Here is a 117041-nt window from a genome sequence, read left to right on the forward strand (position 1 = left end):
TATGTAGTTTCTGCATCAGAGTTTGCTCTTTTAGGACATCTGAAAGCATCCCCCACACCTTATCCCTCTCAGATTTTGGAAGGCACTTCAGATTCTTAAACCTTGAGTTGAGTACTATATCTATCCTTAGAAATCTCACATTGGTACCTTCTTTGCGTTTTGTCAAATCTGCTGTGAAAGTGTTCTTAAAACAAGCATGTGCTGAATCATCATCCGAGACTGCTATAACATGAAATATATGGCAGGATGCGGGTAAAACAGAACAGGAGACATACAATTCTCCCCCAAGAGATCAGTCACAAATTTAATTAACGCATTATTTTTTCAATGAGCATCATCAGCAAGGAAGCATGTCCTCTGGAGTGGTGGGCAAAGCATGAAGGGGCATATGAATTTTTAGCATATCTGGCACGTAAATACCTTGCAACGCCAGCTACAAAAGTGCCATGTGAATGCTTCTTCTCACTTTCAAGTGACATTGTAAATAGGAAGCGGTCAGCAGCATCTCCCGTAAATGTAAACAAACTTGTTTGTCTTAGCAATTGACTGAACAAGAGGTGGGACTGAATGGACTTGTAGGCTCTAAAGTTTTACATTGTTTTGTTTTTGAGTGCAGTTATGTAACAAAAAAACCCTACATTTGTAAGCTAAACTCTCACAATAAAGAGATTGCACTACACACTTATATAAGGTGAATTGAAAAATACTATTTCTTTTGTTTATCATTTTTACAGTGCAAATATTTGTAATAAAATTAATAACATAAAGTGAGCACTGTACACTTTGTATTCTGTGTTGTAATAGAAATGAATATATTTGAAAATGTAGAAAAATATCCAAAATATTTAATAAATTTCAATTGGTATTCTATTGTTTAACAGTGCGATTTATCGCAATGAATTTTTTAAATTGCAGTAAATGTTTCTGAGTTAATCATGGGAGTTAACTGTGATTAATCAACAGCCCTACTAGAAACTCATAGGAGCAAGACTATAATCAACAAAGCCAGAGCTAGATACTTAGGCTTCTATACGCTGAATAGAGAGAGAGGTGCTTTAGAAGGCTAGCCACAAAGCCAGCACCTAAGCTATCCAATGGGAGACGCCAATGAGAGGAGTGTGTGCTAAGCCCCACCACCTCACAGAATTAGGTGCCTAAATCCATGCTGCAAGGAGGCATCTAGTGATTCATAAACCTGGGGAAGATGGATGCTCAGCTGCCTAAGTCATGTGTGGAGCCTGACCGGATAGGCATACTCAGAGACTGTTTACCAAATTGGGCCCCTCAAGTGAGTTCACACAAAACCAGTAAGATGCCCAATTTTCTTTATAACCCAGTGGTTAGAGCACTCATCCAGGATATGGGAGATCACTGGTTCAGGTCTCCCCTTTGCCTGATAAGAAGGGATTTGAACAGGGATCTGCTACCTCTTGGGGAAGTGCCCTCACAGCTAGGCTATAAAGTCGTTCTAACTATTTCTCTGGGCCAATCAATATTTAATTAAAGTGGAACAATTTAAACAGGCAGGATTGAGGGAAAGTCACATCAGACTATTCTTGGACAATAGGAGTGAAAGAAACTGCCAGACAAAGCCATAGCTGTAAGTAATTTTAGTTCATTCACCATTTTATTTTCTAAACTAGCTAATAATTTTCTGAATTACCAAAAAAACAAAAACAAAAAAACAAAAACACCACACCTTGCAACTCCACATTAAAATTTATTTTATTCTTTAAAAAAATGTTATGAGGGGGTTCTGTGAGCTGAATAGTTTCACATCTGACCAATATTTTCCATCTGTACAGATTCAGGAAACCTGGCAATGGGATCTCCATACCTGAAAGATGAACAAATAATTAAAACTGACATTTACAGTGTCTCTTATGCAGAGATCTCAAAGCAGTCAACAGACTTTAAAACCATAACCCCAGTCCTGCAAGCAACATGTGCAAGACACTACCACTAAGCAGAGTGGGAGTTCTGTGCAATACAATGTGAGAACTGATAATATGTAATAACAGAGCAAATGCTGAGATAGTCTTTATTTCCTGTTATTCTACTCAGTCATTTACTTAAAAAAATTATTTTATTACTGTGCAGTTCTTGACAAAAGATGAAGATATTTGTTCAGAGGTACAGTAGCATGTTCCTATCAGCCTTTTCTGCCTCCTTAAAATATTTGCAAACAATTGTCATGTTGCCCTCCTACTAGCCATTTAGCCAATCTAGATACAATGCTCTTTCTTTTTTTGTGTTATTCCATTAGGTTGTGTGTGTGGTTCTTCTCTGCATTTTCTGCCAGTTTACTAACATTTCAGGTATGCACTCGACCAGAACAGAGTTCAATATTGTAGGTGAATTTTACTAGTTCTGTACAGGGCAGGACAATTACCTTTGGATTTATTTGGTCCATGGTATCACTTTTGGTAGCAATAGAAATGAAAGTGTCACTTTGTCAACTCCCTTTACCTTTTCATAAGAAGAATACTTTTCCCCAGGGTCTTGAGAGATGTTATTTCCTGTCTTGTGCTTATTCTTCTCTTATGTCAGAGGGCAAGAGATCAGCCACTTCATCACCACCTTGCTTAATTTTCATCTAATTTTTGTTGGGTGAAATTCACCTCTATGCAGAAGGTCCACACAAGGACTATCTACCACTTATGTCCCACTTAAACCATGTTTTGAGGTCTTAACTAGAACTTAAGTGATGCATAGGTCTTGTGTAGCTCCACTGCACAGGGGCAAATTTCTCCCACTATGAGCCTATATTTTGATCAGTGAGGAGAGGTAAGACACAGGAGTTTCATTGGCTCAGAAATCCAAATCATGATTTGATTGTGTGCTCAATAGTCTCTCACTTTCTTCCCAAGGCTAGCAAGAACAAAAACACTGCAGGGAGGATGACTAAGGAAGGAGAGAGTGCATCATTTTCCAACAACTTTTTACTGCTATTCAAATGGAGTTTCACTGATGAACTTAAAGAGGGAAGTCCTGTGAGTCAAGGAAACTCTTGAGATGCAAGGCCTTAAGAGGAAGAGTAACTTCGCAGAAGTTTACTGGAAAGAAAATCTTCCATTTTCTCCTGAATCAAACCCAGGTCTCTCTCATAACAGCTAAGAGTGCTAACCATCTAACTGGTCCAGAAATCCACATTAAAATCAAACAAAACTGAATATAATGGTTAGAAGGGTAGATATCATATGCTCACTGAGTGATAGATCTGTGTGTAAGCAGAGTCAGGATGAGCTCTACCCTGACATCTGGTGGTGAATTATGGGAAGTGTGGAAAGAATTTCAGAAAGTGTGAATTCTCAGATATTTGCATGGGCACGCCCACCATAGCCCAATGTAGCCTGGGATGGTTATTTTGACAGCTCTGGGATCCCCAATTTCTTTGTTATTGGGGCAGGATAAATAAAATGTTGCCACCTGATTATGTGAATGAGGAACTATGAGACTGCTTTATGACAGAGATGTCTCAATATAACTTAAGTAACACTTGCTAAACAAGGAACATGGGTTCCAATACCCAGTGAATTGAGAGAGGTTGGGGGTTGGTGTGTGTATATCTAGTGGCATAGGCACCTTTTGAGGGTCTAGAACACCAATTGTACAGTTTTCTCTCTATTATAAAAGAGTAGAGCTAATTTTGATTCCATCAGGAGTCTATCTAGAGACTGCTGAGCTGAGTTTATGCTGGGCTAATGGTGTACTAGGAGCTCCCCTACTAAGAGCTGAGCTGAGATCACTGAGTGCTGTGTTAACTAGGGGGGGAACATGAAGATCTTTCATTAAGCTGCTGGCAGAGTGGAGCAGTTTGCAGCATGTTAGAGCAGTCCATGGAACAGTGAGCAGAGTAAAGCGGTTTGCAGGGATAGCTGGAGGAGTGGCACAGCTGGTGTGGTGGAGCTGGTCGTGGTGAAGGCTGCAGTAGAACGCCCTGGCTCACGTAAGGTGCCCCTTAACACCTTGTATGGACTTCCCCCCCAATTTCCACCTAGGCTGGGGGGGTAAAACTCTGCAGATAAACTTTTTAATTCTGGGATGCCACTGACCAGAGACTTTTGGGTTGTTGGACTTTGGAGTGATTGGGCTTAAGACCCTAAGGGGGAAAGGACATTGCCAAATGTACTTGGAGGTGGGTTTTTGCTTATGGTTTGTGTTATAATCCTGTTTGTGGTGTTTCTCCAATGGGATGCCGCATTGTTTCCTTCTTTTATTAAATGGATTTTGCTACACTCAGACTCCGTGCTTGCGAGAGGGGAAGTATTGCCTCCTAGAGGCGCCCGGGGGGGTGTGCTATGTAAGTGTCCCAGGTCACTGGGTGGAGACTCGAGCCGCTTATGCATTGTGTTATTGAAATGGAACCCCTGGATACTGAACCCGGCCCTTGTTGCTGCCAACTCAGAGGGGAAGAAGGGTTACATGTGCTATTACTGAACCAGGAAAGCTCCTCTCAGAATTCCTTGGTTAATCATCTGGGGACAGACTGGAACCAGGTGAGTTTGGCACCTAACCTACTGAGGCACTTCTGAGAATCCACCTAGGATCTTTAGGAGCCTAAATACCTTTGAAAATCTGGCCCCTGGTCTCCAAGGCCCAGATCCTCTACTGTATTTAGGAGCCTAACTCCCTTTGAAATCAGTGTGAGTGAGGTGCTTACATACATTTGAGGGTCTGGACCCAAGTGGCTTGGTTGGCAGTGTAGTGTTTTAAAGACTGCTGTCAAGATCAGGCCTACATTGCATGTGATTAGTGATTTTTGGCACCCCTAAATAGATGCTTAAAAGGGACCCAATTTTCAGAAGGTGGGTGCTTGGCACTTTATAAAAACCAAGCCCCATACAGTGTCTAAAAGTGGGCTCCCCAAAACTGAGGCACCCTTAACCACTAGCAATATTTGAAAATGTAGGCACTGTTCCCTGTTATCCAATGCCTTGTGAAGTCCCTCCTCCCTCACACTCTTTAAAAACATCTGCTTGTCAACAGAACATGCTTTCTATGAACAGTTTATAGATTGAGACCAAAATTTTCAAATGTAGCTGCCTAATGTTACGCATCTAAATAAAAGTGATCTGGTTTGTTTTCAGAGTAGCTAAGCAAGCACAATTCTCCCTGAAGTCAAGTGCTCAGCACATTGAAAATCAAGTGACTTTTATTTTGGTACCTAAATGTTAAGTTGGGTGCCTAACATTTGAAAATTTTGGCCTAAGTGTCCCTAGGTATGCATGATCCCCTAACCCCTGAGTCCATAGTTCTCTGTGAAGTAGAATAGAGAGAAAAAGGCATCTGATCTGCATAGAAGGAATATAGTTGGCAATCCAAGGGAAATGTGAGGACAACTGTATAGGAGAAATATACGAACACTTAACTGGATCGAGATCAACAACTCATCACACCTGGGTCACAACACAGCCATCATCACAGAGCTAGACTGGATTTGACCCAATGACCTACATTTGAAAGGCAGCTCCATAACCCATAATTGACCATCTCCTGAGGCATCCAGACTCTCACTCATACTTCATTCAGTCTAATAGTCTCTCATCGATAAAGGCTTGCAGAAGAGAGAAAGATAGAGATGTTTCTTTTTTTTCTTTTCTGGAAGAATGCTAATTCCGCTGAACTCTCCTGCGGATGTACATCCTCCTCCTCTGGAAAGGGAGTCTTCTCAGCTGCATACTGCTGAGCCTCCGTCCCCTCAGGGCATTGAATCGGATAGGAGAGAAGGCCCTGCTCATTGCACTGAGTCGTTCGTTCAGCTCTTCCAGTCTCTTCTTCATTGAACGTACTTCCTTCAGAAGGTCATCAAGTGCCTCGGAGATGGGATGGAGGCTGTAGATAGAGGGGGCAGCACAGGTAGAATGACCACAGACCTGGATCCACTACTTAAGACAGAAAGTAAAACAACTAATCTCTCTCACTTTTATAGTGTCTTTCATCCTGGCAGATTCCTAAATGATCTATAAAATGGGCTCTACATTTTCAGAAGGGACTGGTGAGCTAAAGTCCTTCAGTTTTTGGGTGCCCAACTTGAGACACCTTTCTGAAAATCAGGCTCCTTTAAGGTGTCACAAGTTAGGCTTCCAAAATCACTAGTTACTGTTGAAAATTTAGACCACACACACACACACACACACACACATATATATATATATATATATATAAAACTTCACAGCCTTTTAGGGCAGGAAGTGAAGAATAGCATTTTCTGCTGAAACTGCCAGAGTAATTTGAGTGGGCAGAATGGAATTATCCAAGCTGAAACTTGCCAAGATAATCAGGCTAGCACCTAGTCTTGTGAATGTGTCAAGGGATCTTTAATGGGCACAAATGTCCTGGACCAAAGTTTTACATCCTGTCTGAAAGACAGCAAACCCCTTAGAACCATTCTGGACCATCTGGCTCAGTACAGAGTTAGAGGGAAGACAGCTCCCCTGAATCACTAACACTGATAGCTATACCAGCTTCTAGTTTCGTTTGGAGACCTTCCATCCAAGTCTCAACCCTGCCTAACTGGGTAGATCTGATAACTTTAGAGTCTCAACTGTTGTTATTTGTTATTATTGTTGTTATTAACCCACTAGCAGCCACCATGTGTTAGATTTTTTTCCCTAGATATTTAAGTCACAGTCCCTGCCCTGAAGAATTCACCGTCTAAGAACTGTAATACTATGCTATGACATTAGAGGGGGGAACAAACTATACTGATACCATTATTTAGAGGGAAAATCATGCTCCTTTTGGAGAGCCCACACATGACCTAACTACCACCTGACTCCCACTTGGACCTTAATTTGCATAGACATTGTACAGGCCTTCTGCACAAGTGAACTTCACCCTGATACCTAGAGCTGGGTTGAAAGTCAGAAAATAAACTGGAAATATATTGATGATATTTTTGCAACAATATTTGCTTCCTTCTTTTTTTTTGACCAACTATAGAGCTTGTCAAATTTTTTTGTAACTTGAAATTTTTTAAACAAAACAAAGCAGGGAGAAACCTTTTTGCAAATCCCTGTGCCCCGCCCCCGCCCTTTTCAACCAGCTCTGATTCTAGCATTTCCTAGACAGCTGTTTCTCGTTAGAGAAAAGTCTGCATTATGAATGAGAACCACTTGTTCTTCAATGGCAGCATACCGTAGCATTGCTCTGAGTGAGATTTGACTTTTTATACATTGTTCTACTTCCTTTCCTCTTTCTCTCTTCCCTATGGTTAGACTTATGCTTCACTGTCTTTCAATAGCCTGGGGCTACAGCAACATACGAAGACTGTGTTAAACTCATAGTGGTTAGTAATGTCTGAAATACGAGCTGGGAAAATGTGAGTTGATGGACTAGAGAGCAATTTTGTGTAACTAGAGACGTTACATAGACAAATATAATAGAGATTCCAGGTCTCCCCTTCACTGCCCCTGGCCAATTCTAGATTTTCCTTGCAACGTATTCCCAACTCGACTACATTGTCCAGCCCAGTTTTCTAAGTCTTACATGATGGGGCTTCCTGTTCTTCCTTTGAGATAATTTTTCCACAGGCTAATAATGGTTATTAGGAAATATGTAGCAATATTTAACCTACAGGATATTTAGCTATTCAAAAATTGTTCAGGAAGAGTTTCTTAGTACGTGCCATTTCCTCCTGCTTTGGAAAGAGTAGGAGGATGAGGACAGTGGAATGATGGAACATACACAGAGAGAGGACACTGATCTGAACACTGAATCATGCCATTAGCTGATGGGAGTTACCTGGAGAACTCAGGCAGCAGAGTGTTAGGGTGACTCAGCAAGGAATGTTTCATTTGCCAGAAGATGCCATTCCCCCATTTCTCCAGCAAACGAGTGACACTGTTAATGCCATGGATGTTGACTTTGTCTGCTGCATTAGCAGAATGCCATGGGAGAGAAGAGAGGAGATTTGAAGGAACAAAGAAACTCATTAGCCATTTATCTCATTTGATAGGAAGGTCTTTCACATTTTCCCCCTTAACTCTGAGGGCACCCTGGATGAGAACCACATGCTCATTCTCAGTAAATTGCATTGATATACTTAATACTCCTCTTGAGAGACTAAGTATGACAGCCCCAACAAATACCTTCCACCACCTCCCACTGCTTTACCCTCCTACTGTCACCAGACACCTCTCTTCCCCAGCCCCACTGCCCTGACTAATCACCCCACAATCCCTCCTCTCCAAAACATCCCAACCCAACTTCCCCTTCTCAGATAAGCACCTCTCAGTCTGACTCCCAGCTGCCAGGATCCTCCTCCTACTTCTGAACTAAAATCCTTCACCAATCTCACTGGATTCCTATCTCCTAAAAATGTACTCCACCCAGCCCTACTCCTGGATACAGGAACTTTCGTTTTCCTCATACATGGAGAACAATAGACCTTATTCTCAGCTGTACGTTTCTCTGTATTATCTGTCTGAAAATAGGGTAGTATACTCAGGGTTACTTCCTCTTTCAAAACCCCTGCATTAAACTGATCCATCCTCTCAGACAAAGAGGCCCCAATTCATCCTTGCCTCACAGACCTTTTATGCTCACTCTGACAATGTAAGGGATTTGTAAAGCATCAGTCCCCTGGAGATTTCCCTTTATATAAGGGGAGTACAAGACAGGTTTGGAGTCAGTGGAGCCTAGAGTATTTTCTGTGGATGTTCCCAGGATGATATAGATGTAGCTGAGAGGCATTCCTATGACCTAGCTATTCCCAGCTGCCAGAACAGCCAGAACCAGGAAATGCAGAGAAAACCACACAATGGTTGTGCTGGGCATGGAGTGAGGGGGTGTTGGTTGTGTTTTGAGTGAAAATTATATTAGTTCATATTTTTATCCTGACTACTTCTCTTCTGTTCCTAGACAATGGATGGTAACCCCACTCCCACCCCATACCTTCTTCTGTCAGTAGGACCCTAAAAAAAGCAGTCCAGATTGATGATTGCAGGTTTTACTAGGGATAAAATAAGAACTAACCTAAACCTTCATCAGCACTTGAAGATAATCTTCTCCATACTCTCTCTCTGATTCCCCATCTGTGTCTCTTACCTCCTTCTCTGTAGTTCCACCTCTGAAGCTGATTCAGAAAGTCCTTCTGACAACTACAGTTGAGTAGGAGGAGGAAGAAGAGGAGAACTGGGAGAACACCCATGATGGAGGCTAGCTGGGCCTTCAGCTCCTTACTTCTGCAGTGAGACAGATAATATCATTCATCCATTTAATCCTTCTTTCTCTCTCCTCTTTCTATCTCTCTGATGGTAAATCCATTTAAGAGAATGCTGAGATCAATTCAGCATCTATATAAGCAATGGGGCCTATCCTGCAATTCCCTGCAATGTCTTTCTCAAATAATTGAGGGGTACAGGGATCCCAAAAATACGCAGTAACTAATACAATATTTTTTCTTAATAATTCTTTGAAGTTTGATAACACCTTCCACTCAAGGACCTCAAGGCACTTTACCAATACTAGCAAAGTACGTCTAGTAAGACCACCATGAGGTAAGGAAACATATGCCCATTTTACAGTTAGGAAGATTAAGATATAAATTGGTAAAGTGATTTGTCAAGCTTTAGAAGAAGATTATGGTACAGGCAAGAATGCAATTCACATATTTTAGGGACTAATTCAGTGTCCAGTGAAGTCTATGGGAGCTTTTCCATTCATGTCATTGGATGCTGGATCATGCCCTGCATTCCCACACTTGTGTCTTACCTTCTATATTGTCCTTCCTCCTTCTAGACAATCTGAACTATAAAGAGTTAATTATTTAAGCTAATTCCTGCTGAGTGAAAGGTATTAAGATGACTATCCCTGGAAACCAAAGTCCTCAATTTATCACCAGGATATATGTAACACAGAGAGCAGAGGGAAAAGCTCCTCAGATTCCTTCTACTCCAGGATCTTTCCCAGTCTAACTTAATTCATCTTTAGCCTATAGGCCTTCATGTGTAGAGATTATGTATAAATATAAGAGGACAAATCAGTTTCTGTGACCTTTTCATTCTGCCTCTTTGTTAAGACTGCCAACACAGGGGTCAGGTACTCCCAGCTGTGGTGATGCAGGTAGTTTTTGTCACATGGACAGCTGTCCATGTAGGAACTCTCTAGAAACACCAATTCTGCACATATTGTGTATAAATAGAAATCGGCTCCATTGATGCAATAGTACTTTGTCAAGTTCATGTTACCATTCAGGATTATTAGCAATGATTTACGTGATCTATATTCCAGTTATTAATCATAGTTATGGAGGTGCCCATTTGAGAAATGGGCACATTTAGAAAGCCCAAATTATTGTGACATTCAGGTCATACATCAAATTGAAGACCTTACTGCAGACCTTGAAGAAACTAAATTACCTTTCCAGTGACATATGACCTTCATCTCCTAATAGCCTGGGAGAAGTTTCAGTCCAACCACTTAGCATTCTCAATGTATGTCAGAAATTGAGCCAAATAAGGAGGAACCTGAGTGCTCCATTTTATTTAATTATATTTAAATAACTATTTTTTTTATTTTACATTGTGCTTATTTTTATGCATATAGTCACATAAGCAATATAAATACAGTGATGTTAATATTAAAATTACACACTATTTAAAAAGCAATACATTGCACATGTCGGGGATATATTTTGTGATCAAAATTCATCCTCTTAATCATTTTTTAAATGGAAAAAAGGGAATTGTCATTCCTGTAACACACACACACGCATGCACAGAGCTATTCTCACCGAAGGCTGCCAAAATGCAGAACTCTTTTTTAAAAGTGTGATTTTTACCAGAAATACATCGCTGTGGCCTGTGGTAAAAATACCTTCACAGACCTTCGCTGTAGTATTCAGTGTTGAAACCATGGCTCCCCCTTCTCTTCTCCTTTCTGAATAAATGAGCCCTAGCCTATTGGGCTCATTTTGTTTATTCTCTATATAAGAAAATCTCTTTTTAAGCTTTCCCAATAGGAGAGGGTTTACTGTACTCTGGGGCTTCTAATCTCAAACTGTCCTACAATTCAGCCCAGATCAGGGAGGCGGGGCTGCTTTTCAACTCATTTAAAAATACCGCAAACAAAATCATCCTCCACAGTCCTTATCCCCAGTTTCCACCTGTTTCAGTACTGGGTTACTTTGATCATTCTACATGTATGAAATAAAAGGTGATGATAAACTCTCCCCACATCTGGTATTGAAAACCTGACCTATTTGATCTCAGACTCTTTGACACATCAAATGTTCAAACAAAACAAAAGACCCAGATGTTGTATTTCCAGGGCCCCTTAGACCAGTTGTCCTTCTACCCGATTCCTTGAATTCTTGAGAGTCAACTATTATTTATTAATATTTAAGTATTATTTCATAATAATAATTAATTTAAGGTCTCATGTCTCGGACCTTTACCCATGTAAGTAATTTTTACTCCCTTAGGTAGTCCCATGGAAATCAAGTCACTAGTAAGGACTACTCACATGAGTGAGAGCTTGCAGGATCATATTCTTTATAAGCCTGAACCAAAGACCTTTGAAGACATATTCTGAAGGTGGCGTTAATAACACTATTAATGCCGTTTAAAACAATGTTAGTAGACTGTTATATTTACAATAATAAAAAAAATCCTAAATGCTAGAAATTCAGAAAACTTGCTGTAAGATTCCAACTCCATCCTTAGTGTTCATCCTCCCCACTTTCCATTTATAGGCAGGAGACCCTGACCAGTTGCCAACCCTGCCCTGTGTGACATGGTGTGTGAGGTCCCCAATACTTTTTCTCGGCGTGTGAAAAGGCATACAAATGTTTAGCATATCTGGCACGTAAATATCTTGCTACACCAGCTACAACAGTACTATGAGAATGTCTGTTCTCACTTTCAGGTGACACTGTAAACAAGAAGTGGCCAGCATTATCTCTTGCAACTGTAAACAAACTTGTTTGTCTGAGTGACTGGCTGAACAAGTAGTAGGACTGAGTGGTCTTGTAGGCTCTAAAGTTTTACATTGTTTTATTTTTGAATGCAGTTATTTGTTGTATGATTCCCCATTTTTAAATTCAACTTTCATGATAAAGAGATTGCGCTACAGTACTTGTATGAGGTGAACTGAAAAATACTATTTTTTTTGTTTTTTACAGCACAAATATTTGTAATAAAAAAATAAAATGAGCAGTGTACATTTTGTGTTCTGTGTTATAATTGAAAGCAATATATTTGAAAATGTAGAAAACATCCAAAATATTTAAATCAATGGTATTCTGTTATTGTTTACTGGTGTGATTAATCACACAATTAATTGTGATTAATTTTTTTAATTGCATGATTAATCATGATTAATTTTTAAAATCACTTTACAGCCCTACTAAATATTAAATTGTAACTGTCTCCCCACTTTGGCCTGCTAATTCTGCACTCCCGCATGATAAGAAAGCTGTGTGAGCTCACTACCTCAAGAGCAGCGCTTCCAGGAACAACACTTGTGCTTTCCAAGTCTCCTTGAATCTATGCTCTACAATAAATTAATGCTGCCAGGATTCAGTTTCCAGCCTCATGTTCCCTGCCAATTCACCCTGTCTTGTTTGTGTTAAACATTTGTCCCTAAGATACTGTGGTTTGGGTTTTTATTTTGTTTAAAATTTCCCAGGAATTTGTTGGTGTTTATTATAAAAAAATTAAAATCAGATGAAAATTGGTGCAAAAAATGAACATTAGTTTTCTGGATAAATATTGAGGCTAATACTAGGGCATGGGAGGACAGAAAAAAAGCAACAAATAGAGAAAAGGGAGAGTGTTTCTCACCCCATTCCCAACTCTAGAAGGAGAAATGGCAACTCAGTAAACTGGGTAGGTTTCTGAGCCACCATCTCTCCTTTCGGAGCAGGTCCAGAAGTGGAGGAGGTTGAGGAGGTGAGGGTGCCAGGCCCTCATGCTGCCTCCTCCACCTCTTCCACTTCCGGGCCGATTCTGGAAGGAGAGATGGAAGCTCGGTTACCTGTGCTGCCCAAGTTACAAAGCCACCCTCTGCCAGGTCCAGGGAGTTCTGCCATTTCATTTTTTAGGTGTTGAGCACTGATGTATGTGTGTGTGTGTGTGTGTGTCTTCCACTGCATTGCCTCGCTTTGACAGACAGCCTTACATTTACACTTAGACTAATTCATTACTAACATGAACACATGCACCTAATGGAATATAGATTCGATTTTCTTGACATAATCGGTATATTCATCTACCTGGGTGGTCTAAAATTTGTGTGAAAATGGGTAAAAAACAAAAAAGAACTTTTGCAAAACCCAGGAAATTTTTGTTAAAAACTGAAAACAAAGGACCTGGCCGATGTGTTCTAATCTCTATAAATATCAGGTAAGCAGAGACAAAGATATAGCTAGGGAGAGTTCCCTTGTGTCTGCCCTGAATCCCACAGAGAGAAAACATTCAACCACTCAGTTCAGTACTGCACACAACTAATGTTTTCTGCTAGTGCAGCTGGGAATTTTCTAGGTTATCCAGTCCCAGCGCCAAATACAGCCTCCATTTCAAAGAGTCCAACACATTCAGAAGTCTGATGAGTACATACTGTACTCATTACATTGGATCAGGACTCTGAGATTGCCTTATAACAAGATAGGCTGAAATTGTTAACTCTACTTTCCATCTGCTCCTATATGCATATTGTCTTCTGATTCTACTTCTGAGTATACTGGGGTGATTGTTGCTGGCTCGACCCTCATTCAGTCTGAGATCAGGATTTCAGTGACTAGGGATAGCAGTGATTATAGTTATGTCTAAAATGTGGGACCTATGCCCCCATTGTCATTTACACCAATAAAGTGAATGCAAAGTGTGCATAAAATGTTCCTATTCTGATTTCACTGCAGAAAATGAGGGGCAACAGTGAATTAGGCTTGTGCCTTCTATGTGAAACTCCTTTCCCTTTGTTTTCAATTGCTCATGACTTTCTCAAATTCCTTTTTAGTCTGAAATTTTCCCTGTTTATTTTTAGCCCAAAGTTCAATTTTCTTGAAAAATGTCAACAGTAGTGAATGAATATTTTGAGTTATTTGCACGGGAATAAAATACACATAGTCTTATCAGAAATGTTGTGCTTGAGTAAATCAAAAACACCTGAAGTTAGAAAAAAATCAAACTAGGCTCATTTTGTAGATTTAATGGACTCTTATGGAGCAAGACAAATTTGCTTTAAAAATAATTTAAAATGTTCAATATATAATTTCTGCACATTCTGCTAGCACTTTTCTATTTTTTGTTTTTCAATGTGCAATATTTTGAGGATGCATTTCTTATTGGACACCCAGCTAATGATGTCTTCTTCCACAGGTAAAGGCAAAAGAGCTTTTAAAGTCCTCCAGCCAAATAGCTCCATATCTGGGAACATACAAGGTCAGTAAAGAACACCTCAGTTAAGGACAGTTCCGTTAGAACTGTGAGAGCCAGGATGTTGAAAATACTGACAGTTCCAAAGGAGAGAAATCTGCCAGGCTGGGAGGTCTTTAACATAAGTCCACAATCAAAGAGTTTACAAGCTTCGCTTAAGAAATGATTCTGTTTGAAAACTCCCCAAATAAAAAGCAGGGAAATATAAATATAAACATAATTGTTTCTAACTGAAATACCACAGAAATGTCAGAAAAAATCCCACAATATCAACTCAGCATATTGTATCTCTACTGTGTTTTCTATTTCTATTCCTTGTTAAATGTGAATAATAATTGGTATCATTTGTTATATATATATAATAACAAATATATATAGACATATATACATAGAGAGAGAGAATGGAATACCTTATTGAGTTTAAGTGGGAGTAACATTAACTTTTGGAATTTCCTGATTTTTAAGGGCTTGCCATTTCTGCATTAATGCCCCATTAACACTAGTGGGTTTTTGCATGTACTTATAAACAAATTTGTTCATTTTGCACGTGGTCATTTGAAAGCAGACCTGTCTGATCTTGCAAATAGACTGACCATCCTGATAACCAGACAGATCCCCTGACTTTATGGAAGACCTGCAGACTAGCAGCTAGAGAAACTGATGCTTCAGACAGATAGGCATGCTGACTGAAAGGAGTGAGCTGTCCTGGTACCAGGCTGGTACCAATAAAGGTATTGCTGCAAAGCAGTGCAGCAGTGAAAATATTGTTGGTCCTTCTTGTCCTGAGGATGTGTAAACAGTTTCGGCCCCTTCTTCAAAATGTGCACACTTTTTCAGAGTGCATATTCTCTCTCTCCTTCAGAACACATTCCCCCTCTTTTTTAGGTCTCAGAACATACACACACACATTCCTTCAGAATTTGCACTCTATTTCTCCCTGTCTTTGGGACTTACACATTCTTTCTTTTCTTCCTCCTTTCATTCTGCACACTAACACGCTCTCTCCTCCAATGTAATCCAGCAGCACTCATACAGCCTTAAGGTCTAAGCCAGTCCAACAAAGAACACAGGTGTTGAGACAGATTTTCTCTCCTCTTCCTGCATCTTCTTGCAGGTTCATTCACTCCCTTCTACTGATCAGGCTTTTTAGAAGCTCGGCTGTGTCTTCTCGTGAAGAAGGTACAACTTCTTTCTGGTAAGGAGGGCAGAGAATTGTAAATAAACTTTACCTGGACTCCAGAGGACAATCCTGTGATGAGGTTTCCAATTATCTCTCTCTCTTTTTCTTCTCTCCTCACCGCCCACTTTGGATTTCAGCTTGTAGTGTGTGACGTGTCCCTTTTCATATCTCTGCTTTACACATTTCCCCAATCTTCTTTTGGAACATCTTCTAGCAGCTCTTTCTTGCCCTCCTCTCCCGCCCATTCAAGCTGAACATCTCCTCAGACACAGGGGAGCCTTACAGAAGTGAAAACATCCGTCAGTGGCAATGGAGTTCCTTTTTAAAGTGGACTCTTTCTTGAGGGGCCTCCTCTCCTCTGTGTCCCTGGTTCCCCATTGCACAGCACACAACTCTTTGGCATCCAGCACGGCTGTGCAACCTCTCTTACCATCCAGTTTCCACTATGCCGTGTTCCTTTCTGGCAGCTTGAGCCCCCTGGAGCCATCCAGCCTGGGATTTGTTCCTCAAGTTGTTTCTGCCTTTGAACAAACATGCCAATTAATTCTCTGCCGATTAGTTCATTCCTGAGCTATTGTGCCAGATCTATTTTGGTCAGAGTAAACAAGGAGCATATATTGTCTGCAGTGTTTTTCTCTGCTCCCAAATTACTTGGCTGCCAACCCAAACAGAGTCAGACTTGGACAGTACTTGACTTAGAGACCTCCAAAGAAACATCAGGTGTCACAATAAGTGACACTGGTGACTTAGTAGAGGGTGATCTTCTCCCTTCCTGTGAGTAAGTATTGAACAAGTACCGTCTTAGGATGTGCTGCACTACTGCAGGTGCTATCCTTTGGATAAAACTTTAATGCCATGTTCTGGCTTCCTGAGGTTATTACCATATCCATGGCATGATTTGCTAGTCCCCTGGCCAAATCTGAATTCTGCCTAATATTACTCCTATAGTGTCAATTGGCTGCAGTGCTTTATTCATTTCCTGTTCTAAACCGTTTGATGATTTTGCTGTGTGCTCTTAGATAACTGCATGTTCCATCCCTGCTGCAGCTGCATATCAGTGGTAGGTACAATGACCCCCTTGCATAGAGTGAAGCACTTTACAATTGCTCAAGATCAGAAGCACTGTCTGAAAGTAAGTGTGTGTGTGTGTGTGTGTGTGCGCGCGCGCACGTGCACACGCAGTATATGGGGTCAGATCCTCAGCTGGTATAAATCAACAGAGCTCCTAGACTGACTTGAATGTAGTTCTGTTGATTTACACCAGCTGAGGATCTAACCCATGGTTTGTAAATCAGTAAAGTGCTTTGGCTCCTTCTGGGTGAAGATACTATAAATGTCAGTCATTATTATTACCATTGTGTAGTCAGCAGCTCGAATGTGCTAATCTCCAATGGAGAGGTGCCCCGACAGAGAAAGGATTGTGATTACAGAGGACTGGCTTTTCAGAGCTAGACAATACCAGAGACACATGGTTCCAACATTTTTCCCTCACTCCATCTCTAAAAAAAAGTGCCTGCATGGGGAGTGAGGTTTCTATGTAAATGTTATTGTCCATAGCACTGAACAGCGGGACACTTACTTACAAACTTATACAACACCAATTACATAAAGCAACCCACAATAGGAAATATTAAAACTACTCATAGGGCCTCCAGAAGTGTTAGCAACCCATGTTGTCAGGGATAAAAACAAACAAAAATTACAGCTATAACCCCAACAGTAATCTATATCACATGGATTTCTCACAGCTGTTCCCATTTGAGAAGGGACTAGCACAGTCCAGATGTGCTGACATGACAGTTCAACGGAAAGAAGAAGAAACAAACTCCTGGAAGGACTCACCACTTGAAAGCTCAGGGCACAGGCACTGGATGGTGCAGTGGACTGGGAGAGGGTCCCTGCAAAGCTCTGATGATCTTCCCAAATCCCGATCACTATTTTTCATAGTAAATAGTGTCTTTGGGGCCCAGCAGGGCTCCCAGCAGACTCAATGGCAAAACTTCCATTGACTTCAGTGTGTAGGACTTCAGCCTCTAAATTACCAGTTCAAATGCAGCCTGTTTTATTAGTGAATCAAAGTTATCTGTTGGCCCTTCTGGCCTTGTGCAATTAGTTGGTAGTCTCTTGGCTAGTCTACACCAGTGGCTCTCAATCTTTCCACAATGCTGTTCCCTTTCAGGAGTCTGATTTGTATTGTGTATCCCCAAGTTTCACCTCACTTAAAAACGACTTGCTTACGAAATCAGACATAAAAATACAAAAGTGTCACAGCCACAATATTACTGAAAAGTTGCTGACTTTCTCATTTTTACCATATAACTATAAAATAAATCAATTGGAATATGAATACTGTACTTACATTTCAGTGTAATGTGTATAGAACAGTATAAACAAGTCATTGTCTGTATGAAATTTTAGTTTGTACTGACTTCGCTAGTGTTTTTTATGGAGCCTGTTGTAAAACTAGACAAATATCTAGATGAGTTGAATTAGCCCCTGGAAGACTTCTGTGTACCCTCAGGGGTATGCAGACCCTTGGTTGAGAACCATTTGGTCTACACTTCAAAGACCCTGCAGATACAGCTGTATAGGTATAGTTATACCAGTAGAGCTCTCTAGTGGAGATGCAGCTTATACAGGCAAAAGGTTGTAGTTAAACCATCTCCCAGAATGACATAAGCTATACCAGCAAAAGGACTCTTTAGTTGTGTCTACACAGGGGGGTGGTTGCTGACATAGTTATGTCAGTCTGCTTGGTGTGTGGTTTTTTCCTGACCAACACAGCTGTGCGACTAAGCCTTTGTAGTGTAGACCTGGCGTCGGTCCAGTTCTTAGCAGATGGGGGTCCTTATTACAAAAATCCCCTGCTCTGTTGTCCTATGTTTGTCCTGTGTTACACATCTCTAAAATGACACTGCAATAAGCATCAATCATAAATGGTCTGAGCAGAGAGGTCAAGGATCTTTTTAAAAAATCTCCATATGTTTTTTGCCGCATCACAAAAATGGTGCTGCATAGCAACTCCAGATGTTTTGTTCCACTCTCCTCAGTTAGGAGTGGGAGCTGTCTGTTTTCATAACCCTTTCTGCCTTAAGTTTAAAGTTAATTTATGGGTTTTTTTTTCCAATCTATGGGAACTTTTCAGGGCAGGACCAATGTCTTTGTATGTGTTTGTGAATCGTTTAGCACAACGGGGCCCCAAATTCTGAATGGAGCCTGTAATATAAATATTAAACAATAATAACTGCAGAATTCATAAATGGTGCAGCCCGTATGAGACAGAATTGTCTACAGTTACAGGCTGTGTACCTCTTAAAATCCCATATGAACCAAGAGGGGAGTCAGGGTTAAAGATGTCTACAGCCACAGGCTTGGACACTCCTTAAAAGTCCACTCATGAGTCACCTAAGAAGTTTACAGAATGGGTAAGTTCCACAAAGATTCCTTTGTTGTTTATATGAACCTCAAGGTCTACTGAAGTTTTTAGAAATGTCCCAGGGACTCCCAATGAGTTTATAATCTCCTCAGGAGTCTCACCTTCTCTGCTCCAAATTGTAGCCACTCCACCTACATCACCGTTATATAAAATCTGTCAAAAATATCCAATTTCTGTATAATGTCTTTAAGCTCTGAGCTCCATACATGTCTCCTCCATAACCACTCCTCCCATCCTCTTCCCCTAGATCAGGGGTCAGCAACCTTTCAGAAGTGGTGTGCCGAGTCTTCATTTATTCACTCTAATTTAAGGTTTTGCATGCCAGTCATATATTTTAACGTTTTTAGAAGGTCTCTCTCTCTAAGTCTATAATATATAACTAAACTATTGTTGTATGTAAAGCAAATACATTTTTAAAAATGTTTAAGAAGCATCATTTAAAATTAAATTAAAATGCAGAGCCCCCCAGACCCGTGGCCAGGACCCAGTCAGTGTGAGTGCCACTGAAAATCAGCTCATGTGCCGCCTTCGGCACCTGTGCCATAGGTTGCCTATCCTTGCCCTAGATAAAACTGCATGACACTGATTCACCTCAGGGACAGCTCCAGGCCCCAGCACGCCAAGCGCGTGCTTGGGGTGCCAAGCCATGGGGGGCGGTCTGCCGGCGCTGCAAGGGCAGCAGGCAGGCTGCCTTCAGCAGCTTGCCTGCGGAGGGTCCGCTGGTCCCGCAGCTTTGGCGGACCTCCCGCAGGCATGCCTGAGGGAGGTCCGCCAAAGCCGCGGGACCAGCAGACCCTCCACAGGCAAGCCACCAAAGGCAGCCTGCCTGCCGTTCTTGGGGCAGCAAAATGCCTAGAGTCGCCCCTGATTCACCTCTCATGTACTCAGGAGCAAAGTTGACTCTTGATGTCAAAGGGCTCAATTCCCTGTTGCCCTGTACCTTGTGTAGTAATTCACCCCAGTTTAAAGTGGGCGTCAAATATTACCATTCCAGAATGACAGCATTTTATGTGCATGTAGCACTCACCTTATACTGGAATAAACAACTATACATGAGGAAGGGCAACAGTGAACTGACCCCACGGGGTTATAGTGGTGTACAGTTGGGTATGGGAGAGGAGAATAAGGCCATATATACCTACTTGGAAACTGTGAATCATAACCACTAACTATGGGCTGAAGGCATGACCTTGCCCTACCGTCATGGTATGGGTCAGAGAATACAAACTTCTCACTAGAGCTACTAAAAGAAAAAAAAAAGGACACTTTTTTTATGTGTTATACTTAGAAAATGAAAACCAGCAGGATTTTATTCAGGGGATAAGGCAATATGCCGCATTTATCATGAATACAGAAAGAATCAGAGTAAGCAATCAGTTATATTTATAACATTCCATTCACTCCCACATTCATTCACACACACAAGTTTTGCAAGGTTGTTATTATAATTACCAGCCAAGGGGTTGCTCATGCCAAGTCATTGGCCAAGTGGCCTAGACACGAGGAGGGAGCCGGGCCCTGTCAGATGCGCATCCGATGCTCCTGGAAGTTAGCTGCAGAACTAGACCCAAAGTCCTCAGTCTTTAGGGTCTGTCTTTATAGGGATCCATCCTCATACAAGTCTATGGGGTTTGCCTCGTCATGCTGTTCTCATGTTTGAAGTGATACTCAATCACGCAGATGGCACAGCAATGATGATTTGTTGTTATTTTGTTCTTCAGTTCTTTGGTCCCCCGGTCCTTAGGAGGGTTAGGGGTGGATTTCGGTGTGCCCTCAGGGTTATCGGGTTATCTCACCCAGTGCATTCTTTGGCCAAACGGTTCTGGGTAGTTGTTTTTCTTCCTTAAGATGTGGTGTCATTTATTATGATTCTAAGCCTGGCACCTCAACCTTTTATTACCCATCCAAACATACAACCGCAATCACACTATTTCACTTAACATCTTTTCTATCACATCTACATTTTATTACCTATTCATTCTTTACCATGACCATTCTAAAATCATTGCGGCATGACAGGCTTCAATAGACCTAGTCGTACCACTTGTTACATATGCAAAGGAAACAAGCCAGATAAGAATACAAGAGTGAGGGTTAACAGATCTTATTCCTGAGTTCAGGAAAACAGCTGTAACAACAGCTGTCCTTAATGGTAATCTTACTACTTTAGAACAGACTTTTTGTCTTGGGATGTGCTTCTCCAATTAACACAGACCTTGTAAATGATAGGCGTATTTCAATTAGCAGATACTCAGCAGGCTGAGAAGCATATTTCTTTCTAATGGTCAGACAAATCCACGGTCCATTCTGGGTCACTCTTTCTCATACTTTCCTATAACATAAATGTATTAATTATTACTTTTATTCAACAAACGGAAAATGCCTTTTTGACCAAAATAAAAAATTAATTACAAAAATTTTGATTGATTTTTTTTTCATTTTTCAATGAAAATATTTTGAATGAAAAATTCCACCCACTGTCCCCCTACTCCCATCCCCGTCCAAAAATTGTGTTTTGTTTCTGGAGTGAAATAAATACTTTCTCACATTTTCACTTCCTCCTCCCCCTTTTTCCAAGGGGAAGTAAAAAAATGTGTGAGAAAATGGTTTATTATGCACTGAAACAAAACACACTTTTTTTTGGGGGGGGGGTTGAATGGAATTTTTAATTTTAATTTTTTTATTGAAAAATATTTTTGTGACCAACTGAATTTTTTGAATGAAGTGAAACATTTTCATGTTTCAATTTTTTCATGAAATATGCTAACTTTGTTTTGACTAGCTCAGCTTCTCCTACATAACACTTCACATCTGGTACAGAGCTTATTCATCATTCTGTTGTAGGGAGAAAACCTCACTCAACCCTAGTTACCTTCCCAGTATTGTCTAGGGACTTCAAACTTTAGCTACAGGCCAGAGATCAACCTTTTGGTCCTGATCCTGAACATATGGGTGTCAGACCGTCTGTTATGAAAGAGATATGTAATATAGCTCACTTGTTATGGGTTGTTGAAGTAGTCCTCCAAGGAGAAACCATAGGCAGTATGGATTCAATTCAGGTGACTACCCCATGAGTTCTCAGCAGGGACACATGGGAGGGACATATGGGTTAATGACCCATTCTTATCTCTGGAGGCTGGCCCCAGAGGAAGGAGTGTGGAGCTAGCTGGATTTTCCAGGTTCCAAACACAGGGGAAATGGGCTGCAACAAGGCTGTGGGTTAAACAGTTGAAGTGAGCAAGCAGGCGTCTCTGTGTCCCTGGAGAGAAACAAAAATAAATATGGCAGCTCCTTGTTGGGAGTTGGTTTCGAGTGATTTCAAAGGGCATAGAATCTGTCGCCCAAAACCAAACTCAGTTGTCAGGACAAACTCAATTTCTTTCATGTGCAGTAAATAGGGTCTTCCCTCTGGGCAAAAGAGAATAATAGAGGGTAAGGCTGCAGAGTGAGCATTGGTGATGGAATCTGAGCAAATATTCTCAGACTTTCTGGCACTTTAGTTTTATGAATTGCCTTCTAAACTCCTGACATTGAAACTTTCAACTCTGCAAGCTTAACTGCACATTTCTTGACTTTCAAACTTTTTTTTGAATGACATTTTAATATCATTGTAAATTAATGGTATGTTTGCAACCTTAGTGTTATTTTATCAAAGCTTGTTGCTTGGGCTTAGTAAATTAGATGTGTTCAATTTATATGTAAATCAGTGCATATCACTAGCTCACATTCACAGTGTAAAGTAGGTAAATTTCATTTTTCATGCTTGGTACATTACTAAAATCCCAAACACTATGCTCTGCCATCCATGCATCAAATTGCATGAATTTGCAGCACAAACTATTTGCTCTTGCTGGAATTTGACCCCACATAGCACCCCTGCCTAACTGAAGTTGGAGAAAGAGACTTTTTTGCATTTATTTAAGCTTTGGGACTCTGCCCTTCAAATTGACAAGTATTGTAAACCAGGGATTGCTGAGGGTATGGGAGCCAGATGTCCAGAACACAGAAATGAAGAGTCTAGATTCTCCGACTCCTCCATCTGCCTGCCTTCTGCTGCACTCTTGCTTTCAGCTCTAATCTGTTCCAGAAGCTGGTTCTTAAAAAGTACTTCTCTGCAGGACAGCTTTTAACCTCCTATATCACAAGTTTCCTTAACAGGTATGAGACTGATGCTGTTGGATTCTCTTCAGCAAAACCCTACATTTCTATGGTTCTATGGTTCTAAATGGCTTCTGTCACTGTCCTTAAATCAAGAGGGCAATGGGGGAGGAACATGGGGACTGTGAAACTTCATGTGAAACTTTCAGAGTGGGGCATAAGCTTTGCCCAAATAAATTTGTTAGTTTCTAAGGTGTCACAAGGATGCCTTGTTCTTTTTTCATGTGTTCAGGATCCCTCTTATCCAGAGAGAACTGAAAAGGAGAAGGAAAATAACTACTTTTGGTACAGAGGTCTTTGCCTCTGTAGTTTCTGCTGTCTGGAACAGCCTCACTGTGTGCCTCCACCTCATGAAGGTCCTGATCCTAAATCCACTAACATCACTGAAAAGTGCCTTAATGACATCGAAATCAATAGGCTTTGGATCAACCCCTAACTCTCCATCTCTTTCCAAAATGTATCTGAAAACATCTCTTCTTCATTGCATAGACAGCTTGGCTTCTCTCTCCCTCTGCTGTTCTTTTATTATTATTACTCATAGCATTTCAGGATACAGTTTGAATGAAAGGTGCTAAATAATATTTTTTTTGTTGGGGCAGAGCTTGAAGTGGAGGAAAGCAGAGTCTGATGCTAAGTGGCGGAGTCTGATACATGCTTCTGCAGCTCTGACTGCTACTCTTTTATTTGCTGTAAAACTGGCCTTTTCTTTAGTAAACAAAAACAACTTGACAGCTACCAAGCTGGTCACATTTGCAAGAAATGATGTTGTCTAGTGGATTCAGTCCAGGCTTGGGAATTAGGAACACTGACTCCTATGACTTTGGGCAAGCCATATATTCTTTCTGCCTTGATCTCCCCACTGTGAAGCAAGGACAGTGAAAGTGGCTTGCATACTTCACAAGGCTGTTGTGAAGATTACTTATATAATGTTTGTAAAACATACCATGAAAGCACTCTAGTGTTATATATTATTATGAAGAAAAGAAAAATGCTCTAAAATAAAACAAAATAGAGAAATAAGATTCCTTTCAACCATTAACTTCCCAAGCTCAGGACTAAGACATATATATTACACAAGCAGAATAATGTATGGGCCTCTGACTGTAAACCTTTATGGGCAAGGATTGTCTTCCTGTTTGTGTGTGTGGACATTGTCTAGCACATTATGAGTGCTGCTGGAATGCAAATGATAAAAAATAAATCAAGGATGGTTGATTTGAATTAAGTTGCAGGGTCAATGGGGAACTCTGCAGGTTAGGGAATTTCAATAGCCAGTTAATGTCTGTTGGGCTCTGCACAGGCAGAGGTTCATCAATGTGTAACAAGTTGCAAGATTCAGGCCTTAAGCCCAAATCCTGCTAACACTTACACATGTTTTTAACATTATCTACATGAGTCCTCCTGATTTCAACACTACTCCTGTGCTGGGACTAAGTTAAATATATGTGTAAATGTTTACAAGATTGGGCCTTACAGACTCAGTAGCATCTCCAGCCCCACAAAAAACTCATCTGCAGCAGTAAAATGCTGCCACCACTCAACAACATTACCAAGTCTTGTACCATGTAGTCATTATTTAAAGATCTAGCTGCCGGAATAATTTGATTATGTGAAAGCAGCAAAGAGTCCTGTGGCACCTTATAGACTAACAGATGTTTTGGACCATGAGCTTTCGTGGGTGAATACCCACTTCGTCAGATGCATCTGAGGAAGTGGGTATTCACCCACGAAAGCTCATGCTCCAAAACGTCCGTTAGTCTATAAGGTGCCACAGGACTCTTTGCTGCTTTTACAGATCCAGACTAACACGGCTACCCCTCTGATACTTGATTATGTGAGAATCTCAGGTTTTGGGTTTTTTTTTTAAAGTAAATTTCTAGCCTCATGGTTGTGAAAAAACCTGGAAAATGTGAACCATAAGGCTCAAAAACCAGAAGGCAAATACAAAGAACCCCACATTTCCCATTATTTAAAGCACAGTCTCGTGATTTGTTAACACTTGGGTCTGGCGCTGCTGACTGGTGGAAAAAAAATGCTGCTGTCAGTTAGCATGATCCTGGTTGTGTCTCAGTGTGCCTGACATTTGATCCTTGTCTCTCTGTATAGGGCAGAGATCAGCAGTTCTGTCTTTGCACCTTGTACAGTGACGAGCCTGATCTCGCACAGAGAGGCCCAGGGGAGTCCCACGTTAAATGTAACTGGTGGTTCTCCCCCCCCCGCCCCCTCACTCGTTTTATCTTAAAATAGAGCTTCAATTTTAAAATAACAATGAAAAAGAACTATAACAATAGCAACTACCAGGAGCAATGGGAACATGATCCAAGCGCTCCGTGTGCCTGGCAGGGGTCTCTGCCCTGCCCTGCCCCGCCCCGCTCCGCCTAGTCCCACGCCTCCCGTGTGCAGCGTGAGCCTGTGTGACCACCCTACTAGAGAACTACACTTCCCAGCAAGCCGCGGGCTGCCGCGCATGCGCACCGCCCGCTTTCAGCATGGCCACGGTGCTGTCCCGGGCGCTCAAGCTGCCAGGTAGGGAGCCCGCTCCGCAGGGACAGGTCTGGGAGGGGAGGGCGGCGCAGGAACAATGTGGCGGGACCCTGCGCGCAGGGGGGCCGGGACTGGGACCGACCCGCGCCTCCCTCGGGGGCCAAAAACATCCGGGTCTTTTTGCGGGGAGAGAGAGAGAGACCCCCTCAGGGACATCCGGGCGGCTTGGGGGGTGTCAGTGCCCCTGGGGGGGGGTCACTGCACCTGAGGGGGGGAAGGAGAGGAGAGGATCACTGCACCTGAGGTGGGGGTCACTGCTCCTGAGGTGGGGGGAAGGAGAGGAGGGTGTCACTGCACCTGAGGTGGGGGTCACTGCTCCTGAGGTGGGGGGAAGGAGAGGAGGGGGTCACTGCACCTGAGGTGGGGGTCACTGCTCCTGAGGTGGGGGGAAGGAGAGGAGGGGGTCGCTGCACCTGAGGGTGGGAGAAAGAGGGGATCACTGATCATAAGGGGGGGAGCTGAGTTGGAAGCCGATGGCTGGGGTGGTCCATTTGCTCATCAATGCCCCTGGCACTGCTTCTGTTGAATATCTTGGTCTCTCTGCACTCTGTCATGTACTGTTGTAGCGCTATATCCTGCGATTAAGTAACAAGACATTTTTGCATACTCTTTGCAATACAGCTCATATTATTGTGGAACATATTTGATTTTGAACAGATTTAGAACAATGTTTAAATTGCTGCCTTTTAAATACCTTTTGCGGTAAACTGATGCAGTGTGTAAAAAATAAATGATGGAGAATGAATACCTAAAAAAGATAAATAAATGTTTGTCTTATCCACTAGTATGTATCATTCCTATAAATAACCTACTCTTGGAAATCAGGCTCCAAATTCAAGTTCTGTCTCTACATTTATCTGGGTAAATATGAAAACCCTGCCAAATTTGTCTGTATAATTTCCAGTAATCTCTATTTTATCATTTGTATTAAAAATCGGAGAGAAGAAATGTATCTACACCCTGGTAGTAGGATATTCAGGAAAAGAGACTATTAGTTAAGAGAAGCACATATTTTCGGATGCATAGATACAGCCAACTATACATTTCTGTAAGGACATTAAAAGGGAACTATACTGAAAACACATCTTGAGTGTCTGTATTTTACTGTGGAACAGGCTGCTAAGGTTTTGTTAGAAAACGGTTGGAGCCAATACAGGTGGCAATATTAAACCAATGGGAAAGTGCCCCATCAACTTTCATGTCTATTGCTTGCACTCAGGAAAACTGGAACAGAACTAGTACACCTGCTGCTGGGGCTCCTCCTTCCTGCTGGGTCTCACCAGCTTCTTAGTGCTCCCATGGCTTTGAGGTGGAACCCAGTAGGCAGTTGACATGGCCTTCCTCCACTGGCCCATGAGGACCAACCGTGATGGCACCTGTAAGGCCCCAGCTTAAACATTAATCAATCCAGAGCAAGGTCTTCTACCAAACTGAAGCTCTGCCCTAGTGCTTTTTTTCGTTTACAGAACAATTTATTTGTTTGATTAAATAGGACGGAACAGTTGTTCAAAGCTGTTTACTTGGGAAAAATAAAAGTACAAAATGGGAGAGTTATAAATATATGACCAAAGGGGCATTTTGCAACTGCAAAGACAAACTTCTCCCTAAATTTCTTGACATAACTAATAGTGTGTATCCAACTGCAACTGGAAGACATTAATTTGGTTACACAAAGTAAGCTATTTTTAGTTGAACCAAGGCCTGTCAAGTGGATTTACAAAAAATAATCCTTATATCTGTGCTCAAATTAATGTGTACACTTAAGACCCTACTTGTGTGACTAACACATAGTCAGAATGTAGCTTTCAACAGCCATAAAAAGTCTGAACTGTTTTTCCTATAGCTGCTTTTTCTTTCACTTTTCATTAATTTTGCAAATATGTGCTATCTTATCTCCCTAAGGGTTTAGATATGTATATGTGGCATCAGCTGGCTCTTAAGAGCAAAAAATAGAAAACGAAGTATGACACCAAAGAGGGTTCAAAGAATATTGGAAGCAGATTCCTGTTTTTTAATCATCAAGAAAATCAAGCACTGAAAATTACACTGGTGTAAAGTTCAGGGTTTGCTCTCTTCACTCTAAAACCAGTGCTGAAAAAAACACTGCTTTTGGCCAAGAGATCAGGGATAGCTTGATATCTCTCAAACGCCAAACCTTTAAACTTTGCATAATGTTGATGTAGTTTTAATACAGTCCTTAATGGATGCCTCACCTCCAGTTTATAATTGCATGAATGGAGCACCTTTTCTCCCATGTGAGATCTCACAATACCCCTATGACAACCACAGCAGTAGCTTCCATAGAAAAGTAATATTAGGAAAATAAGAGATTTTTAAAGGCAGGGCTGTTAGGTGCCCAGCTCCCATTGAAAGTCAGCAGGAGTTGAGCTCCTAACTCCACCTTCTGCCTTTGAAAATCTCCCCCTTAGTATTTCATATTTTTAATGTCTGGAAACAAAAAGCCCAGTAGCATGTGATCAGTAGCTTGGCCACAGACTACCTGCAATTGGTCTATGGACTATAGTTTGGGAACCTCTTTTATATCATGGGAAAGCTGAAAACCTTTTTTATATCTGATATTGCACAAGGTATCATATTTTCTGATCACTGATAAATCAGAACCAGGCAGTGCTATTTATTCTTTGGAAGATCAGTCAACTTCTCCAAGCGCAGGTCCAGGACCAGTGATCAGAAAACAAATGGTTTTGATCTGTGGAGAGCTTCTCAATAAATCATAATTCCTTAAATGGGTGGATGCTTTGACTTATACAGATCTTAGTGCTATTTATGTCTCTCTGCTTAAAGTTCAATTGGGTGCTTAAATAGATGGCCTGAAAGCATAGCTCACCCACTTATTTTCATGCTTGTTTGGTCATCTAGTGGGCTTTGCATCTTTAAGTATGGTGAGTTGAAAATGTAGCTGCACAAATGATCTTGCCTGAATGTAAAACTCAGGCACATCTCTATGAAAATTTGGTCCAGCCCTTGGAGTGGCACTGACATGTCTGCTGCAAGAAGTACAAAACACTGACAGATTGTAACAATAAAATTAGAATTAGTGCTTTGACTTTGTTGAGAATCACATTCCATTTTCCATTACTGATGAAGCCTTTCACCTTTAGGTTGTCAGTTTCAGACTGGACCCTATTCAGGGGAGATAGTAGATGGCTCAAAGGATTAAGAATATAATATGGAACTTCTAACGTATAGGTCACTGGTTCATTTTTACCTAGGTCATTAAGAGCTAAAATCCATTACTGCATCTATTAGCCTGTGTCAAATGTGTTGGGGACGTCAGACCAGTTCTTAGCAGGAAAGGTGTCCTTGTCACAGAACCTGTACCACAGGTGGGATCTCTGTGGGTGCTCCCAAAAGGGAGCTCATAGACTGATTTAGTTTTGGAGTCTGAGCTCTTCTCTCATCCCTGGAGGTGACCCTTCCAGGACAGGGGTGATTGAATGGAGGAAGCTTATACTGCCAATGTTGTGACTGCTCGATAGACTTCAATCTCCAGAGTGGACGACATGAAATCTTTTATCAGCCCTGAATTCTCTTTAAATTAAAGTGCCACTGGGTGAAGCATGGCGTGAGGCACAACAGGAGAGAGATATTTATATATGTGGAAATATATGTTCCTATTCTGCATTGTGGTCTCTCTGGGCAGACGGCTTTCCATGCACCGAGCTCCATGGCAGTCAGTGAAGCTCCATGCTGATGCCAATGCAGAACTGGGAAGTAAGAGGTAGTCTGTACACAGGCTTGCACCCAAATGTCCACAGGTGTGAATGAAAACTGATTTAGTTTGGTGCAAGTCTGTGTGTGGACAGGCATAGATCACAATAGAAGTGGCTTTAGAAGTGAGTTTAGATAACTGACCTTAGCTAAATATGACACGTATCTCCTTTGATAAGGATACGTCACCTAATGCAATGGCAAAAAACTAAGGCAAAGGCTGTGTTGCTTGGTGGCATGTTGTCCTCTTGCAGAACACTGAGTTGAGCAAAACTCAAAACATCTTAAAATCAGGAAATGCACTGTTAAGGTTGCCCATGCAACCTTAACTCAGCCCTCTTTCAGCAATGCCCCACTGTGCCCCATTAATATACATACCTTTACTCTGCCAACCCCACAGTTGCTGAAATATAAAAGTAGGTGAAAAGCTTGTACAACCCATTCACCCTCACCCACAGGATTCCAGCTAACACTTGCTGGAAGTGGGAGAGGGTTATCCATGCCACCTTTTCTCTTTCAGCAACATCTAAATATGCACATACTCACTCTGACCCTGGGCATTATAAGATTCAGGAGGTTGCAGATCCTGACACACTTAGCTAACTTCACAAAAAGAGTACTGCATGTGTGCACTGTAAGAACCGTGTCACAGCCTTGTACAATTCCACTTACTCACAGGATACTGTCTCAACCTACACTTTCATTTAACCATCATTAAAGTATTAGAATCCCCTCATATTCCATTTCACTGCTGATATCCTTTGTAATAAAAGCTCTGTGCCCTGCTAGTGGCAAAACCTACACAGTTCTGCATAGAAATGGTGCATACTTCATCCTAAAGGTACACATGCCCTTCTTCCCTTTCCTCACACACAGGAGAGGGTGCAAAACATGGAACTTCTCATGTCACAGTCACTGCTGTGTCACACACCTCAAAGTAATCCACAGATCTCACAAACACACCTTTACTAAGCAGAGCTAACTACTCCCTCCACCATTCAGTACAGCTACACCTGACACACTGTCATAGTATCTTTCCCCAATCTGAACCTTAGAGTCCAAAAGTTGGGGTACCAGCATGAATTCCTCTAAGCTTAATTACCTGCTTAGAACTGATAAGCTGCCACCAATCAGGAATTCCAGTGCCTGATGCACTCTGGTCCCCCCAGAACCTTCCCTGGGGACCCCCAAGACCCAGACCCCCTGGATCTTAACACAAGGAAAGTAAACTTTCCCTCACCCATGCCTCTCCTAAGATTTCCCTCCCTGGGTTACCCTGGAAGATTACCGTGATTCAAACTCCTTGAATCTTAAAACAGGGAGGAATGTCCCTTCCCCCCCATCCCCTTTCTCCCTCACCCAGAGGCAATACAGATTCAAGCTCCGTGAATCTAAAACAAAGGGATTCCACCCTTCTCCCCTCCCTTCCCTGTTAAGTACAGACTCAATTCCCTGGAGCCTCAACAAGGGGAAAAAAATCAGGCAGGTCTTAAAAGCAAAACTTTTATTAAAAAAAAAAAGAAAAAGGTAAAAGTTATCTCTGCAATTTAGATGGTAAAAGTTACAGGGTCTGTCAGCTTATAGAAACTGGAGAAAAAACCTCCTCCAGCAGAAATACAATTTAAAATACTTCCAGCCAAATACACATTTGCAAATACAGAAAAACAATCAAAAGACTATAACTGCCTTTCTTACTAAAATACTCACTATTCTGAATGTATAAGAGACTGTAGCAGGGAGACTGGCAAGAAACCTGGTTGCACGTCTAGTCCCTTCCAGGACCCAGAGAGAACAAAGCCAAAGCCAAACCCAGAAAACACAAACAAAGGCTTCCCTCCACCAAGATTTGAAAGTATCTTGTTTCCTGATTGGTCCTCTGGTCAGGTGTTTGGTTTCCTGTTTGTTAACCCTTTACAGGTAAAAGAGACATTAACCCTTAACTATCTGTTTATGACACACACACGTTACCTGGAATGCATGCAGATAATAAATGCTTGGATTGCTGTCATATCCCAGCTTGCTATGGACAATACCCTTTGTAATGAGAGCCCTGTGCCCTGCTGCTGATAGAATGTACACAATTCTGCATTGAAGTGGTGCATACTGGATCCTGAAGTTACACATGTAGCTCTTCCCTTTGCTCTCACGCACATTGGAAGATGCAAAACATAGATTTTGTCATATTATGACTACAGGTCTGCCACATACCTCAAAGTAATCCACGCCCTCCTATCACAAATGCACTTTTACCAAGCAACCCCAACTGCTGCCTCCACCATTTAGGGTAGGCACATGTAACACACTGACTGCACTTTGAGTGTGTACAAATAATTCCAATTGGCTATTGTCAGCTCCTAGGGAACAGAGGGAATATTACATGGGCAACCTTTTTTGTCCTTTAATAGTGTAAGATGGAATCATGTGGGTGAACATGAATGGGTTGTCAAAGGAGTTGAAGAGCTTGTACATTTCAGCAACTGTGGGGGTTGGCAGAATAAAGGTATGTGTGTTAACAGCATATTGCGACATTGTTGAGAGAGGGCATTTCCTGGGTTTCAGAAGTTTTGAGTTTTGCTCAACTCACCATTCTGCAAGGGGACAACATCCTACCAAGCAAGCTTAACTCTCCCTTAAGATACATTTTTGCCTTTGAATTTTCTAGTTTTTTTGAACAGGAAAAGATATGCTGGTGATAGGAATTAATAGTCATTTAGGCAGTTGTACATATCATGTCCTGCAATTTGCATACTGAGTCAGCTTGCCTCCACATGCACATGCGTTGGACCCCTCCAATCCAGATCTCGCCAACCATGCCCCTGACCTGTTCACTGCATTCCCCTTTCCAGCCTGGCTCTCAATCCACTACTGTACCCAGCACCCTCCACCACAAGCAAGGAACACAGCTCCCTGAATTCTTCACTCCGTGGTATAGGAACACTTCTGTTGCTTTTCTTCCTCCCATCCTATAACTCAACTCGCCTGCAGTGCCTGGAGTGAAGGACAACTATGTTAGGCTGTGTCTACACTACAGGATAATTTCAAATTAACATAAACCGGTTTTATAAAACAGATATTATAAAATCGATTGCATGTGGCCACACTAGGCATATTAATTCGGCGGTGTGCGTCCATGGTCCGAGGCTAGCATCAATTTCCGGAGCGTTGCACTGTGGGTAGCTATTCTGTAGTTATCCCATAGTTCCCGCAGTCTCCTCTGCCCCTTGGAATTCTGGGTTGAGATCCCAGTGCCTGATGGGGCAAAAATCATTGTCGCAGGTGGTTCTGGGTATAGTCTCACCCCTCCCTTCCTGAAAGCAGCAGACAACCATTTCGCGCCTTTTTTCCTGGGTGAACTGAGCAAACGCCATAGCACAGCAAGCATGGACCCTACTCAGATCAATAGCGCAATCGTGGACATTGTAAACACCTCGCGCGTTCTCGTGCTGTCTATGGTGAACTATGAACTGCAAAGGCAGGCGAGGAGGAGGCAGCTATGGCAGCGCGGCGACGAGAGCGATGAGGACATGAACACTGAATTCTCCCTAACCGCGGGCCCCTGCGCTTTGGAGTTCCTGCTGGTAATGGGGGAGGTTCTACCCATTGAACGCCGATTTTGGGCCTGGGAAACAAGCACAGACTGGTGGGACCACATAGTTTTGCAGGTGTGGGACGATTCGCAGTGGCTGCGAAACTTTTGCATGCGTAAGAGCACTTTCTTTGAACTTTGTGACTTGCTTTCCCCTGCCCTGAAACACCATAATACCAGGATGAGAGCAGCCCTCACAGTTGAGAAGCGAGTGGCAATAGCCCTCTGGAAGCTTGCAACGCCAGACAGCTACCGGTCAGTCGGGAATCAATTTGGAGTGGCAAAATCTACTGTGGGGGCTGCTGTGTTGCAAGTAGCCAAAGCAATCATTAAGCTGCTGCTACAAAAGGTTGTAACTCTGGGAAACGTGCAGGTCATAGTGGATGGCTTTGCTGCAATGGGATTCCCTAACTGTGGGGGAGCCATAGATGGAACCCATATCCCCATCTTGGCACCAGAGCACCAGGGCACCCAGTACTAAACTGCAAGGGGTACTTTTCAATGGTGCTGCAAGCACTGGTGGATCACAAGGGACATTTCACCAACATCCACGTGGGATGGCCAGGAAGGGCTCATGACGCTCGTGTCTTCAGAAGCACTGCTCTGTTTAAACGGCTGCAACAAGGGACTTACTTTCCGGACCAGAAAATAACAGTTGGGGATGTTGAAATGCCTGTCGTTACCCTGGGTGACCCAGCCTACCCCTTGATGCCATGGCTCATGAAGCCATACACAGGCAGCCTGGACAGTGGTCAGGAGCTGTTCAGCTACAGGCTGAGCAAGTGCAGGATGGTGATAGAAAGTGCATTTGGCCGTTTAAAGGCTCGCTGGCGCACATTACTCACTCTCTCAGACCTCAGCAAAACCAGTGTCCCCTTTGTTATTGCTGCTTGCTGTGTGCTCCACAATCTCTGTGAGAGTAAGGGGGACACCTTTATGGCGGGGTGGGAGGCTGAGGCAAATCACCTGGCCGCTGATTACGCGCAGCCAGACACCAGGGCGATTAGAAGAGCACACCAGGAAGCGGTGCACATCAGAGAAGCCTTGAAAACGAGTTTCATCATCGGCCAGGGTACGGTGTGACTGCTGTGTTTGTTTCCCCTTCATGAACCTCCCCCCCTTTATTGACTCCTTCCCTGTAAGCAACCCACCCTCCCCCTTCGATTACAGCTTGCTTAAGGAAATAAAGTCACTATCGTTTAAAAAGCATGTAATTATAAAAAGAGGAAGAGAATTAACAAGGTATCCCAGGTGTGGTTTGGGAGGAGGATAGGAGGGAAGGAAAAGGCCATTAAGCACATTTCAATGTAATGACAGCCTTTTGCTTGGACTGTCCACGGGGGTGGAGTGGGCGGGTGCACAAAACCTTCCCTCACGCGTTCTTACACGTCTGGGTGAGGAAGATATGGAACGTGGTGAGTACTGAGGGTGGTTAAACATGGGCTGCAGCGGCACTCTGTGACCCCGCTGCTCTTCCTGAAGATCCACCAGACGTCAGAGGATATCAGTTTGATCACGCAGCAGCTCCAGCGTTGCATCCCGCCACCGCTGATCTTCCTGCCTACACCTCTGATCTTCCTGCCGCCACCTCTCATCTCGAGCGTCTCTCCTATCCTCACGTTGGTCCCTCCTATCCTCACGTTCACTGGCTTCTTTCCTGTACTTTGCTACCACGTCCTTCCACTCCTTCAGATGAGCTCTTTCATTGCGGGTTACTTCCATGATTTCAGAGAACATTTCATCTCGCATCCTCTTCTTCCTCCGCCTTATCTGAGCTAGCCTTCGGGATGGAGTAGGGAGGCTTGAAAAATGTGCAGCTGCATGAGGGAGGGAAAGTAGGGAGAGAAGGATTTAAAAAGATACATTTTACAGAACAATGGTTATACTCTTTCACAGTGAACAACACTATTCACCTTACAAAGCACATGTCCGGACCATACACAGCTATGCTTTGTCATGCAGTGATACCCTATTACTTGCTACATGCATGGCCTGGTAAAGTGTCCTACCATGGTGGACGGAACAAGGCTGCCTTGCCCAGAAACCTTCTGCAAAGGCTTTTGGAGTACCTCCAGGAGCGCTTCATGGAGATGTCCCTGGAGGATTTCCGCTCCATCCCCAGACATGTTAACAAACTTTTGCAGTAACTTTACTGACTGTGAATGTATCCCAAGCCCTCATGGCAAATCAATCATTAAAAAACGCTTGCTTTTAAACCATGTTTTATATTTACAAAGGTACACTCACCAGAGGTCGCTTCCATGGCTTCAGTGTCTGGGCTAGTGGCTTGGGAGGGCAATTCCATCTGGGTCACAAAAAGCTCCTGGCTGTTGGGGCTAACGGAGTGCTGTGTGCTCGCTGCAAGGTTGTCCTCCTCTTCCTCATCCTCCTCCTCATCTTCTCCCTCCGCTGAATCCTCAGCCATGGTTGAGATTATAACCCCCACCTCGGAATCCACGGACAAGGGGGGGGGGTAGTGGTGGCACAGCCCCCTAAAATTGCATGCAGCTCAGCGTAGAAGCGGCATGTTTTTGGCCCTGACTCGGATCTTACGTTTGCTGCTTTGGTTTTCTGGTATGGTTGTCTGAGCTCCTTAACTTTCACTCTGCACTGCACTGAGTCCCTGGTGTGGCCTTTTCCCATCATAGCCCTGGAAATTTTTTCAAATATTTTTTCATTTCGTCTTTTGGAACGGAGTTCTGTTAGCACTGAATCCTCTCCCCATATAGCGATAAGATCCAGTACCTCTCGTGCAGTCCATGCTGGTGCTCTTTTTCTACTCTCAGGAGACTGCATTGTTACCTGTGCTGATGAGCTCTGCGTGGTCACCTGTGCTGATGAGAGCTCCACACTGGCCAAACAGGAAATGCAATTCAAAAGTTCGCGAGGCTTTTCCTGTCTACCTGGCCAGTGCATCCAAGTTCAGATACCTGTCCAGAGCGGCCAGTGGTGCACTGTGGGATACCGCCCGGAGGCCAATAACTTCGATTTGTGGCCACACTAACCCTAAACCGATATATTAATATTGATTTTAGCGTTACTCCTCTCCTTGGGAAGGAGTACAGAAATCGATTTAAAGAGCCCTTTAAATCGATATAAAGTGCATTGTAGTGTGGACGGGTACAGCGTTAAATCAATTTAACGCTGTTAAAATCGGTTTAACTGCATAATGTGGACCAGGCCTTACAGTGGAATGGTATTCCTGGTCATGTTTCAGAGTGGTTGGAGGGTGGAGTTTGTGGCAGGACTGGGGAGAGAAATCACAGACAGTGTTTTTGTTCCAGGGTACTGACAGTTTTATGTTTGAGAGAAAGATCCCCTGTCCAATAAATGTACTCCATTGCCAAGAAACCATGAGGTGTCAGAATTTGTAATGTTTCTGTGCCCTTTTTCCAGGCAACTATGGCCCTTTCAGTTTCCCAATTAATGTTATTCCAGCACTTATTCATAGCTTTCATATTATATATAGCAATTATTCAGGCATTCAACCAAATCAGAGAAAACTATCACAGATCCTGGATATAGATCTCTGTTGCAGTTTAAATCTGCTCTCATACCAGATTCTGCCTGAGTGAATCACCACAAAGTCCGGTAGATCATCTCTTAAATCACTTGTTAGACTCTACAGCGATTCTTAAATAACTGGTTGTTAGACACTGCATAGAGGACAAAATATGGTGTCCCAGTGCAGGCCACCTCTCTCTACCCAATTCAGTGTATAGGCAGCAGTCCCCATGTCATGGTGTACTCCTTGCTCTCCCACAAACTCATGCAGTGTCATGATCCAGGAATAGCCCAGAATCCACACTTTGGGAGCCCTGGCAGCGCACATATTTCTTTTCCCTCAGCAGTCAAGGCATAGGCGCCGACTCCGTGGGTGCTCCAGGGCTGGAGCACCCACAGAAAAATATTAGTGGATACTTAGCACCCACCAGCAGCCAGCTCCCTCCTCCTGCCCAGTGCCTCCCACCCACCGCAATCAGCTGTTTTGCAGTGTGCAGGCGGTTCTCGGGGTGGGAGGAGTGGGGACAGGAACCGCTCAGAGGAGGGGGGTGGAACTGGGTGGGAAGAGGCAGAGCAGAGCTGGGAAGAGGCAGGGCAGGGGTGGAGTGGGGGCAGGGCCTGAGTACCCCCGTGGAAAGGAGGAAGCCGGTGCTTGTGAGTTAAGGTACTTGTGCTGTCAGTTCCAAATCTCTGTGCCTTTGGAAACACCACATTAATCTGCCCTGAGATCAGCAAGTAGCTACTTGCTCCTCACCCCCATGTCTAGTAAAATACAGATTTTCTCAAACCACCAGTCCGAGGTTTGCCTACACCTGTCCTCATTTCTCACCTTCTCCAAAGCCGTAACCTTAACTGTGCATTTCCTGGGTTTCGGAAGTTTTCGGTTTTGGTCAACTCAGTGTTCTGTGAGGGACCAACATCCCACCAAGCAACCTTAGCTCTACCTCAAGATAGATTTTTGCCATTGAATTTCCTAGTTTTCTGAACAGGAAAAGATATGCTGGAGATAGGAGTCATTTAGGCAGTTGTCCATATCATGTCCTGCAATTTGCGTACTGACCCCAGGGGGCAAGACCTCCCGTATCCCAGCTCACATGGGTGGCTCAGACTGCCTTAGTGGTTCCAGCTCTTCCTCGCCCCCTCCCTCCCCCCAAATCTGGTTACACACATGGGAGGGGAGAATGTGGGGCTGACAGGTGCCCTTGCCTCTATTCCACCCCCCTTCTCTGCCACTCCCCCTGCACATCCCCCTTTCCACTATCCCACCCCTCCACTCCCCCAACCTCCATTTCTCCCTCAATTGAGCCCCCAACCTCTTTCCACTCCTCTATCACCTGCCCTCATTTAACTCCCTCTCAATAACCCCCCTCTCTTCGCTGCAGCCCCAAATCCCTTTCCCCCACTTCCTCTCCCCTCCCTGGAAGCATTCATTTGTCTATTTTTCTCCTGAAAAACTTGGATTACATTTCCTCCAAAATAAAATTGCCGTCCATGACTGTCAGATTGCAGCAATCTCTGGCCACTCAGTCCAAAACTCATTTTGTTTTAGGTCGAGGCTTGTGATTAATTTATCATTCGGTATGTTAATTGAAGGGTGAGTTTCAGGAGTGGGTGGGTGAGATTCTGTGGCCTGCATTGTGCAGGAGTTCAGACTAGATGATGATAACGGTCCCTTCTGATCTTAAAGTCTATGAGTTTACAGCCATCAGTCTCAGTGAAGTCTGTGATTCAACCAGTCGTTAATCTCTCTCAGTTTAACAGTACAAGACAGCAGAAGAAAACTGAGTTTCCAGACGATCCTGTAAGTCAGGAATCCCTTCGTCAAATCACCCCAAATTTGGGTCACTAACCTTACTGTGCACAGTCCTGAGGCACACAAAATTTCAAAGGAATCTAATGAAACATGTAGATTTTAGAGGACTTAGGTCAACTTTTATACAGCAGTTGTGACACACCCTGATCTATAACAGCACTCCCATGCCACTATAATGTTGCCTTAGCTAAGGCTGCTTCTGTTTAGAGTGAGACAGTTAAGGATTTACTGTGACTTAACAGTGTTATTTGATTGGCTTTTACATTAAAAAAATCCTATTGTTTACATTAAAGTTACAATTTCAAACATAAGAGAAGAAAGGAAAAAGTGAGGGTTCTTTTATGGTGCACTTCCAACATTTCTACTGGTTGGAGAGAGAGTACTGGTTTGGCTGCTCATACTGCAAGAATCTTTCCAAACTGAAGAATTTAAGGATGGCTGCTGCAATGTTAACTCTGCTGTGTAGCACAGATTGCATATTTTATACATTGAACAACATGACAGTTACATACTAAGCTGTGCATTTAAAGAGAAAAACAAATAGGAAAAATTACTTCTGAGCAGTAGGGTTGAATTAACATTATCATGAGAACCTAAAACTTTCCGATTTCTCTTCTTTGGATTATTCCCATTCATCATAGTATCGGAGGGTGGATACAATTCACATTTTTGCAATTACTAGATATATCTTGCGAAGTGTTCCTTTAAACACCTTGAGGCACAGTTTAGCATCTGGCATCATAGCTTGTTCCCCTGGAAGCAGCTATGATGTCACAGAAATTTAGATTGTGACATCACTGAGTGGATCAGGGAGGAGGAGCAGATGAAAAATGAGATAGAGAGAGAGGACCCTGCCATGGATACACTATAAAAGTTACCATGTGAGGAACGGCTCTTTCATCATTAGAGCTTTGAATTAGGAGATTGTTGAGGAGAGTGTGGGACTTAGGTATGCAGAGGGTTAAGCATGAAGATATATAGGGTTGGCAGAATTCAATTTTTATTTTATAAAATTTTGACAGATAATATCGATGTTTATTTTTAAGCATTTTTTTATTCTTATCAATTTACATTTTCATAGGTGTGGAAAATTATGGGTGGGGGGGATCTGACATTTGTGGGAGTCTGCCAATAATTGTTTAATGACACTAGATGTCAAGACTGAAAAAGTTAAAGCTTTATAACCATTCAAACCCAATTTGTCAACATCACATGTCAAAATACACAAGGTAATATCCTTAAATCCAAACTCTAATAAGTTCACAAGTAGCATTTTTCTTACTTTGCCTCTCTGTAAATTTCAGTTATTATTGATGGAAATATTTTTTCATGGGTTTGTGTGTGTACAATGAAATCAGCGCTTTTCGATGTATAGCAATAAGATTCTAATCCTTCCAAGCCTAAAGGTATAGTACAATAGCTCCATGGAACTGTTTCTCGTTACAGACCTGGAAAGCATTAGAGGAAATTAAGCAAATCCTGGAATTGATTTTTGCCTTGGGAAATTAAACTGTGGGAATCTGTTTTCTTGTAGCCCCCACTCTGAGACCAGGTGGATGTGCATGGACCCCGCCTTCTCCCTTATACTTCATCCCCTCCAGCCATGCCCGTCATCTGAGTAGACACAAATACAGACATCCTGTCTTCTCTCTCACACTCTCCTCCCCTTGGGACCTGAAAGCGCAGAGAGCTTGTTCTTTCTTTCCTTCCCACCAACCATGCTTGATTCTCTCTCCCTGCTTCTCTCCTCAGGAAAAAAGAGCCCCGACCTAGGGGAGTATGACCCCCTCACTCAGGCTGACAGCGATGAGAGTGAAGATGACCTTGTGCTCAACTTGCAGAAGAATGGGGGACTCAAGAACGGGAAGAGCACCCTGGAGGAGGTGCAGGACCCAGACTCAGAAGTGGAGGTTGAGGTGACAAAGCAGCGGCTGTCAGAGAGTGCCCCAGATGGGTACCCTGCAGAGGCCACTGGCAGCCTGGAGCAGAAGGCAGCCTCCTCCCTGATGCCTTACCTGCGCACAGCAGTCTTTTTGCTTACCATGGTTATCTCCATGATTCTGGTGCTGGTGTGCGCCTTTCTCATTCCCTGTCCTCCTAGAGACTTGCATAATACCTGGAACCGCAACCTAGGCCAGGAAGCAGGTGAGAGACCATTAGGAACAGCAGCTGTGTGAGATTGGGAAGGGGGTAGCTCACAGGCTGGGTGTGGGGGAAAGACCCACCTCGGAGAGTTTGTTTAGAGCAGAGGAGCAGCAACTTAATCCTCTTCACTGCAGATGCTCTGAGGACATAAACAGGCATATGGCTGATGCATTCAGCCTTCCTCTGCTGCCTGTTAAAAATGGCACGTCATGAGCCAGTTGAAGATAAATCTGTTGTCCAATAAGGTCTTACTTTCTCCAGTGCCAACAAAATAGCAGGGTTCTTCTGACTCTCCTCCTATGTCACCCCTCTGCCTGGATGGCATTACCCATTTTGGAATTTGCCCCAAATATAGATGGGCTAGTCCACTTTGGTCCCCATCACTTCCCTATCCAGAGTTTGCACTCCACAAGCTCCTCCATTCATGCGGGGCTGGAGGAGGCAGACACACCCATGCCTGCCAATAGTGGGGGGGCAGAGTGAGGTTAGCCTGCTTCAGCAGTGTTAATGATCATGCTCAGTACAAGCCAAGCAGTAAATCTAGGGAGCTGGGAGGCATGACGTGTTGCCTTGGGTGGGGAGGAATGGATTTTCCTTTGTGTCCACAAATTGGCTTAACTAACATTATTTCCTCTGCACATTTCTCTCCCTGTTAAATCTATAAATCAGTAATTTAAATGTTCTAAGGTCTTTGTCTCTCCTCAAACAGTCATAGAATAGCTAGTTAATCTGTAGTATTTTCTAGAGTGCTTCCCCTCTTAATATCTCCACTGAGACAGCAATGATCGGTGATGTGATTCTTCTCCTTTTCCTTCTGTCCTCCCATTTCTGGGCTCTGAGAAGCCAGTCAGATGTGATGCCAGATCACTGCAGTGGGTGCAGATAATCATCTCTGCTGGCTCCTGTTGGCCCTTGCTGGATCTCTGTCTGAGCCCGCTGCTGGAGCTGTGCCGTGTGGGGAGGAACATGATATAGGTGGGGGAATAGTGCTGCTTCGGTGGTCTCCTGTGGATTCCATGATGGCGGGTTATTCAGATCCCTTTTTGTTCATGCTTGTCCTTATCCCCATTGTGCAGAGTGCGTTTGGCAGCCATTCTGCTGGCAGCTCCTGATTTGCTCTGACTGTTACAGGTGGAGTGCTGTTCCCACTGGAGATCTCCGATGTGAATGGTGATGGACTCCCGGACATCCTGCTCTCCTTCACAGCACTGATGAATGCTAGCGTATTGGGTAAGATTTTAACTGCCAACTTGCTTCGTCAGGGATGCCAGCTTTGATGGCTCTTTTGTCAGGTTGTCCAATGTTTTTTTTTCTTATTTTCTCCCTGCCAGTCTTTATGAATGGGAGGAGTTCCCTTGACCATCTGCAGAGCTGCCACGCTGTCCTCCTTCAGGCCTCTCCTTAAAACAGCTCACTTCTGCTGTGAAAGTCCCAGCTGATATATTGATTGATAGTAGTAATTTTACCATACCTGGCTGTTTAATATAAAACAGCCCACTCCGCCTCAGCAGGATGCTTTTCATTTCTCTGCTAACATTTGCATGGGAACACATGGGATAACCCATTAAAAGTCTAGAAATAACTTAGCTTGTCACTGAGTTCTGCTGGTTTCCCAGTGCTCCAAGCCTCCTGTTTCTGGAGCTTCCCAGCTGCTATTGTACTGCATCTCCACAGCAGCCTTCACCTTGTAGTGACATGAAATCTGTTCCAGTCCCACAGACACAGTCAAGAAGCAAGGACCCATTATGTTGGAGTGTATTGGCAATATCTGGTGCATAACTGCAATGCTTGGTGTAATAGAAATACAGATAAGAAGGAAAATTTCCCTCCCCCATGGCATAGTGCTACGTCAGTAAGGCCATGTACTCCATTACAAGTGAGATGTAAATTCCACTGCAGGGTCCCTGGAGTCTAAGGAATTCTGGTGCAGTAGATAGAAAATCCGATGGCAGGTTCATTTCAATTAAAAATTGTGTTTGTACTGAATTAAATATGAAAATGAATCACTCAACCTGTGCAGTATTCCCCGTGTTCTTTATTTTACACTGTTCCCACATTTTCAGTTTTCAGCATGAAGCAGATTTTTGTACTGGCCCCACATTAACTGCACTGTAGATGCTGGTAGGGAGAAGCTGGAAATTTTGCCATCTGGATAAGACTCATGTGGGGCTCTTAGCACCTTGGAAGATGTGAGGACTTTGTTTGGGGTTGTGACGTGAGCACATTAGCTGGACGTTTCTGCTAAAATGATGAACAGTATGTCTGATGTTAGGCTGACCTTAAACTTATCATCATTAGGCATTAAAGTCAACATTTGATTAAAACATATTGGGGTACTTCATACTCCATTTAGCTATTATTTTGTGCTGTCTGCAGACTCAGGCAGACAACACTGCTCGACACTGGTTGCATGCTTTCAAGGTATTTTTCACAACAGTGAAGGCTAGAAACATAGGGGGGCTTTTTACCACAAAAGAAAAAACTTAGACTGTGGAGCAAAATTAGGCTGCCATAGAATCACAGAACATACAGGACCCTGAACATAACTGGCCAGGTTCCTAATAGAAAGGTAGTTGCAATTTCTAAGCATTAACCATTGGCCAGCAGAAGAATAAACATTAAAAAGAACAGTAGTCTAGTCTGGTGTGACAGCAGTTCGGATGATGAATTGAATGGACCAATAGGTGCTCGGGAACAAATATTATGTTCTTTTGCCAACCCAGGAGAGAAACGTAACTTCAGGTGTTTCTATGGACAGTTACTGCCAGTTCCATTCCTGTGAGCTAGCAAGGGACTGACATAACCAAACTCATGGGATTCTTCTGAATGCAACTACTTTAACCTTTTCCACTTGGGGACAGCACAGAGTAGCAGCATAACTGAATGGCGTGTTCCCCTGAGATCACTTTGCCTTGTTGCTCTCCTTTGATTGCAAGGGACTTCACTGCCCCTCTTGTGTGTCTGCAGGTGTTTCTAGGCCATCGGTAACTGTGATGGCCCTTTCGGGTATGAATGGCAGCACCCTGTGGTCCAGCCACATTCCAGAAGAGACTCGGAGTGTGCAGTGTAAAGGACTGACTCTCACAGCCCCAGCTGAGCCTGGCTGCCTCGTAACTGGAACATCCAAATTCCTCAGCCTTCTCCAGGCCTCCTCAGGTAGTTCCAGGCATGACTGAGTGGATGAACCGATCACCTTGGATAATTCAGCACCATGGTAGCAACATAGGAACAAGTCCATAGCTAAAAGAAAACTGCAGAGTAATACAGAAGATGATCTAATCCCAGGGTTCTCAAACTGTGGGTCAGGACCCCAAAGTGGTTCGTGAACCCATTTTAATGGGGTTGCCGGGGATGGCTTAGACTTGCTGGGGCCTGGGGCTAAAGCCCAAGCCTGAGCCCCATCGCCTAGGATCGAAGCCCAAGCCTTGGGTGACGGGGCTTAGGTTACAAGCCCCTTGCCTGGGGCTCAACCCTTTGGGCTTTGGCTTTGCCTCTCTGCACCCCCAGCCTGTGGCAGAGGGGCTTGGCTGGGCTAGAGCTTCAGTCCCCTCTTTTGCGGTTGTGTAGTAATTTTTGTTGTCAGAAGGGGGGCACAACGCAATGAGAATCCCTGATCTAATCATTAATAAATACCGAATTACAAGGAATAATATGTAATGTAATCCTTTCACTTCATTAATGTAGCTCTGTAACATCACTGTGATATAGATAAAGGCTATAGGAGTCGTTTCACCTACCACTGAAATGTAGCCTCCTCTTGAGTGGAATGCAGCAGCTCTTTCACAACAGCACAGGTGCACTAAACATCATATCAAGAGAAAGAGGTGGGGAAGTATGCTGTAGCCAGTTCCATCTTCAGGAGAATTTAGGTTGATAAAAGTGTTTACTAGATCTGAATGAATATTGCATTTTTAGTCATTTTGATTATGTTCCTTTTATATTTACTCTTAATGGACATCCTAGCAAGTGAATTTCCTAGCAGAAATGTTCATGGGAACAGTGAATTTTAGGCAAATGTTGGAGAATATTCTTGGATCTTGAATGAGTATTTGTAGTGGAACCCTGATTCTGAGAGTTATACTCATTCAGTTAGGGAACATAGAAATGTTGCATGACTTCTGTGCCCAACAAAAACTAACCAACACAGCTTGACTTTTAAACGGTTGTAATGAATGAATCCAGTGAGACTGTTCACGTGTATAAGTGTTTGCAGGGTCAGGGTAGTTTCTCTGAACTCAGTACTGCTCCCTGTGTGAGTACAGTTACTCGTGTGCATAAGCATTTGCAGTATCTGGCCCTAACTTTATTCTGTACTTTGGAGAGGTGGGGAGGCTTTCCCACAGCAGAAGTGGGAGAAAACCGTGTTAAAATGTGATTCTAAAAGTATAGTAATTGGCAGAGGGACTCAGGGCAGGGAGAGCATATGGAATTACTTTGAACTTGTGTTTTATTTTAGTGAGAAAATGTGTGAATCCTCTTTTCCTGGGTCCCTACGCGGTCCCCACTGACAAACCGTGTTTAAAATCACTTCTGCTCATATACCTTAATCCCCCCATGTGGAGAGGATAAAGATGCAACGGGGCTGTTTCCTGTTGGAAATTTAACTGACACAGATATCCATTTCCAAAATCTTTCCCTCCAACTACGAGTTCCCATCTGTTCCGTTCCCTGGAAATGTCTGCATAGCTGTGACATCAACAATCAGGCTTTACCACTGGCCAGTTAGGACAGCTGGTGTCCTGCAAAGCCTCTCTTTTATTTAGGATCTGATCCTGACAGTTGCAGGTTCAGAACCAGACCCTGATAGAGATGTCAGAACATTAATAAAGCGAAGCATTGGCAGGCTGTGACTCAAAAGCAGTTCACAGCAATGGGAAGGAAAGAATTCCACTTTCCACTGTGTGTGAATTCCACAGCCACCTGCTCTAGGTTGGATTTTGTTACTCATGGAGTTGGGCAGTAGTGTCTTCTCTCCTTCCTCCTTCAGGAAGGTTTAGTTGGACACTCCCTGGGGATTCTCATAAATTCTGCTTTCTTAACGTGCTGCGGTGCTCAGATGTTCTCTTCTCCTATAGGGAAAACTGTCTGGACACTGAACCCAGCCCACCTGCCAAGTGGGACCCTGGCTGCACCAGCCGTCATGCTGCCAGATTTGGATGGGGATAAAGTTGGAGATCTGGTGGTTCTGGCCATTGGAGAGACCCAGGTATGATACATCCCTACCAGAGCTCTGAATGGTCTTGAATCTTTGGAGGGGGAGCAGGGACATTGTCTAAAGAGAGTGTAGTGGGGGAAGGGCACAAATTCCTTCATCCAAGTAGTTTTCTTACCTCAGATTCCCCTTATGTACAAACCTGCCTTCTCTTGCTCTGGAGAACAGGATCAAGTAGTAATTACATTGTCTGTATCTTTTATCAGCCGACAAATGAATGTCGTTGTTAAATTAATCATTGCCCACTGGCTGAGCCGTGATAATTGCTCTCTTTCTCCTGTGCTTCCCCCTTTAACAGTTATTGCTTTTGTTTTTAAAGTGGTTATGTAGCACTAGTGAAAGCTGGCAATTTGACAGCCCAGTGATGTGCTGTTTAGCTATCGAAGAGACGTCCCTGTCTGGCAATCATGGTGCAAACTTCCCCTGTGCTGCTCCCTGCACAATGACTTAGAAGATACTGCCTTTAAGGTTGATGAGAGAGTTCAGGCTCCAAAGTCCATTCATTCACTGGCACCTCTGCTACTGACAAGGGTGCCTAGCATGTTGGGGAGGTTGTGACAAGGATATCTTAACATAAGGAACTAGACCAAGACTGCTGGCTCACACAGGAAACCAAATAGAAGAGGTGGGAGGGAAGAAGAAAGGTGCCAAATGATTTGTCATGTGATACATGCTGCTGTGTGGGGAGGGAATGGCAGAGCTTTTCATTCTGGGGCAGATAGGCTTTCTACTGTGTGTGAGTCAACTCCCAGAATTCCCTGCATCTCTCTCACCTTTGCAGCCAGACCTGTGCTTTATCCTGGTATCGGGTAAGACGGGAAACCCTCTGGGTGGACCTGTGAAGTACAGCATCAATGGAGAAGGAAAACTGATTGGCCCCCAAGCCCACATTACCAGCCAAGGAGCCATCTATATCCTGTTTGGCTTTGGTAAGATGGGCCACTGGCCTCTGCCCCTTCCATTTGATCTCCTTTCTAAGGCACTTCAAAGCTGGGATCACAGTGAGCTCTGCCAGGAGGTTCCTGCCGTGCTTTCCGCTGGTGGAAGCTCAGGTTGGAGAGGATGGGAGCTCCCCACACTAGTGTAGGAAATGGTGCAGGAACAGTGATACCTGCTTGGAGCTCCTAGGACTGGAGTGGCTTGAAGCTCTCCAAAGCCATGGATTCTCCTACGGATCTTCCTACGTTTTGTCCTCGGAGAGGCTGAGACTCTCCTCCTGCTTTTGTTTGATCACTATCCACCTGCAAGTGGTCCCAGCCTCTTGTGCTCTCAGGATTGTTATCCAGCAAGTGAGAATCTCAATCTCTGCTCTCTCTGTCATGTATCTGTTAGGTAATGTCCAAGCAGTCGCCCTGAGGGATCTCTTTGCCCAAGCCAGAAACCGTGACAGCTTCCCTCCTGTGCTGCAGCGGGAGGAGCCAGAGTGGGAGAAGCGCAGATCTGTCAACTTATCAGAGCTCATTGACATTTACAGGTAGGTTGTGGTCTCACCAGTTGGGCTAAACTGTGGTTCTCCCTGGGCACTGTTGGAGGTTCCCTTTCCACTTGAATATCTCTGTCCATCAGAGTCACCTAGGCAATGCCTGTGACATCAAGAACTCCAATTCCCTCCCTGTTCCAGTGATTGCAGTGGGCATGCCATGTGTTATAAAGGGAACCTCTTGTTCCTCTGAGCCCTTGTTCCCCCCTTACAGCCACACATGCATAGGAATATGCCTGCACAGGGGGGAGAAAGTGTTTCTAAATAATTAAGAATCCAAGTTAGCAGCTCTGTCTGTGCACAGCAGAGTGGGACAGGGTCGTGTAGGCCCTGGGTGTCCCTTATTCTCCACACAGTGATTCAATGCCCAGCAGAGCCTGGGAAATCCTTTAGTATGGCTGGGAACAAGGAGAAAGCAGCAGGCCCCAATTTAGATGAGGTGGTGAAATGGGGATTCAGTCACAGGAAAAAACCTAGAACCCCTCTGTAGATTAGACTCTCACATATTCAAAGACTTAGAGCGTGGCATTGGCTCTTTTTAGTTAAATAAGTAAATAAAACCTGGGAAGCCCAATTGCCTCATGTTGGCTTTCTTCCTCTCCCAGCGGAGGCGTTGAGTTCCTGCAGATGGTGACGGCTTCAGATACTAACTGCAGTGACCTCCTCATCACCACAAAACACAACCTGACTTTGCTGCGAGGAGAGGACCTGGAGCCCCGCTGGAACCTGGAGCTGCAGGACATTCACAGGTTAGCTACACTTTTGTTTTTTCTGTGTCTCCCTTTTCTGTTTCTCTCCTCCAGGCGTGCACACGCCTGTGGGAATCATTGGGAATTATTCCCCAAGGTTGCAGGGATACCAGGGAGCTGGAGTCATGTGCATATCGGTATGTTAGTGCTGTGGGGAGGGGAGAATGGGAGAGGGAAGGAATGAAAGAAAGGGACAGACTGAATAGCCAACATATTAGATTCAAAAAGTGACGTCCATCTTATTATGTTGAAAAGAAGAAATTCGTCCCTGTGCAGGCAACCAGCACGTGATCTATTCAGCACTTAAGCCCCTTGAGATGATGGTGCATATGCTCTGTGCTGGACCTCTGCACAGGGGTATATTTCACTCAAAAAGTTTAAGGAAGTTGCCAAATGTCCTGGGACAATAACAACAGATGATTTCCCCAGCAACCCCAGTATTAACTGATTGAATGTACACCTGGGCATAGGTGGCAGAAGTAATTTGTTGACAGCAAAAATGAGAAGCTTGTTTTGGTACCTACAAAGGTAGAAACAGCTGTGAACTTAGTTGTCCCTAGCCTCTGTTTGCCAGAAGCTGGGAATGAGCGACGGGATGGATCACTTGATGAGTGCCTGTTCTGTTCATTCCCTCTTGGGCACCTGGCATTGGCCACTGTCGGAAGACAGGATACTGGGCTAGATGGACCTTTGGTCTGACCCAGTAGGGCCGTTCTTATGTTCAGTAACAGGTAGGAATTTATCCAGGACACAAGTGTAGAATCTTCATTAACCAATAGTGATCACTGTACAGTTGGGTGCAGTTTCCTAATAGATGGCAATACACCTATGAGGATACAGTGATTACTTTGAAAAGGGCAGATTGTAAAAGTTATGCTGGTACATGGTGAAGATGAAGTGAAAGATAAAGTTGGAAACATAGCTCATGGAATCATCCTGCAGCCTGTACAGGACCACTGTGCTAAAGGCCCAGATTAGCTGTTTTTTCCCTCAGTGAGTCGATAAAAAGGGGAATAAAACATGCATAGTAAAGTAGAGAAGGGGATTAGTTTATTAGGGCTAAAAGAATCTCATTTAACAAATGAAAGCCCTGCTTAAACAACATAGCACAAAGTACAAACTCTGCCAGGAAGTGTCATACATGAAACAGCAGGAGGGATGGTGTGTTAGACATACAATATCTAAACCCAGCAGCTATTCCTGAAGGCTAAAGAATTTTGGAAAGGGGAGCAAAGGAAGATTCTGGGGGTAACAGATTGGGAAGCCTTACTTCACTACTGGGGATAGTGATGGCAATTCTCAAGTCTTGTCTTCATTGGAGATTGGCTCCAGTTACAGCCGCCAGGATAGCCATACCAGCACAGACACATAGGGGAGACAGGCTAAGCTGAAGTTTCCAATTGTGCAGCTTACGCATCCCAGGTTCAATCAGGGACAAGTTCCACAGTTTATAGTGCTCTGCCCATTTAAATTAGGGTTTTTGTACTGGTGGCTGGCATCCGCACAACCCCCCAGCATAGACAAGCCTAAGGATAGAATAGTAAAACACTTGGATAAGTGTCACTCAGTAGAATCAAACCCACACAGCTTCTGTTAGGGAAAACCTTGCCCTTTTGGAAAAAGGTAACAAAATACAATAAATGATAATGGTGACCTGATTGATATAATTTTATTGGATTTTCAAACAGCTTTTGATAAGATCCTTTAAGATCATAAAGGAGAATCAGTAGCAGAAGGTAAGGGACAAAGTCTGGTGGACTAGAAATTGGTTAAGCAATTGAAAATGGTGTTGTAAATGGATGATTTTCAGAAGAGAGAAGGTTTAATAGCAGGCTATCCCAGTAATTACTGTGGTGGCAGAATTGGTTTGTTACACCGCTGATTTGGAAGAGGGAGTTGATGTCGACTGGTGGATAGCACCTAAAGTATGTTTTTAGTTTGGGGGAAAACTCCAGATAAATTCAAACCCACAGGGGAATCAGGAATCTTGATGGCAGAGGAAATTCACCTTAAATAAATGTAAAGTAACATGCACAGGCAAAAAGTAGCCTCCACTTCTTGTTTATGCCAGTGTACTTTGAAGATATGGGATTCTCCAAGGTAAATGACTTGGGAAACATTGATGCTAGTTTAAAGATATCTGCTGCTGGGTTCGGAGGCAATGAAAAAGGAAATGGCATGCTTGGTGCACTACAAAGGGGATGAGCAAATACAGAACATAAGTGGTGATATTGTACTGAAAAATTGTCTGCTCTTATTTGGAACATTGTGTCCAGACCTGTCCACTTTAAGAAAGATAGAACTCAGCTTCAAAAGCCAGAGAGACAAGCAAGATGGTTAGAAAACTCAGGAGTTTACATATGATGCAAGAGAGCCAAATCTAGGATTATATAGCATAGAAGGAGAAGAGTGAAAGGGGACTTGAGCTGAACTATTAAAGGTTAAGAAGGGTTTAGTAAAAACTGGCCAGTGACTCTTTCTCACACTGGCCTATAATAAGGGAACAAGGAGTAATGTGATAAAAGTAATGTCTTACACATCATATATTCAGTCTGTGAAACTTACTACTGCAGGCGGTCAGACCGCCAAAAACTGTTGATGGATTTTAGAAGGTCTGGATAATTTTATGACTGCTAATACAAATGTGTAGTGGTGCATGCTAAGGAAAGGGTAATAAAATGTCAGGCTGCATTATGGTAAACTGATTACCATATGACTCAGACAGGAATTTCCCCCTGTTGTTTATGGCACTGAAGAATTGCTTAGGAGCACTGTGGTTATTTTCCCCTCCTCTGATATATCGGCAAATGGTTGCTGCCAGTCAAGGATTATGCTTGGTGAATTAAAAGCCTGATCTGGTTTGGCAAATCCTGTGTTAATAGAAGTGAGATGAGTGTCTATCGAGGGAAAATGACCTGAAAGTGTGTGCATTGTCTTGCTCGATATTCCATGCTTTTCCGGTCACTGTTACTTTCTCAATATTCACAGCCAGCCTGCCCCTGGCTACTTCAATGCTGACCAAACCCTGGACTTCATGGTACAGGCTCAGAGCAATGACAATGTGAAAAAGGTAAATCCTGGGAAAGTTACCACTTGGGGAGGACTGTGGTGGGACAGAAGAGAGGGCAGGGTATGTGCTAGCTGTAAGGTGCCTAGTCTCTGCCGTAATCATCTGTCTCTTCCCATTTCCATGGCTTATGGTGCTCACGTTGTGTCCCCCTCCTTGTTTTCAGATACTGGTGGTAGATGGTAAATCAGGCCTCCCTGTTTGGAGCTACGATCTCCCGTGTCACATGCAGGAATCTGATGCACTGTCAGTGATGACTTTGGAGAAGAAATCTGTTTTTCTCTTCTGGGCTGACGAAATGCAGCCTGCACTACAAAACTTGGTAAGCGAGAGCCATGTTCCCACTTGGAAGCTTTCTGCCTGAGGAGTATTCAGTCTCTCCCCTTTTTCTTAGTTCTTCTTCAATTACAATGTTACTGAACTTAAAACCTTCCATATGGGATGGATGGTGAGATGGAGTGGTCTCTTGGTTCTAAATTCTGAAGTGTGCATGTGCATACACACAGTCTGTTTTTAAATCTACAGCTAGATTATTAATATTTTTGTAGGCTCCTCATAAATGTGAGTTCCCCTGTTGAACCGTTCAGGTCCACACTGTCATTGATAATGATGTGGAACGCAATCAAGACCCCTTATGTATTAGTTTTTGACATGGGAGACAAGGTGAGAATAAAGTGTATGTAGGCCAAGAGGGAGAACAGAAGTGAAGGAAATGCATTTTTGATGCTGTTACACAAACCCACATCTACATGAGGAGGAATAACATCATGAAATCTTCCACCTGTCTAAGGTCCGGTAAAGTCAGCCATCACCATGGTATCTGAGTGAAGGGAGAGAATAAGTGTGCAAGGCCTTCAAGTCAGTTCTGTTTGTATTCTGCAGTGATTGTTTATAGCAGTTGAGTCTCACCCCCTAGTAGTTGTAGCTAATGGCTGCAGGGCTTGCTGTATGTCTAAGGGAGAAAGCAGTGAGAGAGCTCTGTGGGATGCTGCAGAAGCCTTTCCTAGCCCGAGTGTCACTGGGACAGTGTGCCATTGGGCTCCCTTCTAAGAATACAGTGTTCCTAAGCCCAGAACTCTTTTTGTGTGTGTGTGCGCGCGCGTGTGCATGCGCGTTCAGCTAAACGTGTGTTTTCCAGGAACTCCAGGGCTTAGCTTCCATAATCACTTAAACTAGCATTCCACAGCTTGGTGAGCAGGCTGCTAGACTGGTCCAGGAGAGGGGAGAGCAGTGCAGAGAACTAGTAGAGTCAAAAAAAAGCTGCATGATCTTGGATCAAAACCACAGCCTTCACTTGCACCTGTGACAGTTCTTACTGGAGACAGCCCCATGAAGAGCTTGCATGAACGAGCTTAGACAGCAGCCTGCGAGGCCAAGCCTCCCTTTTCTGCTATTCAGCATGCTTGCATGAGCAGGTGGAGCCTGGCACTAGGAAGGCACCAATGGAGGGCAACGCCCAAGAGAATATAGCTTTCTGGATGGAGGCTGGCAAGGGAGGAAAAGAACAAGAGCAAAAAGAATTTTAAAAATGTAAAGCAAAAAATAGACAGGACAAGAAAGGGGAAAAAAGAACAGAGAGAGGGATGAGAAATGTGCCAGGGCATGGCATGAAGGGACATAGGGATGGGAGGAGGAGTGCCTCACAAAAGGGGTTCTAGCTAAAGAAAATTAATAACTGCTGCATTATGGCTTCTACAGAGCCGCCTTTCAGGGCAGGCAGTAGCCTACAGGAGCCTGTGGACAACTTGCTCTCTGAAGAAGGGATTCTTGTTTGCTCTAGTGACTTGTTCTCCTAGGAGCTGGGCTTACATTAGTCCCTGCCCACTGGATGGTTGTGCCAGTTCCTGTAGCTTCTGTTGCATTTGCAAAGTCTCACCTGCCACCCCTTTGCCTCACAGCGTTGGTCCCAGTCCCCTCAGCTAGTTCACCAGCTTTCCCTGGCTGGAGGAGAGATGGGTTCTTAAAATGTTTCTTTCTTTTGCCTATCTCCTCCCTCGGCATTTGTCCATAGAGAAGCTGCTTGGGCTCACACATTATTCTAGACATCCTCCAGGGGCTCCTTTCCATACTGAGAAAGAGCATTTTCCATTTGGGGACAGCTGCTGTGGAGGAGCTGTGCAATCCAAGGGGAGACTGGCTGAGAGAAAACATTGTGGGAGACCTCATGTGTGAATGGTTCTCTCTCAGGAGCAGGAGAGCCCATCCTGGAGAATAACAGAGCTTTTTATGGCAGCAGGTCATAGATGATTTCTGTAGCTCATGCCAGTCAGTGTAAAATGGGAGTTCTCAGCAAATGGAGCCTCCTTCCAAAGCAGGAGTTGTGGAGGATGTAGCCATCCCTTTTCTGCCTTTCTTTTCGATAGGAGCCTGGCCCAAGAAACAAGCGTCCAGGGCTACACCACCTCTACCTCCTGCACCCTACCTTTCCTACCCTCCTTTTGGACCTCACCAATGTAACAGACACAGTGACTGCTTCAGCCAGTAAGTATGCAAGGGCATGGGGTGCTTCTTAGTCTCATCTCAAAGGGAAACTGAGGAAAACCAAATGGATGTTAAAAACCCTACCCTGTTCTGAAGGAGAAGTTGGCTGTGAGATGGTCTGGGGTCTTGCTATGCTTCAGAATAAGCAGGACCCTCGTGTCCACCAAGTTTAGGCCAGCCACAGAAAATCAGTGAAAACTGCCAGTAGGATTCAATTCCCACTCCTTCTCTCTTGTCCAACACCAGGTCTATAGGTTGACAAGTAGAAAACTCACCAAATCACTCTTAACAAATGATAAACACTAAGGGCCTGATTCTGGTCTCCCTCTGGTTTTACTTTGGAGTAGATCCATTGATTTCCATTATTATTTACCTCAGTTCAAGGGGAATCACACCCAATCATCTTGCTGCCTCCAATACTGTGCCCAAGGCAATCACATATTCTGTGCTATGTGGTAGAACCTGCTCCGCTTCCTCCTCGTTTGTTTGAAGAGGTGGTTGAAAATTGAGTACTTTGTTTAAATATTAGTTTTTCCTTTGATGGTTAATCTGGATTTGCCTCCATACAAAATTCCACAATCAGAAAAGTGGAATGTGGGAGTTTAAATTAATCTCTTAAGAGCATCAGCTTGACACCCAAGGGAGCATACCAGACCAGTTGGACCATTGGCCTGGCTGGTGTGGCAGGAGGCAAGATACGGGATTAGATGAACTGGCATTGAATCTGGTGTGCCAGGAGGTGGGGCCCAGTGCTAGACATGCCACAACCAAGTCTGCTGTGGTGTAATGGTTCTAATATTCACAGCACTGCTGAAATAAATGGCTGCCTTGAAAGTAAGTGTAAATTCGTTGTTAGAGCAGGGAATTGGAGACGATGGTTCCTGGGTTTTGTTCAGATTATTCTATTCATTATGAGGCTTTGGACAAGTCTGTTACCCTCCATCCCTTTATGCCCATTTCCCTATCTGTAAAATGAATAAAATGTCTACTGACCTGAAGAAGAGCTCTGTGTAAGCTCAAAAGCTTGTCTCTGTCATCAGCAGAAGCTCGTCCAATAAAAGATATTACCTCACCCACCTTGTCTCTCTAAAATGCCTACTTCCAGGAGTACAGAGGGTTCATGTTTGTAAGGTGCCTTAAGATTTGGGAATGAGAGGCTCTTTAGAAGTGTATTACATTATGCAAGTATGGGTAGCTGCCAGCGTGAGACTCAGAAATGCCAGTTGAGTCACAAACTTCATATTCTGATCTGCATTGCCATTTATTTCCACTGCAGATTTTCACCTTTGAGATTTTTGAACAGAATGATCCAAATTTATATGTGACTAAAGATCCACAGTCCTTACGTAGGGTCTGTCTACACTGCAGTCAGAGGTGTGACTGCAGCACATGTAGACATACCTGAGCTAGCTCTGATCCAGCTAGCTCCAGCACCAGTAGCAATGAAACCATGGCAGCATAAACTGAACAGCCTGGTTTGGGGCCCTGAGTATGTACTCAAGAGGCTAGCCTGTGCTACCACTGCTGTTGTTATTGGAACCAATTAGATCAAAGCTAGCTTGGGTATGTCTACATGCGCTTCAGTCACATCTCTGATTCCAGTGTAGACAGACTCTCACCCAGACATGACTCTCACTGAAGTCAGTGGGAATCTTGGTTGAGTGAAGACTATAAACTTTTGCCTGAAGACTATAAGCTTTTTTTTGCCTGAAGGGTGTAATTTTCTCAGTTTTCACCAGTATTTTCTCTCCCTTTCTTATCAATCAGTTGGAATTAACGATCTCCAAAAAGATGCATTTTACATCACCATGACAACGAGCCCGACTTCCGAAAATCAGCCGGCCCTGCTGTTGGTCAGCAAGCTGGGCCTGCGGTGGGCCATGCTCGCTCAGAGCCGAATGGTGCCACTGATGGAGACCACCCCAAAAATCAGCCGTGGGGAAGTGAGGAGATTCCTCTCCAGGCTGAAGTTTATTGATTTTCCTCACAAGGTGAGACAGTTCAGAGGGAATCCTTTGCTAAATCACAGGGGACAGACGGGGCAGTGCCCCTCCCCTCATGGACAAGGATCGGGGATCTTTCTGCGCTGGCATTTGCAGGATGCCATCCCTTTGAGCATAAATTGAGTGAACTGTCAGGGCATGCAGATGCTTTGGTAGTTAGGACATGACAGTTGGACTGGAGGAATCTTGGGAGCAGGACATGGACAGGGGATGGTAGCTGGGGAGGGGCAGAAGGGCACTGGGAAACATGGGGAAGGCAGGGGTCCTCTGTCTGGATTTTGGGCTAGTAGAGTCCTGGCTGATGACTTTTCTCTCTTTCTCCAGTTCTAGCATGTTAGCCCATCAGGTTTCAATAGCCAGGTGGACGTGTGATCTGGGTGAGGCACGGGGAGCTGCTCGGCGATTCCTCAGGACGTCCGCTGTGCCCGGGGAGTGGGGACTGAGCACTCTGTCCCCCTGTTTGCTGTGGAATGGCAGGGCCAGATTTGCCATTGTGAGACGCCACCACTGGAAGCAACTGTTTGTGACCCTTTCCCCCCCACACACCTGCCTGCGTGCTTCCTTCCGGGTAACATGGCAATGAGAAGGCAGAGAGATAGAGCTGTGAATAGAAATGTGTATATTTTTGTATGTTTAATTTATGAACTGGTTCCATGAAGCTCCCATTTGTGTCCAACCAGCATTTCCTGTCATTCTGCACTAATCTCTGTATTTTTGTAGTGGAGCCTCTGCCTGGCTCATGTATGGCAGGGCTCCGCCAGCTGTCCTACCTCTTTATTTTACAGTCACCAGGGCACTCCCCTTTTCCATGTCCAGTTCCCAGTCTCCTGAACCGTCCAGCTCTCTGTGACCTTGGCAGGTTGGGAATGTGCGCTGCAGAGGAGAAAGGTTCCACGCTCCCATTCCAATTGCCCTTCCCAACCGGGTTGAAGTGGTTGGTGGAGAGGCTCCCCATTCCTGGTCGCCCTTTCCCCTTGCTTTGTTTGCAGGCCCAGAGCTCCATAGAAACATGCCCAGTATTCACAAGAACATCACATCATTTGTATCCCAAAGCAAATTTGTTACCTGAAGCGGGCCAGATCGCTGGTACAGATGAGTGCAGCCACTTTGTGCGGTGCCTCAGGCAGACTCTAGCCTGGATGTGACCCCAGGAATATCTCACCAATGTGAAGTGGTTCCTCAGATGGTGTAGATGCTTTTCTGCACCCCCCTGCTTCTTGCATAGGAGGAGGGGCTGGAGGCAAGAGGTGGAGCCAGGAGACCCTGAACTGATCCCCAGCTGCAGTTTTGGTCCTTTGTGGCCATCACCAGGTGGCATAAGTTAGAATAGCCAGAAGGCTGCTCTGACTTAATAGTGGGGGCCTGTGCTACTCACAGCTGCCCCAGAATCAAGAGAGGGTTACGGTGGCCTTTATATTATCACTCTCCCCCTGACCTCCCAGTGCAAAAGCCAAAAGCCAGATCTGTCCCCAGTATGTTTTAATTCTTTGAAATGTAACCTCTGTGTCTCAGGGCATGCAATGGCCTGTGCTCTGATTCTGGAGTGTGTCTGTAAAGCCTCCTGTGATATAGTGACAACACCTTCTTGGTAACGTCTGGCCCCTACTGACTCTCCCCACTGCAGGGTGCCCTCTTATAGGAACTGGTTTCCCAGCATGCCTCTCTCGGGCTGGCCCTTTACATTTGGCAGAGCCAAGCAGCTATAGCCCTAAAGTGGCCAATTGGCTGCTGCTTGGTGATAGCTGCTTGGTGCTTTTTTCTCTTCTCCAGCTAGTATGTCCCCTTTGTTTTCCTCCAGTTCTTCTTTTCTTAGTGCTGAGGAGAGGGCACAGCTTGGCAGCTCCTTTTAAAAGGGCACATGAACCATGAGTGTGGTTGGTTCTATACCCTGGGCTCTTGGCCCAGCTCCTCACTGCTTGTTTCTCTTGCTCTATCTCTCTCTCTCCAGTGAAATGCTTCTGTGCAGCCTCTTCAGGGGTAGCTGCAACCCCGAGGCTGGGCCTTGGGCCTTTCCTTATTAATGCCAGAGCCTTTGAACAGTTTGTATATGTTTAATGGTATTTGTGTGTAAATAGCTTTGTAAATATTAGCACAACTGTAGCAAGGGGCTCTGGTCCTGGCACCTACCTGGCCTCTACTCTCTTCTAGCTGGGTGTGGTGTTTATATGTGTTGGTTGGTTTGTAAATCGGGCTGGCTGGTGGTGGCTGAATGTCTAAGTACCAGTAGGCACGTTAGGAAAAGGGATGTGCTTTCTCTCCCTCCCACCCCTTTGCTGGGAAAGGCTGGTGAGTCACTACCCGAAGGAGTAATTCCCCTGAGGTGCTTCCTTAAACTCCTAGGCCTGATAGTCAGTGTCCAGTGATGCTAGCTCCCCCATAATGTGAATTTCTCCCCTGCATTCCCACTGTGAATAAAGACTATGTCTGTATATTGTTGGGAACTGTGAACTGCAGTGAAACAAATAAATATCATGTACAACATCCCCTTTGTGTTTGACCCTTGTTTTCCTTAGCCTGGAAAGGAGACTCCTTTTTGTTACAGGACAGGCTCCCTTGAGGGCATTTGGGGAGCGAAGAGTGAGCAGGAACTTACCACTGCCCCTCTGAGGGGACTCTGTGGGAACGAAATGGACAGAGGTCCTGAAGGAGGAAAGAATGGAGCAAGGAGCATAGACGAGAACCCCAAAGAGAAGGGGGTTGGGTGCACAGTGTGTAGAAGGGAACCTCAGAGGGGACGGGAGCAGACAGGACTTGGCTGGAGGTGATGGATACCACAGGTGATGGGTGCTTTAAAAGGGGGATTGGTGGGCGGAGGAGGGAAGAGGTGACTGGAAAGTGAGTGGGGAATGAGACCCTCTTTCTATCCCTGTTCCAGTGGGAAACTCCTGGTTTGAAGCGATTTCTCTGGCTGTTCTGGGGGAGGGTCTGGAGCCAGTTTAACTCAAAAGGAGTTTAACTGTAAAATCCAAAAGGGCCAGACATGACGTTCTCTAGCCCACTGAGTGTTTTGAAAAATGGGAACCATTTCAAGTTGTGTGGCAAATGGAGCTGGGCATACATAGCCCAAAGCCTCAGGGGTTTATTAACATGGAAGTCAAAATGGCGTGATGAGAAGGAAAGTTCCAGACTCTCACCATTATAATTGCTGACAGCGGGTACTGTCCCCACTGCGTGAGCCCTTTCCATTTTTGTGGTACTGATGGCATTGAAATGGCTCCATAGCACCCCTGTGGCAGCACAGGAGCCCCAGGATACAGGTGGCATAACAGTTTCCAGTGGAAATGGCCTGTGCGTTTACCATTCACAACTGGCATGGTAACATTGCTCTCAATAGAGCAGACCAGCTCCAGTAGCACAAGCCACTGATGTTCCTGTAAATGTCCCTGCAGTGCTGCCCAAAGACATTGATAACAGTCACCACATGCCTTTTCCTCCTCCCAGCACCCCACAAGTGTTAAAGAAAGGAACCAGAACACCAGAGAACTTGATAACAATGATACTAGTATTTGGTTCAGACCTCCATCTCCCTACCACTTCCCAAACAGCCTACTCCCCCCTCCCTAACAGTGATCTTCTTCCATGGACTGTCCCAAGACCTCATCTAGCTCCAGTCCAGGTTCCTGCTGTAGCACCTTCTGTTGCAGCTCAGAGTAAAAGTCGACCCCCTCTGAGATGGAGTGGAGAGACTTGTCTCGCTGCTGGTAGTAGCTGCTCATCTGCTCCCTGTGCTGCTGCTGCGGCATGAAGCACTGATGGTGCTGTGACTGGTCCTTGAAGCTCCCATCATAGCCTTTGATATGGTTACGCTTGAATTCCAGCACGGTCTTGGTGTAAGTGTTGAGGGTGGTAACAGCAGAGGCCATGCAGCAGGTGAAGGAGGCCCAGGCCATGCTATGAGAGAGGAAGGAGAACAGCACATGCAGTGAGGATCTTAATAAAGTCTTCCATTGTCAGAGAAGTATGATGGGGTCAAGAAATGAACTAGATGCATTGCAAGGAGCTAATGGCCTTCTGGAACACCAAGCAGAGGCCACTAATTGGGGATGGACATCAACTAGATAGACCAGAGCTGTAGCCCAGACCCAAACCATTCTAGCCCTTGAGCTTTATCCTGCCTCCGTTACCCTTCCCTTTCCCCTGAACGATGGAGTAAAATGTTGCTAGATCCATAACATATGGTAGAGAAAGAGATGGGGGCAAATGCCAGAAAGAAAAAAAAATGGATGCCTCGAGAGAAAATGACTGGAGGACGCTGGAAAATTTGCATCTGGAAAGTATGATAACAAGGCAGACCCCTTAGAGTAATAGGCTAGCCAGGGAGAGCCTGAGTATCTTGTTCATTTTGTAGTTGTCAGTTACATTAACCACTCTCTATGGCACCTGTTGGACACTTTGTTTTGTCTTGTTTTCAAATAGCTTTTGATATGGTCTTTGCATAGGATCATTACCAAAGGAAAATAACCCTTCACATTCAAGTTAGCCAATATTACGTACATGGCAAAAAAAAACCCTAAAAATAAAAAACTTTTCATATGTATCTAGGTTTAAAACTGCAGGATTTTCCAAGGAATAAATACTCAGGACTCATCATAGATCACTGAGGATACTGCCCAGCGTGCAAGTGCAGTTAAAATGAAAAATGGCATTTTGGAGAACATCATAATAGAACAATGTTAATCATTTGTGTTCAGTTTTGATCACATTATTGTAAGACAGAGCTGAGACTAAGAAGCTCCACATCAGCAGCAAGGCTTGCAAGATGAAATATGTAAATAAGATTATTTAGAGTGGCAGAAGGGAGGGACTTGATCAGAGAAGAGGTTAAGAAGGGCACAGTGAAAACTGATCAGGCCATCTTTTTTTATACTGTCCCATACTTTGACCTGGGATTGATTTGTAGTCCCTTGAAGTTAATGGCAAGTAAACTTAAAACCAATGCAAAAAATACTTCACACAGTAACCAGACAGTCAGTGGAATACAATGCAGCCAGAGGTCCAAAGCCAAACGTTACAACTAGATTTAATAAGGCCTGGATCACCAAAAATGTAGTTCTGCTCATCTAATCTCATGCTTCAAGCTATTAGCTGATCACTGTCTGGGTCAGGAAAGAACCTTCCTGCTTCCCTTCTAAGCCTGCAACATAGCACCGTTAGCCAGATGCTTTTATTGGAGTTCTGTGTTCCTCTAAAGCACTAGGTATTTGCCACTGCTAGAAGAAGGATCCTAAATTTAATGCATCAGTGGTCTGGTCAAGTCTGAAAGGTTTTGTGTTCTGGTTTTGTCCCTCAATCCCAGAATTTCCCAACACCTCTTTGAGCCACACCCACAGACCCACACAACACCAATATTGAGTCTACATGTTGTCTAGCGCAATGCCTATGTTCCTCTTAAATAGGTGGCTCCTGTTATCCTGTGGAAGAGACAGTGTTCCCTCTGACTTATGACTGTATACGGACAATAGAGAGCAGTAGACACTGTGCTCAGTATCTTGGACGCACCAGTACCAGCTTCCTTAATGCATGTTTGCTACACTTATAAGGATCTTCTTGCACTGTGCATAAATGTGATGGAACTTTATAGAGCCGTCATGATGCTGTATATGGAGAAGTATGTTGGATTTAGCATTAAGGTGGCTATGGTCAGGACTACAGACTCCTAACTGCACAAAAAATCTTATACTGACTGATGTGAGCAACAGGAAGACCACATAGAAGGCAGCAGTGGAGACAGATTGTGAAACCACAGGAGAAGAGGGATTCTGGTGAATCATTTCAACAGAGCGCCAGGCACTGTAGTATCTAGGCACGAGTTTACAGACAAAATGCAAAACAACACCTAAACCATCTACATTGGTGGGTTCAGATGGCCATGTGGGATGTGATGGGAGGCTGAGCCCTAAGCTTGCCGCTGTTTATATGAAAATGTGGGAGCGTGTTAGTTTTATGAGCAAACCATGATGAAATGGAGAGGATGGATGAATCCAATTCTAGAGAAACACCTGGTAGTGAAGGTCAGGGCACTTTAGCCCACAACTCTAGATGGTCGTCAGATCTCACAAACTCAGCAGGATTGCGCCTGGTTGGTATTTACATGGACTATGCAGGGAACATTGGAAAATTAATTTGGGGATGCTTGCCCCTTTGATTCAGTACTAAGCCTCTGCCCTAGCATGCTCTCAGGGGGCACTGTGCTGCTGGAGAAGTTGACTTTTAAGCTATGTCTGCACTATGAACTAGGGGTATGATTTCCCTGCTCATGTACACATACTTGTACTAACTCTGATTGTGCTATTGTGAGTATAAATAACCGTGTAGCCACAGCAGCACTGGCAGCAGCAACAGAGGCATGACTGAACTGTGCTGAGTACATACCCACCAGTTTCAGGTGGGTCTGTACGCACGGCGCAAGCCTGTCACTGCTACAGATACCAGTACTACCGTGGCTACACTGCTATTTATACTCGCACTAGTTCTCATTGCACTAGAGTGACTGTGTACATGAGCAAGGAAATCATACCTCTACCTCGTAGCATAGACATAGCCTTAACTATAAATACGTGTAAAGGAGAGACCTTCACAATACAGTCATTAAAGGCCCCATGGCACCTTTTGAAAGCTAGCCAGTTCCTGGCCAAATGTCAGTTTGAATAATTACATTTAGTTTCTGTTCATTCCCCTGGCAGTCTCAGGTGGACAGTGTCCTTTTCTTTTCCTAAAAGGACAATTTAGGCTGACTACCAGAAGACATTTGGTAATCATAGAAATGAAATGTAGGGCTGAAAGAGACCTCAAGAGATCATCTAATCCAGCCCTGCACTGAGGCAGAGCCATGTAAACCTAGACATGTAACCTGTTCTTACAAACCTCCAGTGGTGAGAAATCCATGACCGCCCTTGGTAGCCTATTTAACTACCCTTATAGTTAGAAAGCTTTCCTAATATCTAACCTAAACCTCCCTTGCAGCAGATTAAGCCCATGACTTCTTGGCCTACATCCAGTGGACATTGAGAACAATTGACCACTTTACATATTTAAAGACTGTCATCAGGTCCCCTCTCAGTCTTCATTTCTTAAGACTAACCATGCCCAGTTTTGTGTTAAGTTTCCTGATAGGTCAGGTTGAAATAGGGAGGCCTATTAAACTCTAGGATAGTTTCTCAAGGTAAGGAGTGGAAGCTCCATATCTTGGTTCATTTAAAACTGGACTGGACAAAACTCTGGGGAATATGTGTGTCAGGGAGCAATCCTGCATTGAGTCAGGGGAGTGGACAGGATGTGACCTAGCTGGGCATCCTCCATCCCAGCTCTATTATGTTAACCGTGTGAGGCAAGGGTTGAGGCAAACACCTAAGGATGACAGAGAAGCAGCACTGGGCAAGCCATATTGGAGCTGTCTTCAGGGGTAAGGGGGCTAAGTAGGGGGGGTTGCTGGAGAGGTGGAATGTGACTGAAGCTTACAGCCATAGGGATGTGAAAAGCCTGACAGTTCACGTACTAGAAAGCCCAGCCATAGTCCCACGAGTGCGGTCTCCAGTCCTCTGGCCCCAGATTGACAGTCGCCTGGAAGACTTGTGAGTACATCATGTGAGCCACCATCCCCAGCAGGCCTAAAGCAAGAGGACAGGAAGGCAAAATTGTCACAGTGGAGGCCAGGGCCAGCTGATTTGTTCTTCCATCTAGGAACTAAGGCTTAAAACCAAATTCATCCTTCGGCTCGGCAGGTTCAGCAGCTAAGGCATCTCCACCCTTGGGCCCTGTTCCCCCACCCTGTGTCATTGTCTCTCCTCTGATTCCCCATTATTCTCCCCAACTCTACCCATTTCCTTCTCTCTCTCACTAACACATTCTCTCCGTGGCCCCTTTCCCCCTCTGCCCCCCAATTGACACACTGAGGCTAATCAATGTATGAGGTCTTGGCAGCACTTTCTTCCCTGAAGGACTTCTTGAACTCTTTCCTTGATGAGTTTTACTCCCTGCCCTGGGTCACTCATGCTGCCACCCAAGAATGCCTTCATGACCCCATGCCTGCCCTGGGGCACCAACCAGACAGCACAGAGGAGACAGCAGCGAAGGCATTGAGCTTCAGCCCGCAGATTGGATTCCCAGTGTACAGCATTTCTATCAGCAGCAGGATGAAACTAATGACCAGTAAGCTGATGTAGACCATCTCCGAACCCAACGCCAGCCACAGGATTCCTGCCATGAACCAGAGGAAAGAAGAGACCTCTCAGAGTCAGCACAAAATAGGGTCATGACCTGCCACAGCCCTCTCTGACCCCCCAAAGGATCCCCACCATAAACTGGTGGGAGAGATAAATCTCCAGACATTCCTCACAGCCCGTGGAGCAATGCAGAGTGAATACAAACATTGGCTAAAAAGAATGTGGCTATTCTGCAGGGACGACATTCCCCTCTGTGCAGATGGCCTGAAGAGGATTTATATACCACTTAAGCCTTCAAATTAGGGTTTAAATGATATACATAGGTCTTGTGTGGATCCTCTACACAGGTACATCTAGGGCAGTTGAGTAGAGCTCAGAAAAGTCAGGAGATGACCTTATACACAGGGGTCCTGTAACATCTCTGTTCTGGGATTGCCTGTCTCCCAGTCCCCGGCTCTAACCACCATTACTACTAATAGATACCCTAGCCCTGAAATTGAGCTATACCTTTCACTGCAAGGGAGGGGGAAGGTGGCTTTAGGACTGTCTAATAGCTCAAATTAGCCAGAGTCCAGTGAATTTCAGCTACACTCCCTCCTTCTCCCAACATACCCACCTCTGGCATGACCTTATGCCAGGAGTTATAGGGGAGAATGCAACATAGAGCCCTTATTCCAGCCCTATGCCACCCAAGGAGTTCCCTCCCGCAACTCCCTTCCCCCTTCTCCCATTTCCAGGTAGAGAGGACAAGTTGTTTTCCTGAAGTGAAAAGGGGATGGAATGCAGCCAAGATTTGGCCCCCCATTTCATAATAACAACAGATGTGGATATTGTATTAAACAGGAGATACACTGCCCGCTACACTAACGTCCATAGACATTATTCTGCTCTCCTACAGGCTGTTCTAAGCTACTCCAATTATATAAAATACTATGTATACTAATTGGGATCTGTACAAGACCATTTGAAAATCAAACATTCGAGAGCCCTGTGCAATCAGCAGGAGCTTTATTTTGGACTGTGATGGAGTTTGGAATCTTAGCAGGTGACATCTGGGAGACCAGGAATGCCAGTTCCAGAAGCTTCTTTCAGCCTTGGCTAAATAACAGGACTCAGACAGAATTGCCTTTGAGCACAGAAGCTGAGCGCCTAGCAGGGCCGGTGCAACCATTTAGGCGGACTAGGCGGTTGCCTAGGGTGCCGAGACTTGAGGGCGCCAAAAAGCGCCCCCCAATTTTTTTTTAAATGGTTGAGCAGCCACTGCTGCTGGGACAGAGAGGGAGTCTGAGCTGCCAGCGGCAGCCGGCAGCCCAGGGTGTCCCCCAGGTCAGGGCGCCGTCACGGCAGCCGGCAGCCCAGGGTGTCCCCCGGGTCAGGGCGCCTCCACGGCAGCCGGCAGCCCAGGGTGTCCCCCGGGTCAGGGCGCCTCCGCAGCTGCAGGCAGCCCAGGGTGTCCCCTGGGTCAGGGCGCCGTCGTGGCAGCAGGCAGTCCAGGGTGTCCCCTGGGTCAGGGCGCCTCCACGGCAGCCGACAGCCCAGGGTGTCAGGAAGGGGCGGCAGGCAGCTCCCGTGGAGCTGCCGCAGTCATGCCTGCGGACGGTCGGCTGCTCGTGCGGCTCCGGTGGACCTCCCGCAGACACCACTGCGGCAGCTCCACCGGAGCCGCAGGACCAGCGCACGGGGCGGCAAAATTGCCGTCTGCCTAGGGCGCTCAAAACCCTAGTGCCGGTCCTGGCGCCTAGGCATCAGGAGTCTGGCTTTGAGTCAAGAATGTGAGCACCAAGTCCCTGGAGCTAGTGGAAGGTGATTGGGGAAAGCCTGAGCTGCCTTGTAAGCCTTGAGCTAAGGACGGCTCAAGACTCCAGTTGCCCAGTTGCTCCCTGCTACTACTCCAGAAAAGGAAAAATGATCTCTGGGTTGTCTCCAAATAAGCCATATAGACCCAGTGCAGGAGGAGTTCAAGGTGAGCTGGCAGACTATTCTCCCTATTCTACAGTTCAGGTTCTGATAAGGAGCAGGAAGCATCTAGTTATACTAAGTTCTTGCATAACTGTTTCTGGATATCATTTTCCATTCTCTAAATTCACAAGTAATTCCCACTCCTGGTTTTAGTCCATCTGTTGTCGAGTTAACTTAGCCTGTAGTTCTACCTGTTAGAATAATTAATAACTGTCATTTAAATACAACAAGCTTGCTGCCCGTTCCTTTATAGCAGTGGGGAATCCTATTGTGAGGAAGGATTGAGCCTAGCAGTGGATCATGGATAACACACGCTACTCTGTTAAAACTAATTAATACAGAAAGACTAGGAAGATGACCTTGTGCTTGAATAACGTATCTGTGCAAAGTTGGCTGGGGATAGGCAAAGCTCAAACATTTAAAAAAAACAGGAGTACTTGTGGCACCTTAGAGACTAACAAATTTATTTCAGCATGAGCTTTTCGTGAGCTACAGCTCACTTCTTCAGATGCATAGAATGGAACACAAAGACAGGAGATATTTATACATACAGAGACCATGAAAAGGTGGAAGTATGCATACCAACAGGAAGAGTCTAATCAATTGAGATGAGCTATCATCAGCAGGAGAAAAAAAAACTTTTGAAGTGATAATTAAGATGACCCATAGAAGGTGTGAGGAGAACTTAACATAGGGAAATAGATTCAAATAGTGTAATGACCCAACCATTCCCAGTCTCTGTTATGGGTCATCTTAATTATCACTTCAAAAGTTTTTTTCTCCTGCTGATGATAGCTCATCTCAATTGATTAGACTCTTCTTGTTGGAATGCATACTTCCACCTTTTCATGTTCTCTGTATGTATAAATATCTCCTGTCTGTGTGTTCCATCTGTGCATCTGAAGAAGTGAGCTGTAGCTCACGAAAGCTCATGCTGAAATAAATTTGTTAGTCTCTAAGGTGCCACAAGTACTCCTGTTCTTTTTGCGGATACAGACTAACACGGCTGCTACTCTGAAACAAACATAAGTTACCCTGTAGAAATAGCTCCCATTGTGACTACAGGTCAGTTTTTAACTAACAAGTGCCCTCACTAAAAATACAGATTTGTTATTCCCAAGGAGAACAGGGCACTCTATTATTTATTTGGATGTATATATTAATATAACAGGCTACATATCCCAGGGTCTGAGCACCGCTGACTCGAGTTGCTAGAATAAAGATAAAATGAAACAGCATCTTACCCCTATCCTGACCTCCACCAGAACTCAATCCCTCTACAACAAAACACAAAACTTCCCTCCCTTGCACAGATCCTAAACCACAGCAAACTGCCCTGAACAGCAGCCCACAGAAATCTGGCCACAGGCCCTGTCTGTTTTAGATTTTGACACCTACAGCAGAGATTTCTGACTTGAATGAAGAATGAAAGCAGGTTTCTTGCATGCTTCTGGGAGAGTAGCTTGTTAATACTAAGAATTCTTTGCTCACATATTCTTCATTTCTCTTCTGTAGATTTCAAGGTGCATTACAAAGGTGGGGTACACATTATTAGCACCATTTTAAAGAGAAACTAGGACCAACATTTTCAAAAGTGGGTACCCCAAAATAGTGGCCACCCTGAGACACATAGGATGAAATCCTGGCCCTTCTGAAGTCAATAGAAGTTCTGCCGTTGGCATCAGCGCGGCTAAGATTTCACCCTTAGGGTCTAATTTACAGGTGTTCACCCTATTCAGCTGGAGTAATGGATGCTCAGAATGACTGAAATTCAGAACTCTGGTGTCTCAGGTTGGGACCCAAAAATTAAAGCACTGAAAATGGTGGCCATGTTTCAATTTTTTGACAGAAGTGACTTGCCCAAGATCATATGTCAAATTGATGGTACATCTGTGTTACTATTTATCACTTACGCTGACTGCTTGTGTGCACTTCGGGTTATGACCAAGATTGGACATGCTGAAACACAGCAAAAAAGGCTGTCTTTGTCACATTTACAGCTGGGCTGACAGCAGGAAGTACCAGAAATTATGTGAGGAAGGTTGAGATTTCTAGTTTTTGGGGGCTGATGCCAGATGTTTTGGGTAAACATTTGGGGTGAAATCCTCAATACTTTGACTTCAGTAGGCCAGGATTTCGCCCAGCCCTTTTGGTGCCTACAACACCCTCTCAACCTGCTGAAGTTCCCTGAACTCTAGAAGGTGCATTGGGCAACTCTAGTGAGAAAAAGAAGAGCCTCATTCTTACCTCTCTCTGCAGGGGGTGAAAGCTCGATGAAACTACGACATTTCTCATCTGAAATACAAACACAATCAAGCTCAGATTATATGGATTCTCAGAAGATGATAGAGGAGGATGGGGGGGGGGGGCGGAAATTCCACCTTAAGTGCCTCTTTCATTTCTCAAGCTTGCAGGCTCTATCTATCTTAAGGTCTTCTAGCGTCTGCTGTCTTTCTGCCCAAAAAGATGGTTGCTTTGATCTGTTGTGGAGTCCAGTGTGGAAAGGTAGGGAAAGAAGGACAATGGTCTGTCTGTCTAGTGCAGATGGGGCTCTTATGAGAAAGCTGGTATACATTCACAAAAATTAAATACAGCTGAGTATAAGTAAATAGCTATAAATTCAAAACATTAAAAGAACACTGTGATGAGAGCAAATGCTCCTTTGCTGTCATAGAAGTTCTGCAAGCTGCTTTAACTCTGTAACTTCACCCCTTCCAGCTTCAGCTTGGAGATCATAAATTTTCTTCCATCCCACTCTCCTATTTCATGATTTTCCAGTATCAGCTACAAACCCTCAAGCTCATCACATGGCCCATGCTCCATTTGCCTGCCTGTTATTTGCCAAACACACCAACTCTTTTCCTCTTACTTTCCATAAACAAACCAGAGAGGTGCCTCGTGTCTCACTCCAACTTCCAACAATCCTAAGAAAACCACAATATATATCAGGGGTCTCAAACTCAAATGACCACGAGGGCCACATGAGGACTAGTACCTTGGCTCGAGGGCCACATCACTGACACCTCCCCCACACAGCCCTCGGCCCCACCCCCACTCCACCCCTTCCATGAGGCCCTGCCCCACCTCGCCTCTTCCTACCCCTTCCCTGCCCCCCTTCCAACCCCTTCCCTGAAATCCCCACCCCAACTCCACCCCCTCCCTGCCCCCAGGGGGTGCAGGAGAGGTGTGGGGTGTGGCAGAGGCTCAGGGCAGGGAGTTGGGGTGTGGGGTGCAGGAGGGATGAGGGGTGCAGCAGGGTGTCAGGGTGCAGGAGGGGTGTGGCAGAGGGCTCAGGGTAGTGGGTTGGGGTGCAGGAGTGGTGCGGGGTGTGGCAGTGGGTTCAGGGCAGAGGGTCAAGTGCAAGGAAGGGGGTTGAGGTGCAGGAGGGGTGTGAGGTGCAGCACGGGGCTCAAGGCAGGGGGTCAGGGTGCAGCAGGCGGGTCAGAGAAGGGGACTGGGGTGCAGGAGGGGTGCGAGTTGCAGCAGGTTGAGGGCAAGGGGTCAGGTGCAGGGTGCAGCAGGGGGTCGGGCTGCGGCAGGGGGTTCAGTGTAGTGGATTGGGGTGCAGGAGGGGTGTGGTAGTGGGTCGGGGTGCGAGGTGTGGCAAGGAGCTCAGGGCAGGGGGTTCGACTGCAGGAGGGGCCCGGGGGCACGGGCTCTGGCCCGGCGCGCACCGGGGTCAGGGCAGGCTCCCTCCCTGCCTGCCTGTCCTGCCCCCGGTGCTGCTCTGGGAAGTGGCTGGAACGTGGGGGAGTAAGGGCACAGGGGCATGTGTTGCTGTTGCTTCAGGCACCGCCCCAGCAGCTCCCATTGGCCGGAAACGGGGAACCGTGGCCAATGGGAGCTGCTGGGGGCGGTGCCTGAAGCAACATCAACACGCGCCCCTGCGCCTCTCTTTCCCCATGTTCTTTCCAGTTCCAGGAGCAGTGCGGGGGCAGGGCAGGGAACCTGCCCTGCCTCCGGTGCACACCCGACTGGAGCCGCTCTAGGTAAACGCTGGGGGAGGGTGGGCGGAGGGGCTGTGAGGAGCTAACAGGCAGCAGAAAATAACTTCGCAGGGAGCATGCGGACCGCAGGCCACGTGTTTGAGAGCCTAATCTCCATAGAAACTCCATCTGCCTTTTTCACTATGAGACATGGAACTCTAATCAACCCCATCCATTTTCTATATATAGACTAGAAATTCCATTATAATTTTCATATATAACTTTCGGACATTGCTCCAGGCCACTTATCAACAGCCATTCAATCCGCTCAACACACAGAGGCCAGAATACCCTAGGCACCAAACTGAGCTAGGCCATTGGTTATTGACAGTGGCAGAAAGACGAGCATTGACTTGTCTGTAGAATGTATTATGTTCTCATTAATTGCCCAAGATTTTAAAAATATCCAGAATTGTATCCAATCTCTGCTGCACCTGTGAAGGAGACTAAACTTCACCAGGGCCCTCATGCCAGGTATAATCTCAGCTGCATTCATCAGGTTGATTCCAGCCTTTGCTAAGGAGCTCATGGAACAGGCACCAGAAGAGTCAACTCCCAAGTAGGACATGGAATTTTCACTTGCCACTGGTCCCGCAGAAAGTAGCTCACAGCTCCTTCCCAATGAAGGATGTACCTTTTCTTAAGAACAGGACAGCCCTTCTCCAAAGGAAACTCTGACTGTCCCCCAATACAGAATCACTATCACTTCGTCACCCTTAGGTATATACAATCCAAAATTGCTTTGGCCTCCATATCCCAGTGCAAACTTTTGTCTAATCTGCACATCCATTATAATCTCTAAAAGTCTCTTTTAGCATGATGGCTTACCAGAGTTCTCTTTCTCACTGAATCTCCCCTGGGCAGATTATTTTCCCCCGTATATATTAGCTTGCTTTTTTTCTCCAGCTGAATCTCATCTTGTTATTTTCTGCCCAGAATTCTAATCTCTGTAAACCCCTTGTATTATATCTTTCCTCTCAGTGGTGTTCAGGATTCCTTCCAGCTCATTACCATCTGCAGATTTCATTAACTCACTGTTCACTGCCTCCTCTAGACTTTAGTGAAGTTATTAACAACATTGTCCCTAATACTGAGCCATGCAGTGGCCCCATGAGACACCTTCCCAAAATTCAATACTTTGCAGCTGATCATAATCCTTTGTTTCCGGTCCTTCAACCTGCTGCCAAGACACATAACAGGGGCTATATGCAAGCCAGTCTGAATTAATTTTGAGAGTCTGATTTCATGAAAAATTGTACCAAAGGCATTACTAAAATCCAAACGTTATCAGATCTCCTTCCCTTCCTGCCTCACTGTTATTCCAGTATTCTCAAGAGGCCCATTACATCTCTGAAAACACCTTGAACTCAATCGAATGATGCAGTCTCATTCCCAATGCATCCCTGTGTTATAGAGTCCCCGGGTGATGCTTTGGAACTGCTCCCCACAAAGCCAGGCAGGACTTTGGGGAGCCTCCTCTCTCTTGGAGCAGACTGTCTTCACGGCAAGAAGCTCACATGGCTTCACCTTCCTGGGTCTGACCTTGGAGCATTCAGCATATGCCCCTCCATGCGCTTCCCCCAGCAAGTCCGCCCAGGCGAGGTCCTGGGGAAGCCAGAGAGTCCTGCACGCACCCCCCACTTCGCAGTCAGACGTGACTCTTAGCCGGCCAGTAAAACAGAGGTTTATTAGATGACAGGAACACGGTCTAAAACAGAGCTTGTAGGTACAGAGAACAGGACCCCTCAGCTGGGTCCATTTCGGGGCCCAGCGAGCCAGACAACCCCGTCTGCCCTCCTTTCCCGTCCCCAGCCAGCTCCAAACTGAAACCCCCTCCAGCCCCTCCTTCTCTGTTGAGTTCCTTTCCCGGGCCAGGAGGTCACCTGACCTCTTTGTTCTCCCACACCTTTGGCATCCCCTTGCAGGGGGGAAGGGTCCAGGCCATTAGTGCCAGGAAACAGAGTGTCGGCCAGAAACTGAGGCACCTGCATAGTATTCAGAGGAAACACTAAAAACAGTCCCACTTCATTACACCCTGCTATTGCCATGGAAATTAATCACAGCTTTAAGCATCCCCACCTAAGCTCAGCCTGTTTCTGAGCCATTCCTGACAATGCCAGGAACAAACCAGTCCTCTCAGCAAGATCTGAGAGTGACTGAAGCTTTTTTTTATTCTTGTCCTGTTTTTAATTTGTGTCCTTTCTGTTTTCCAGTGCTGATCACAGCAGATCGCAGAAGGAGAAATAGTGCACAGAATGCCTTCTTGAACTGCCAAGTTCCCTGTGAGTGCCTTTGAGGAAAGGGGAAGGTTGGCTGGCTCAGAGGAACGGGGATGGGCTAAAATGCCTTTCATTTCAGTATTATTAGTTTCAACCTAACTGCTTGCTGCCTTTGGGGCTAGTTCTGACCCACATATGCCAGGCCATAACGGTTGTCTTGGGGAGAATTCCCCCAGAGCAGGTGTGACATGGGGCTGACAAAAGCCACAGCATAGGAGTTGAGGCGGGGTGGGGGTAAGCAAGTTGGGGTGATAGGAGGCATGTTCAAAGGGCTCTGGGCTGCGGAGCAGTCCATAGGCAGCCTGGGTAACGTTGCCATAAACTAGACCAGCACCATCAGTCTAAATTGCCATAAATTAGACCAGCCACACCAGCCCCCCCAGCACAGGCAGAATTTGGTTGGCATAAAGGTGGCATGAAGCGTATTGCCAGTGCCAAGCATTCAAAAAGCATGAATGTGTCTTCCCACCCCAAACCACAAGCTTCTGAAGATAAGCCTCTTGTTTATACTCCTTCTGTCATTTGCACCTTTGGGGTTCAGGTTTGCAAGCTTTTCTCCACAGCTCTGAGGGAGAGAAACTTTGGAAGGGAGTGTTTTTTAAAAATATGACAGTTAAAATTCTCTTATTCACAGGACTCCAGGGCCTAGGGCTTTAAGAAAAACACCTCCTGTCATGGTACTTGCAATGAAAACGGTGACAGTTGTCAGCACTTCATAAAGCCATCACCCTGTCTCTCACTGCAAAACCACCTCCATAAATAGCACAAAGGTGCTTTTTTGTTAGCAGTCTCATCTTGTCTCCAAGACCCATTCAACTCCCACACATCATTCCCCTCACTGAGGGATGAAATATGGTGGTGTAATGTGTGGGTATGGGTAGGAGGCGGGCACTGCCACTTCCCCAACTCTACTCGTTCTGTGGGTATGGAGAAGGCACCTTTCCCTAGTGTTGTCTGCCTGGCACCTATCATTGACACTAAAGACATTTTGCTGTAATAAGAATGAGGCTGAGGCTGCCTTGATGGAGATGCTACCTGGCCCTTCCATGTTCTCCTCACAGGAAAGCCACATGCCAGTGTGGAAGTATCGGAAGGCAAAGCGGTCGTCCCCGGTCTCCCAGCTGTAGTGCACTACGTCCTGGGATGAAGAATTGGTAGCACCTCCATCCGCAGACACATGCACACCGATGCACTTGGTGGCTTTGCCCCTTCCACACAAAGGCTTGGGCACCTTCTGGGTCCCAACACACCAGTAGCTGCCAAGCAAGGCTGTGGTAGAGAGGCAGAGAGCCAGCAGATTCAGGACAACTGCCAAGACAGCACGATGCCAAGGCAGGATCTTCAGCAGTTCCATCTGCAACAAACAAACATGAAGAACTCACATACCAGCCATGCATCTCCCTTACCGCGCACAATGGCCCAGACCCTCACCGGTATGTAGGCTTCTCACTTCCACTGATTTCACTGGGAGTCAGAACCTAAACACCTTTGAGTAGTTGGGCCTATGTTGTATCCCACCAAAATGTGTAAATGTGTGTGTGTGTGAGGGCAGGGAGGAGAAACAGGACAGCCACTCTCAGGGCATCTTATTGCCTCACTCAGGAACGAGAAACCGTTTCCTTACAGCATGACCCCTAAGACTGTGGAATAGTCATTTGAGGGAAGTGGTTGCTTCATCCATTTAAAATTGGACTGAACAAAGGAATTGGAGAATATACTGTAGGGAATAATCCTTCAGTGACAGAGTAAGTGGAGTTTCTTTCTTCAGAGAAAGCTGTATGCACAAAACTGATGAAATGATCAGGGCCATGAAATGCAAGCACCTCTGAGGTGGCATGCTGCTGTAGTTAAAAAGCTCCCAGAAACACCATGCAACAGCTTTGAACAGGAAGTGAAGAAGACTATTGTATCCCGATAAAATGCAAATTTGCAATGCCATAGCACATTTTATTGAAGGGTTGCAAAGCATTTTTTTTCCAGAGGTGGTTAATTAATTTAGCCCCACATTGTGAAAGGTAAACATGATTATAGTCATTTTGCAGATAGGGAAACTGAGGCAGAGAAGGGTTACATAAATTAACCAAGGTCACACACCAGATCAGAGACTTAGGAAGAGAACCTAGGATTCCTGACTCCCCAGCCTGACTCCCCACTAGACAGCACTTCCCACACAGGAAGCTACCAGCTCTTAAATCAGAATCTGAATGGATCACTGGGATGGCAGTACCCCTGGTCTTGCAAAAAGTGTAATGAAGATCTTAAATGACAATAAAATGTTACAGTTCATTTGAAAGCCAGCAACTCCAACAGCACCTTAGTATGTCAGGGCACTGGCCACTTCTCACTCGGAGAAAAGAGTGTCCCTGCTGAATAACTCACATCTCTTCCCCGCAGAACCCTGGGGTTTTCTCTTGAGGTCTCCCAGCAAAACACTTCCTAGAGCATTTAGATGTTTTCTGTCCATCTGCCAGTTTCTCATGTAATCGTTTCAGTGCCTTCTTCCATGGGGCACCCCCAATGCATGGTACAACCTTGCTGGGTTCATTGGCATGGCTCCTACTTTTCCATATTTATGATTCTCGTAAAGACCTATTTCAGCTGTGCTGCTCACCAGAGATAGAGTTGATGGTATGTAAATTGCCTCCTGCTGTTCCATTCCCCCTAACCTGTGTCTGCTTGTCTGTCTGCCTTCACACTGTGAGCTCCCCAAAGCAGGGACCACCTCCTTTTCAATGTCTGGGAAACAGCTGGCCCATCTGGGACACAACCAAAAATAAATAATATGTGAGGCAGAATGCTGCTTCACTCATGAGAAATTACAAGGACATGGCCCAAGAAAGCCACAACCCCTGCTTTGTTAACCAGAAAGCTCATTATGTCTGATCAGTAAAGGACAGCGCCTGAGATGGAGCAACTTTTCCTCTTGGGTGGGAGCAGGATTGACTAGCCTTGCATCACACAGAAAGCCTTGTCTACATTGATGGCAGCATGCAGGGAATGTATAGCTGCAGGCTGCAGTGTAAAGCAGGCTGCATCCACACTGCAGTTTGTAGCTACACAGAGCAGTGAAATACCCTGGAGGGATTGGGGCAGTGGGGAAAGGCTTCAGCAGCAAGGAGCCTCCTACCTGCCAGAACCTTTCCCCTGGGCCGGAGTTTTTCCCTGTGGTGGGGAAGGGCTGCACTGAGGCAGCAGGACACTAGAGTGTAGACGTGGGAGGCACTGCCTGGGCATAGAAAGACTGTGTGGAGTACATACCCTAAGGTTCTGGCATGTTGTTACTCACCTAAGCAGTGCCTCATCATCTACACTGCTGTGTATACCTGTGGTAGGAGGTGTGCAAAGTCAGTGCTCTATGTACTGCTGTAAGCATAGACACAGCCTCAGATAAGGTGACCAGACAGAAAGTGTGAAAAATCAGGATGGGGGTGGTGAGTAATAGGAGCCTATATAAGAAAAAGACCCAAAAATCAGGACTGTCCCTATAAAATCGGGACATCTGGTCACTCTACTCTCAAAACACTGTGTGCCCAAGCAGAATGCATTGAGCAAAGGTAAGAAACTATCTAACTACTGAGAATGCCCTTCTCTCTCCCTTCAAAGTCTATTGCTCAGGCTTCTGTTTCCTCCTCCCTGAGCCACTCCATTAACAATTACTCAGAAACCTCCCTGTTAGAATCATAGAATATCAGGGTTGGAAGGGACCTCAGAAGGTCATCTAGTCCAACCCCCTGCTCAAAGCAGGTCCAATTTCCAACTAAATCATCCCAGCCAGGGCTTTGTCAAGCCTGACCTTAAAAACCTCTAAGGAAGGAGATTTCAACACCTCCCTAGGTAACCCATTCCAGTGCTTCACCACCCTCCTAGTGAAAAAGTTTTTCCTAATATCCAACCTAAACCTCCCCCACTGCAACTTGAGACCATTACTCCTTGTTCTGTCATCTGGTACCACTGAAAATAGTCTAGATCCATCCTCTTTGGAACCCTCTCTCAGGTAGTTGAAAGCAGCTATCAAATCCCCCCTCATTCTTCTCTTCTACAGAGTAAATAATCCCAATCAATTACACTGGGAAAGGTGCTGCCAACACTACAGAGTTACTCATTCAATCTCTAATCTGAAGGCATGTTTGACTTTACCGTGTCCAGGAAGCAGAGAGTTGCCACCTGCACAGTATTAGTTAAGGGGTTGTGGCCAGGGCTGGTGGAAAAAATTTCCATTAACACTTTTTTCTGAGGAAGATAAGATTGTCAAGAAAACAGGTTTTTTGTGGAAAGTGTGTGCTTTCCTCAAAAATATCCAGCATTTCATCTAAAAGCAGAAAACCTGAAAACTGAAAATTTTCCACTGAAAACCAAGTTTTCCATTTTTCAGAATTTTTTGGGTCAAAATTATTCTGTTTGCACTTGCTAAAAAGGGATTTAGCATCAGTCATTATTAAAATTTTGTCAAACACTCTTTTTTATTTTCACCTAAATTTTCCATGAGAAAAAAATTCTGCACAGCTGTATTTGTGTCAGCATCTTAGAATCTGCATAATTTTCTAAATACCTTAGGACTGGGGCAAAGGGAAGAAGAAGGGGCAGAAAATGGTGGTGCTGGGAGGATGTAGAAGAGCGAAGAGAGAGGTGGACATTGGTTAGGAAAGTGAGAAGGCAACCTGAATTACTCCCTTAGACAAACACACCCGGAAAAGTGTCCCCCTACAAAAGCCAAGCACTTACTGCCAGTAAGTGGTCAGACAACTTCTGGCATCTGGAAAGCCTCTGCAGCTAACCTGCTGAAATAAAGGAGAGTAGAATTTACCTTGCTGGTGGGTCTTTTACGTGCTGTTATTTAGTTTGTGGACGGCACAGCTGTAGGACTCACTCTTTGCCTTGCTCTCTCCTGCATCTATCAGCTAGATCTTTCAAGAAAACAAAAAACTGCTTCTAAAGCTCTTTCTCCTTCATTGCCTCCCAAACCCACCCAGCCCCACAACACCCTGTGATTATTAAATGTTTTCCCTTCCAGCCAGCAGCTGTTTTGAGCTGTTTTATAATCCACAATGCAATCATGGCACAGCTGTTCTGGGAGATTATACGGGAAGAGATTGGTGTTGCAGGCTGGGATTAAGTGCAAAGAGTGACCTCCATTCACTGAGGAAAAAGTTTCAATATAATAAAGAGGAGACTCCAATTACTCCCATCTGATGGATGTTTGGTAGCCTGTACAAAATGAGTCGGAGTTTCTCAGACTAATGCCCAGCAGTCCAAAAACCGACAACCACCATTGGCAGTAGCTGGTCCCACCGTTGACAGTTACAACAGAGTGGCAAGGGACTGAATGGGCCATGGAGGCTGAGCTCCCTTGATCATTGGAGTTGTATTCTCCTTGGCAGAACTGAGGCATATGAAAAGGAAAGGGCAGTCGTTCTGAGGATGGAAGATTTGAGACTCCAAGGGGCATCAATCCAGCACCTCTCACAACCTCTTCAAATTTTAATTAAAAAGAAATAACTTGCCAGCAGGACAAATATGTCAAATAGCCACTAAAGGGCATAGGGGAGCTCTCACTATGATGCAAGGAACTTGCGTTAAGTTAGAACTTCATTACAGAAAAGTGCCCATAAGGCATCCCATGCACACCTGCCTATCTGGGTCAGCAGGTGGGCGAGTCTCCCAGCGTTGTTCGGGGTTCTCAGGATGGATTGTGTGTGTAGCTAGCCTACTCTCCTGCCTCATCTCATACCAAATAAAACAATGGTTTATCTAGTCTGCAGTCCTGGTTCCTACAAATCCCATGGCTAGGTGCTTGAGAAGTGGATATAAAATAATACTTGCCATTTGTATAGCACACTCCATCTCCAAACTACCACACTGACATTAAGGAAAATGCTACACAATGCCCCTACATCAGTAGTTCCCAAACTTTAACAACCTGTGAACCCCTTTCACTAAAATGTCAAGTCTCGTGAACCTCCTCCTAAAAATGAAGATTTCCAGGGATATTCTCCTTTACCTGAGTATAAATTATAAAAGCAGTGATCTTGGAAATATAAAATTTGTTTTTAGGACATGCTTATTACCACTATTTATTATTAATTATTTATCATTACAGTATTTTTATTACATTATGAAAACGGCAATACTATTCCAAGATCTCACTTTCGTAGCTTGTATCACTTTGAATTAGCCTGTTATAAGACAAGGATCCTCTATTTCATCAAGGAGCATCAGATGTGAAACAGCATGAAGGTATTTAAGAAACCAACTCAAGGAGTTCCTCCTACACAAGCATTTAAGTCTTGAGCAGTCCAGGCAAACAACACACATTGCAACAAAGTTTAAATTTGTTCTTCATAGTACTTTTAAAAACAACACTAGCTGCCTATTTAATTTTAATAACAGCAAACAATATCCACCTCCTTTCCATTTCTTATAAGGAGTCTTGAAGTTTAAATCTCCTCAGTGTGATAGATATGTTTGCTTTGATCTGCTTAGCTCTTGGAAGTCTAGGGGCTCCGGGCTGCTGGGCCCGTGCTGCCCAGGGTCCCTAGGGACAGCTCTGGCCACCATTAGGGAATTTTTTCTCAAGAACCCCCTGTACCATTTCGTGAACCCGAACCCCAGTTTGGGAACCATTGCCCTACATGGTCAATAGCATAATTTCCTCCTGATGACTTATATCTTGAAGCAGAAGGACTGAGAGCCCTTAGATCACTTTAGTCCTAGCTGTTGCATAGGCTACTCTTATGTATATATTTCCTTCTGAGGCTAATTGGCAGCAGTACTGAATGTTTGGACACCACAACCACTGTCCCCAGATCCTTATATTAATTATCGAGTAGTGTTGAATACAGCTTCCTCTGTCTGAGTGAAGAGGGTGAGCCCCATATATAATATTAGTTAGGAGTCTTCTTCTAGTGAGAGAGGCAATTCTTTCAATAGGTCAAAACATTCCAATGGGAGTTTGTAAAGTTTGGTGTCTAAATCCATATTTACAGACCTAAATAAAAGGGGCCTGATTTTCAGAGAGGGCGAGTCTGAGAGGTGGTCAGCCCCTCTGAAAATTCTCTTGCAGGTCCCAAGTCAACTATGGAGCATGCATCTAACTTTTAGCATGTTAGTAGTTCCATTATAGTACATGGAACAAACTCACATGCTTAAAGTTGGGTACATGTTTAATTCTATTGTGGAAGTGAGTTCTAATTTATGTGTCTAGATATAGATTTTAGGTGTATACCTTTAGGTGCCCTTGTTTAAAAACAGCAGACTTAAGAGCCAGAATTTTGAAAGTATTTAGGTGCCTAAACACCTTTAAAAATCTAGCCCTTAGTGTTTTTGATGGCTGCAGAATTTATCCTACCACCAGGTGGCAACTTTTCCTCACTCTTTTCTCTGGAAGCCTCACTTGCTGCTCTAACTTGTATCAGGTGTATGGAGGAAGCAACATCCCAATTTATATCCACCTTCTCTCCCTTTTTTGTTCTGTTTTCTCTCAAAGAACAAAGTCTCTCTCTGAGTCTCTCTCTCTCTCTGTTTTTCTGTGTTAGTTTTTTCTAAGGTGTTTATATCTCTATCAGCTAAGCCCTGAAGAATTATAAAACCATGAAAATTATCAGTGGCAAAGATCTAATAGGTCACCTGCTCCATCTCTTGGCTAATGCTGGATCGCGCCCTATACAGTATTTTCCAGCGCTTTGCCAAGTCTCATTTCAAATATCTCAAGCAATGGGATTTCCATCTGGAAATTATTCTACCATCCAGTAGATTTCAACCTTGGAAAATATTTCCTGATATTCAACCTGAAAGACCCTTAGCTCAATTTCATGCCCTTGCTATTAGAAATACCCTCCCAGACATTCTAAACAATTCCGCTGCCTTAGCATGCCGTGGGGAGAACTGGTTCTTCCACAAAAACAACGAGGAGTCCGGTGGCACCTTAAAGCCTAACAGATTTATTTGGGCATAAGCTTTTGTGGGTAGTGGGTTTTTTACCCACAAAAGCATATGCCCAAATAAATCTGTTAGGCTTTAAGGTGCCACCGGACTCCTCGTTGTTTTTGTGGATACAGACTAACACGGCTACCCCTCTGATACTTGTTTCTTCCAGTTTTCTCCTCTGGGTATCTGCAGCTTCACACCACTGACCATTTTAAAGGTTTCCTTTGCCTAGTAAAGTCAACACATGAAGCACTCTGATTTCACTGTGTGATCAATCAGGTGCTTTTCTTATATGAACACAATGAGGGACTTCAATGAAAGACATAATATTAGTGCAAAATCTTAGAGGAGATTTTTACATATACAAAAGTCAGATAATTTAAAAGTTAAATTTCCCACAGCATTTTTAGCATCACACATACACATTCAGGGTAAAATCCTGCAAGGAGGTGAGCACTCTCAGTGTTCAAGGACTGCAGTGGGATTTGAGAGTGCTGAGCATCTAACTGGATAGCACCCTAAGGCAGTGATACTCAACCAGTGGATCTTCATAGCCTGGTTATGTAGTTCTCTTCTGATGGGCAAGTAAGGTGTCATGCAATAGTCTGACATGGATTCTTCAGTTGCCCTGAGGGAAAATGGCAATATCAACAAAAACATGCACATTCACTCAGCTAAACTTACATAGACACACTCATACTCACAAAGCTCCTCAGACATTACACCTCTGTGTTACCTTCTACCTATAGCTCCTTCTTCTGCTTTTGTATGAATAAAGTCCAGAGAAATGGTCCCCTCCCAGAGTGAAACATTCACAGCGGATATCTCCGAGTAGTGGTGACATTAGAGCCGGACTTTTCAAAACCAGTCACAGACTGCGAATGCCAGATTTCTCCCTGAGCCCTAAATAATTCTACTCAGATTGCAACCTTTATTTAGCTGTTTGTATGTATGAATTAACTCTTACTTTGCAATGAACTAGTTAGGCATCTGTTTGGATTCTAAACCCATTTAAAGGTGAATTTTTGTTTAAAACCATTAAAATAGGTTATACTGTTAGGGACACAAGGTCACTAACAGAATATACTTATTGAATATACATTGTTTACACATTACAAATATATTTTAGAGGTGAATAAACAAGCTTTTCACCTCTTAAGACCTGATTTTAAGTTCCTGCATTTCTTCTGGAAAAGGTTCTGTTTTCAGGGGAATTGTTTTTTCTTCATTTATATCTTTATGGTTTTGACCTATTTAAGAAACACACAAGGTTACAGGAAACAAAGGAAAATTAAATGCAGCAGCCTAAATTTTCAGAATTCACTAGGGATGTTTTTGCCTTGACTTCTAGATGCCCAACTTAAGATATCTTAAGAGATCTCAGTTTACACAAAGCATTGATAGCCTGCTGCCTTCAAATTGGGCCCCTTTAATGTGGCTCAGATGGGGCACCCAAAAATTGAGGAACCCCAAATCACTTGTCACTTCTAAAAATTTAGGCCAACATATAATATATAGGAAAAGAAAAAAACAACAACAGTGTCTGTAGCTCTATAGTTATATTAAATAAGATCCAGGGCTTGCTTGTGTGAGTAAGGCATTCGGATACTACAGTGGTATGGGCCATACAAGCCCATAGACAGATCCATTAGACTAGGTAAGGTAAGTATTTATCTCCATTAGCTCTTTGGGGACAATACCCAAAATGGCCAGTATGAAAGAGTGGAAACATGCAGCTCTTCTTTTTCTTTCATTAAGCAGTGATCAGTCATGAATCTCCAGGAAATTTGTACAACTGCCTTGAAATGCACCATTTGTCATTTTATTGATGGGTTAATTCTTTCTAAGCTTGCCAATTCATGAATTGTGTAATATGTCACAGAAACTGCAGGATTTCCACTTTTGCAGAATGTCTCTCTTTGCATTTAGAAATGCTTTTAAAATGAATTGTTGACAGTTTTAGTTATACCTATTATAGGATCCCTTCTAAGAATAAATATCCTCACAAATACCTAAATAGAGCAAAGAACTGTCATAGATTCATAGATTTTAAAACCAGAAGGGAAAACTATGATAATCTAATCTGACCTACTGCGTAATACAGACCATAGAACATCAGCCATTAATTTCTGAATCAAGCCTATAATTTCTGTCTGAGCTTAGCAGATATTTTAGAACAACATCTGATCTTGACTTAAAAGGACTGCAGGTGATGAAGAATCCACCACATCCTTGGTAACTTGTTCCAATGATCAATTACCCTCACCTATCAAAACTTTGTGCCTTCTTTCTAGTCTGAATTTGTCCAGCCTCATTTTCCAACCATTGGAACTTGTTATGCCTGTCATCATCTGTACCACAGGAGATACAGAACCCTAAACTTGGCAGGTGACATGCAACAAAATGATTTTAAATATTTTATTTTAAATACCACAAATAAATGCATTTTATTAGAGAAGCTTAGTGTGAGTTAATGGTCTAGCAAGGAACCCAAATTCTGGAGTTCTGCGCCTGTTTCTGATACTGACACTATGGTAGTAGCTAAGTAATTTACACCCAATCTTAAATGATATCTGTGTGGGTTGACCTCATTGCACTTGGAGCCTTAATGAAGTCAAGCAGGCTCTTCCTAGGAGCAAAAGTCATTCCTGTGGAGTTCATTGCAGGATCGGGATTTAATCTCTGCCTCTGGTTATGCTGTCTTCAAAATTAATATTATTTATTTATTACAGATTAGCACGGACAGTGTGCTCACTGATGTACAAAACACAAAGGTAAAGATTGTCTCTGGTCCAAAGGGCTTAAAATTAGAGCTGACCAGAAAACAGAATTTCCACGGGATGGAGAATTCTTACATTTCAAATTTTTTCATTCCAAATCAGACTGAAAAGCCACCATTTTCCACAGAACAAAAATGCAGAAAACTTTTGATTCAGAACCATAGAAGTGTTTCATTTACATGTTGTTGAAACATTATAATATGCAAGTAATATATATACATATTATATATAATATGAAAAGTAATTTAAATATAATATAAAAGTTAAAACAAAATGAATCAAAACCAAAAGTCAAAAGAAAATGTTTTTACCTTATCAAAACTAAAGGTTTTGATGTTATTGAAATGAAACAAGAGAGATGAAATGAACCATTTTGAATTTTTCCACATCAAATTTTAATCCAACCTGTTTTGACCAGCTCTGCTTAAAATCTAAAGGCTCAGTTTGCATGTGAGTAACTTTACTCATTGATGTCAGTGGGACTAACCATGTTATTAAAGTTACATTCATACATAAGTGTTTGCAGGATCTGAGTTGACAGAAGATGCTCAGAACATTCAGAGGAGAAAGTAATGTAAAGAGTTAGCTTTTTGGGGGTGGGAGGAGGTTTTATTGTCCTTTTATTACAAACTGCCTACCTGTGGGTGTTCATGCATAAAAGACAGCATGGCAAGCAGTGCAGAGACTGGAGCAGTAGGCGGTGGCAAAAAAGGGCATTGAGGCTGGCAGAACTGACAAAGTGGAGCAGGCAGAGGGTGCAACAAGAGACAAGTCCAGAGATGTAGTTCTAAGTGACATAATAAGAATCGCTTGCCCTGTGGAGGAGATGGAGGAGGATTAGTTACAGCTGATGCTTGCTTTGAAAACAAAAGGTGCTGAATATTATTCCTGCACATTTTAACTCATGTAATCTGTTAATTATCAGGGGTTATAGCTTTTGGGTGTTTTGTTTTGTTTTTTAAAACGAGGATTTTAAATCCCTTGTAATTCTTTCATGGCTCTCGGAGGTCATCTGCTCATTGATGGTCTGCAGGTCTGGTAAATACCATGTGCTGGGTCACGGCATTAAAGTGCACCTTTAACAGCAGCAAGTGTAACCCAGAACACTGCCTCTGTGAGTGCAATGAGGCCAGGTTAACATGAGAGGGAGGGGGAACCTCAGTGTTTGAATCCCATAAGTTGTGTGTGTTGGGAACTGTCTAGCCCAGTGCAGCAGTAACACAGGTACCCCTCCCCCCAATTAATGTAAAGGGAAAATTCTGTTAACCAAAAGAGGCTTGGGGAAACTTTCCCCAGCTTTGTCTTCTGGGGGAGGAGACACAGCTGTGAAGCCTCCGCTCCCTGCTTTGGAGTCCCCCTAGCAACAGGATTGGTGTGTGGTGCGATGCCATTTCCCAGCCAGCTGGGAGAATTGCAGAGCCTGCCTCTGCACAGCCTGTGGCGCACTCGCCTCATGCGGGCTGATGACTGACATAGACAGAAGCTCACCCCAGGGGGAGAGAGCTGGAGGCCTTCGCAAGGCCCCATGGAAAGGGAGCGGCCCAGTCAAAGTGAGAACAAGGAGCAGTCATGGGGCTGGGCGTCTCCCTCCCTCTCTCTATTTCTCTCTCTCTGTGTTTACTCTGGAGTTGTCTCAAAGCCAGCCATTCTGTTGCCAGGGCAACCCCAGTACCACACCGAACATGTTGGGAATTCTGGAGGCAGAGAACAGGCCTTAGATCTCCCAACTACTCGGGCAGCAGAAGGGGGCTGAAATGGGGGGGGGGGGGGGATGTTTCCTCCTCTCCATTTCCTGTGACTGGTACAAAAGGCTTTCCTGGAATACTCCCAAGGCAGAGAGCATCCAGAGGGGGACAGGGAAAAGCGACTGGACAGAAATACTCCCAAAGAGTAGAATTCAAGTGTAGATGGACAAAAGTAGAGGGAAGAGCGTTGGATCAGGCTATGAAGGTGACATGTACAAGGAAGGCCAGTAGACGTTAGTGGATAGGCTGGGAAAAAACGATCAAGGCAAAAGGGGCTTTCTACTGCTGCTGCTGCTTTGGGAATGTCTGAGTGTGAGAATTGAAGGGAAACACCCAGCTGATAGTTCCTCACACTGTGCCAAGGGGAAGAGGGGGAGGGTTGCTATAGTAATGGTCTCTGTTGTGTAACCCCCCTTCCTCTCATTCACTCCCTCCACTTCCAGCTGTGCGTATGTGTGTAAGAGAGCGAGAGTCAGAGGTATTGTTATTTCATTACGCAGCACCACGTGTGTGTGAGTGTGTGTGTGTGATGCATGCATAATGTGTCACTGTCCTGCTCTGGGGCTCACACAGCCTAGGAGCACAAGCCCCTGATTCTTTCTGGGTATGTCTACCATGCAATGTAAGCCCAGGGTTAGTGGGACTGGAGCCAGCTGACCCATGTTAGGGAACCTTGGGCTTGAGCATCTACATTATATTTAAACTCCATGTTAAAATATTTCTAACCCATGCTAAAACCTAGGGCTCTGGCATCCACTCTGCAGAGCGCAGACCCAAGTCAAAATAACCATACCCCAGAGCCCCTGGCACCCCACCCCAACACACACACACACACACTTTCCAAAATGTGGTCACTTTAGCCCTAGGATTGTGGTGCACTGTGGATAAACTTTACTGCTTGCCCTGCAGGGGTGTGGCTTCCATTTTCACTAGAGTGGATTGCAGATTTTTGGGATAGAGAGGACTAAGGAAGTTGTCCCATGGAATTGTAGGATACTTCTGGCTGACTCCTGGGACCTAAGTCAAGTGGGTTTGCATCTACACTGCAAAGCAATAGAGGTCAGATCCTGGATCCCAGCTTCACTTGAATTTGGACCCTCTAGCCCTGCAGGGTCCTGGGACCCTGGGTCCGAGCCCTGGGTTAACACAACTGCAGTGTAGACACAAGGGGGGAGGGGTTAGGCTTGAGTCCAAACTCAAGCACAGGTTTATGCCACAGTATAGACATACCATTAGAGGGCTTGTCTGGAGCTCATTAGCTAGGGTAACCAGATGTCCCAATTTTATAGAGACAGTCCCGATTTTTGGGTCTTTTTTCTTACATAGTTTTATATAGTTGCTGTCTGGTCACCCTATCGTTAACTGAGGGGCCAAGTTCACAGGACAGGATTGCAAAAGTCTATGAAAAACTCCAATGACTTCAATGGTGTCGGACCACTTTAACCCAGCTGAGATCGAGCCCTAGATCTTAAGTTACACACCCAAAATATTATTAAAAACATTATTAAGGTTGCAAAGTCAATCAGTCAAAAGTTAAGAAATGCCTGAATGAAGCTTCATTCAGTCCCCTTGTGCGAATGCATTATGATATAGTCAATAATTACCTGCTTTGCCACAGATCCCTGCCTCATTCATTGCACAGGATGGATGATACTCAATTACCGAGCAGCTATTCAGTATTTTGTTTTCTCTTCATTGGTCAGGGTGTGGCCCTTGGTCTTATTTCCTGCGCACTATCCAAACTCTGCTCTGCAGACAGAAGTATCACTTTCCTCGTGGGCTTTTCTATGGTGCTCACCTGTGCCTTCCATCTTCTTTTCTATGGTGCTCACCTGTGCCTTCCACCTTCTGCAATAAATACAGCAGGGGTCCTAGAGACAACAGCCTCCTCCACAAGACAGCCCTCATTCATCCCCAGATCCTGTCCACTCTGTGCACTGAATGCAACAGCAGCCTTGTAGAAAAAAAAATAGCATGTTGTTATGTAACTAAACTCAATGTATACACATAAGGGGGCTGAATTATGGTTGCAAAGGTAACCTTAATTACGGCATTTTCTAATTTGACTGCTTGATTTAGCATCCTTAATCTGCTTCTAATGTAGTTTGTTGCAAATAATTTCCTAGGTTTATTAAAAAAAAAAAAAGCAAACTGAAAAAACAGAAATTCCATCATGTGGCATCATATTGACCCCCACATGATTAATCAACAGGGTTGGAAGTTTTAGATTGACCACAGAGACCTCTGCCATTTCAGCTAACAGAGTAACCAATAGCAACAGCAGGTTTTCATCTTTTATATGGACAAGCACTAGAGGGGGATGACACACACACTTTGCCAGCGGGTTTCACAGATATTTTCTGACAGCAGAGGAATAGTGAGACTCAGGAAACTTGGGTTCCACTCCAGCCTCAGGAGAGGCATATGGTTTAAAAGTCACAGACTCTTCTGCTTTTTTCCCACAAGCTTGCCCTCCTTCTAGCCCATCTCCATCAGCATATCTCTTCCCCAGTCCTGTCTCTTTCCTACCCATAGGTCCTTGTCCCAGTCTCATCCTACTAGCCTACTGTGACAGACTGTACCCACATATTCACCACTTTTACAAGACTATGATACATTTTGTACAAAGTATGCCTTGCGAGGTATCATTTAAAAACTTATAATCTACTGATCATTATTGTCTTGGTAAAATGCATGTAGCAATATTGTATGTAGAGATTCTACTCTATGAGATTGCTGAGACATGATCCAAGTTTAGAAAAAACAACCCAAACCAACTCCTCAGAGGCAAAAGGTTAGCCAGCACCTCAGTCAGGTGTCAACATAGTCAAGTGGACTATTACTGGGCTGAGCAGCTATTCTTTGGCAGGAAGAAGGGTGTAAGCAAGCAATTTACATAGTGGCAGACAGACTTGCTGTCGCCTGAACCCCAGCTGGAGATGATTCTCAAAGAAGAGAAATGTTATAAGAAGGAAGAGCAGAGGACACAAATCACCCCAGTGGAGTGGTTGTTTTCAAAGCAAAGCAGTGTAAAAGGTACCCAATAAGAGAGTTAAGGGGACACAGCTGTTCAACAGTCCAGATTGTATCCTCGGGAACGTCACACCTACCCAGTCTCCACTCTTCAGGCTTCTCATTACAGTCTACTTGCCCAGCCAATCCTACTCTCCCTTTCTGGGTTTGCTGTCTGAGCCCCAGTCTTCCCCCAGCTCCCAGCCTCTCTCCCTTCCCACACTCAGGCCCAGTATCCTTGCCCAGTTAATCCAAGTTCCCTCTCCCAGCTCATCTCACCTGCTTCTCCCCACATCACAATGGTTCCCAGTCCTAGTCTCCCCACACTAGGATCCTCATCCAATCACAGTCTCTCCATATCTCTTTGGCCCAGTATCTGCCCATCCCATCCCAGTTCTCTCCCTGCACTCTAATTCTTTGTTAGATCATGGCCCCATCCCCCTCCCACTAGTTCCTAGTCTCATTCTCCTTGTCGAGCCAGTCCCAGTATCCCCTCTTTCAGATCCTCATCTGCTCTCAATGTTCCCATCCCCAGACAAATTGTCCTATCCCCTTTCCCTCACCAGCTCCCAATCCCAATCGCCATCTCTCCCCCATTGTTATTCATCACAGTCTCCATACTCAACCAGTTCCAGCCTCCCTCTTGCCAATTCCCAGTCAGAGTTTCTCTTTCTCCTCCATTCCCAGTATCACCAGACTCCTTATCCCAGTCTACTCATTCTCCTGCCCTCAGTCCAACTCAGTTATTCTGCAGGGATGACTCATAAGCAATCTGCTCAAAGGGAGGAGCTAAGAGAGGCCGGAGCATGCTCAGTGAGGACAGAATCTTCCAAGATTTTAGCTGTTAAAATCAAAGATATCTCCCGAGCATGTGCAAATTGTGATTTTACAAAGGTGTGTACCTTGACCAAATCCAGCCAGATTTCCACGGGGATGGTAACAGACTTAATCATCCCTCATGCAAAGGTGACTCCCCTGTCAGAATTCAAGGCCCTGTTTTAAAGCAGGTGGCACTAGAGCTATTGAAAAAAAAAGACGCAACAATATTCTAATATAAGTAAAGCAATGTGTTTTTTAGCTTAGCCTCATTCTCAGAAATGGCTGAACTGTTGTGGCAGATATCTTCCAAAACAATTCCACCTGAGGAAGGCAATGCGTAGAGAAAATTTCAGTCCAAAGTGTTAAAGTTTGGCAAAGTAATATGCAACTGAAAACAGCATCTCCTAATGGGAATTATTGGGCAACCTTAATAACAGATGATGCTACCATCCCTGCCTATAATGTTCTGTACAAACACTAACTAATTAATTCTAACAACAATTCCCATAAGGCAAGCAAGACTTATAATTGCCAGACTTCATAGCCAAACACTAAATAGCTTGACTAAATAAGGACTAAGACTATGTGGGAGACAAGCAATATTTACAGACATCTGCAAGGTGTGATTATAATGAAAGAGAAATTTGTTAGTGTGTTATAAAGGGTATAACTAAGACAACATGCATAATACTGAGTGGAAAGTGATGTTCTTTCTTCCTCCAATCCAGCAAAGCCCCTACACACATGCATAAGAGCTTTGCTGGATAAGGGCCTCTAGTCCTACCACATTATCTGGTTTCCATCCAAATGCGAAAATCCACTCCTGAAGGATTTAAATGAAAATGAAAATCTAGAGCGTAGCTAGGAAATCTTTCCAAACAGTGAAAGCTCTTACACTGTGGAACAGTCTCCTGAGGAAAGTGATGGATGCCCCATTGCATAAGCCATATAGAAACAGACTGGACAAAGCTCTGGAAATGGTACTGTAAGGGAACAGTCCTGCTGGGTTGAATGTAGGGAAATCGACAAGATGCTGTAACAGAACTTCTCCATCTCTAATTTCTATGATATGCTGTTTTTATATAATACAGTTAGCATGGTTTGAAACTCTTCTGTAGGGGCTACAGAATCTCAGAGGGGAAGAGAAAATAGATCTGTGACCAGGCAGACAGATGACAGAGAGACAGGAGGGCGTGGCTAGGATACAATCAGAAGAAGCCTGCAGCCCTGCAGTTGCTGAGGAGCCATGCAGCCTATCTGAAAGGAACAAGAAGTCCCAAGAGAGTAGTCAGGGGTGGCAACAGCTGTGGCTGCCGCTCTGAGGGGCTGCTCCCAGTTGGGTGAAACGTGGCGAGCAAGACAAATGAGACTTGCAGTGAGGATTATGTGTCGCAAGAATGTTACAACAGCTATGACAGGGAACAAGCCTACCCATAATCAGGCGCTGTGATCTCCGGCCTTGCTCTGTCTGACTCAGATCCACTTCCAGGGAGAGCTGTAGAGAAGGGGGAAGGCACTGTCCCAGCCTGGCTCTCACCCATCATTCTTCACAAGAGGATTTTTATTTTAGTTAACTGAATTTTTAATGATTTCCCTCATTTTCTGAAAGTAAAATGGTTTTTAAATCAGGGTTTACAAGAATGGATTAAAATCTAGAATGCAGAGTTTGATGTCTCACCCTTTGCTAACCCAGTGTGCGCACACCAAACAGCTCTGCCAATGCTCTCCAGTCCTTTGTTGTTCCTGGCCTGAGACTTGGCTCTCAGCTCTGCCAATGCACCTCAATAGTGGGCGCCAACACCCAGACATTACACACTTCAGCCTCGGCATTCTGTTATTCAGCGGCGGAGTATTGTGCTTCAGTATGGGCTCATTTGTCTCACACAAAGATGATGGACGTAAGACTTAATTCCACCATGCTTATTATTTCAGGCACACATAAATCTACTCCTCTACCATGGTTACTGGTTCTCTGCAACATTGCTCCACCCAGTGATTGTAGAGAGGAAAGCATAGCAAAGCTTGTGACAAAAGTGAGTAATATGCCACATCTATGGTTAATTAAAGACTTGTTTGATCCACCACATGGTCGTCTGCCCTCAAGTTGCCCGTTGTGGATAAGTTTATCGGTTGAGGTATTTACAGTAGAGGATGTGTGGCAGGCTTCATGGTCCGCAGAGAAAGTGACAAATAATTATCTTGTCTTAGACCTCAATCAGCTTCAACCCAGGTTTGATTTTCCGCGAAGGCAATGGACCCTTCTGAACCGGTTTTGTACTGGACATGGAATTTGTGTTGCAGCGGAATTTCAGTGGCATTGTCGAGACAGTCCACAATGTCAGTGTAGGTAGCCACAAACGACGACACCCATTGTCGAGAACTGCAAAATGACTCAACGTCCTGGAGGTCTTCATGCCTTGAACATCGTTGATAAGAATGCTGTGGCTTGACTTGACTGGTTTGCATACGCCAAATAAATAACCTCAATCGTGACACTGGAAAACCTGATATTTCAATCCCAAGGATGTCCCATGACTCTGCCAACATGCATTTAGAAATCTGACCTGCAGCACTTCAGTCCTACTGTGCAGCTGCCCCTCCCATTTCCTCCCTTGGCCCGCCTCCTCTTTAGAATTAATATGGGATTCTAGAACAAAGCCCTCTATTTCCCTCTGACAATAGTGCTACTGTAGGCTTGAGTGATTGTTACAGAATATTATAGCATTAGAGTCACAACAAAACTGTTCCAGAATGTATTTGTGGTTTTTTCCCCTGTCTCCAGTCCATCAAGGCCCTTAAGCACATGCATAAGCGCTTCGCAGGATTGGAGCATCTGTGCCTACCTCATTATCTGGTTTCCACCCAGAGATGAAAAGACACTTTCTAATGATTTGAATGAAAATGAAAATCTAGAGAGAATAAATTTCCCCATTCATAGCTGTTTCATCAGCTTTACCTCAGGTCAGGAGATCTGGAGGCCATATGGAGTCTGCAGGGTGCTTTGGGATCCTTTCAGATGGACGGTGCTAGAGAACCCCATTACGTGTGGTTATTAGGAAAGAAATTGTTTCCCTATCACTAATAGGCTGCAGCTAGCATGGCAAAATTTTCAACTAGCACCTTCACATTTGCTTGTTGCCTCAGGGGTGCCCTTCTTTTGGTGGGCAAAAGGGAGGGACCCTGGGAAAGCCACTACTCATACCTGATCTTTGGCCTCACTCACTATATTACATGTGGGGGAGGGTGATTTCTGTAACATTCCCCACCCACGCCCATCCCTCAAGCCTGTGGCTCAGATGCTTCACTGCTGGTGAACAACTTACATTTATATTCAGAGAAAATTATTTCACTTCTTCAGGCTCCCGGACAGCTATTTGATCACTGCTTGGAAAAGAATGTCCAAATCCACACCACGAAAGTTTTGTCTCCCATTTTAGAGGGCTCCATGGCTCCTTTTAACTCCCAGAGTACGCCTGGGCTGCACACTCCCCAGAGGATGGACCTGCAGGCAAGCGTGGTTTCCACCTTCTGCACTGGAGCAGGTGTGTCAAGAGATTTTATCAGAGCACTTTCACTAAAGCTGAGAGCTCTGTTTAATTATTGTTGAGAATTAATTATTCTGTTTCCATTTCCCAGGGATTTCTTGAGGACTCTGTCCCAATAATCACTCCTCCCTTTGTAATAAACCTTCTGAACTGTAGGAGTTCATAGATTTTAAAGAGATCATTGTGATAATCAAGTCAGATCTCCTGCATAGCATAGACCAGGAGTCGGCAACCTTTCAGAAGAGGTGGGCCGAGTTATTCACTCTAATTTAAGGTTTTGCGTGCCAGTAATACATTTTAACGTTTTTACAAGTCTCTTTCTAGAAGTCTATAATATATAACTAAACTCTTGTTGTATGTAAATAAGGTTTTTAAAATGTTTAAGAAGCTTCATTTAAAATTAAATTAAAATGCAGAGCCCCCCAGACTGGTGGCCATGACCCGGGCAGTGTGAGTGCCACTGAAAATAAGCTCACATGCCATCTTCGGCACATGTGCCATAGGTTGCCTACCCCGGGCATAGACCATAGATCCTCACCCAGTAATTCCTGCATCAAGCCCACAACTTGTCTCAGCTCAGGTATACCATTTAGAAAGAGACCCCATCTTGATTTAGAAACTTCAAGTGATGGAGAATCGACCATGTCCCTAGGTAAGTTGTTCAAAGGGTTTTTTATCCTCACCAGCCAAAAATATGTGCCTTATTTGTAGTCTGAACTTGTCTGACTGAGCTTCCAATGATTGGATTTTGTTAATGTCTTTTTCTGCTACGTTAAAGAGCCATATTCTATCAGAAATCTCTTCCTCATGTAAGTATTTGCAGACCGTGATCAAGTTACCTCTTAACTTTCTCTTGGATAAGCTAAAATAGATTCAGCTTCTTAAGTCTCTCACTATAAGGCATGTTTTCCAGACATAGAGTGTGTCTACACTAGAAACATAAGTCAACCTATATTATATCGATTTACTGTCACCACGGACCATATAGATCATTGTTGCAACCACTGTTATATATTTGCAGCAAATCTTATACAAAGGTTGTCAAGTGAAGTGTCTATGAAAAGGTTATGGTTTGCTGGTTATGATTATACTATCTGTATGCATGTATCATTTTCGTATTTGAAGTTATAAGTATTGGCTCTATACCTGGATTTCAAATATTTGCTTCTGGGGTACTGCCCACAAGATAGCTATCCAGCACATCTTGGAGGGACTATTCAAATGGAGTGGCCTATTGAAAGGACACTTAACTCACAATGGACCATGGTAGATGCCCATCTACACTTAATGGAATTTCCTGCTGTGACTGCATGAAGTACATGGCCATGTGACTTGCCCATGTGACTCCAAACTCCATCTTGTTGCTGTAATTTTCCACAGTAAGAACAATGGGATTCCCTCCACATGACAGAAACTATAAAAGGCCCTGGAAACCTCCATTTTGCCTCTTTCCTGCCCAAACCTCTAGACTATACTAATGAGAGCATTCCAACCAAGGGACTGGGGTCCTTCCAATGATTTGGAAGCAACCAGAGACTTAGTAATGCAGCACCTGAACCAAGAACTTTGCAATTACTGTATGTATTTGATTCTTTTAACCAATTTTAGCTCTCACCTTTCTTTCTTTTTATTAATAAACCTTTGATTTTAGATACTAAAGAATTGGCATCAGCATGATTTTTGAGTAACATCTAAGTTCTGTATTGACCTGGGTGTGTGGCTGTTCCTTTGGGATCAGAAGAACCTTTTAATTGATGAGACTGGTTGTGAAGAAACAGTCATCTTAAAATCCAGTGTTTTCGGTGGTAATACATGGACTGGAATGCCCAAGGAAACTGCTTTTATGACTTCTTGTTACCCAGTGTGGTGAAGCAGAAATTAACTTTTGTTGCTGGTTTGGTATATCTTATGAGGGCTTGGCTACACTTGGAGGTGTGCAGCGCTGGGAGTTACAGCTGTCTTCGTACAGCTGTGTAGGGACAGCACTGCAGTGTGGCCACATTTGCAGCATTTCCAGCGCTGTTGGGAGTGGTGCATTGTGGGCAGCTATCCCACAGAGCACCTAGTCCCATTTTGGCACCGTGGGTTGTGGGAAGGGGACGGAAGGGTGCGGGTCATTCCGCTTCATGTCCCAACACCCCGTGGTGCAACGCTTCACATCCCATCAGTCACTGTTTTTCCGTCCATGTTTGGCGCCATCGTGAGTCTCCCAACGGTTTCTGAGCAGCGCGATTTCTGTGGGAAATGGAGCCCGAGCTGCTGAGGACTTTGCTGATGAGTATCGCCAGCACATCATGTTTGGCAGTTGAGCTATTCCTTCAGCTCCAAAGTGACAGTAAGGGGTCTGATGATGATATTGAGTCGCCTGACGCGTGTGACACTAAATTGTCTGTGGCAGTAACGGAAATGCTCAGCACCGTGGAATGCTGCTTTTGGGCTTGGGAAACAAGCACTGAGTGGTGGGATCACATCGTCATGGAAGTCTGGGATGATGAGCAGTGGCTGCAGAACTTTCGGATGAGAAAAGCTACTTTCATGGGACTGAGTGATGAGCTCGCCCCCACCCTGCAGCGCAAGGATACGAGATTGAGAGCTGCCCTGCCAGTGGAGAAGCGGGTGGCTATAGCAGTCTGGAAGCTGGCAACTCCAGACAGAGAACCAGTTTGGAGTGGGAAAGTCAACCGTTGGAATTGTGTTGATGCAAGTTTGCAGGGCCATTAATCACATCCTGCTAAGAAGAACCATGACTCTGGGGAACGTGCAGGACATTCTGGATGGCTTTGCACAAATGGGTTTCCCTAACTGTGGAGGGGCGATAGATGGACGCATATTCCTATTCTGGCACCACCTCACCTAGCATCTGAGTACATTAATTGGAAGGGGTATTTCTCTATGGTTCTCCAGGCACTTGTGGATCACCATGGGCATTTCATTGACGTTTACACAGGCTGGCCTGGAAAGGTGCATGATGCACGCATCTTTCAGAACAGTGGCCTGTTCAGAAGCTGCAGGCCGGTTCTTTTTTCCCAGAATGGAAGATCACAGTAGGGGACGTTGAAATGCCCATTGTGATCCTTGGAGAGCCCGCTTACCCGTTAATGCCTTGGCTCATAAAACCGTATACAGGGAAGCTTGACAGAAGCAAGGACCGGTTCAACTACAGGCTGAGCCGGTGCCGAATGACTGTGGAGTGTGCTTTCAGCCGTTTAAAGGGCCACTGGAGATCTCTGTATGGGAAGCTAGACTTGGGGGAAAGCAGCATCCCTGCGGTTATATCCACGTGCTGTACCCTCCATAATATTTGTGAAGGGAAGGGTGAAATATTCAGTCAGGAATGGACCTCCGATGTACAATGCCTGGTGGCTGAATTTGCACAGTCAGAGAGCAGGGCTACTAGAGAGGCCCAGCACAGGGCTACAAGGATTAGGGATGCCTTGAGGGAGGAATTTGAGGCTGAAAGCCAACAGTAATGTTTGGTGCCTTGCATAGGAGTGAAGTGCAGTGGTTACAATGATTTGCAGTGCCTGTTTTTTCCTTGGGGTATAGTATCTTTCACTTTCTGCAATAATAAAAACTTTTAAAAGCCAAGAAATCATTTATTGAAAAGAAAGTAAGTAAAAGGGCAGGGGGGTAGGGTGGTGAACTGTACAGTCAGAGTTTGAATATGGCCTGCCTGGAGTACTGTGCAATGACTGCTGCACTTCAGGATGAAAATGCTGCATGGTGATGGGGGTTGAGTGCAGAGGGTAAGAGTCGTAGTTCTCAGGGCTGGCAGGTGAACGTATAGGTGTTGGGGGCAGCTGGTGGTGGTAAGAACCTGGATGCTGGAGAAGGGGGTTTTGAGCTGACATTGGGGCATAAGGGAGAGAGCTTTGGGACGGGGAGGGGCGCGGCACGGTAGTGCTCTGCCTGCATGGCTACAAGTGACTGGATACAGTCCCTTTGGCGCGCCAGGAGGCTTATCAGCTGCTTCGTTCTTTTCTTCTTAGCCAATTCCTTTCTCCTGCTTTCTCTTTCCCTCCAGCGCTGCATTTTTTCTCTCCAGTCCTGCAGCTTCTTACTCTCTCTGGCAGACTGATTCATAACTGCTTTCACCATATCTTCTTTGCTTTTTCGTGGCTTTCTCCTCAGGTTTTGTAGCTTTTCAGCAGTCTCTGATACGGCCAGTCGAGTAGTAGTAGTAGTAGTGAAGGACACTGTTATTAGAAAAAAGACAAAAATTGAAACATTTAACAGAGAGGCATTGTGTAAAATCACAGTGAAGGAGTTTACAGTCTCATTTTAGCATACTTTCCACATACCAAACACAGCACAGAGAGCCCACAGCAGCGAAGACATAGTGAGTAAGGGGGAATGAGTGCAGGAGTTAATTAATCCTGGAAGCCATCTCGCTGCCGCAGCTCACCTGGGAAGGGGAACTGATTGGTTCAGGGCTGCACTGGGGTTTCTGTGCGTTGGGGAAAGCAGAGAGTTGCGGGGGGACCTGCACTGAACACTATCCCTACATTTTCCACAGGAGTTAATCCTGGAAGATATCTCACTGCTGCGGGTTACCTGGGAAGAGCAGGAGGGTCTTCTACAGCAATGAGGATTCCGCCCTGGCCCCTATGCAGCTTGCCTGTGTGCAGCAATGGTCCCCCCACCCCTCGCGGCACAGTGGCGCGGACGCATTAGCCTGACTGGGACAAGGACCATAGTGGCTCTCCCTATAAACTTGCGCAAGCGCACTGCCCATGCTCTAGCTGAAACTTTTGAAGAGATTACCAAGGCCAATTACTGCGACGTGATAAACCACATCAATGGGCTATTCCACATCTAGGCATGCATGCATGCAGCCATAACCCCCCATCCTCTCCTGAAACATTTCCATCTTGAAAATAAAAGCTGCTTACTGGGAACACGCTCCTCTGCTTCTTCTTCACCAACAAGTTCCAGCTGCTGCGACTGGCTACCTTCCTCCTGGCTTGAGAAGAGCTCCTGGCTGCATGCCTCCTGGGACTCCGGGGTGTCTCCCCCCCACCCCAGTACCCTCACTTTCGGTTTCCTTTCCCCCCTCCACCTCCCTTTCCTCTGCCTGCTCTGAACTGTCCATCGTGTTTCTCAGGTTGGCAGTGGGGTCACCCCCAAGTATCACGTCCAGCTCCTTGTAAAAATGGCAGGTCGTGGGGGCAGCACCTGAGCGGCGGTTTCCCTCGCGGGCTTTGCAATAGGCACTCCGCAGCTCCTTTACTTTAACCCTGCACTGCACCGCGTCCCGGTCATGGCCCCTTTCCAGCATGGCCTTTGATATCTGCCCATAGGTATCATAATTCCTACGGCTGGAGCGCAGCTGTGACTACACAGCTTCCTCACCAAAAACACTGATGAGGTCCATCAACTCGCCACTGCTCCATGCTGGGGCTCATTTGGAGCATGGAGGCATGGTCACTGATTGATTGCACTCCACACCTGGCTGAGCAAACAGGAAGGGGATTTTTAAAATTCCTGGGGCATTTAAAGGGCGGATCACCTGAGGCCAGGTCAGTAGAATGCGACCTGATGAGCAGAGTGGCTGAACAGGTATTCTGGGATACCTCCTAATACCCTGGAGGCCAATTACAGCGCTTTTGGTGGCCACACTTGACAAGCAGCACTGCATCACCAGCACTGCAATCGTTATACCTCAAGCAGACTAGGTGTATAGCCAGTGCTGCAGCCAGGGAGTTGCAGCGCTGGATGTGCCATGCAGGTGTGGACGGTTACTAAGTTGCAGCACTGTAAACCCACCACCAGTACTGCAACTCTCCAGTGTAGCCAAGCCCTTAGGGTGTATCTGCCCTATTTCTCAGCAGTTCATCCTGAATCTGGCATTTTCAGTTGTGACCCACTGAGGCACGGTTACACCAGACATAGGGTGTGTCTACACTAGAAACATAAGGCAACCTCTATTATTTCGATTTACTGTCACCACAGTGTGTGCATGTCCACACTGCCCTCCTTGGGTTGATGGCGTATGCAAAGCCGGCTCCAGGAACCAGCAAAGGAAGCAGGTGCCTGAGGCAGCCAATAGAAAGGGGCGGCAGTCAATCAATTGTTGGAGTGGGATGTTTGGGTTGGGGTGGTGGCAGTGGCACTTCGGCGGCAACTCAACCAGTCTGCTTCAGTATTCAGTGACAATTCAGCAGTGGGTCCTTCACTCCCTGTCTTCCTCCTCGGTGGCACTTCGGTGACAGCTCAATGATTTTTTTTTTCATTTTTTTTCTTTTTTCGCCACTTGGGGCAGCAAAAAAGCTGGAGCCGGCCTTGGGTGTATGTCCTCACCAAGAACACTTCCACTGACATAAGAGGGGCAGTGTGGGGAACTGAGGGCCCGGTCTCTCCTCTCCACTGGCAGTGGGTCCAGCCACATGAGCTTCTCACTCCGGCTCCCAGCTGGGAGCGGGGTCCAGTCGCTCGGGCTTTTCAGCTCTCCAAGGGAACAGGGGTGCAGCTGGGATCTAGCTGCCTGATTTTCTTGCCAATTTCAGGGCTCCTGCTGTGAAATTGACAAGATAGCCAACAGCAGATGTAAGCAATGCAGTGTCTACACAGAGACAGCCTCGTCTTAAATACACTGACATAATCTCTGTGCCTCTTGTGGAGGTGGGGTTATGATGTTAATGTAGTAGGGCAGTTACATCAGCAGGAGTGAGGCTGTAGTGTGCACAGTGACATAATTAGGTCGATATAACTGTGTAGTGTAGACCAGCCCACAGATTCATAGATTCCAAGGCCAGAAGGCACCATTGTGATAATTTAGTCTGACCTCATACCACACAGCCACAGAACTTTGCCAAAAGTAATTCCTGGAGCATACCTTTTAAGGGAAAAAAAAACACATCCAAACTTGATTTTAAAATTGCCAGGGATTGAGAATCCCTTATCCCTTCATAAATTGTTCCAAAAGTTAATTACCCTCACTGTTAAAATATATGCCTCATTTCCATGAATCATTCTTGTAGTTCTTTTCTGAATCCTTTCCAATTGTTCAATATCCTTTTAGAAACATGGACTCCAGAACTGGCCATGGTATTCCAGGAATGGTCCCACTAACATCTCCTTACCTTAATTAATATTCCCCGTATACATCCAAAAGTGTGTGCCCCCCAACTTACCTCCATTGCACTAGAAGCTCATGTTCAGGTGGTTATCAACACTAAGCCCTAAGTCCTTTACAAAGTTACTGCATTCCAGGATACTGTCTCCCAGCTTGCAAATGTCATGGACAGTACGGGTTCCGAGATGTATGACCTTGCATTTGGCTGTCTTAAAATACAGTTTGTTAAATGAGTCCACTGTACCAAGCAGTTCAGGTCAGCCTGTATAACTGAACCATCCCCATCATTATTTACCACACCACTATTTTTTGTGACATCTGCACATTTTACAAGCAATGATTTTATATTTTCTTCCAGATGACTGATAAACATTTTGAACACCACTGAGCCAAAAACAAATCTCTTCAGAAACTCACTAGAAACAAGACCACAGGCTGATGAGTCCACATCTACAATTACTTTTTGAGATCTAGCAGTTAACCAGATTTTAAACCATGTAATATGGATTACACTGATTTTGTATAGTTGATATTTTCCATGTTCTAACCCTCGACCTCTGGGGGAAAGTTTATGTTTTGTGAAAGGGAGAAGTTACATTTCAATGTCTTGACGTTACATTATGATGTAATTGTTGATTACCGATTACTCTCGCCCCTCGCTCCACCGATATGGTCACAAGGTGCCCGTTATCTACAGGGTAATGAGCGTTGGGATAAGGTGGAGGTTCGATCACTGGATGTCCTCGGGAGGGGTGACAAGTGCCCCGAAGGTAGCAATGGGGATAACACAAACAATCAGTCGTGGGGTTAAAATTGAGGGTTTATTGAATGGGTCACAAGTGAGGATGAGGAACAACTTAATACTAGTTACAACTTGGGCTTACAATATAATACCAGAACAAATAATAAAAATATTGTAATTACAAACAGAAGCTGACCCTGGTACCGCTCTAGGTCCCAGTAGTTATTCAGGTCCTTCCAAGGGTTAGTAAAGGTGCTATTAGTGCTATTATTAAGCATAAATGCAATTACTCATCTAAATAAAAACAAAATGCCAGAAGACAGTTAAAGATTGCCGTGAGACTCTGGTCAATCCCCCTTGCGTTCAAGGTTTCCTGGTCAACGGGTTTCCCCTAGCAGGAGCCTTGGGGCAGCTGGGATCAGCTTTTGTCTCCGGCTTACAACACGATTACAGGCTCAGTTAGCTAGCAAAAGTAGCAGAACTAGCAGCTAGGCATACTCACACACACAAACCACAAAAGTTTCATCACCACCGGCAGACGGGTAGGCTTCTGAGAACACGGAGCTGAGGGAGACTTCGAGTTGATCAGGCTCGGTTACGGGTACAGCTTTCTGCCTCTCTCCCTGCCCACCCTTGCACGGTGGGCAATTTATAAGGGTAATGACGTGTCCAGTTTTTTGGCCAGGTTTCTCCTAATTAGGAGATTTACAGGTGCCTCGTTACCACCCTCGGGGGGGGGGGGGGTCCTGGAAATGGCTGACCACAAAATTTGCCTAGCCCCAACGGTAACTTTCGGAAATGTTTCTCGCTTGAGAGTACGTGCATGCTCGTTTCCTGAACATGGAGGCCAGGGCAAAAGCTGCTTAGGTCTGTGACACTAACAGTAATAAAGCAAAAATAACCACATTACAAGGGGAAGAATGTCCTTGTGGTTAAAGCACTGAGATGGCACACAGGAAATCTAGGTCCAATTCCAGGCTCAGTCACCCACTTTCTGCATGTCCTTTTTACTAAATTTACCCTCAGTTCCTCATCTGTAGAATGCAGAGAACATTTCTCTACCTCATAGTAATGTTGACAGGATAAAGCCAAATAAGGATTCTGAGGAACTCAGATGACAAGGCGTTGAGGACTACATAAGCACTAAGGCAGAAGATAAATGTCACCATACTATTACACCAGCATCTCATGATGGCTCCACATACTCATACAAACGTCACTATGTTGCAATACAACTATTACTGCATTCAACATGATTACCCCTCAATGATATCACGAAGCCTCAGCACAGCTATAACAATGTGATGATGCTGTGTCAACCCCAAGTATATTTTAGGACAGGTTTGAGGTCAAATTTTCAGAAGCAATTTTTAAAACTACACCTATGTATACCTAGGGTGTAGATTTACTCCAGCAGGCAGCATTTGATTGATTTGTATGCACCACTGCAGTCTTCATACACAAATCTGAGTTTCCAGATTGTCAAAAACTTGCATGTGAATTATCATGCTCTGTAAACTGCAAGCAAAGTTTTCGACGTTAACCCAAAGTGTTTTGAAAATTTAGACCCCAATGTTGTGTGGACTGTCCTTCAAAATAAGGGCTCTCTTGAAAATGATGATGGGAACATGCAATGTCTAATGTGTGGCACCATGCCAGATAGTTGAACAGGGCATTCCTTCTATTCTGCAAGTGTAGCACTCCAGGGCTCAGTGTTATTAAGTGCTGAAAGTTAAGATCAAGCTGAGGGAGGACGGGGGTCATTGGATTAGCTCTTATCTGCAAGAGTACTTTGACATGTGGCATGTTTGTTCAGCGTGATTATCTGGGTGGAGAGAGCCATAGAGGTTACTATTGCTCAAATAAATTCCTTATTCATGAAACCACAGTATTTGCCTTCACCTTTTCCCTCCTGCTGTCTACTCCGAACACAAATATACCCTAGTGCAGTGGGCGTGCCTGGGGAATACCAGGAAAGATTAGATGGAATGGAAGTGGAAATTTTTCACTGAGGAGTGCCAGAGAAGTCCATGGAGAGGAAACGTTTGCAGTTATTATTCATAGGTAGGCGGGGCCAGGCATTTCAGTATGAGGCTTGGTGGAGAGGAAATCCATAAGAATCTACCAGACAGGGTGGGGGAAAAGGGGGAGATTATTGTGTTTTACTGAATTGAATTTGTAGCTCATGGGGCCTAATGGATAGCTAGGAAGGGCGACCTAGGGGGAAGACCATGTCCTCTCCCTCCCCTGCTTGTGGAAAGCAGGATAGGCCTCTGTTTCCCAACATTTTGCATGACACTGAGTCTCTTGCATCATCTGTTTATTAATAAAACTGGCCCTGAGGAAAGGAAAGTAGAGCTGAACTTGAGAGTTTGGGCTTTATTTGGACTATCCCCAGGGGCGGCTCCAGGCACCAGCACGCCAAGCGCGTGCCTGGGGCGGCAAGCCACAGGGGGCGCTCTGCCGGTCGCCACGAGGCCGGCAGGCAGGTTGCCTTCGGCAGCATGCCTGCGGAGGGTCTGCTGGTCCCGCGGCTTCGGTGTACCTCCTGCAGGCGTGCCGCCAAATCCATGGGACTGGGGACCTCTCCGAGGCAAGCAGCCGAAGGCAGCCTGCCGGCCGTGCTTGGGGCAGCAAAATACCTAGAGCTGGCCCTGACTACCCCCGAACCAGCTCCACACTTTGGAGTTTAAGCAAGAGATCTGTAACAAAAATTACCATTAGATCATATAGGGCATAATCATTGTACATTGACCATGGAAAGTAATGGCAAAGTTCCCATTGGCTTTGATGGAGCAAGATCACATCCATAGTCGTTCCCCCAGCCTAGTTTCCAGTAGTTTGTCCTCTGTCCAGTCCAGTTTGAAATTGCTGAAGTGACTGGGCTGACATGACAGTGGGAATCTATTCCACACACTGATAGTGTTCACTGGTAGGAAATGTTTCCAGAGAGCCAAATGAAAGTTTCCTTTTGCTCAATTTCATTCCATTACATCTAGCCACATTTTCTTGGACCACCTAAAATGTTCAGTGCATCCCATGTGCATTTACCCCTCCACGTTTCACTTTCTTCTTCTTGAGAAACAACCCAGCTTTTCAGAAAGACGCCCTTCTTCGTCAGTCAGAAATTAAATAGCTCAATCAAAGGGAAGCTTGAAGTTCCAAGAGCTAAGAGCCTGACTGGCAGAGTTGCTGGGCATCCAGAATTCCAGCTGCAGTCAATGGGCACTGCAGGTGCTCAGTACCTCTGGAAGGCAGGCCACAAATGTCAGCAAATGGTGAAGTGTCCCAGTCCGGGGCGGGGTTGGAGGAAGCGATCATTGCAATTGCAAACACATGCAGCACTGATTTAAAGGCGAGTCCAATGAATGGCACAACTGATAGGATGAGGCCCTTGATGTCACAGTCAATATCACATGCCTGTAATAACACCCAAATTATTCAGCGTGAAGAATATGGAAAATCTAAATGACTTTTCACCATTTAGGCTCTTTTGTTCGCATTTTCCCTGGACCGCCATAACTACCACGCTAGAGGACTGCCATACATTCTCCCAGGGTTGCCCCTCCCACTGCCAATGCAGAGAGATGCACCCATTAGACTGTACACTCTTTGGGACAAGGGCTGTCTCTTTGTACATGGTTGCATGGTGCCTAGCACAAAGGGTCCATGGCTTCTGGTGCTACCATTATACAAGTAGTGATGATGCTGACTTGATGGTTCAGCCTGACAGAAGAGGGGTTAAGCAGTGCATAGGTGTCATGCTGGCCCCTGCACAAAAGTAAATTTCACCCTAAGTGCCATAGAAGTTCTTACTTTTGGCATACAAAGCCTTAGGAATACTGGGACCATCCATGTGAGGGACTAGGTGCCTTACCTATTGTCACAGAAGGCTAGGTCTGCAGACACTGTCATGACACAACCTGGAGAAAATAGGAGGCATGGCCTCTCTCTATCAAGGTCTTGTAGCTGTGCAATGCTCACTTCTTGTATATAAGTTTCAGCCTATAAGGGATTTCGTTCCACACAAGGAAGTTCAATTACACATGGAGCAAAATGATGTAAACAAATCAAAGGGGAAAATTCTTCAGAAATTATACCAACACAGAGGAACATAAACCACAAAATCCACATACATTTGCAATGTGAGCAGCAGCCAGAGGTTGTGGTTTCAGACAGGGCAGATGCTCAGTATCAGAGGCAGTGTTTACCTAAATCTGATACTGTTACACACCCTGGTTGGCAGGGTGCCAGGGTTCCAGCATGCAACCGTTTGCATATAGCCAAAGCTGTTTACTCAGGGTTACTCTTTACTGGCAACGTTAAAGCGCTGCTGCGGCAGCACTTTAACATGGCTTGTGCAGTTGCAGCACTCGTACACTGTCTACACTGGCACTTTACAGCACTGAAACTTGCTGCACTCGGGGGAGTGTTTTTTCACACCCCCGAGTGAGACAGGAGCAGCGCTATAAAGTGCCAGTGTAGACAAGCCCTGGATGTGAAAGGTTGCTGTTATCAATGGTATTTATAGCAGAGAGCCATTCATGATATCAGAATGTTGGAACTGTGGGATTCACCCTGGGTGTACGGGTGCAGTGCTAGTGGATCATGATGTAGGATCAAGGCCAAAGGAATTATCTTGCCTTGCCCACACCTCGTGTTTGGACATGCTGACTTTCTCTACAATGAGCCAACAAGCAAGCAGGGCCAAAATAGTCCCATGCGAGTGCTTGTGATGGGAGCATGTTTATTAATATTTTTAAAAAGAACAGGAGTACTTGTGGCACCTTAGAGACTAACAAATGTATTTGAGCATAAGCTTTCGTGGACTAAAACCCACTTCATCAGATGCATGCAGTGGAAAATCCAGTAGATAGATAGATAGATAGATAGATAGATTAGATCATGAAAAAATGGGCGTGGCCATACCAACTCTAATGAGGCTGATTAAGGTGGGCACCTAAGGGCCTCAATCATAGACCAGGGCCCCACTGGTCTAGACTCTGTGTAAACACAGAACAAAAAGATAGTCCACACTCCAAAGAGTTTTCAATCTAATTAATTTTTCCTGGTGTAATTTACACAGTGTTTGAGAGGGCTTGATTTAACATGCAGCTATATAACCTGACTGTGGCATACCAGGTTCACCGTGTTTAGGTTATTTATCAGATTACTTTCAGAACAGGTGTTGTGTGCACTTAGAACTATGAAACCCAATTCCCATATAACGACTACATTCGGGAAATAAATGTCACAGTGCATATCATCTTTGGGTTTGATTCCTGCTAATCAATCACGGAGGCAGGGACTCCTTTCTTGGACCCCTTCACATAGCCCTTTTCCAGCTACGCACATAATTCAGGAGGCCCATTTGGATGGAAGGTTCCATCCATGGATTGGATTTTAAAAGGAGGAATGTCAAAAGAAATCTTCCAGATATAAATGGCCTCCAGATGTGGCTGTTTCTCCTCCACGCAGGAGGAGGAGGAGACTGCTTTGCCCTTGCGAGTGTCTCTCAAGTGAAATGGAAAAACCTTCTCCACCAAGAAGGGGAGGGTGGGAGAAGAAAAATAGGAACAGAAAAGGAGAGTTGAAGAAAGAGAAGGACTGAGCTACAGCTAAATGATTCAGGACGTTTGTTGTGTTACAAATAATATTCCCCGTGTGTAAATTAGTAGTTCATATGGCACGACAGACACCAGAAATCCAACTGTAAACAATTTAAAATGGGATGGGCCCAATGAGTGAAGGGAGAAACAGGAAGGAATTTTGTCTGCAGGAAGTTCATGCTCCCCCTAAGGGGTGCTTCTGGTTGAATCCTACATTCTGAAACTCCTGAGATCCTTTCAAGCTAGCACTCAGACCATGACCGCATTATGGTTCAGCTGTGTTTATGTAGGCTCATTGCTAGCCTGGCTCCATGCATATTTTATTGACAATCTTCTTTTTCTCTGCAAAACTTGTCTAAACAGCGTACCCGTCTCTCAGATTTACAGTATTCACTACTCTAAATTATTCACCCAAGGTGAAATTCCTCCCAGGGCAGAGGGCCAGCACAAGGTCTGTTAAATTCCCTGAGGGGAGTATCACTTCAAATTGTTGCTGTGAATAGCCTCCCAGTCTGCAATTTGCTGTGAGTTTTCTGGATGGTGAAACTCAGAGTCAGGCTTCCAGAGAAAACTATTCATGTTTCCTGAGAGCAGAATCCAAACCTGTTTGTTTTATAAAGCACCAGGGGGCATCTATTGCACTGCAGATGTAAATAAAAACAGCAGGTTTTCTCCAGTTTTAAAATTCAGAAGCATGGCATTTGCTCGCCTTGCCCCATGGGTTCCCATCCATAAGTCATTAAGGCATCTCTCATCGTGGTTTGTCAAGCCCTAGGTGGCATCTGATGATGTGGGAAGGATTCGGATGTCTTGTGGTAGCACACAACCACATAGATACCTCTGAAAAAGTCCATGAGAGATCTCAGCTGCCATACTCCCCTCTTGCTCATTGTTTCACACTCCCCTGGGAGGCTCTATGAAATACTGGCCATGACAAAGATGTTTTCACTGAGGGAAGCCTGCAGCCAAAAGGTGCATTCTTTTCTGTTTGATCTGATCACAGTTGGCTGTGACTCAGTCTGATCTCCTTTGGCAAAGCATCTCACAGCCCAAGTCCTATTGCCAAGAGCTTCCTAGCTCCCACGAGCCTGATGCTGTGCTTCTCCAGCTTCAGTGGACTTTGTGCTTCCTATGGGGTAAGAAGATCTGAGAGTTATCAAGATCCTAATCCACTGAGGTTCTTGGACATTAAGAGTAGGACACTCAGACCTGGCAGAGACGGGTAGCTGCAGGACATTGGTTATGGATCCCTCATTCAGAGCCACTCAGCTTTGAGCAAGTTAGGGCCACACAGAGGCAACCTGTCACTGGCAGGGCCTAACACCAGTGGAGGGTTGAGAGTAGTTCCACTCCACTCTGCCATAACATCTCCCCACTCCCTGTTCCGCCTGCTCCCTGCCCTGGAACCTCCCTGATGTGATCTTGAAACTGGCAGTGGGGTAGGGGATGGCTGGTATAAGAGGCAAGGGAACTGCTTTTGCCAAATTTACACCAGTGGAGAGCTCCCTGGCACAGGGAATTGCTCCATTGGCCATCTCAGGATATTGTAAGGCCACTTTGCATGATTAACCTAGTGCAAAGTGGTTTTAGCCAGCTGGAAAAATCCAGTCTAGGTCTGTAGAGTTGATGCCGAAGTGGACAGGAAACCCAAGAAGAATGCAGAGTAGATGCCAGCCTCCATTGCCAAATCGTAGGCTCCATCTTTCAGCAGGACTCACATATGGATCATTGTCACTCACTTTCTGTTCCAAAACATCTCTTCTCCACGATCCATCCCTAGGGCTGGAATGCTGGCCAGGAGGAGGGGAAAGGGGCGTGCGTGTCCTCTTGAACTCTGCAGCTCCAGATGACAGAAAGAGTTAAGTCACATGACCTAGAATTTCAGGAGAAATGCCTCCTTTGAGGTGAGAAGCAGCTGTTCCAGGGTACAGCAAATAGGAATGTATCCCAAACCTGCAGACACCTCAGCCCTTCTCCAGCTTCCCCACACTCATTTCCTCCTCTCTGCTTTCCACCCCAGCCTCTGCACAGCTAAACTCAACAACAGAAGAGTTTGTCACCTAGCCACTGGAATATTGATTGTACAGTCAGGTGGAAACCAAGGAATGTAAAAGTATGTCAGCCACACCAGAGGAGTTTATTTATCTTCCCTTGGGCCCTTTGCCAGTCCCTCCCCACTGTGTTTCAACATCCCAATTGCTCACATGACAGCTTGGCAGGTGGCAATTCAGGTATGGCCATTTCACCTCACATGCCTCTTTCATTTGTGGAATGCCAGAGACCATTTTCTCTGCCACTGAGATTGGGCACTGGTCACGGGCAGGGCCAGCACACAAGAGCTCCTCTGTCTGCACTGCAAACACTCCCGTTATCTGTCACTGCATGTTGGCATTTGCCCGCCCCCACAATGCAATGGAGAGTTCCAATTACAATTGGAACCAGTTAGTCCTGAATTAAGGGCTCCATTGTACCAATTACATATGGCTCCGAGGCAGGGATGGGCTGATCAGCAGCCTGCCCTCAAACTGCACAGCAGCCTGTGCTCAAATTCTTGCACATAGTCATGAGGAGTTCCCAGAGCCAGACAGCTAGTGTTTGTTTCCTTGCTTTTGTGACTGTTCCATCGCTGTTTCCCACGCATGATGTGGGTACAGTGTGTGCTCTGCAGGACTCCTCCCAGTTACACATGCTCGCCAGCAGCCACTGTGCAGCGTGAGAGGCACACTGTCAGCACACAGTGGGAATAACGGGACCAGAGCACTGCCATGGGGATGGATGCGAGTGGATTGGAGTGGCTCCAGGTCCATTCAGAGAGACTCTAGAGACACAGTCTTCAGGTACTTTGCCCCGTCTGTTTTTATTCACAAAATATACCCACAGATCCTGTTTTCCCTGAATGAAGATGGCAAAAAACAGCAGCAAAACCCCACACAGGCATTTGAAAGAAGCCCACCTGGAGACACATGTACCCAGCCCTATAACCTGGAAAACAGATGTTTATTTTCTGATCCTGGCTCTCTCAGACCAGCTTTCATTATAAATATTATTATTATTTATTGGTATTGGAGGCATCTAGGGCCTCAGTCCTGGATCAGGGCCCCTGTGTGCTAGGTGCTGTACAAGCACATGACAAAGATGGTCCCCTGCCCTGAAGAGTTTACAATCTAAAAATAAGTCAATAAACAGCTGGAGCTGTGGCTGGAGCACCAATGGAAAAAAATTAGTGGGTGCTGAGTACCCACCGCAGCCACGCTCCCCCCTCCCCCCAGCGCCTCCTACCTGCCAGTGGCCCCACTGATCAACTCCTCCTCCTCTCTCCCAATGCCTTCGGCACACCGCCGAACAGCTCTTCAGTGACATGCAGGAGGCACTGGGAGGGAGGAGGAGGAGCAGAGATGGGGTGCACTCGGTGGAGGGGGTAGGGTGAGGTGGGAAAGAGGCAGGGCAGGGATGGAGTGGGGGCAGGAAGGAGTGGGCCTGTGGAGTTGGGGCAGGATAAGGAAGGGCAGGGGTGGGGCCAGGGGAAGGAGTGGAGTGGGGGCAGGAAGAGGCGGGGTAGGGGTAGGGATTTGGAGGAAGGGGTGGAATTGAGAAGGCCCTGAGGCGGAGGGATGGTGTCGAGCACCCTCCAGGTAGAGAGGAAGTCGGCGCTTATGCTGGGATGTATTAACAGGAGTGTTGTATGTAAGACACAGGAGGCAATTGTCCCTCTCTATTTGGCACCGGTGAGGCCTCAGCTGGAGTTCTGTGTCCAGTTTTGGACGCTTTAGGAAAGATGTGGATAAACTGGACAGAGTCCAGAGGAGAGCAACACAAATGATCAAAGGTTGAGAAAACCTGGTCTAGGAGGAAAGGTTAAAGAAACTGGGCATGTATAGTCTTGAGAAAAGAAGACTGAGAGGGGACCTGGTAACAGTCTTCAAATCTGTTAAGGCCTGTTGTAAAGAGGACTGTGACAATCTATGTCCACTTCAGGTAGGATGTTAAAGCAACTTATTAGATAATCTTTCCATTATCCCTCCACAAGCCATTCCCTAAAACATTCTCTCTCTCTCTCTCTTTCTGCAGGATTGTTCCCTACAGTCTATTGTCCTTTGCTCAGTCCATTTTGAAATGACTCCAACAACAAGGCTTCTGTCACACGGTATAATTGTCTGCCGGGGGGAACATATCAGCCCTCACCATTAGGAAACGTTTCCTGATATTCAAGCTGTGCTTCCCTTTGCTCATGTTCATCCTCTTACTTCCTTTGGGCCAGCGCCTTAACTAAAAACCCATGTCACTGCATGTAACAGAGGAGGGAGTGCTCATTCTGAGAAAGAAGCACCAAGAACTTCAGGGCTATTTAATTCACAGCCTGCTGATTACTAAAAACATAGTGTACGTGTTTAAAATCTCACTGCTTATCCATTTGTCCTGGAACATTTGTTTGGGCTACCCTAAATAGCCCCTCCTCTCCCCCTTGGTGTTTTCATCATAATTTCACCAAGTTATGTGTATTTACTTGTGTTCACCTTCATACGTTAGTCCCTTCAGGCTCATAAGCATTTGATTGCTCTTTTCTGAATTGACTCACATTTGCCAATGTCTCTAGGGTACTGAGGTAACCGGCATTGCACACGGTAGTCTAGAGGCTGTAATGAGCCATTGATATTTAGACAAGACTTGCCATTGACTTCAACTCACTGCCGGTGAAGCTCCATCACTGATAGCTACAGCAGAGACTATAGCACAGGCAAGGTTCAGGCATTTGCCCGTCGTTTGATCTACCCTGTCAGAGAGCAGAGTTAGACAACATGGTGGCATAACCTTCCTGAGCCCTGTCTAACATTACAGGTTCTGCCATTGCTACCATAAATGGCGCTGCAAGGATCGTGAATGATGGCTATGAAGTTTGCCAGTGTGATCTCAGCTCCAGATATCACAGGCCAGGAAGAAAATAGTCCCTCTTCTAGCAGTGGTGACACTCCATTCTTGGCCATCCCATGCCACTGATTTTGAAGCACAACTCCCCAATGATGAAGAAGTAGAGCCTTTGGTATAATTGCTCTCAGAAATAGGGCCGGTGGTGAAATACATCTCTGAAGTCTGCTGATGTAGGAAAGGCCACTGCATGAGCAGCTTAGAATTGCATTAGCTTTCGTCGCACCCCTCCCAGATTCCTAAGTCACATTGCAAGCTCATAGCCAAACGTCTGTCTGTTGTCCCCACAAGTTGCTTTCATCTTACTGCTTTTCAAGTTCCAGTGTCTCTCAGTGAATAGCTGAGTTTTACTTGATTTTCCCCCAGATAATATAGTTGCATTTTTCCAAACTGACTCTCATGTTAATATTTCCTGCCCATATCCTGCTGCAACAACAAGGGAGCCACAAATGTGGCGACAGTATCTTATAAAGGAGAAATACTTAAAACGTGAAAACGGAGAGTGTTTCCTAGCAAGGGAGAAAGGGCAGGGTGGAGAGACAGTGAGCAAGAGGCAAAGGAGGGACTCCAAAGGAGAGAGATATTGATCTGCCCACCCATATTCACATTCTCTTGAGAGTTTTCCTGTAAACCCTTTAACTACCTTTAGTTTCCTGGAAAAAGGCACTGCTTGAAATTCTGATCCCACCTATAGTGGTGTCAAACCAGAGCTATGTCACTGGCATCAGTGGAGTTTTTCCAGATTTATGTGGAAACTGGTCCAACGTACATAGTATGTTCTCTTCTTTACAAAGAGACAAACATCTCTACATTTGGCAAAGTGATTTCTGTGTCTCTCCCCTTGTTGCTGAGTGTGCGGTTTGTTGGTTGTGTGTGGGTTCACATGGAAACTGAGTTCTCCCCACTCCCTCTGCCATGTGGTGAAAAGCAGCACCTGGGAGGACCCTTCCCTGTCTCCTGCCATCACTCTTGGCTCAGCTCTGATTTTTTTCTCCTCATTGGCTCTATCACCATTGCTTGTTCAACCCCCATCATTTGGCCCCTCCCCTGCCACTGCAGCCCTTCAGCTGCCCAAACCCACTCTCCCTGCCTCTGTGCCTTTCGTCCTTCCCTCACCTCCTATGCAGTTACCCTCTTCCTTTACCCCTGCCCTGGCTTAGTCCCACATTCCCTTCCTTTCCCACCATTCCTCTTCCCCTACTTCAATCCCAGCAAGTGACCCCCCCCCAGAGAAAAGAAACCCATCTCTATGTTCATAATATTAATAATTCAGTAAAGCATAGAACTACTTGGGCCTGTGTCTAGCATAATCCTGGTCACTATGCTTGTATGTCATATCCCTTTTCCCCACCCTTCCTCTGATTCTTGTTTCTTTAGAGAGACATGCTGGGTGAGACAATATCTTTTATTGGACCAACTTCTCTTGGTGAGAGAGACACACTTTCAAGGGACACAGAGCTCTTCTTGTCTCTTGTGGCTGTGACTGGGTCTTCCTGTATGTTTGCAAAGCACCTGGCACATTTTGCTGCTGTTCAGTATAAATGAATCTGCAGATAAAAGGGAAGTGGTTCAGAGAGGGAGCAGTGAGGGCAGTTTATTTTCATGCACCACCCCTGGATCCTACCTACCAAACACAGAGCTAGATTGTAATCTTATAGCCTGCCCAGAAGGCAAGGATAACATCTGTTTTGGAAAGAAAGGCCATGGGAACTGTAATTAGTGCTGGAGAAAGGCACTGCTAACACTCCAGTGGAGTAGCACCAACTCAGAGGAGAAGAATGCCACCGACTAAGCCATCAGCATCAGCTCAAGTAGTGCCTGGGTTTTTATGGGTATCCCAGTCAAGTAGAGGCAAGGTCTGACATGTTTAGCTTGTAGAAGAAGACAATGTTGCTACAAATCCTTTGAGCCATTTTATTGAATGTAAGGGGAATAATGTGGCACTATTAACCCTGAAATTCCTGGCTGTTGACAGTTTAGACTCAGCTAACACAGGAACATACCATCAGATTTGTCAATACCAGAACAAAAAACATTGACATGTCTGTCTTGACTCTCGAGGCCCCTTCTAACCCTATGATTCTATGATTCTACTATCCCTCCAAAACCAGCAGCTGATCCTTGATGCTTGTGAGGATGATGAACCTTCGTTCCAGCCTTTCCTTCAACTGCCAACACACCCAGCCAGCTGTGCAATGATCAGCCACATGAGGCAAGGCACCACAATTCAAATAGGTCCACACAAAAAAAGCTATGCTAATTTGCAGTGTGGACTGGTGGCTTGAGCATGGGCCCCAAAACCAGGAAACCTCTGAGTTCTAATTCTAGCTCTGGTAAAGACCTCCTCTCTGGCCTTGGGCTAGTCACTGATCCCTCCCACCTCAGTTTCTCCAGATGGCAAGCCACATCTAACTATCTACATCTCATGAGATGGGCGTGACGAGTAATTAATGTTAATTAACATCTGTAAAATAATCTGTATGGGGCAATTACTACTATGTTGCCAATTGACCAGGGCTCACCAGACAGCAGCTCTTGTCTCTGTTTTCCTTGCATGGGAGTGATGTTACCTTTGTAAAGCCGCCAAGGAAAAAGGGGAGGACAATGCTTTGATAGGAACAGCCCAGCACCACACCCTGGGTAGAGCCTGCATTGTCAAAGAACCAACTATGACAACAAGTGCTGGAATGGACTGATGTGGAGACTGGTTTCTAGGTAAGTCTCCCAAAGTCAGTACTTAAGGCATCTCTTAAGATACAAGTGATGTCACCTTGTTACATTCATCGCATTCATAAGCAGACACTGCACAACGCAGCATCCCAGAGGGGGTAAACCAGCATGTGCAGAGACATTCCAGGGGTCGCCAGGGGGCAATAAAGAGAATCAGCTCCACTGCCAGTGTGGGAACGTGAGGAGCTCCAGCAAGGGAACTGGGACAACCTCCATCCATCATTGCTTTGACAATGAAGGCATGAGACTCTGGGAGGGACACTTGGCTGGCCCACATGGGAAAGCCAGTGCAAATGCACCATTTGTAGTATAGCTAGTGAGCTTCTTCAACAGGAATGTTTTCAGTGTCAAAAGGAAGCCACTGGGGCTGAGGTTAAAATAAGGGGGAGTGGATGGGAGCATAGTTCCCTCACTTCTACTATGGCAGAGAGGGAGAGCTCTTCTTCCACTCCATCCCTCAGGAGAGCTGTGTTCACCCCTAGCTTGCTCTCCTCTTTAGCAGGTGCAGTGATAGCTCTTCTTCTAGTTTCAATGTACTTTAACCAGTGCATGGAGAAGAGCTGTAATCCCCCTAGTTCAGACATCATAGCTATGTCTTCACTACCACAAGCAGCCTCAATCTGCCACTCCCATAGAGTCAAAATTTCAATTTGATGAAACTCAATCTCCCAGTCCAACAATTTCCCAACCTGATGGGCAGGGCCATAATCCCCAGGTCCCACGTTAGCGATTCATAATCATCCAATATTATGCGAGAGCTAGTCTAATCCCTGAACTCAGAGAAGCCATAATTTCCTCAGTTTGCTGTTCTCCTACCTGATGCAAAGACCACAGTCCATTCTAGCCAAGGTTAACGTCGTAAACTGTCCAATCTCAAGTGAAAAAGTCAGTTCTCCGAGACAAGATGAGTGGTCAAAATTCTCCAGTCCAACCCCAAACCCCAACCCCAAAAGAATGGCTGTATCAGACTCACATTCTGGGAAGAAAAGTTGTTCTAGTGACTCTGAAAGGGACTGGGGAAGTTAGTTTGTCATCTGGTAAATGGTTTCATGTTGTTTAGAAAGAAGACATATGGATAAAAGTTTTTTGCCATGACTCTGGGCTGGCCATATCATATTACTCTCGAGTAGTGGAGTCAAGAGTGAGTCATTGAATGTCATGTCAATAAATGCTTCATACTACACCATGCCAGCCTGAATTCTACAGACTTCAGGTACAATTCTCCACCGCACATAAGCCCTATTTTCAAAATTTCAATGGGATTTAGAGTCCTTCAGTGCTAAATCACTTTTGAAAATGGGATTTAAGTGTTTCTGAAAATTTTACCTTTCATGTGGTTTGCAGAAATACTTGAGCTTGTTGAGCCAGGGATCATCCCTTTTTGAATGTCCAGAAAACACCTAGAACATCATTGGTACTACCATAAAAAAAGCCAGAACATTGTTGGAGAAAGACAATGAATTTAATGTTGACTGCTATTATGTCTTTTCATGGCCCTCTGCCTGTAAAGCCAGGCTCCCTTAGTACCATAAGTCTAACTGCATAGGCCTCAGAGGGAGAGGAAAATTACAACAAATACATTTGAGAAAGCTCTAAACATTATTTATAGCAACATAATGCTCCTGTGATATCAAATACTCGTTACCTGAAAACCTAGCAGAACTTTAAGCAAGTCTCATGTAATGCCCACTAGAAAACTGGAATTGTCTTCTTTCCAGCAGTATAAATGAAAATTCCCATTTCTAGCCCTGAAGAGTCATGCATGACAAACACAATTTATCACATGGTTCTGAAATGTATCATATGCTGCTACAAATTATCATATCACATGGCGATCCCCAGAATGTGCATACACATCAATTGTAAAACCTGAAAACAGTGTATGCAATATTAACAAACCAGCTCTGTCACAAAAACCTTTTAAAGCCCATTACAAATGACCTACTGTAACTGTTTCTGGCATTTCTAGAACAGCTGCTACACTAATTTACATTTGAAACCTTAAAGTTGCTCCTCACTCCACCCACTTCAAGAAATGACAAATAGAGGTGCAGTGAATTGCATGGAGTTCATCTCCTGTTTTGATGACCTCTGACATTTCCCACAGCAGTCTTCCATTATGTGACAAACTGATTTGTGCATGTGTGCAGTGGAGAGACCAAATACATTAGGGCAGTAAGTGACAGAAATTGGATTGGGGATTAATCAATACATCAGGTGTATTTTTGTCTGAAAGAATTATAAAAAGAATACACCTAAGTGCTACAACTTCTCCTATTTAATTTGCATGCTGAGGAGTTCTGATAAATCTAGCATGCTCTTTGGACATCCACAATTCAAACAAACCTTTGTTTTAAGATAAATCCTTATACAATAAGAGCATAGTCCACTGGTTTCCATAGTCTGGTATCCCACCCACCATAGGTGACCAATTCTGGATGCTTCAAAGGGAGATTGAGCGTACTTTTCTCCTCCAGTCCCAGTAATGCTCTTCACTGGGCAATATAAAATATGGCGGGATAATTATCCAGCTCCTCTCTTGATAATCAATTTTCATTTTTAAATGAGGCTTGACAGTCCTTCATTTTGATCCTACCGAATGTTGCTATAATGCTATTCTTGTTATATAAACAACTGCTTAATATATATATATAAAACGAATACCCTGAAGCAGTGAGCTCCTCTGGTTATTTATGAGTTTAAAGACATTTCATTTAATCTATTTAAAATTATATGCTACCTTTTAATACAGTAAGGAAGAGATCATTTATTCTCTCACTTCCACCCTTCCTACCAGATTAGAAAAACAGACAGACCCATGGCTGTGTATACCTGGAGAGAAGCTGCCACTTCTCTCACTGGAAATTCAAAGTTTCTGCCTGCACTCAAGAGATCTGGGGTACTAAGCACAATGTGGACTTCCCAACTTGTCCGTAACATCACCATGTGTCCATACATAAGACTGTCCCCAACAGCAGGCAGGTGTTTGCACCACTGTTTGGGTTACGCTTGCTGTGCGCAAGGCTAACCAATATGCTACCCACTATTGTGTCTAACTCCATGGGGGCAATGCCAGTGAAGATGGCAGTCACTGACACAACAACTTCAATGGTACAAACATCCCTCCTATGACCATCCTTTGGTGCACTGATCACTGTGTATGTGGCCTGGCTGGTTAAGTTTCTGTTCTAACTCAGTGTCAAGACTTCCAGATGGAGAGTAAAGAAGAAACTTCTCCCTGTAGGTGGGTTATTCCATATTTGCCTACATGGGGATTCTTGAACTTCGCCTTGAAGCAGCTGGTGCTGGACTGGAGGGACAGATGGAATGATCTGGTATGGCAATTTGTGTGACTCCAATTCCCTTTATCCATACAAAGAGTGCTGTACATACCATAGGCCTCTCTGCACACCACTTCCCACCAGCGCCAACTTCTTTGCAGTCGCAGTGTGTTTTAGGCAAGTTGGTTCAGCGTTGTGTCGCAGAGAAGACATCATACAAGGATCCTGCCAGCTGCCAGATGAGAAAATGAAAACCTTTTTCTGAGATGAGCATCACCCACTCTAGTAAACAGAACTGGGAGAATAGGAAAGGGGTGATGAGGCAGCGTCTCCGCCAACAGCCTCTGTTGTACCTTTCACCTCCGCTTTCCGTGACTATTCTAGAGGATGTCACCAAAACAACCAGGTGAGCTGGAGCCCATTTAGCCTTAGGCTGTAGCTGTGGGACAAAGCCCTGACTCCACTGAAATCAATGGCAAAATTCCCATTGACTTCAATGGAGCTGAAACTGCACTCGGCACATGTGAGCAGTTCTCTCTTCTGCCAACTACAGCCTAGTTTAAGCTGAGTGCTTTGCATTAAAACTAGACAGGGGTCACAGAAAAGGCAGTAGTGCCAGGCAGAGGGAGTAGTGTGAAAAACAGCCAGTATTTCTTTTCACCAGCTCAGACTTCAAAAAGCATCTGCTTCCTTTTTATGAGAACACTCCAGAGTCCTCCTCATTAGAGATGGAAAAGCCTTATCTTGTCTGTCACGGCTCCACTCTGCAAATGCAGGCTTATTCCGTAAAGCAGAGGATCTCAAACTCTTTCCTAGTGGGGCCACATTTTTGACAAGAGAGTTTGTTATGGATGCCATCTCCTTGCCTTTCACCATCCCCAGACCCCTCTCCTTCCCAGTCACAACTATCTAACAGCCCCAAGGCACCGAAAAGGGAAAGAGCCATGGGAAAGCATTCCTGTATTTTAGGTTGTCTCTAGTGTGATGAGGGTATTATCCT

The 117041-nt window shown here is 44.8% G+C and overlaps 2 protein-coding genes across 4 annotated transcripts; one reads left to right on the forward strand and one right to left on the reverse strand.

Moving 5' to 3' along the window:
• Nucleotides 1–25615: 25615 nt before the first annotated feature.
• On the forward strand, nt 25616–57952 carry FAM234B (family with sequence similarity 234 member B). The gene is made up of 13 exons (XM_050953973.1): nt 25616–25681; nt 40087–40479; nt 41611–41709; nt 43447–43635; nt 45555–45685; nt 46473–46620; nt 47024–47165; nt 47777–47920; nt 50909–50990; nt 51154–51309; nt 53351–53468; nt 55236–55459; nt 55796–57952. Exons 1-13 carry the CDS (start codon nt 25645–25647, stop codon nt 55799–55801), a joined length of 1869 nt encoding a protein of 622 aa, XP_050809930.1. The 5' UTR covers nt 25616–25644; the 3' UTR covers nt 55802–57952.
• Nucleotides 57953–58825: 873 nt separating this feature from the next.
• Nucleotides 58826–89619, reverse strand: GSG1 (germ cell associated 1). 3 transcript variants are annotated; one of them, XM_050954717.1, is made up of 9 exons: nt 89568–89619; nt 86138–86259; nt 83199–83375; nt 76580–76635; nt 72893–73211; nt 67840–67887; nt 63515–63667; nt 62967–63078; nt 58826–59362 (listed from the first exon to the last, which is right to left on the reverse strand). In XM_050954717.1, the coding sequence occupies exons 5-9, from the start codon at nt 73209–73211 to the stop codon at nt 59032–59034; spliced, it is 963 nt and encodes a 320-aa protein (XP_050810674.1). In that variant the 5' UTR covers nt 76580–76635; nt 83199–83375; nt 86138–86259; nt 89568–89619; the 3' UTR covers nt 58826–59031. The 3 variants fall into 3 exon arrangements, with proteins under 3 accessions (XP_050810674.1, XP_050810690.1, XP_050810683.1); XM_050954733.1 differs by lacking the exons at nt 83199–83375; nt 86138–86259; nt 89568–89619 and adding an exon at nt 80517–80634 and having other exon boundaries at nt 76580–76632; XM_050954726.1 differs by lacking the exons at nt 83199–83375; nt 86138–86259; nt 89568–89619 and adding an exon at nt 80517–80634.
• Nucleotides 89620–117041: the final 27422 nt, after the last annotated feature.

Source organism: Gopherus flavomarginatus, chromosome 1 (genome assembly GCF_025201925.1).
Source record: "Gopherus flavomarginatus isolate rGopFla2 chromosome 1, rGopFla2.mat.asm, whole genome shotgun sequence".
Lineage (NCBI taxonomy): Eukaryota > Metazoa > Chordata > Testudines > Testudinidae > Gopherus > Gopherus flavomarginatus.

Excerpts from the sequence above, each read along its gene's own strand:
- FAM234B (XM_050953973.1), top strand. The coding sequence starts at position 25,645 with ATGGCCACGGTGCTGTCCCGGGCGCTCAAGCTGCCAG. Across the intron at positions 43,636-45,554 it reads CCTTCTCCAGGCCTCCTCAG|GGAAAACTGTCTGGACACTG; the intron begins GTAGTTCCAGGC and ends CTTCTCCTATAG. Across the intron at positions 45,686-46,472 it reads TGGCCATTGGAGAGACCCAG|CCAGACCTGTGCTTTATCCT; the intron begins GTATGATACATC and ends TCACCTTTGCAG.
- GSG1 (XM_050954717.1), bottom strand. The coding sequence starts at position 73,211 with ATGGAACTGCTGAAGATCCTGCCTTGGCATCGTGCTGTCTTGGCAGTT. Across the intron at positions 67,888-72,892 it reads GGAGAACATGGAAGGGCCAG|ATGAGAAATGTCGTAGTTTC; the intron begins GTAGCATCTCCA and ends TTTGTATTTCAG. Across the intron at positions 59,363-62,966 it reads GACTATGGCTGGGCTTTCTA|CATGGCCTGGGCCTCCTTCA; the intron begins GTACGTGAACTG and ends CCTCTCTCATAG.